This window comes from Coptis chinensis, chromosome 6, assembly GCF_015680905.1.
Source record: "Coptis chinensis isolate HL-2020 chromosome 6, ASM1568090v1, whole genome shotgun sequence".
In the NCBI taxonomy this organism is placed as follows: Eukaryota; Viridiplantae; Streptophyta; class Magnoliopsida; order Ranunculales; family Ranunculaceae; genus Coptis; species Coptis chinensis.
This window is the reverse complement of record NC_141461.1, coordinates 8,103,120-8,231,474: the sequence shown is the minus strand read 5'-3', so window position 1 is coordinate 8,231,474 and position 128,355 is coordinate 8,103,120. Positions and strand designations below refer to the sequence as shown.

Here is a 128,355-nt window from a genome sequence, read left to right as displayed (position 1 = left end):
ATTCTTCCATAAAGATCGCGGATTGAGTGAAAGCAGAGATGTTTTCATGGAGACTACTAACCAAATAACTCCTCTAGAGCAAATACAATTATTGATTGAACAAGAAGATATACAAAATGATCTTCAAGAGAACAATACCCCACTTGATAACTATTCTCAGACTGTGAATAGTGGGAGGAGTAATTAATCTAATTGTCAAAGGGATTCACACCCTGAGAATAGTGGGAGTGATCCCGAAAATAGTGGGAGTACTAGAAAGAGGGCAAGAGAACCATCGATAAGATTTAAGAATTATTATGCTCTTCAAATAGATGACAATGTCGAAGTAACATTGGAAGATTATCCAAAGGATTTTGCAGTGGAAATGGAATCTAAAAATGCAACTCAATGGATTGAAGCAATGAAAGATGAAGTAGCTTCAATAGGAACTAATAAAGTTTGGGAACTAACCGAACTACCACAAAGTAGAAAATCCATTGATTTCAAATGGGTTCTTAAGAAAAAGCTTAAGAGCGATGGTACTCTAGATAACTTGAAAGCAAGGTTAGTAGCGAAATGGTTCACTCAACAACCCGAGTAGACTTTGGTGACACTTATTTGCCAGTGGCTAAATTTGCGTCTATAAGAATCCTCATGTCTATAGTTGCAAGATTAGATCTTGAATTACACCAATTAGATGTCAAAACTGCATTCCTAAATGGAGACTTAGAAGAAGACATCTATATGACTCAACCTGAAGGGTTTCAGGTGAAGGGACAAGAGGAAAAAGTCTACAAATTAAAGAAGTCTTTAAACGGACATAAGCAATCCGCAAGACAATGGTATTTGAAATTTCACCAAATAATCATTAGCATGGGATATGAAGTAAATCCCTTGGACCGTTGTGTTTACATATGGAAATTCCATGACAAAATTGCCATTTTGTCACTTTATGTACGACATATTATTAGCTTCCAATTGCCAATATATGTTGAAAACTACAAAAGCTCGTTTGGGATCTGAATTTGAAATGAAAGATATGGGTGAGGCAAACTACACACTTGGAATTAAGGTAACTAGAAATAGAGACTCCAAGTTGTTGTATTTGGATCAAGAGCGATATCTAAGGGAAATACTTAAGAGGTTCAAAATGGAAAATTGCAAACCATTGAGTACACCTATTTGTAAAGGTCTTACTTTGAGTAAGATGATGTGTCCGCGTACAGATGAGGAAGAACAAGAAATGGCAAATGTCCCTTATGCCAGAGCTGTTGGAAGTCTCATGTATGCAATGACAAGTACTAGACCAGATATTTGTCATGCAGTAGGATTGGTTAGTAGGTACCAATCAAATCCTGGAAAGGCACATTGGCAAGAAGTAAAACGAATACTTAGATATTTAAAAGGCACAATGGATATGAAACTGTGTTTTGGCTTGGATGACTTTGAACTTGTTGGATACACAGATGCCGACTTTGCTGAGGCGTTGACAATAAGAAATCCACAAGTGGTAAAATATTTATGTTTGGTGGAACAACAATTTCTTGGTTGAGTAAGAAACAAAGTTGTGTGGCAAAACATACAATGGAAGCCGAATATATAGCCTAAAGTTCAACAGTTGGCAATGCTGTATGGATAAAACCTTTTATCGATAGTATAAAGATTGGTATACCTAGCAGGCCAATCAATATGTACTGTGAGAACAAGTCTGCTATCTTTTTGATAAAAAGTGGAGCTAATAGCTCTAAAGGCAGATATATTGATGTTAAATATCACTCTATTCAGGATATAGTGGAGAGGGGTGAAATAACAGTTGACTATAATCCCTCTGAAGAGATGGTGGCCGACCCAATGACCAAGGGGTTGTCTCTGGAGAAATTCAGAGAACATGTAACCAGAATGGGATTAAGACATGTCTAATCTAAGTTACATGGACCAAAGCATATCTTCGAAGGTACCCCAGGGACACCTAACAGTAAAGGTGAAGATGCGGACTCTACCTGATAAGAGATAAAAGATTGGTTAGGAGAAAAGGTAGAGGACACCATCAAGAAAAACCGGGTAATATTGCAGTATCATGAGTGTAAAGTCCAAAGAATATATATATGCACTAAGAATTAGCTGGATAGTTACCCAAGGCGCGTGGTGTATATTAAGTCGTTGATAAGGTGATGTATGTACCAGTGTACTCATACCCCTACGAACGACTATCATTGGGTACTACTATAAGAGCCGCTCACTAATGAGGCGTGCTTGCTTGCCCGCTACTGTGGCATTCCCGCTTGCCTACTAATGTTGCACTCTGGCGTGCCCTCTATTGGAGCAATGGCACTGCCCACTAATATGGCATCCAAGTTATATATAGTAGGTCCGGAGATATGTCAAGAGATTTTTTCCATACAAAGCTTTGGGAAAAATTTCGTACAAAGAGAGAAATATCTCATCAAATAAGGAAAGGGTATCTTAGGAAATAAGAAGCTTAACATATTCATTTTCCTATAAATACCTGATAAAAGATAAAATTTGAATAGTTTTACCTACGAAATAAAGCGATGAACTCTAAACGCAAGTAAAACTAAACTAAATTATATGATGCCTATATTTATCAAAGATTTCTCTACTCTCAATCCCTTGAGATATAGTGGAGTAGGAAGTTCGTTCCACTCCTAGTGCTCTAGCATGGAATGTTTTCTAATCTAATTAGTCGGTCTTAAGTCAATGAGAGCTTTACGAAGGTGATATACTACGATACTTACTGAATTTGATTACTTGAATTTAACTACGAATGCTATGGAAATATGATTGTGCTTGAATCTAGATAAAGGATTATAGGGGAATTGAATCCACCTCGAATCCAACTTAATAGCCTAACATAGATTCTTGTATCTCGATTTTACGTTCTTACGGCAAGAAATTCGAGTTCTAATCCCTAGTGTTCATGGCATTTCTACCGAGTAATTACTAACTAGCATGTGAGGTCGCCCACCCATTCTCATGGCTTAATCACGACCTTCTAGATTGGAATAGATTCTACAATGTTTCTACACTATACCACTAAGTTTTCATCAAGGCTTCATCAACCCCTCTAATGGAGGTTTTAGCCTTGAGTCATCAAACCATCATTTCCCATTTCATTATAACTACACATCATATTAAAATTCTAACTTAACTAAATTAACTAACAATGGTTCAATCTATTTAAACTACCTTTTAACGATAATCAACAAGAATTAAAATCAGATCTATAAATTGAAATAACACAATTCGAAATTGAGAAAACAACTATTTTATTTATCTAATCAATCAAGAACAATGATTCAAAGACTTAATCTAAAACAAGAATTGAAAATGGAACTAAAGCTTAATTTAATTAATGAAAACAGATCTAGAATTATCTATATTATTTTAGGTCTAACTAGCTACCATTAACAAATAGTTAAACTTTTGTTTTTATACTTTCATATCCAAAAATCGTGCATGGGCTTGGAGCCATGTTTTGGGCCAGAGAATCAGGCCCAAAACCCAATTCTTTCAGTCCAAAAAGGCCTCTTCAGCTGCAGTTGGCTTCCACAGACTTTTCGTCCACTTCTGCTCCTCTGATTGGGTCAAGGCTTAGACCATTGGAAAGCTCTTTCTGAGCCGGTCGTTTTGACATAAGGTAGGCCCAATTCCGAGGTCTAAGTCCAAAGATACGGCTTTCGAAGTTCTCACGACTTAGGTAATGCATTTCAGCCCGCGGTCGACTTTTCAGCTTTTGACCGGGCTTTAGGAAGGCTTTATCTTCTTGAATCTTGGCCTTTAATCATGGAACTCCTTAGTAACCGACCTTTTCTCCTTTATCTCACTAAAGTGGCACATTTCTGCACATAATGGACTTTGAAGCCCGAAATGCATAAAACACGAATCGGTGTTAACTCTTAATTATTACTCACATAATTGGTCCAAAAGTATGACTGTTAAAGGGTTAAAACTACAGTTTTGGGCTCTTATCAAACCACCCCAAACAGCATTTTGCTTGTCCTCAAGCAAAGATGAGAAATTAAAATAAGTGACCAAAAATGGAGTTCTATCTACTCGCGTTTATTTGAGCGATGCGATTCAATTGACACTATGACAAGGCCTTAAACCACTAGGAATTCCCTAGTGGACGAGTTATAGCCTCGTGAGAGTTTTCCAGTGAAGGTACTCACAAACTTCAACTATACTACAACGACTAAGAAATAAAACTATTGTTTTCCTCATTCATGTCCCAACTATCTATACATCTCACTAGCAATTGAATAAGAATAACCAAGTCAAAAATCTAAACTAATATATGCATAATAATTAATCATCTATGATACAAATATATATACTATGAGTAATACTATGAAATGCCTAGCAGGTTCGTTTCTGAAAACTCGGAATAGCATCCTTAAGTAGGTCCTCACATAAATGTCAAGACAAAAACCACTCTGATTTTTCCACTCAAGTTTTTTGCTCCAAAGCAATAAATGGGGCACACTTTATCTTACAATCTCAATGACAACAAGGAAGCCGGGGTCGATCAAACACATCTGCCACTTACTATCACACTAACTTATTCCTAATTGAGCTAGAGGTCTTTATTAGGTGTTGCGGGGATTAGGAGATGGTTTAAGAAGGAAGGAAATGGATATTCAAAAGGACAAGTCTGAGATAATAGAGTCTTCATATTATGTAACTTAGAGAAAACCTTGTTATTTTCTTTTGCTTCTATACTTTGTTTCCATCCTTAGCCATATTTTTCTTTTTATTTTCTTTGGCTTTTGACTCCTTTTATTCTATTTTTGGAGTTTTTATTTATTTCTATATTTTTTTTTTCTTTTCCTTGGATGGAAACTTCTTTTCTTTTTCTGAAGCAACTAACTAATTTTTGTTTACACAGGTTTTTCTCTTCTTCTTTCTTCACTCATTCTATTCTCAGACTTATTCTAAATTGGGTAAGTTGATTTTTTTTTTTTTATTTTTTTTTTGTTTTTGTAACATGGTAAAGGAATTGTGGTTTATGGAAGGCTAAAGAAAGGCTCGAGGGGCTTAACTAGCGGAAAATAATTCATAGGTTTGAATTTCGGCTATATCGATCCAAAAAGGGCCTAAATTCTCGCTTTTAGGATATGACATAGTGATCAAGCAAGTGGGCGTGTGATATCTCTATCCAGATTTTACTTCTCCCTTGTGTCATTTCTCAAATGTTTCGGCCAGATAAGGCTTTTAGGCTATATTCTCACAGGATTTGTAGAATAAGTACTCTAGCCTAGATTTCAGAAACTTACTGCTAACAATCATAGATACTCATGTAATATATTTATAGATAGATGGAAAGATTATTACCTATATATTAACCTAAGTTTCTAACAATTATTCTGATGCAAAAGCTACGTGAGACTTCTAGATTGTTAAGAGCATGGAGAAAGAAAATAATACCAATATTCCTAAGTGTATAGCATAACTTCTTTATTTATATTTTTGAATTTTTTTAAAAAATTTTAACTAGAAAACAAATGCATATTATACATATCTATATCCTAACAGATGCCTCAATTACACGTGTTTCTATGCCCCCCCCCCCCCCCAAACAAGAATCATGCTTTGTCCTCAAAGTATTGTAAATAAAGAGGGTAGGAAAAATACCATTGAAACATGTGAAAGGGGGAACATCGCAAAACAAAGTTAGAACGCACTACTATAGGAAATAAACCGACGCGAACTCTATAATGAAGTTCCACCCATTATGGGGTTAACAAAATGAAATTGCTTGGGACATAAGCGGACACTAAAAACTAAAAACTTACCTTATCTCCCCGCTTTTAAGCATCCTCCTCCTCATTAAAGATATGAGGTTCCTTCGCGATCCCCGCCAAATCCATTATAACTTGCCAAGCTTGCCGCCATTTATCATCTACTAATGCTAACCTGTTAAGTTGTTATTATGTCCGATGGGATGTAACGGGCTTACCAAATGAGGTCGCAGACCGCCATCCCAGCCAAGTCATTATTCGCGAATGAGCTTAACCACCTATTGGTGGGTCTCATGACTTCAACCCTTTTCCAACTGCGGAATTGTGCACGTAATACGTAAACAACTACGATGATGCGCTTTACCAACACGGGCATAAGAAGATACTTACGCCTCATGGTTTGGGCTCTCTTAAGACTAGTGACCAAAACTCGGGGAATGTCATAGCGGCGACGTCCCTCAGCTAAAGCGAGGAAAATGTCACCAGCAGTACTGTTTGCAGAAATGAACTGCCATTCCCCCAAAATATTATTATGATGAATAACATAGTGGTGCCTACGTTTAAGGAAAGGCTACCAAGGGCAATGCTATATCGCCCCTGGTCCATTACTCAAAATACCCCTCCCCCATAATAATCATGGAAATATGTATAATCATAAAGATATGCATTATCAGTCATATATGCCCATGTGTGAACAGGATCAGGTATTGGTATTCCTAAAACTAAGGCGACCAAATTTTTATTGAATTCATGTGTCGTGTCATCGACTACGACGGAGAATTCTTGATCTCCATCCTGATTACAATAGAATTTAACATGGTCATAGAAATAAGCAGTAAGTTGTGGTGAATATGACTCGTCATCACTTACCAGTAGATGACGCCATCCTAACTGCAGGATCCTGTGTCGGAACCAGTGTCCATAGGTCTCGGTGCCCAACACATCTTCGAAAGACTGTTCAGGTATGACTACAGGAGATGTCATCTTAACTACTCTTTGAACAGTTCCACAAAAATCTTGAATGACCCCGCGGAAAATTGGAAATTTCCGCGTTCATTGAGGCGTCTTGCTGGCCAGATATAGCGGGATGCGCTCTTTGTAAATGCGACATAGCATTATTATGGTTGGTCGCTTTGGTATGAGGGCTGGTCAGCTCTAGGTCCAAGATTTGAGGCGGGGTTCGATGAGGGCGGTCGACGACGACAAAATTCTTCAAAAAAAAAGTAATGCAAGCGCTTCGCCAGAAAAACCGGAGTTTAGAGCAAAAAGATAGTAAAACTTGGAGTGGATAGTGCGGGATGATGGTGGGATGTATTGTGGTTTGTTAGTGTAGAAAGAAGGGAGTTTAAATAGGTTATGAGCTTCCAAAACGAATCGGGAAGTTCCCTATTTGTTTGAAGGCAATTTCCGGAAATAGGAAAATTCCTAAAACCGAAAACGGAAACAAGCCATTTTCATATTTTCCTAAAAATCCTGGTATCTTTCATACTGGATTTAGAATAGTAACTTCTAAACTCTCCTAGATTTCATGCTACCACCACACAAGTCATAGATATGCCGATATCGGCCAAATTATCAACCTTTCCTCCAAGACAACTTAACATATATATGATCATATAACGACTTATGCTCGGTCTAAATATTTCCACCCCCAAACAAGTCGGGAAGGTGGGATAAATGATAAAACAAGCAGTACTTGAAAATAACCAATTATATTAAAAATACAATATAAATCCAAACAACATTAAATAAACACATTACTATTTAAATTTAACTCTTGAATTAAAATCCTTCTAATAAAACGAAATTATGAAATAACAAATAACTCCAATTGGGGTGAACACCTAGTTTTGTGATGATGATGGACCCCGAGATGGAGATTGGCTTGAACCCCTCGTCCTTTGGCGACGACGCTCATGCCTGGCCGGACTCGGCTGAAACAGAGTCCTCCACGGGTGGCATGCGTCGTAGCATCTCTATTCGAACAAGCGTTGGGCTTCCATCTCGCATCGAAAATCGCGATAATCGGGTTTGTTGTTGCTGGTGGATAGTCTCCATGTTATACAAGATATCGCCCGTAACCCCTTCGAGCATTTCAAATCTCCTCCGAAGGTTCTCTTGCTTCTTTTGAACTACTATATGTCTATTTCGGATATCTCCACAAATACCATAAACGCGACCGCAAGGCAGCTTTGCAACACTTGCATCGTTCTACATTAGAATTACACTTCTAATGCATCTTCATCCATCCATGTCATATCTTCCCTTTCATCCTCCGACTCATCCATTTTTTTTCTTCGCACAACGGCCAAGTCTCTTGGATGCAATCCAGATAGATACTTGCATTAGAATGCAATTTGATCTTAATAGGAGCAGATCTTGACACAGCTCTAAAGGAGAGCATGATCTTAGTGAACAATACGGGAAGAGGCGCTAAACTCTTCCCCACTCCTCGAATCACATTAAACATTAAATCAAGGATGCAGAAATTATACTTCTTTGTTTGCAAAATTCAGAGAACGTGCAAACATTGCAGGCCGATATCACTGACTTTGTCTTTCCCGAGGACGTTCCTACCAATCCAATCGAGCTCTGACCCGATTGATTGGTTCTCGTGGTGGTCCGGGCGGACGAATGGGATGTCGGATTGTATTCACCCTCCACGACAAGTATCCTTCATCAAAGCGGGAACTCCAAAGATAATGGGGTTCCTAAATTGTCGTTACTAGGTTGCTTTCTGCCGTAATTCCTAACAGTCAAATTTTAACAACGCCGTCGCGTTATTTCTCTCCGCGTTCCTCCTAACTTTATGAAAATCATATCCCCTTCCAATTCTCGCTTTTTATAAAACTGTTCTACCAAATCATAGTGATAGAACTCCTCAGTTGAGTACCACAGTCCGTTCCAATGTCTCTTGAACATCTCCGCGTCGTAAAATGGCGCGAAACTGTCGGAAGCAAACGCGTGTTCCGGCAAAATTCTATGTCGTAGTGCCATTGAAATTTCTTAGACTACTAATGGTTTGTAGACTGTGGGGGAGGCGAGTTTTGAAGAAAACTACTAAAAACGGCGTTGGTGGCGGCGATGGTGGTGGTGGAAACTATAATTGTTGGCTGTTTTTCGAAGTTGGGTTGGTGGTGATGATTGTTTAGAGAAGATTTAGGTGGATTTGATTTCCTTGGTGTAGGTGTAGTTAGGTTTTCTTCCCTCTCTCTATATTTATTTTTTTATTTTGGTTTCCAAAATTTAATTTAACTTGTAACCAGCGGTTTGGGATTGAAGTGGAAACACTGTGCGTGCGGGTTGGGAAGGAAGGAGACGCGCAACGTGCGTGCGGGGTTGGCCCAAGCCCAGTTTGAATTCCGAAATTTTCCGATTTTTCGCGCAAATTCAAACTCAATTTGCCGCTTCGTTACTGGCCCGATTTTGGCGAATGAGTTATGGAAATGATCAGTAGAGAATTTCCAATCCAATGATCCATAAAACACTCAATTCCAACCATGGGTGACGTATAAGAGGGTGGAAGAACGCCTCGAAGTGCGTGTGTGACGTAAGTTATGCGAACGAAGGAAATCTAAGTTTAGATTACGTCAACCCAATTGAACTAATGGGCCTAAACAAAACCAATGGAAAGTTCGAACAATCCCGATGGAAAGATCGACTTCCCACCCCCAAACAAATTTTTAACCACAAAATTTGTTTACAACGTGGGTCGTTTTAAAGTCAGATTCCCAAAACTTGTTGGATTGCTATTTCTATGATTTTAAGAATTTTATTTTTATTTTTATATGTTTATTATAAGAAACACGAAAAACAATAAATACATAATTCACTCCATAGAGGATCATGACTCAAAACCGAGAAAACATGCAAATGATGAAAACGCGGAATTATGTGAACTGTGGACTTAGGATCCGTACTTACTACCACACACTCCATAGGGAGGGGCGGTTACCTGAATGGTGTACTTATCAAGTATATGGAAATGAAAGTAAGTACACCAAATGACAAGGGATCCTCATAGAGCGTGGTCCCTGTAAAAAGACTTCCTCTACATCGTGGGACGAAGTTCGTGAAAATGTTTTAACCGTTGACCATTAACTTGAAAGGTAATTGTTGTCATTTGGATTTACCAAGGTGATTGCCCGTAAGGGGTGACTTCAAGAACTAGAAAAGGGCCGGACCAACGGGTTTTAGTTTGCCTGGGAAAACATGTAGACGGGAGTTGTAAAGCAAAACCTTTTGACCGACCACAAACTCTGCGCAAGAAGATATGCTTATCATGAACACGCGTTTCATGTTAGCTTTATAATCCTTAGCGAGATCGCATGAATCGCCACGGATTTCTTCAAGCTCATTCAATTGCAACTTGCGTTTGACACCTGCCTCATCAATATTGAAGTTAAGGCTTTTATAGCCCACGAGCACGGTGCTCTAATTCAACGGGCAAATGACATGGTTTCCCAAAACAAGTCTAAAGGGAGACATACCTATAGGAGTTTTGAAAGCAGTTCTCGCCCATAAGGCATCCGATAGACGCTTTGACCGATCTTTCCTATCGGGGTTTACAGTTGTTTCTAAAATCTTTTTGATTTCCTATTAGAAACTTCTACTTGTCCGCTAGTTTGTGGATGATAAGAAGTTGCTACTTTGTGTGTAACTCCATACTTTTTCACTAGGGATGCCACAACTCTGTTGCAAAAATGTGTTCCACCATCACTAATGATGGCTTTCGGAATGCCAAACCTACAGAAAATATATTCTTTGATAAAAAATACAACGGTCTTATGGTCATTGCTACGGCAAGCTAGGGCCTCTATCCATTTAGACACGTAGTCCACGGCAACTAGAATATAAATGAAACCGTGGGAAACTGGGAAAGGACCCATGAAATCAATGCCCCAAACGTCGAAAATTTCTACGATCAAGATTGGATTTAATGGCATCATATTACGTTTCGTAATTCGCCCAAGTTGTTGGCAACGTATACACGTCTTGCAATGCACTTGGACATCCTTAAAAAGGGTAAGCCAATAAAATCCACATTGCAGAACTTTAGCGGCTGTTTTCATCCCACTAAAATGTCCACCACACTCTTTGTCATGGAAGAACGATAGAACTTCATTATATTCCCACTGGGGAATACAACGACGAATAATCTGATCCGCACAATACTTAAAAAGGTAGGGCTCATCCCAGTAGTATAACTTAACTCTGGCCAAACACTTACGTTCATTCCTTGACCAATTATAAGGCATAACATCAGCCGCTAGATAATTTACAATGTCAAAGATACCATGGTCTTTGAAAAATGGCATATAGATGCTCATCGGGAAAAGAGTCCGGTATGGACTCGAGAATCGACCGATCGTCATTTGTGAGTCTAGATAAGTGGTCGGCAACTACGTTTTGACCCCTCTTTGTCCTTTATTTCTAATGTGAACTCTTGCGGGGAGAAGGATCCATCGGATTAATCTCTCTTAGCATCCTTCTTTGCAAGAAGGTACTTAATGGTGCATGGTCCGTGTAAACTAAAGTTTTAGAACCAACCAAATAAGGACTAAACTTATCTAAAGCATAAATGACGGCTAAGAATTCTTTTTTACGTAGTTGAATAATTTCGTTGAGCATCGTTTAATGTTTTACTAGCATAATAAATGACAAGTGGACTTATTATCTAGTTTTTGTCCCAAGATCGCACTAACCGTGCATAGTCACTAGCATCACACATGAGTTCGAAAGGTTTAGACCAATCGAGGTCAGATAATTGGTGCAGAGAGGTTAGGGTGGCTTTTAAAGTTTCAAAAGCCCGCTTACGGTTAAAATTAAAATCAAAGATTGCATCTTTCAAAAGCAGATTAGTTAAAGGCCTAGCTATTTTCGAGAAGTCTTTAATAAATCGCCTATAAAACCTCGCATGGCCTAGAAAGGCTCTAATATCGCGGGACGGTCCGTGGTTTAGGTAGTAAGTCGCTATCTTATCTAGTTTGGCCTTATCCACTTCGATGCCATCACTAGATACAATGTGACCTAGTACTATGCCCTTTTCACCATGAAATGACACTTTTCCCGGTTTAAAAACGAGGCTATTTTCTTCACACCTTGTCAAAACCTTAGGCAGGTTAGACAAACGATGCGTGAAGGAATCTCCATAGATAGAAAAATCATCCATGAAAACTTCCATAAAGCTCTACCATGTCACTAAATATATGAGTATATACATTTGGAAGGTTCGGGAGCATTACAAAGGCCAAAAGGCATTCGTTTATAGGCATACGTTCCAAAGGGACATGTGAAGGTAGTCTTTTCTTGGTCATCAATATCAATAATAATCTAAAAATAGCCCGAGTAGCCATCCGGAAAACAATAAAAGCATGACCAGCTAGGCGCTCGAAAGCATTTAATCTATATAAGGTAAAGGAAAGTGATCCTTTCGTGTCATAGCATTTAAACGCGTCAGAATCAATACAGATCCTCCATTTCATAGGACCTTCAGGTGACAACATAGTCACCTTTCCGTTCACGAACCATGGTAACTCCCCGATTTCTTAGGAACTACATGAATGGGGCTTACCCATTCGCTATCGAGATGGGGTATATGATACCCGCGATCGAGTAATCGTGAAGACTTCTTCCCTAACCACCTCTTTCATGGCGGGGTTCAAGCTTACGTACCGAGGTTCGCGAGAAGTCTTGGCGTTATCCTCCAAATGGATACGATGAGTGCAAACATTAGGGTCAATTCCTTAATGTCGGCTAGGGACCAACCAATCGCAGACCGATGTTCCCTAATCACCCCGGATTAAACGCGTGTCTCTTCATCCTTAGATAACAGAGAAGATATAATTACCGGATGACTACCATCCGGATCGAGTTGAATATATTTTAACTTTCACGGGGAAGGTGTTTAAGCAATCGGGGTGGAAGGAAAATCAATAGATGTTTCGTCGGGTCCTCATTTTGCATAATGAATACTTGCTTAGGTAGCAAGTCTTCATACTCAATATGTGGAGCAACCGTGTCTACAATTGGTGTGGACTCAAGGATGGTGTTGACTTCCTCTAAGTAGGAGTCATTTACAAAATCGACTTTCCAAAAGAAAGGAATTTGTACATATTGTTTTCGTGAAACGTGTTGTTAAAATAATCTTAAGCTAAGCTCGATCATGCTAACCTCCCCATCTATAGACGAATCGGTAACTATTTCATCATTTTAAAAACATTTACCTCAACCGTGAGATGGCCAAAAGATAAAGACATCTTACCATCGGCGGCAATTAATAAAAGATGCGTTGGCGGTTGCTAAAAGGGGCCCTAAGATGATCGATACAGAGTCATTAGCTTAATTTCGTATCGAGGATAACAAAATCAGCCAGGATAGTAGAAATCCTGAACCTTAACAAGCACATTTTCCACTACACCCTTAGGATACTTAATAGACACTGGTCCGCTAATTGCAACGTTATTTTTGTAGGTTGCATTTTCGTAGACCTATTTGTTTATACAAGTAATACGGAGTAAGTTAACACTTCGCCCGTGTCTAATAAAGCGTCGTCGTGTGGGAATCTCCTAAGGTGCATTTTCTGATGGATCGACCGAGTGGTCCTTGTACTTAACAATTCCATTATTTTTGGATAAAGTTGGGAATTGTTCAGGTTAAAAGGCGCCTTTAGGTATGTTGGTCTTACGCCTAGTAGTGCACAACTCTTTAAGAAACTTAGCGTGATTAGGTAGCTTTTTAATAGCTTCGAGAAAAGGAAGGTTTATCGTTAGATTTTTGAAAACGTTCCTAATCTCCTCGAAGTTGGTATCCCTAGTTAGCATGGCTAATTTTTTAGGGAATGGTGGTTTCGCTCTATATTTAGCGTATGGCTCGACTTGATGTGTAACCTTGGCTTTCTGTTTATTAGGTTGTGGTTTAACTGGTACCTCTACAATGGTAGGTTCTTCAGTTTCTATTTCAAAGATCTAGTTCGACATCCGTGTAGGGAGTATGATGGGGTAACTATAGGCATAGTTACTTTGTTATCAACCACTTTTCCAGAGGGAGAGTGGTGATGGCATTTAGGTCACCTACTATTGTCGTTTCCGTACTAGTATTACCGTTTACCTCAAAGGTCGCGGTTTGTTGTTTTAGGGTTTGGTATCGCTTTGTCCCGAAACACGCCTTTTGGTTGGGCTTTCTCTTGGGCTAAGCTTGTTGTATGCCCCGATTTATGGATTGTAATATCTGTTGGTTTGATTGAGTCATTGATTGGAAAAGTTGTTAGGTAACCTCAGTATAAATGCGTCGATACGGTCCGGTTGTGTAGGTGTAGTAGTCACAGGTGGTGCATTTGGAACTATCTCGTTGATTATTTATGGGTGGTTTTGATAGTTACTATTGTTAACCGGAATGATACCTCTATTGGTATTATAATTATTCTGACCTTGTGCTACACCTTGTCGTGGTTTTGCGGCTTTGGTTGTTATAATTATTATAATTTCCGACCTTGTCCCTGTCCTTGCCTAGGTGGAGCTTGATTATAGTTGTTTTTGTTTGCCTAACATTTTGGTTATTAAACCCCGAGTTGTAACTTGTTGATTGTTTCGGCCAACTAAAGTTGGGATGTTGTCTCCATGGGGCATTAGGAATAGGATAGTTATTAATGGAGCAAACATTATCTTGCTCTAATTGTTGTTGTTCATAGGTGAGAGGACAATAGAGTCGAGGGGTGCTCGGGACTCAAACAGAAATTACATGGGTTGGAGTTGACATTCATGCGGGGAATAGGCTTTTGTTGAATAGAAATAGCCTCTACTTTTTTTAGTTAGAGATTCGATTAAATTTTTAAGTTGGATCGGGTTTCATCTCAAACATACCGGTGGCCTTAAGCTGTTGAAGGCGAACTACTAGCAGAGCGGGGATATCATCACTCCCCCCCAATTGTTATTGCGTTTAGTTTGTTCTTCTAAAAATTTGTAAGCCTCTGAGGCTCCTTTACTTAGGAAACTACCCCCATTCATTATGTCAAGGACTTCTTTATGGTGATGTTGAAGTCCTTTGAAAAAGGCACGAACTAACGTGTCTTTTGCTAGGTTATGGTGTGGACACTCTATTAGCAGATCGGTGAAACGATTCCAAGCCTCAGAAAATGATTCATGAGGGTTCTGTCGGAAGAAATGAATCTTGGAAAACATTTCATCCGTCTTTAGGGGTGGGTAAAAATGTTGCATAAATAGCTGAACAAGTTTAGCCCACGAGTCCACAGAGTTAGGCGCTTGGGCAGTTAACCAAGACGCTGCCTTATCGGCTAAGGTGAAGGGAAATACCCTTAGTTTAATTTGTTCCGCACCAACCGTAGGATGATGGAATGTTGTAAGGACTTGTTCAATCCTACGCATGTGTTGGTAAGGTTTTTCATGGCCTAAACCATGGAAAACGGGTAACAAATTAAATATGTTTGGGGGGATTCGAAAATCCCCCACTGGGTCTGCTAGAACGATGCAAGATTTAGGGCTATCGCTCAAAGCTTTGTAGAAGTCGGAGAGAGGAGTCTCTCTTTCTTCACCCATTATGTCAGGTATGGTTGGTGGGATAGTAGTTAGAGGTGTTGTGATTGGTATACTCGATATGTTTGTTTGTTGACGGTTAATTACGTTCGGTGTTTTTCTCCGACCAGACCTTAATCTCATGCAATTCAAGTCTAAGTCTAAACACGAAAACAATCCAAACAATCTTGATATATTAGTATGAACCTCTAACTGGAGATGCGAGGTATGGAAGAAAGGAATACCGATAGCGTCCTTGCTTCGCTTATGAATAAGCGTCTTGTTTACTGGCGTGTTGATTGTAAATAACAAGTTAGAACAAAAAAAACTTAAAAATCGAAGTTGAAACAAACTCGTAGAAATCCAAAATTTTGCATAGAAGCAATCGGCCTCCTTGTCGATAAGTGGGGGTCGCTTGGTATGAGGGCGGGTCGCTCGAAGTCCGATAAGTGAGGTATGGTCACACAAGATGAGGAATGGTCGCTCGAAGTCCAGATTATATAGCGCGGTAGCGCTCCTTATAAGCGCAATCGCGCCTCCGTGTAATTTGCCTCGAATTTTTCAATAAAAGCGAATAACCACAGTATGAATCAAACAAGGGTGGGTGGGTTTAATGGGACTTAAAAATGACTAATTCTACTATGAAAACAATGCTAAAGTGCAACTAAGATGGCAAGCGGCGCCATTTGATAAAAGATAAAATTTGAATAGTTTTACCTACGAAATAAAGCGATGAACTCTAAACGTAAGTAAAACTAAACTAAATTATATGATGCCCATATTTATCAAAGATTTCTCTACTCTCAATCCCTTGAGATATAGTGGAGTAGGAAGTTTGTTCCACTCCTAGTGCTCTAGCATGGAATGTTTTCTAATCTAATTAGTCGGTCTTAAGTCAATGAGAGCTTTACGAAGGTGATATACTACGATACTTACTTGAATTTGATTACTTGAATTTAACTCACAATGCTATGGAAATATGATTGTGCTTGAATCTAGATAAAGGATTAGGGGAATTGAATCCACCTCGAATTCAACTTAATAGCCTAACATAGATTCTTGTATCTCGATTTTTACGTTCTTACGGCAAGAAATTGAGTTCTAATCCCTAGTGTTCATGGCATTTTACCGAAAGTACTAACTAGCATGTGAGGTCGTCCACCCATTCTCATGGCGAATCACGACCTTCTAGATTGGAATAGATTCTACAATGTTTTACTACACTATACCACTAAGTTTTCATCAAGGCTTCATCAACCCCTCTAATAGAGGTTTTAGCCTTGAGTCATCAAACCATCATTTCCCATTTCATTATAACTACACATCATATTAAAATTCTAACTTAACTAAATTAACTAACAATGGTTCAATCTATTTAAACTACGGGCGATAATCAACAAGAATTAAAATCAGATCTATAAATTGAAATAACACAATTCAAATTGAGAAAACAACGATTTTATTTATCTAATCAATCAAGAACAATGATTCAAAGACTTAATCTAAAACAAGAATTGAAAATGGAACTAAAGCTTAATTTAATTAATGAAAACAGATCTAGAATTATCTATATTATTTTAGGTCTAACTAGCTACCATTAACAAAGAGCTAAACTTTTGTTTTATACTTTCATATCCAAAATCGTGCATGGGCTTGGAGCCATGTTTTGGGCGCAGAATCGGGCCCAAAACCCAGTCTTCAAATCCAAAAGGCCTCTTCAGCTGCAGTTGGCTTCCACAGACTTTTCGTCCACTTCTGATCTTCTGATTGGGTCAAGGCTTAGACCATTGGAAAGCTCTTCCCGAGCGGTCGTTTTGACATAAGGTAGGCCCAATCGGAGGTCCGGAGTCCAAAGATCACGGCTTCGGAAGTTACTTGACTTGTGTATTTTTTTTGCCCGCGTGTCGACTTTTCAGCTTTTGACCGGGCTTTAGGAAGGCTTTATCTTCTTGAATCTTGGCCTTTAATCATGGAACTCCTTAGTAACCGACCTTTTCTCCTTTATCTCACTAAAGTGGCACATATCTGCACATAATGGACTTTGAAGCCTGAAATGCATAAAAACACGTAATCAGTGTTAACTCTTAATTATTACTCACATAATTGGTCCAAAAGTATGACTGTTAAAGGGTTAAAACTACAGTTTTGGGCTCTTATCAATACCCAACAATCATTTCAACAAAGAACTATGTGTATTTTTTAGACTTGATTCCAGAGAACGATTTGGATACGTAGGCAGCCATTAGTGGTACAGTCTCTCTCACTTCATATCAACCTCTCTAACAAGATCATTGGTGTGTTTGCGTGAGTTCTCACCCAAACATAATTGGCACCGTCTGTGGTTCTTGTCAATGGGCCCTCTTCCACGTTTTTTATTCAAGCTCCATTAATGGCGATAACTACAAGATCTCAAGTAAACAACTAGGCAAGAACACAACAGTCCGATGGAAACAACTTAGCAAATTTTTAAGATCAAGTCAATCAAGTTCCACCATACCAAAAGGCTTCACCTTTGCAGCTTCAAATACCACGAAAGCCCAGATCTAAACTTTCACGGTCTCATTAGCCAGTATCTTCTCCTCATAATGGCACAATTTAGGTGAGATGCGATCTAAAAATATGGAGACGGATGATAAAAGCCTAACCTTGGAAGTCTTTGCGTCAAAGGCTCATAAAACAAAGAAACTAAACGACAATTTGCAGAAGCAAATAAACAAAGGGAGGCTAGTACAACTATCAACAATGGCAAAAACGCAAGAGAATTTCCACAAGTGCTCCAAGATGTTATCAGATCTCACACCCTTACAGAAAAGAACACAGAAATTAACAATGGCAGAAAGCGGAATGAAGAAGTTAAACAAACATTCAAATTTCAACTATTAGCCGAAATAGATCTAGGGGTATTTAGACTTTGGTCCTAACCATAGTTGGTTTATTAGGGTTTGATCCAGAAAAGCTTGAATATTGGGTTTAGTCCTAGTTTTGGTTTTGTCCATGATAACCGAGTTGATTGTAGTCAATCAGCTTGTATTTTCAAAATGACAATAATACCCTCGCGTGCAATATCATGTGCTTCTATTTTATCAAATTTATTCAACACGTGTCAACTATACAGATTTAGCCAACTATACGATTTGGCCCATTACAGAAAAAAGAAAAAAGAAAAAATCCAAATCCAGAATGATAAAGTAAATTGATCGGCATTTGGTCTGAGGGGCAAGAAAGAAAGAGAGACGGAGATGGGTCAGAAGAGTAAAAGCGTTAAAAAGGGAAAAAGCACAACTCGAGCTTGTCGAGAAGGATACAACCTCTTTATCAGGAAATCCTCTTGTCGAGAAGGATACTACTGCTGATGATGATGTGAACAAGAATTTATATTTATATGTTTGTTTCAAAACAAAGCCAGATCAATTTGTTTGGTTCCGAACTGATCCAGCTGATGATAATGGCTCGAAAATAAAACTAGGTGTTCTTGAAAGAGACACTCTCATTCCTGTTTCTGAAATGCTAGATCCTCAACTCCCAAATTTTTTTGCCTCTGCCGCATACGGGTCTAGAATATTTCTATTTGGAGGTTATACAAGTAAGGATAATTATTACACTGGTACAAAGGATGATGTCCATTTATGTGACACTACTGATTCTGTGGTTCGGGTGAAAAGTCGGAGTCAGATGGTTCATGAGAGAGTTGATTCTCAAGCAGAAACTGTTGGTAACAAGATATATGTATTTGCATCTGATATGGAATGTGATCCAATTCCAAACCCTTGGGATGAGGTATACGACGTTCATTCTGGTGAATGGTCCCCACTTCCTCAACCTCCGGATGTGCTCATCCAAGATGAATGTATTATCCAAGGTATTGCAGTTGTTGATCACGAAAGAAAGATTATAATTAATACAACCAATGGATTTATCTCTTTCAGTATTCATCTGTATTCTCGAGATGCGCAAATTTAAGATCTGACGGTCACATCAAAAGTCGAAGTCAGATGTCGACACGTGTCGAATAAATTTGATAAAATAGAAGCACGTGATATTGCACGCGAGGGGTATTATTGTCATTTCAAAAATACAAACTGATTGACCACAGTCAACTCAGTTGACTGGCGGTCAAAAACCAAAACTAGGACTAAACCCTAATATTCAAGTTTTTCTGGACTAAACCCTAATAAACCAACTATGGTTAGGACCAAAGTCTAAATACCCCTTTTTCTTTTGTATGACATAAAAAATGAGTATATAGGTGTGAATGTCAACCAAACAGTAGCGAAGTAAAACATGTGACAGGATAAGGGACAGACATATAAGTAGTTCATCTCATGACTTGTATCACCTAATCATTGTTAAGTAATACAATATCTCTTTCAGCTAAACAAAGCCTTAGTATTTGAGGCACCAGGTTTGAGTTCCAGAGTTTACCGCGTATTGACTATAGAGTATATATATACAAACATTAAAACATATATGCACCTTGTGTAGTTTTACACCAACTCTATGGGGGGCACTTAGGATTTCAGAAGCACTTTCATAACCAGTCAAGATAGGTATTTCAACATCTATATATTGATGAAAAATTACAGCCCATTCAAGTGTGTAGTTTAGAACATTTATACCTTTGTACATTATTGATACTTCCTTCTTCAGTCCAATCCAAAAGGAAGAGAGATTGAACCAAATCACAAATAGGTCCGGTTCATTAATGTTAGTGTGATGCCACTGGCTAATAATAGTACTAGCCAAATACACGTGCTATGCACGTGTCCTGAAGTAACTGCCGTTTGTACTGCGTTTGATACATTAGTGGGTCACTCTGCAGGCCATGTAGGTATGGTCTTAGGTCCGGTTGATATAAGAAAACAACAAACAAAACAGAAACAAAAAACAAAAAGTGAAATACAAATTTTGACAACTTTATTGACTTTTGTTTTGATTGACTGGAGTGTATTTTGTTTTTATTCACTTTTGGTGGCTCAAATGGCTTAACATGTAACGTGTCAAAAAATTAAGAACCAACAAAACCGACACACAACTTATTTGGGTAACTCACCCACACCTTTTATAAATAGTAGAGACATAGATAACAAGGCAACCAAATTATTCTACACGGCAAGACTAATGGAGATCTTAACAGGCAATATATGCTCTTATATATTAAGAAAATATATGGAGCAAAAACACCATATCATCATCTCTGCTTGACTTTTTCCTCTCCTTTCTCTATTAGTTCTCCAGAATCCAGATAAACCAGTTTTGAGTTTTTGAGTTATACTCGATATTAGAGTAAAAATGACTAAAATTACCAAATTATTCTACACGGCAAGATTAATGGAGATCTTGACAAGCAATATATGCTCCTATATCATGTTTTATTCGTCTCGTCTCATGGGGTCTATTAATTTCATCTCTATGTGATCACGACAAAAAGAGAAGGGCCTTTGAAGGGTAATTAATTTCCGGATAAACCAGTTTTGAGTTTTCTATGTGAAAATGACTAAAATTACCAAAAAAGCAAGATTAATGGGGCCTTTGATTTTAAACTTTGATTATTATTTTTAGGTTTTAAATGAAATATGCTCATGTGGTTTGTGGTTGATGTAAAATGATAGCAAAAACATCATATCATCATCTCTGTTTGACTCTTTCCTCTCATTTCTCTGTTAGTCCTCTAGAATCCGGATAAACCAGTTTTAAGTTCTACTCGACATTTTAATAAGCAATGTAAAAATTCTTAACTTTGCTTGAATATAGAATCTGCATACGTTCTAGAACTTAATTTTAAAATTGATTTGTTTTTCATTGCAGTGGGCCTTATGCGAAAATCGATCTTCGATCAGGCGAATTGGAAGGCTATGATGCAATTTTCCTTAGTCCTCATAAATTTGTTGGCGGCCCAGGCACACCTGGAATTTTGCTTATGAGCAACAGTCTCTATTATTTGAAATCCTCAGCTCCTTCTACTTGTGGTGGTGGAACAGTGGGCTTTGTCAATGGTTTTGATGAAAATTAATATTAATTTGACCAAGTTTATTTTTGATAATTAGATTTTCACTGGCCGGTTCAACCACTACACAGTAGGTAGTCTGGGCATGAGAATTACTTAAAAAAAACATTAGAAACAAACAGGCCTTCTCTTAAACGGATTATCCGTTATCGGACGTAGTAGGGGTGTTTCTTTTTGCCGAATTTCCGATTTTTCCGAAATCTGACCCGAAATTGGTTTAGCTCTGGGTGTAGTTTTCATGGGCAAATTTTCCGATTTTCCGATTTCCGAAAATTCCGAAAAAAAATTGGATCGGATTTGGATATAATTCTAAAATCCGATCCGATCCAAAAATTCCAAAATTTCCGATATTATTGCCAATTTATTCCAAAAATATATACTTCTCTCACTATCCACTTGATTAAATCTCGACCGTTCATTCATTTTCTAGTTTTTTACTTCCAAAACAAAACAAAAACATAACCTAGCCATTTCTTCCCCCTCTGAATTGGACCACTCTCTTGTCATTACACCGCCCCGCCATAACAACAATGATGATATGAAAAAATGTCATTTGAGTCATACAATGACTTCCGCAGGATCAATCCAAAACCAAATTCCAATAGATAGAATATTATGTAAAGCTACTTAGAGTCCAAGACTATAATCATAATCCATTATTTATCGCGGACACTTCACTTGATTTCAATTTAACATAACGAAAAAGATTGAAACATTACAAATACCCGGACCTAAAATGAGTAATGCAATGCTTTGCTATTGGTGGCTCTGGTGAGTTCTTTTTCTCGTTTTTTCTTGGATCACTTGTTTGAATGAAAATGGGTTTTCTCAATAAACAAGTCGCGTATTGTTGTTGGTACATTGGTGTTGTGGACATGGTTTTCTCCCTACAATGAACATTGGCGTATGATATTCCAAAAATAATTGAAAGTAAAGAGATCATTGAAAATTTACCAAGTATTCGAAATTTCGAAGTTATTCGAAATTTCCGAAAGTTTCAAAATTGGAAATATATTTTGAATCCGAAAAAAAATTGGATCGGATTTGGCTAGCATATTAGGTTCCGAAAAAATTTTGGAAAAATTCCGAAGGAGGTTAATCTGATCCGATCCGATCCGAAGTCACCCCTAGGACGTAGTGTCTTGGACAGCTTATTTAGGCTGCGTTTGGTTCACGGAAAATGGGAGAAAAGAAAATGCTTTCCTGGATTCTAAATTCTATTAGGTGTTTGGTAGAGATGTTGAGAAAATGATAAAAGAAAAAACATTTTCCATTCAAGGCCACTATTGAGGAAAACAACATCCTTTTAAAAGCGAGAGAAGTTGCTTTCCTTTTGTGTCGTCGGGCCGAGATTTCTTTGAAGTTATTCCATCGCCGCCGCCGAGAGGAACTAGAAAATCACTTTCGTGTCTGAGTTATCGAGGTTTTAGGTGGGGTTTGATCCAGTGGATCGGGTTTTAAAATTGTGAACCAAACAACTAGAAAACACATTCTTCAAAAAATGGATTATGGCAAATTAGTTTTTCGGATTTTCTCTTTCTTTGAGTATCAAAATTCGTTGAACCAAGAATGACCTTAGTGTCTTGAACAACTTATATAGTGTCTTAAACATTTTTTTTTTCATTTACACTTTTATTACATGGTCGTGGGAAAGACACCAAATAAAACTATTCAAGACACTAAATAAGATATGTCAAGACACTATATAACATGTCCGTAAACGGATAATCTGTTTAAGAGAATTCCTGTAGAAGCAAATACTCTGTTTGTAGAAGCAAATACTCTGTTGAATGAATCATTTCAATTATTGATCATTTCCGACCCATTAACTTGAAACTCTGAACCTTCCCTTTCACTTGATTATGGATATTGTTTGACCATAATCTTATAGATGCCCAGTAGATTTGTTGTATTGGACTAAGTAACAATAAAATAGATTAAAACATTTTCTCGATAAGCTTCGCGACGGATGGTTCTTTGTAATAGGAGAGACCTTTTGAATTTTTTGTTTTTTTAAATATTTAGATAAGCATACCCACACCGATTACATTGAAGGACTCACGTCTTCGAAGGCTGGTCAACCCCGAAAGGAACCTAGCCCAAAGACTCTCGTCGATGCGCCATTTTGAGTAAACTCATAAGAAAGACCTTTGGAACTCACTGTAACGTTGAACAGAAATGTTGATGTAATGGGAATTTTTCCATTTGTCCCACAAAGAATAATTTACCTTTCACTCTGTTTTCTCTACAACATACAATCTCCTTTGAGCATGTTCAAGGGCAAAAGATTTGCTTAAACAATTGTAGATTTTAATGATACAATTGAAAACTCCTTTCCTATAGAATTTCACTTTCCATGTATAAAACCTTTGGATACACTAACCCATGGGCCTAATATAATGGGCAGAATTAATGCTTTCATGAGTTCGGTGAACACAAGCTTTTTGCCCGCCTTTTCACTTTATGAATCAAAATACAAATTTAAACTGAGATACTTTCCTAGTATCAAACACTAAATTTCCAATAATTTGGTGTTTTTTCATCTTTAGGAGAGTCACATGTTAATGAAAATACCAAAAAAACACCAAACCAAACACCAAATCAGCCAAAATTTGGTTCCAGTTTTGGTGCTGTATCAAATCTCTCACGTGGTTTTGGAAAAACCACACGGTTTTTCTAACACTGCATGGGCTTGGGCTTGGGCTTCTATGGAAAGAAAATAAATAAGAAAGTTAATGTGCGATACATCGCGCGGTTTTGGGAAAACCGCGTGTGGTTGGGCTTTTAAGATGGGCTTCAGTGCGCGGTGTTGAGAAAACCGCGTGGACTATATGACGCGGTTTATCCAAAACTGCGTAATTTGATGTTTCTCCTAAAGTTGGCTGGTGTTTTTTTGGTTTGGTGTTTTGTTTGGTTAAAAAATTTGGTGTTTTCTTGGTTGGGTTAACGAATATTACCCCCCACTAGATGGGTACACACAAAACAAACACGGTCAACCCAAGTTGACTTTTTTTTTGTGTACTTAGGGGAGACCCTAATTTCCTCATCTATTAAGGGGGAAATCCTAATTGGCTCATCTAGGGGGGGTAATACTAGTTAACCCTTCTTGGTTTCTCTCCTAAAGATGCTCTAAGCTTTACAGGAAACACTATATTACGACAACATCGAAGAACGTGAAGACGCTGGAACCCCACCAATTATTCAAAAAATCCGAGCAGCATTGGCATTTTGGGTGAAGGAATGTATGGGGTACCATCTCATTGAAACACAAGATAACCTATGGATGGATAGAGCACTCCAGAGGTTGTTACCTAATCCAAACATCAATGTATTAGGTAATACTTCAGTTAAGCGCCAACCAGTTCTATCATTCCTTATCTACACAACTTCATTGGACGAAGAGAAGGAGATTAGAGATACAAGTGCTTATATTTGGAGAGAGAAGGCAACAAAGAAGGATAAACCACTTCATGGAAGGTTTGTGACGAAGTTACTTAATGACTTATTTGGTATACAAGCAAGAGGGGGTTGTGCTTGTGCTGGTCCTTATGGTCATACTCTCTTGAATGTTGACAAGGAAGAATCATTGGAATTCCGTGCTGCAATTCAAGAGGTACTTTCATAACTTTTGCTACTACTTTTGTACCTTAGTCACAATTATATAGATATCAGCGCATCACTACGTACAAATGTACAATAATGTTCATCTGATGGTATAGAAAACAATAATATGATCAAGGGATAGCTAGCCCCCCCCCCCCCCAACACACACACACACACTAGATGAGCCAATTAGGTTTTTCCCCTCACCCGAGATGGAAATTAGGATCTCGCCTCAATTACACACAACAATGTTAACAGTCAACTCAAGTTGAATTAGATGTGTATATGTACAAACTTTATTACAAACTATGTAAAAAAAAAATCATAACTATGTACAAACTTTATTCAAACTTTGATTCTTGTTCTTAAACTGATCAAGTCTAATCTCATTTTGCAGGGATACAGTGGTATAAAACCAGGATGGACGAGAATTAGCTTCATTTATTACATGTCCATGACTGAATTTGAACACATTCTAGCAGCCATAGAGTTCTTGGCGCTCTACGGCCAAAGATTCCTCCCACTCTATCACTTCAACTGGAACACAGGAGATTGGACATTCAGGAGAAATGTTCTAAATAATGCAGAGGAGTGTGCATCGAATCTATTTAATAGTATGAAATTAAGTGGCATGCAGCCACTTGGCGGTGCTGGTGTTGGCAGCAGCAGCAACAAAGCAAGTACTCATGGCAATTCTAATGATTCTTGCTCGAGCGTATCAGATAAAAATGTGGAAAATAAGTACAAAATGTACCTTCAGACTGCTCAGTATACCGCTCAGTCTCTTCCAAAATATCCCCTACAACGTCGGATACCTGAAGGAGTTGATCCCGAACTAGTCACATTCAGAATCTAAATGAAGCATGGAGAATTATAGTGCTGCATATATGCCAATTTAGTTTTATTTTCTTTTTTAGTTTTCATATTCTAAGGTTTGTGTAGAGTTTAGGAGAAACTCTCTAAGATTTCTAAGATTGAACTAAAGTTTGAATGAATATTGAAGATTAGATGATGTAAAACTTAATAGAACACAGAACACACTGTTGTGTTAATCTACAGCTCAAAGAATACTCCGTTACATCAAAGGAACTATCTCTACTGGTTTGTGCATACTCAAGCACAGCAGTCTTGATCTCTATGCCTTTTCCGACGCTGACTGAGCTGGGTGCCCCCTTACTAGACGATCTACCACTGGTTTCTGTACCTTTCTGGGGTCTAATTGTATCTCCTGGAGTGCTAAGAAGCAGCCTACCGTATCACGTTCCAGTGCGGAAGCCGAATATTGAGCAATGGCATCTACAACTGCTGAACTCACATGGATTTCTTTCATCCTACGTGACCTTGGAATTTTCCAGTCAAAACCACAAGTTCTATTCTGTGATAATATCTCAGCACTTCACATGTCAATCAATCCAGTGTTCCATGCTCGAACCAAACACATAGCTATTGATTATCATTTCGTTCGTGAGAAAGTTGCTCTCCACACACTCGTTACTAGATTTGTTCCTTCAGCAAAACAACTTGCAGATATTTTCACGAAACCTTTGTCTCAAGCTGTCTTTAAAGGATTTAAAAGCAAACTTGGACTTTGGCTCCAACCCACGTCAAGTTTGAAGGGGAGTAATAGAACACAGAACACACTGTTGTGTTAATCTACAGCTCAAAGACTTAGAAGACTTGGTCTTATACAAGTGTCAGCAGATCTCATTTTCTGTAACAACTTAAGAGATAACTCTTAGATATTCTTCAGAGATTGCTTCTGTATGGAGTCTATATAAGTCCAACACTTTCACTTAAAGAAATTAATAAAAACAACTTGCTACATCTTTCTTTAAAACTAAGCTTTGGTATTGAAATAACAATGGCGGTTACAAATCGCTATCTCTCTCACTATTTCGCTCTGGTTTTACAAGTATTTTGTTAATGAATTCCATATGTCCTTTATCTTGATCCTCGCTTTATATAGTCTTCCATCTGTAGTAGTGGCCAATCTTAAACTGACGCGTGTTTTCTTCATTATTTATATGATCTTCATTCTTTATTCTTATTCTTTTTAATATTCTTTTGTTTTATTCTTATTTCTTTTAGATCTAAAACAACTCAAGACATTTCCATATTTACAAATTCTCTACCCATTTTCTTTTTCAAATAAAAACATTTCTCTCTCTACAAATTATAGACATTTTCTTTATAATCAAAGTATTTCCATATTTTCTCCCATAGATTACGAAATTATTCTCTCCATGTGTCCTTATTAATAAAATCTCTACACTACATTATTTTAAAACTTAAAAACTTTCCTATTAAATCATTTTCAAACCAAACAAACTATTTTCCATTTTTTTTAAAAAAAAAAAAATCAAACATACATATTCACTTCAATTTAATAGTCAGCTTAAGAGTTAAGACATAATCAATAATATATTAAATTTTGCGAAATAATTAATTTTGGGCATTAATAAAAAAAAATAGAGGTGTTACACATTTAGCTTCCTAAATTACCATTCTTTTTATTAGACTTATCTAAGATATTTATTGAATAAAATAAGTCATTTATTGAATATAAATCATGGGACCCATACTAAACCCTAAATAGTATCCTACATGATTCACTTGTAGAAGAAAAAGATTGTTTTTTTTTTTTCTTCTTCTTTCTTCTTTCAATAAAAAATTACTCTTGATTTATTCTCCAATAATCTCTTCTTTAGCAACATTTCTCTCACCAAGGGGTTGTGAGTTGAGACTTAGACTTGTGTAAGTGAAATTTCATTTGCAGCTACATACCCTTCGAGGTATATCTTAAGTCGAGAAGCACATCAACCTCGCTCAACAAAAGCTTTTTCAGACCACTAATGGCTCCTTGCTCAGACAAAAAAACAATAATCGGTCAAATTATAGATGCCGCTTCTATTGAAAATTTACGACAAATCAAGAAATTGGCTAGAAATTAATGGACGAAGGGAAAGAAATGTCTGAAACAATGGGTAATATAAAAAGATTCAGCTGGCCGAACAGTTCTTCACGCCGGTGCCATAATGGGAAAGATCAATGTTTGCAAGTACTGGCTCGAGGAGCTCAAACTCCTTATAGATGAGAGAGATGATGAAGAAGTTACTCCTTTGTTTTGTGCAATATTTCAAGGACACCCAAAACTGTAGCTTATTGATGTATACAAAGGCGGAAGCAATTTCAAATTAATAACACCAATGAATAAAATTGATAAACACCCAAAACTGGGGTTTCAAAGGGAAAATGAATTCCCTTAATTCAATCTCTTGATTAAACAATTCAAAAACAACCCCCTAACAATGAAGGCCTAGATGCCTTTATATAATAAACCTTGTTCCTAATTCTATTTAGAGTCCTAATAGGAAACTACTACTTACATAACAAATAAAAAAAAAAAAAAACTAATTAAACTAAATACTATTAATTCCATGCCCATGCATCACTTATCTTATTGAGAATGGTGTCGATCCTGCTGCATTGACTCGACATAATGCTAATGCTTTGCATGTTGCTCTAATAAAGGGTTCAGGAAACGTTGAATGTTTCGCTTCCTTCTCTCCAAAGGCCTCGATGTGAATGCTTCAAGTGATATGGGAACACCTCTTCAATGGGTTGCACAACAGTGCAGACACAATCTTAACGTTTTGTTGGATCATGGTGCCAACCCAAATATTTTGTCAATCTACTTCCATCGCCTTCGATGTGGACTTTGCTTAAAAAGTCATTACCATGCACAAAACTCTTAATTCAGGCAGGTGCAGATCCAAATGGTGTTTCATTTGGGAAAACACATTTAATGTGTGCGACGAAAACAGGTGAAGACAAACTTATCAAATCCTTGTTGAATGCCAGGGTTGATCCAAATGTCACAGATGGTACTGGATTGAAGGCAATTGAAATTGCTGCTTATGATGGAATTCATCGAGCGGTCAAAATTCTTCTTCCTGTCACTTCTCATATTCCAGCATGTTCAGAATGGAGCATCTCTGGAATAATGAAGTATGTGCAGTCTGAAGAAGCTAAAGAACAAGAAAAAATTAGGGATAGGGAGAGAATTTTGGAAGAAAAATCTAATGGAAATGATGCCCTAAAGAGAAAAGAGTACGTGGATAGAGCGGGGAAGAATAATGCGTAAAGAAACTTTCGCTAACAAAAACGGGTACCAAAACACGTGTGTTATTTATTATTATTATTTTTTTAATCCTTCTGCTCCTATTGGAAATACCCCAAATTAATTTGGGAGATATTATTGGATTTAGGTAGTTATTGGAGTACAACAAAAACTTATGTTAGTTATGGGGTAGGGGAGTATTTTTATGGGTGTGTCCAAGATCACCCTTCCCTAAACCATTTAGCTTGTGTAATTGTTATTTTCTCTTAAACTTTATTAAGCAATCTAGCCTTATGTTTTCAGTGATTTGAGAATTACACGCGGGATTAAGATAATTTAAATCGGTTCAAAAAGAAAATAAGGTTTTACCATCCCTTATGTTATCAGGTAACATACGACGCCTAATAATTTCGTAACGGACCGATCGCATCTCAATAATGAAAATGAAAAAGCCCCTGACCGTAGTAAATTATAATTTAGCATGCTATGTGCTCTAGATTGGAAAATATATACGCTGATCTGTGAGGCCCATTTATAAAGCCCATGGTAAGTCAAAAATCGAAATTTCAAACGTGCTTTTGTTTGTATATCTTCCACAACACACTTGCCAATGTTTTCTATATAAACCTAAAAACCATCTTTTGGAGGGAAACAAAAAAATGCAATGGAAAAACTGTCAAGCTTAGTCCGCGAACTCCGCGAACGAATCGCAGCATCAACATCATCCAACGGTGGTACAGAAGATAACGAACCACTAGAAATCAGATTCCGTTCCGTTTTACCTAATCTTCCCCACGCTTACGTTCTCCCTTCAGGTCTCTTCTCATTTTCTTTTACTTATTTTATTTTTTCATTTCCATTTATGCCCTTGTAAGTTTGTTTATATTACTTTTATTTGTTTTGTAGCTAATGAGAGAGAAGTGATAGCAGTATTGAAGTTATTATCTCATACTGCTAGAAATTTCCCTGGTGTTTTTTACCATGGCAAAGCTAATGCTGTTCTTCCTGTTATTGGTCGTATTTTACCGTTTTTCGCGGAGCCCGCTTTTATGTAAGTGTACATTTTTTAGTTCCTTTTTTTCGCAATTTTATATATTATATTATTAAAGTTATTACTAGTGAGAACATATCTTTAAAAGGGGTATATTGGGGAGAAGAAATATTTGGAGGTGATGTAGGTAGTATTGTTAAACCATACAATCTGGTAATAGAATGCAGATATTTAGTAAGGTTTTAATATATTTCGACATCTTTTGTAAGTGTTTGGGATGATTTACTTCGACTCAATTTTATTTCAGTTCTCGGCATGAAGTGATATTTTGAGACAGTTGGATCACTTTTGTCATTGCTCAGAACAGGAGATCGAGAAGCATTCCGCCAGTTTTTTCTTAGATGGCATGTTGTTAGTTGAAAATGCGTAATAAAAAACCACTATTGTCATTAAACTTAAACATTGGCATAATACAATCAATGTGAAGAAAGTTGGCATTATTGTCCATATTCTCTTTATGCTGCCTCTGTGGTTTTAGTTTGTCAAAATGTATCATTTAGGTCATACTAGTATGTGTGATCACTCAAAGCCATGTTAATCAACTAAGTAACATGGACGCGTCATATTCTTCAAATAATTTATGTGTGCAATATCGATTTCAAACTGGTTTCTTCCATACTCTAAAAGACTAAGAAAATAACATATTATCATAGTTACAACTCCATGATATGCCACTTTCATGGCACTTTGTAAGGTCTTGAGCCCAATGTTTGTGTAACTAAAGAAAAGTAGTTTTGTTTTTAATTAGCTGTGTCCTCGTGTCCCACTTCATATAGGCTGCCGTTTTGGTCGGACATCGACATGCGTATCTGTGTCAATGTGACTTACACTTTCCTACTTATTTGTTTCTCAAAACTGTAATGCATCATCAATTTATTGACATGGTGTCTTTAGAAACGGACAAATAGCCTCCGTATCAACTGTGGTTTCATTATTTGTAAACATATGCCTGATAACTTTTAAAGCTTCTGCAGTTTTGCTTATACAGAACTGTTGTTGCTCTTATTTTGCACTTCTATTTGTTCCTTCCAGAATTCTCACACATCTATCCTTCATAATAAATCTTATAGCCTTGTTTCCCTTCAGATCTTCTTTATGTAGCATCAATATCCTGTGGCACATCAAGCGGTAAAGCTTCAGCCAAGGTTTCCTTGAAATGCTTCAGTGAGTCCTTCAACGGAATTATCTATAGTCCACATTTATTCAGTGATTTTCCAGAATGTTGTAGGCCGAAAGATGGCCCTGGCATCTTGATTGACATCACAGATAAACCGAGGTGGCAGCTTTTTGCCACTTGGACAATTAAAATCATGAGCAAATGCCTGACTGAAGGAACTCTGTATGTGGAAGGTCTTATCAATGCATCCTTTGTCTCTTCTGCATGTGCTCTTCTATGCTATGGAGATGCCACTTTGCATATGGTGAGCTAGCATCTTAACCGGAAATGGTATTCTGTTTCTTGTAAATCAAAATTTTGGACTTAACGAACATTTTATTCAATTCTGACTGTTTGTTTTTCTACAAAGGCATGTTTCGACTTTGCATGTATCTCGACAGCAGTAATTGATGCCGAAATTGTGAAAACCTTATTCGGACAATATTATGTATATTAGGCCAAAATGAGAAGGAACATCAATCATTTTGGTATGTATTAAGATCTAAGTTACATTGACACGGACATGTGTGTTCATATCCGATACGGATACGGAGTGTCTGACATGGCGAAATATAAAAAACTAAGGTATATCACACAATATGTGTCCGCGTGTGTCCGATACGGACACGTGGATACGTATCCGACACCGATTATTTTTGAAATATGGTGTCCATGTAACATAGATTAAGATGTATTTTTGAATAGTTTTGGTAAAATTTTATCCATCTAATTGGTAGAGGTAAAATTGGTATTTTTAAATAGTTTTGGTAAAATTTTATCCTCTTACCTGAATACATGTTCCTTGTAATGTTATTAAATTTGTCCTTGTTGACATGTGTGATACCCATATGTCGGGGGCAGAGTGGTGGACCTGGGGATTGGCGTGTGTCTATTACTCTGTTATGTGTTCTAAAATTGGAAGTGTGTAACATAGAATGCCTTGCTGGAGTTGCTGGTAGGATAGATGATAGATCTGAGAGATTGTAAGTTCATTATTACTAAGATTTTTTTAACTTTTTATATTCTTTTTCAGAATTTTTTCTTAACACCTTTTATAGTAAAATTATTAAACAGCTTGGTAGCTTCTTTACCAATAAATTCGTATACGAGAATGATTTCTATGTTCTCTCTAATTTCTGATTAATTATTTGCTTCTTATCTCTTTCTTCTTTATTATGACAAGATACTCTACTATTTCCATGTGTAGCAACAAAAAAGGTGATCTGTTACACTTGTCATATCACAACTACTTATAGATCACTTTTTATAACAAGTATGAAGGATCAAAACTGGATAGGTGTTCTTAATTTCTGAAGTTATAGGTTTTAGAAGTATAATTTGATTGAAAATTACTCAGGTTTATAGATATAAAGTTATACATAGAATAAGTCATTGACTCTTTGTTATAATTTTTTTAATCTCATCTATGAAAGTGTTTAACTTAACCGTTTTAGCTATCACATTTAAATTCCATCAAGAGTTTGTCTCATATGGTAGCAGGTATCCATTTAGTTAGGAGCGAGGTTCTGAGTAGGTTCTAGTTAAAAGCAAAGTTCCGAAGTGAAATCAACATCATGTGTAGTCAATGTAGCTGATCCCAACTCATAGTGTTATCCGTTTTAAAATGTAATTTATTTTGTCTACCAGACTAGCTTATCTTAGCTTAGCTATCTTCGAATTAATCCTAAATAGTCCATTTGTAACCATGAATTAGATGGAGATCTCCACTTCACTCTTCTTCTGTTTTGTTCCAATTGTAGTTAGAGAAGAATAAAATTCCTAATTCTCTCTCCTGATTTCTCATTTCTTTGTTCTTTCCTATTCATTTTTTTCTTCTTTTGGGGTTTAAAATATTGTTTTATGTTAGTGTGTATCTGACACAAGTATGCATTGGATTTTTTTTTTGAAAATATGAAGTGGCTATTAGGGGTGTGCATAAAACTGGCTGAATCGACAAAACCGACAAAACCGACCGAACCGAACTGGTCTGTTATGTTTATGAATCAGTTCGGTTTGATTAAGTATATTTGAAAACCGATAGAGTTGGTTCGGTCATTGGTTTAGTCCCAAATCCGACCCAACCGACTTGCTATATATAATATATATTAGAATATATATATTTAATTGATTTAATTTAAAAATATGTAAAAAACCGATTGGTTCGGGTTGGTTAACATCGGTTAAACTGTAACCCAGTTAGTTCGGTTGGAAATTAGTTTTGTTCGGTTCGGTTTCAAAAAAATATAAACCGATAGGGTCGGTTCGGTTTAGACCCAAACCCGACTTGTGCACACCCCTAGTGGATATGTCACATAGATAATGCATAACTTGTTTACATGATTTGATGTTCTTATTGAATTTAGGCATCCAACTCAAACCCAATTGATAATCAGTGGATCAGCCCCATGATTCATATACTTTAGCAGGTAGGCTTTAGACTCCCAACGTTGGATTAATAATCTTAACACGCCCCTCATGTGTGGCATGAATTAAGCATAACATGTGGACTTGGATTAACAGGTGACGTGGAGTAACATGGGCCGTTTGAGCCAGAGAAATAGCCAGCTCTGATATCAAATTAAATATGGGCATTCAATTCAAAACCAATTGGTGATGAGTGGAGTGGCCTAGGATTTATATACCGATTGGCTAGGCTAGGGTTTAGACTCCCAATGTGGGATTAATAATTTCAATAGTCTACCGACTTACCTTTGGGAAGAAAGTAGTGAGTGGAACCTTTGCAATGTTGCTCCCTTTCAAAGATGTGCACGGCGTGTTTCGATATATCGTTAAGGAACCAATTGGAGGGTTTACCAATAAACTTATCGCTACCATCCGAATACTTGGATTTCTTTCTTAATCGTTGTTTTGGTTGTTGATTACGGTAGTGGATCTATGTTGCGAAAAATGCAATTTGTGATTCTTCCATGGGTGCTTGCCTTGCTCCATCGCGACTCTAGTTGTTCGGATGATGTTGTTGAGCTCACAACTACCGACTTAATCGGTGTGTTTTCTCAATCATTGCCGAAGTAATCGACAGTTTGGATCTTAAGGTAAATGTTTATTGCATGGGAGAATTTTCATGGGTAAATGTCATTTTCTTGCGGAGAATCTCATTAGAATGGAAGCATTTATAAATTATAATATATTTTCCACGCTCGAAAAAACTTTCATGAGAGAATTCTCATGGGTAAGTGAAAATTCAAGAAGGAATTTTCCATCCTGTGAAAATTCTTTAAGAAAAGCCAACTGTTTTTATAAGAGTTCTCCCATGCAAAAAAATATTACCCTTACTACAGTGCACTTCTCTCATTAGTTCATGTAGTATTCTGGAAACTAGGTATGAAAAAATATGGCTGGTTAATGCTTTCAGGTTGCAATGTGCAATGAGTATCTATAATTGTTAGCAGTAAGTTTCTGAAATCTAGGCTAGAGTACTTATTCTACAAATCCTGTGAGACTATAGTCGGAAGCCATATATGAGTGAAACATTTGAGAAATGACACAAAGGAGAAGTAAAATCCGGATAGAGAAATCACACGTCCACTTGCTTGATCACTATATCATATCCTAAGCGAGAATTTAGGCCCTCTTTGGATCGATATAGCCAGAAATTCAACCCTTATGAAATTATTTTCCGCTAGTTGCCCCTCTGAGCCTTTCCTTAGCTTTTCATAAACCGCAAATCCTTTAACCTGTTACAAAAACAAATAAAAATAAAAAAATCAGCCTACCCATTCTTTGAATAAGTCTGAGAATAGAGATGAAAAATAGAAAAGAGAAAGACCTTTGAAATCAAAAATTTGTCAGTCGCTTGAAAAGAAAGTTTCCATCCAAATAAAAAAATAAAAAACAAATAAAAGAAAATAAGAGTTAGAACTCCAAAAATAGAATCAAAGGAGTCAAAAGCCAAAGAAAAAAAAAAATATGGCTAAGGATGGAAACAAAGTGTAGAAGCGAAAGTAAGGAACAAGGTTTTCTCTAGTTACATAATATAAGGACTCTATTATCTCAGACTTGTTCTTTTTGAATATTTGTTTCCTTCATTCTTAAATCATCTCCTAATCCCCGCAACACCTAATAAAGATCTCTAGCTCAATTAGGAATGTGTTAGTGGGATAGTAAGTGGCAGATGTGTTTGATCAACTTCGACTTCCTTGTGTGTCATTGAGATTGTAAGGTAAAGTGTGCCCACCACACACTGGAGTAGCGAAACTTGAGCGGAAAAATCAGAGTGATTTTTGTCTTGACTTTTATGTAAGAACCTACTTAAGGACGTTATTCCAAAGTTTCAGAAGCGGACATGTTACTACATTTCATAGCATTACTCATTGTATATATGTTTATTCGTAGATGATTGATTATTATGCATATATTAGCTTAGGTTTCGACATGATTATTCTGTATTCATTGCTAGTGAGATGTATAAATAATTGAGACATAAATAAGGAAACAATAGTTTTATTTCTTAGTCGTTGTAGTATAGATGAAGTTTGTGAGTACCTTCACTGGAAAACTCTCATGAGGCTATAACTCGTCCACTAGGGAATTCCTAGTGGTTTAAGGCCTTATTGCATATGGTAAATGTAAACGCACTCAGCGAAACGAGAGTAATTAGAACTCCATTTTTTATCACTTATTCTAATTTCTCATATTTGCTTGAGGACAAGCAAAATGCTGTTTGGGGGTGGTTAATAAGAGTTCAAAATTGTAGTTTTAACCCCTTAATAATCATATTTTTAGACCAATTATGTTAGTAATAAATAAGAGTTAATGCTGATTACGTGTTTTTATGTATTTTAGGCAGTAAAGTCAATTATGTGTAGAAATGTGCCACCTTAGCGAGATAAAAGGAGCAAGAGTTGGTTGCTAAGAAGTTCTGTGATTAAAGTCCGAGATTCAATGAGAAAAAGCCTTTGTAAAGTCCGGTCAAAAGCTGAAAAGTCAAAGTCCACGGGCAGAAACAGTGCACAAAGTCGGCAGAACTTCCGAAGACCATATCTTTGGACTCAGCCTTAGAATTGGGCCTACCTTACTCTTTGTATTGCATGATTATGTTTTGAGAGTAAGAAGAATTGATTTAAACGTAAGAACGGTAATATTACGTATTATTGTTGTTGACATTAATATTAGTGTTTAACTGTTTTTACGGGTTATCAGCGCCCAAATACCGACTTTAAAAGTGTACACGCTTACAACACAAGCTTCAGGACGGATCAATCTTATAATCTTGTACTCATTACTACTTTTACAATAACCAAATGCGAAATTAACGTCCTCAGGAGAATAAAGTGTTTTTCGAGGAAACTTGCTTTTAATAGTAATGTAATCTTTTATAAGAGGATTTAACATGTATAAGTTGAACGAATGGTTAGCTAAGTAATGACTTAAACATATTAAACCATTGCAAACGCCAACAACCATTGAAGCAGAAACCGGAATTTCTATTTTTATGGGATTGGAATTGGAGGTAACCTCTAAGTGGTAGAATTGGGATTTTATGTGGTTGGGTCTAGTGACGAAGATGACGTTGGAACTGTGGACTTGGATTGAATGGTTGAGATGTAAATTGATAAACCTCAAATCGAATTTAGTAAGTTAAGCCACTGTTTGCAAACGCAGTAGAATTTTATTAAGTGTATGGCTTCTACTTTTGAGAGTATTTTGTTGAAAATGATGTCTTTAGGGATTGTGTGTTTTAAGTCATTTTCCACTCTATCTAATCGCTTCATTATTCTCTTGAGGGACAAATGGAGAGATTATAAAAGGGGGAAATCACAAAACTAAGAAGTTGGGTTTGTAAAGTACCAAGAGCTACATGACAACAAACAAAAGAGAGGCTCCTAGAAGTTCGACACTCACGTCATAACATCACCACAAAGCTTTCAATCACCTGGAAAAAAAAAACAAACAAACAAATAAGGCGTCAAACGCGCATAGCAAGTATAGCTACCCAATAATTCACCAAGTTAGCGAAGAGAGAATGTAGCAAGAGAAACAACAAAAATGCAATTAATACCATACATACATGTATCCAAATAAAAAAGATATAACACATCAAAGCGTACCCGTATTAACTATCCTGTTAAGGAGCATCCATGTTATAAGACTTACCCAATGCATAGGTTCTCAAAGTGTATGAGAATGTATATACTTAACTACTTCTATAATCTTCAAGATAGTAACTGTGACAACTTTACTTTAAGGGTTTTCCTTCAGTAAAATCTCCAAATTTAACACGCTCATAATTAGTCCAATGCTACTATGAGTCAACGTACGCCGAAAGGATCAATTATGCTCACACGGAGCCAATCCACTTAATTACGGTGACAATTTGTTACAAGTAAATAAGGTTAATTGGTAATCAAATAAAATAATAATCTCTAATTCGACAAAACCATCAATTTCTTACATATAATTAGAGCTAATTTCATGTTCAGTTGCAATAACAAACACTAATTCAACCAAACCCCCAATTTCTTACAAGCAATTACACTTAACTTGTGTTCAATTGAAATAATAAATCATAATTGGAAAAAACAATCCCCAATTTATACTAGTAAGTACGGTTAATTACTGTTTAAATTGAAAAATAAACCATAATGTTTTTTATTAGTAGAAGTAAACCATAATTAGACTAAATCCCTAAATTTTGACATGGAGGGTTTGGTCTCAACAATCCTTATTAAAAATTATGAGGTTTGGTCTCCACATTATTATATTGATTCAATTAAGTAGACAGAAACATGCAAATGATACCATTAAAGCCATACCTTTCGACAAGCGATACTAAACACCGTTGTTTTCCCGCGTTCTAACCAATCTTTTCAATGGATCCAACTTCACCAACTAAAAATACCCAAATTGACTTAAGACAATAACTAATTAAAAGATGAGGAGATGGGGTTAGCTGGGGTTATGGAGTAATGAACTAATGTAGTGTGATTACGTGATGGCTGATGGACTTATGAAATGATTGGGTGTGATGAGGAGATAGATCGATCAAGTGATAGAGGGCTAGGGCTTTTGGAACGACTTCTTCTTTTTCATTAGCTTACAATTGTTTCCCGCGCTCTCAAAATATTCCGCCAGTTAACAACTTGGAATCTCACTAGAATTTGAAATGAAATATCAAATCGAAATTTAACTTAACAAATCAACATGAAATGACACTTTCATCTAGGGATGTCCTGATGTCCATCAGGACTCCATCTTGCCCGAAACCCGCCCAAAACCGAACAAAAAACCCGTATCGAACCCGACAAAACCCGAACCAGAACCCATACCGAAATACATAGGGTAAGGTTTGGTCACAGTCTCTAAACCCGAACCGACCCAAGCCAGACCCAATAATTTAGCCCTAAACCCATTAAAATATCTAAAAAACCCGAAACCGAACCCCAAATCCGATTTCAATTGCATACTACTACTCTCATATAAAAGAATGAGTTAGATAAATATTTCGATTATGATTTCATTCATGTTTACAGTGATGAGTTATTTAATATATTGGATTATAGAAAATTTTATGTCGGGATTTCCAATTATTTCTGTAATTGCACGTGATCATGTGTTTATAGTTCATTCCGAGTCGCCGGACCCACACCGTATCAAAAGTCGTTGACCCAGCCCTGTTGATCCACACAATTTCAAGACTCTAACTCTAATATTTTTGATTTTTTTTATATTTTCTTTTAACTTTTGTAGGAATTTGGGAGATAAAAAACTTATGAGTTCAACATCAATTTAAATATTCTAGTTTGAATATTGGGCAAATATCAAGAGTTCAAATTCAACTTTCGAATTTTGGAGAAGATGAATCATTCATCCTTGTATTAATTTCGAATTCTTTCAGTTGATATTTTATTGTTTTGTACCATAGATCCTCGCTCCCATCTTCATTTTATCATGATGTGGAAAATAATCAATTTACAAATAATAAATCATGAGAAAGAAAATTCAAATTTTAAGATATGGCTTTGGGTTCAAGTTCAAGTTTTTTATTTTTGTTTATTTTTCATTGATCGATTCCATTTTTTTTTTTCTATATGTTGTGAATTGGAAAGATATTATTACCTGCAGAATTAGAATTATAAAGTTTTTATTTTTGTAGGAAATAAAGATCTTCGTCATAGCCCAATCAAAGCCCGAGCCCATGAGCTGAAGATGGCTATTTAAAGAATCAATAAGTGAGTGCTCATGGAATAAATTGTGCTATCAAGAATGGAAGGAAATCTACAAATTAAGGATAATTGCAACTACCTTCATATTTTATTACCATTTTCACCTCATGAAAATGATTATTTTGCAATTTTTCAGATTTTTGTTGATTGACAAGTTCTATACAACAGAATTAAATATTCAAACAATTCCGTGCAGCTTTTCAATGTAATAAAGAGCAACAAATTGGTCTATTGTAAGTGCCTTCTAGCTTAGTTGATAAAACCTTTGGGTGGTGACACTATAGGTCTAGGGTTCGAACCCCGCTACACACAATTGAGTTACTGATCTCTTTAAGAACAGGCTTGCCTACTCATCAAAGGTATGGGGATCAAACCTTGCCAGCATCAAAGCGTTACTGAACTCATTTAAAACAGGCTTGCCAATCAAAAAAAAAAAAAAAAACAAATTGGTCTATTTATTTATTTCGAATAAAATAAGATGTCTAGATTTTGGTTAATTTTATGCATCTGTGTTGTGTTATATTTTATTGCGATGATACATACTATGTAGCATACATTTGTAAGGATGATACATAATATATAACATCCATTATTATAAACGACCCAAGAAGATCGTTTGGCTTTATAGTCCAACAAACTGAACAGGTCGTTAAGGCCAGTTTCGTATGTACTACCAAAGTATGGATGGTACATACTATATACCATCCATTATATGGAATGCTACATACTATATACCATCCTTGTGAGCACCATTATCACTTGGTTCTCACCATTCTTACTGGAACTTTTGGACTACCAAAGTAAGAATGATAGATACTATATACCATCCATTATTATAAACGACCCCGGAAGATCGTTTGGCTCTATAGTCCAAATGATCCGGCGGTGTCGTTAAGGCCGATTTCGTCAGACGCCAAAGTATGGATGGTACATACTATATACCATCCATTATATGGAATATTATATACTATATACCATCCTTGTGAGCAACATTATCACTTGGTTCTCACCATTCTTACTGAAACTTTTGGACTACCAAAATAAGGATGATACATACTATATACCATCCATTATTATAAACGACGCCAGAAGATCATTTGGCTCTATAGTCCAGCGAACTGAGTAGGTTGTTAATGCCAGTTTCGTCTGTACTACCAAAGTATGGATGGTACATACTATATACCATCCGTTATATGGAATGCTACATACCATATACCATCCTTGTGAGCACCATTATCACTTGGTTCTCACAATTCTTACTGGAACTTTTGGACTGCCAAAGTAAGGATGATACATACTATATACCATCCATTATTATAAACGACGCCAGAAGATCGTTTGGCTCTATAGTCCAGCGAACTGAGTAGGTCATTAAGGCCAATTTCATCTGTATTGCCAAAGTATGGATGGTACATACTATATACCATCCGTTATATGGAATGCTACATACCATATACCATCTTTGTGAGCACCATTATCACTTAGTTCTCACCATTCTTACTGGAACTTTTGGACTGCCAAAGTAAGGATGATACATACTATATATCATCCATTATTTGGAATGCTACATACCATATATCATCTTGTTGAGCAACTAAGAATGCCGCAGTGAATTAAATTCCAAAATCTATTACAAAAATCATGTCAGACTCTATTACAAAAATCTTGTCAGAAGATTTCGCAACAAGTGCTTAAAATAACTTGCAAACTTCTATATTGTTCGAAGCCAAATATTCTTTTTCCCTTACATCAAATATTTATCATTCGGAAAAAGACATGTCCGTCATCACTACAAAACTTTTGGAGTCTATATCCGTCTTGAGGCTCGCACCCAACATCGTCATCTGGGACATCATCATCATCAGGGACATTATCAACCGGTAGGCCTGTAAGTTCAATATTTATATTGCGTTATTTACCTTCTAAAGTCATAATCATTAGCAGGTAACACTGAAAATGAGCAAAAATGGAAACATTCGCATACCTTGCAAATTAGGTTTGGGCACATGTGGACACCTACGCTTTGTATGCTCTGTAGATTGACAGTTGTTACACTTGTTCTTTCCAGCTCTCCCATTTTGCTCAGCAGCTTCCATTACGACTACATAACAAGCAACCCAAAATAAAACTTCATCTCTTCACAAAGGAAATTTCATAATCCAAAAGTGAGATCTACATAGATACGTGTTATTTTTCTTAAAACGTGTACTCGGACAACTTATCAAGAGAGATTAAGCGCATTTACTTACATAAGTAAATTTATTTAGAAAAAGTACTCGTATAGGAACTTATATCCAACATCTCCGTTCAACTCGTCATCTGTAGCTCGAGCATTGCGCTCAACATTCTCCCTATTTACACCTACAACAGAGCGCACCACAACAAAAATGCAGCCAAATAAAAATCACAAGCAACTGCCCCATCAAAAATAATCAAACAAAGTGTTAACAAACGACTGATCGAGAAAATGGATCATTACAATATTAAACAAGGCTGTCACCAACTTATATAAACTTACCCCTGCCTTTTGGATACAAGCGTGGGCATTTGGGCTTCGTGTGCCTTACGATACCACAATTGCCACACTTATTTCTTTTCATCTCTTGTTCTGACCTTTTAGTCTACTAGGATTTTTGGGCCGACCCTTACATTTTACATATGGTGGATCATTAACTGATTGACGATGTGTGGTTTTAGGAGGAGTAAAAGGAAACTCGAAGGGAATTGGTGGGCTGCGTTCAAAAGTTGATGGAGTCTCATCCATTCTATAAGTTCAATCATGAGTAGAAGGTATGCCAAAGTGAACCTGGGGCCTGCCATTCGAAGTAGATCGAGTCTCATAATTTATTTGGAAAGAAGCTAACACGGCTTTAAAGGCTTCACTGTCTCCCTGAGTTTTGGAAGCCCACAAACATATATCTTTATAGTTGCTTGTAAGTTCACCATAACGAACGGCTGTGGTAGACCGATTAGAATCATTTGGACCGGGTACTCTAACAATTGATTTAGTGACCCGGGTCCATCTTCTAGAAAAGCAACTCTACGGAATTTGTCAAACGTCTTCATGTTTGTAAACTGAAATTATATGTCTACAAGGAAATCCAGATGACTCAAATAGTCCATATGAGCAATTAGCTTCCCTTTCTAGGACATTGTATTTCACAATTGACTTTTTATGTCTTTTTAAATGACGACTTACAGTGTATGCACGAACATTCTCACTCTCATCTTCTCTACCCTCTACAGTGTACATCACTCTTGCTTTAACTCCATCATGAAAACATCAAAACAAGCTTGAGTGTAGATAGATTTAGCCTGTTTTGCATATTCATCTAAGTGGGTATCGATAACAGGCATGCTCGTTATAGTCTTCACCTCTTCCACATGCTCTCTCTGGCGGATATTCCAAACTGCAATTTCCAATTTCCCAAAAACATCAAACAACCGCATGACAGGCCTCACATGATGCCGTATAACAGAATTTATACTCTCGCACCACTGGTTGCTTTTACAACCAGCAAAGAAATAACCATGGAGATAAGCTTCTTACCGCTTTTCCCTTTTTTCGTATATCATTCCCACCCAATTGTGCTTATCAACCTTGTAATTTTCCACGAACTTTTCCCATCTTTTATCAAATTCATTGCGAGCGAGAGCACTTCAAATGCATCATCGAGTTGAAGGCTTTTAAAAATCCTTGCTTGGGGACATTCTTTAGGCAATTATTCATGATGTGCCAACAACACAAACGGTGCTTCAAATTTGGGAGAGTCAATATCAAAGCCTCACTAATCGCTGGGTCACCATCAGTAATCATAGATTTTGGGTGCTCTCCGTACATTGCATCAATAAATGATTGTAATACCCATTTATAAGACTCCACCGTCTCACTTGTCATCAATGCAAAACCAAAAATTATTGTCTATCGATGGTTGTTGATCCCAACAAACACTACAATCGGAATCTTGCATTGATTGCTCCTGTATGTTGAATCAAACAACAACAAATCACCAAAGCAATTATAATCTATACGTGAGGTGGAATCTGCCCAAAACAGTTGAACTAGCTTCCCGCTCTCATTTAATTGGCAATTATGGTGAAAGAAAGGATCTGCCTTTGTCTTGCTATCCATGTAACCCAGCAGAGTGTTGGCATCGCCATCAATACAACAAATTCTCCTATCATACCCCAATTTATTATGCAAGTCTTTCTTCAGAAAGCCAACATTTGAGAAATCTCTAGCTCTATGTACAAAGATATCCATTATTTTGCAATGATGAATGCCCACATCATTCAGAGTCCTAGCATATTTCAAATTATGTTAAAGCACTTTTCTATGTGATCGACCGAACATCAAGCTTGGATACGGCACAAGTGAATGTGTGTGATCCCCAACAAAATCTTTCACAATCCACAACTTTGCTTGGAAATCATAACCAACCTCAAAACGAGCTTCACATTTAAATCGAGTGATTGGTGTGGGTGCTCTTTTGTGTTTCCTCGGTATGAGACGCTTTGGATCTCGTTCACCTGCAGCTGAGCACAAAAATTTCCGCTTAACACGATCACCATTTTTATGAATTCTCAAAGTATCCTTACGAACACTAAAGCCCACTACTTTGGCATAATCATTATAAAGTTTGTACGCCTCCTCCAAAGTTTTGAACTGCAAAGAATAAAAAGTTGTTTTGTCTTCTTCATAAAGCCTATCAGCCTCTGGCCTACTCACGGATGTATCCCTGGTGTCTGTAACTTCATCATTTTCACTATCCACCATGGAAACATTTGATCCATCCACTTCCTCATACCTAAAACTGTCAGAACATGTATTTCTAAGCCATTCTTCGTCGTCCTTGGTGATATGATTCATGGTAGGATCACTGCATAAAACAAATTGAGACGTACTTTTAGCACAAATTTACACAGTTCTACACCCCCTAAATTGTAATACTTGTAAGACATTAGAGAGGGGGCGCAACCATTTACCCCCCAACAAAATGGGTTGGCACCCACTTGGTAAAAGGGCAGTGCCATAATGGTTATTCTACCAATTTCCTTTCTTAATATGGCTTTACAGCCCCGTCCAGGCATATTTCCTTTTTTGTTGTCCAACAAGGATGACAAATGTTATCTATCATTCATTATTACCTCTAGAATGTTTCTAAAGTTTGAACTATTCATTACAATGATATATTACATGTACCATTTCTTCTTAGAAGGCAAATAGATAGAATGCACCCCTCTTTTTTTGGGAGAATGTTGTCTAAGAAGGTTGATACTTGTCATCTATCATTCATTTATTTTTGGGAGAATGTTTCTGAACTATCCACTAGAATGATATATTATATGTATCATTCATTCTCATAAAGCATATACATAGAATGTCATTCATGGGATGGGAATGAATCTCCAAAATTAAGAAATAAACCCTAAGAACTCAACACATTATAACACAAATTGTAAATTGAATTTCAAACACGTTTCAAAAATCTTTCTTTCAGTTGAGGAACCAGTTTACTAACCTTATTGTTACTGTAAAGGTTGATTGTGTGTAAGAATGTATGATGAACTTTTGACCGGTAACCGCGAATTGAAATTGATTCAATTAACAAGTAAATGCGATCGACGATGGTTGTATATATATTAAATGAAGTCGGGGAGGAGGAAGACTGATAATTTTGTTATGTTGAAATGGTTCGTGTAAGTATCCAAACCAAAATCTAATCTAATTTAAAATCTAAGATGTAAATTACATTTTTCCCCTTTTAATTAATTATCATTAAGCTTACCTGCCGGTTACCAAAAATATGACTAAAAAAAACTTGGACAAGAAGCCTGCGTACCGGTGCAGCAGGCGTACCCTAGATTTTGGTTTTTTTTTAGGGTCGCGGTATTGACACCCCAATAAATGGGACTAGCACCCCTTTGACCAATTCAAAGGTACTAGCACCCCTCCATTAAATACACAAAAAACACTAACGGCAAACAGCTGCCGCGGGATCGCACAATCCACGGATTGTGGTTGCCGTGGGTCCTTTTTTTAATTTTTTTTTTAATAGCCACCGTAAAAAAAGTTAGTTGTCGCGAGATGATTTTGTTTACTAAAATAGAGTCTTTGCTTGTGTTAATTATCAAAACTTTTCTTCATTAATTTGATCACAAAATTTTCTTATAGCATATGAAAATATTTGTCGCGAGATAGCAAATTATGGCTCGATTGTTTTTTTTTTTTTTGTTATGGTTTTGGTGTTGTTCTTGGAGTGTATAAAGAAAGCTAACTTTCAAGAAAAAAAAATGAGGTATCCATATATCGTGTGTGTTCAATACGCAAAATTTGAAGTTAAAAAAAACAAAAAACACAAAAAAAATATGTCGCGGCAACTGCCTGCCGTGGGATATGGGATCTCACAGCAACCCGATATGGTGGATTGTGCGATCTCGTGGCAATTGGCTGCCGTGGGATATGAGATCTCGTGGCAACTGCCTACCGTAGAACTATGGGCATGTGGGGTGTAAAAGGATATATAAGAAATAATCATTATTGTTTCACTTTTTGTCAAAGGGGTGCCAATACCACGCCCTTTTTTTTATGTATCTCTCAATCACTTCTCCACTTTTTTTGCCATTTTTGCCCCTGTGCCTTATGGTTATTACCACCGGGCAGAACAAAAGGTTAAATTTCGGTCAATGGCATTATTGCAAATGATCATAAAATCGAAGGCAGTGTCTTAAGTTCAGTCAGGTGGTTTGGGCCGGGCAGAACAAAAAGTTAAAATTCGGTCAGTGGCAATATTGCAAATGATTGAAAAACTGAGGGTAACGCAATTTCAGAGAGAAACATCTGAATTTGACTGGTCAAATGCCAAATTTGTCCTTTAGTCAAATATGTTATTACAAACCCCATTTCTAACCATAACCGTAATAATCGAAACCGGATAGGGATATTTTCAGAAAGAGTTACTGTTCACGTGCATGATACTAGTTCAAATCATTCTCTTTACAATAATTCTAGGGCAACATTATTTTTGGCCTGGTTAGTGACATGGATGACATGGCAAGCCTATTTTTTATTCTTTAACATCTTTTCCACGTGACAAAAAATTAAAAAATCGAAAATAGCCCCCAATCCCCTCCTTTGTACAACATTAACTCCACGCCTCTTTCTCTATTCCCACTGGTGAACACCGAACACGACTAATTTTTGGTTTAAGAAGAAAGACAAAAAAAAATCGAAAAAAAGAAGATGGTGTATTGGTGTCTTTATACTGGTTCGTTTGTTCTAATTGGAGACAAAATCTCGTTACAGTGAAAAACTTGTGAAAACCATTTTTTATTAATGAATTCTTGAAATCCTCTTTTCTAACAAACCAAGTTCTCAAATCAATTTTTCTTCTAATTTTCTATTCATTAGAGATGAGCGGTTTCCCTTTAATTTACAGGGCCTAAGGGTATGAAATAAAATTTGTGCCTCGTTTTGTAAGTATTAGATGAGAAATCATTAGCAAAAAAAAAAAAAAAAAAAAAAAAAGAAAAATCAGCAGGATCACAATCTGAAATTGATAATTTGAAAGGATGTGGGATGTTGGTAAATAACTAAATGGGTGGAAGAAAGAAGAGAGGGTAGTAGAGTAATTGTGTTTTATTTGGTTGGAGTTGAGAGAAATAAGAGAAGTATAAAATTGTAGGACACGTCAGCTAGTCACTAAACCGGGCCAAAATAATGCATGTCTCCGTAGAATTACTCTTCTCTTTATAGTAGTAAGGGCATCTCCAATGGGGGGTGTTAACCGCATAGAGTGAAAATTTTACACCCTAAATATCAAAAAACTCTCTCCAATGGAAGTGCTATATATACCGGTAGGTAATAGTGTATTAGCTAATAGAGAGGGTGGGAAATTCTCGAGATCTCGCTAAAAGGATATAATAAAAAGAGGATATGAATCGAATTTTCTAATGGAGTGAAATAATTTTTCGGGCGTCACTTAAATAACGGATTTCTAATTCTAAAGTAATTTTTAATATCGGATTTATCTTTACTTTGATGTCCTCATTTTAAACTTTAAAGAGGGCGCCACTTTAAGTGACGTCCAAGAGTTTAAAATCTATTTTTTTTTACACTTTTCTCCATTTGGGAGAGTTTAGAGAGTGGATATTTAGGGCATCTCCTCATTCTCTTGGGGGTAATTTTTTTAGATCTAGTTTTGGAAATTTTACACCTCAAATATAAAAAACTCTCTCAATGGGGTGCTCAAAATAATCTTTATAGGTAATTTTTGTATTAGAAAATATTAATAGAGAGTGGGGGAATTATTATTAGTTAATAAAAAGGGGCGACGTCACTTAAAATAACGTCTGTTTAACTTAAAACTTCGGACGCCACTTCAACACACGTTTGAAGTTTTTTATTTTTTAACTTCGGACGCCACTCAAGTGACGCCCCGGTTTAAATTAAAGAGGGGCGTCACTTGGAGTGACGTCCGAGTTTAAAATCTATTTTTTTTACACTCTTCCATTGGAGAGTATAAAGTGTGGATATTTATGAGTTATACAATACTATACAATTAGATGTGTAAAATCCTAATGGCACCTACGTGGAGCCTAGGTGGAGGTGTAATTTTACAACCCCCATTGGAGATGCCCTTATAGACTCTACAATAATATACAATTAGAGGTGTAAAATCCTAATGGCACCTAGGTGGCGCCTATGTGGAGGTGTAATTTTACACACCCCCCCCCCCATTGGAGATGCCCTAAGTAAGATTATGAATCACGTGCATGATACTAGTTCAAATAATTTGGCAGCAGCCAGTAATCTCAAATTCCCTCTATATAAACCCATGCCCATTTACACCTTCTATCTATCAATGCAAGCCTCCCCAAGCTGGCAAGCTTGAACAATATTTGCAAGAAATCTGAAACCTCATCATGGATTCACCATTTGTTAATGTTCCTAGATGGACCCCTTCTCCAAGCCCAACAAGATCACCACCTAGGGTGAAAAATGATGATCTAGAGCTGAATAGCTTCAACTCACAAGCAGCACATAACATACCCTCTCAAAATCTAACATTATTCCCATTTAGTAGTTTCACTTCTCCTCCTCTTCCTCACTACCGTACTCAAACTCAACCTGAACGTATTCCAGACGCACCATCTTTTCAGATTGGCAATAAAATTAACAGTCCTATTGGGTCTGAGACGACAGTTAATCTCATGAATACAAGACAAGCAAATTATATACAATATGATGCAGGTGGACTGCGTTCGCAAAGTGATGGTGTGCCCTTGACATGGGAGGATCTATGGGTGACAGTTTCAGCTGGAAAAAATGGAAGTCGTTCAATTCTTGAAGGGCTCACCGGGTATGCGCAACCCGGTGAGGTCTTGGCTATAATGGGTCCTTCTGGTTGCGGAAAATCGACACTTCTTGATGCCTTGGCAGGTAATAGCTTTTACATTTACAGCACTTTGCGACTTACGAGTTCATGGCAACCAATATCCTGCATTTGTAATATTACACCACACATTTTATCTCGTCTTTTGTATCTTTTATAAGTTTTAATGAAAGCTAATTTTAAAAACACTTTACTGATCGATTGCAGGGAGATTAGATTCAAACGCAAGTCAATCAGGTCAGATTCTTGTAAATGGCCATAGACAAGGACTAACTTTTGGGACGTCGGTGAGGAAATTATTATTGTCTTCTTTTCTTTCTAGTGTACCTTCAACTTTTATGCAGCAAAATATATGGCCTAATTGCCAAGTCAACCACGTTCACAAAAAGCTTCCACAAGTCAACAGCAACCAGTTCTCATTCAAATGATCGGAAATAAAAACAGTTCTTATCCAGTTTAATTAATATATTGGATTTAGAACAAATCAACTGGTCCAGATACAAATTATTGATTTAGGCCCCATTTGGCATTACTCTGTTCTTTAATTTAAATAGAAATCATTAAGCACGTGTCCCAAAAACAAACAAATTAAACTTCCCGGCAAAAACAAACAAAACTTTGAAAAGGAAAGACCGAACCTACAGACAGGTCAAACTTTTGAACTGATTTTTTTTACTTTACACGTGTAAAAAAATGAGCGGGACAGAACCGATAGACCGCGCAAACGGCTAACTCACCGACACTGTTTATAGTGATTTACACGTGTCAAAAAATTAAGCAGGAGCAGAACCGATAGACAGCACAAACGGCTAACTCACCCAAGCTGTTTAATATAAGTAATAGAGACTTCATAGTTTGTCGTACAATACACATGGCATACTTCAAGTGTGTAAGGTGTATGTGTCCAAAGAATTGAAAGGGGTTAAAAAATTATTGAAATTTACAACATCTAGCCACGACAATTTAGATGGCGTGAGTTCAAAATTAGGGAATTAGCACATGTGAGTAAAGTACAAATCAAAGAGAAAAGCGGTTTCTTGTTCCAGCAATGCCATTGGACCTTAGTTTGATACTTTGATTATATTTGGCCAGAACATGTACAGTATAAGTGCATAGACACTATAATTGCCATATCAACGATTTAAATCAGTTTCTGTTCCACTAACTTATTACAGTCATATTCAAAAAAATTGAACCATTTATACAATATATGAATGTATAATATTCGCTATTGATGTCAATCTGTCATTGTTTTTTATTTATTATTGTTGGAATTTTTTTTTTTTTTCACCAGGCTTATGTGACTCAAGATGATACGCTAATGACAACATTAACAGTAAGAGAAGCTGTTTACTACTCAGCTCTACTACAACTACCTGATTCCATGTCAAGATCAGAGAAGAGAAAAAGAGCAGATACTACAATAAAGGAAATGGGATTACAAGATGCAACGAACACAAGAATAGGAGGATGGGGAAATAAAGGAATAAGTGGGGGACAAAAGAGAAGAGTCAGTATTTGCATAGAGATCTTAACGCGTCCAAAGCTTCTGTTTTTAGATGAGCCTACAAGTGGATTGGATAGTGCTGCTTCATATCATGTCATGAAAAGAATTGTAGGTCTTGCTAAACAAGATGGAAGAACTGTAATAGCATCAATCCATCAACCTAGTAGTGAAGTCTTTGAACTCTTTCACAATCTTTGTTTGCTCTCGTCTGGTAAAACTGTATACTTTGGTCCAGCTGCTGCAGCAGAGGAGGTGATTCTTTTAGGCCAACTTACACATTTACTTTAGTTTCATATTAATCGGAGATGTTTTTACAAATGCAACTTCTTCTTCAAATTTGTGTAGTTTTTCTCATTGAATGGTTTCCCATGCCCAACTATGAGGAATCCATCAGATCACTACCTTAGAACCATCAACAAAGATTTTGATCAAGTAAGAATGCATTCATTTAAGACATTGCACAATCTTCTGTCTTGGATTATTTGCTATATTTACTTGAAAGTTGAAACTTAACTTTCTTGAATTATTTCAGGACATTGAACAGGGCTATGGCAGGTCGATAACCACTGAGGAAGCAATCAACGCACTTGTGAATTCATACAAGTCATCTCAAATTTGCCAGCAAGTTGGTAAAAAAATAGCAGAAATACATAAGAAGGTAGTATACTAGTATGTAAGGCACATATATGCTATTGCAATTTCTAGTGAGCATCTGACACCTAATGTATGGAAGCAAGTGACGAACTAATTAATGTTTTTAAAATGTAGGGAGGGGGATTATTGGAGAAGGGCAGCCAAGCAAGCTTCATTGCCCAGTCTATGGTTCTTACGAGAAGGTCCTTTGTGAATATGTATCGTGATCTAGGCTACTATTGGCTACGCTTTGCAATCTACATTGCTCTATGTCTATGTGTGGGAACTATCTTTTATGATATTGGTCATTCTTATGGCTCAATTCAGGTATCCTTTTCGCCGTAAAATGAACCAAATTATATGGAATAGTATTTTTTTTTTTTTTTTCTTAGTGTTCAGAGTAAGGTGCAGTATCTCAAAATCATAACCATTTCTAAATTTCCAGGCTAGAGGATCAATGCTTATGTTTGTAGCCACGTTCTTGACTTTTATGGCGATTGGGGGATTCCCTTCTTTCGTAGAGGACATGAAGGTATTAGACTTGAGACATATCATGCATATAAATATTATAAGAAACTAATCAAACCTATAATATACTTGCTCAGGGACCTCCCATTTGGGTGATCCATGGGGGCAAGAACACTGCGCTCCTTGTTTTGTAAACCCACTGAATGTTTAGCAACCTTGATTTTCTATGAAATTAGCTTCTTCCCCAAGTTGGAGTCAGCTTTCTGTAAATCAAATTTCCCTTACATATGTCCCATCTTTGTTGCATCCACCATGGAATTTGAGAACCTCCAAAGGCATGTATAGCTGCCGCAGTTTAAAACTAATTACAAACTTCTAAACATGTTGATATAAAATATTATACCTGGCGGTTGGTATGATCAAATACTTGTGTACAAAAGTTCTTATGTGGCATTTTTCTCTGTTGAAATCAGATCTTCGGACGCGAAAGATTAAATGGACACTATGGCATTGCTGCTTTCGTCTTTGGCAATACATTTTCTTCTATTCCCTACTTGCTCCTAATTTCTATAGCTCCTGGAGCTATAGCTTATTTCCTTGTTGGCCTTCAAAGGGGAATTGATCATTTTGTGTACTTTGCACTAGTGCTATTCGCATGTATGATGTTGGTTGAGAGCTTAATGATGATCGTTGCAAGCATCGTACCAGACTTCCTCATGGGTATTATTACAGGAGCTGGAATTCAAGGCGTTATGATGTTAAATGGTGGTTTTTTTCGATTGCCAAATGACCTCCCCAATCCATTTTGGAAATACCCAATGTACTACATTGCATTCCATAAATACGCGAATCAAGGATTCTACAAGAATGAGTTTGAAGGTCAAACTTTTCCTAGCAGCCAAATAGGAGGGGCTCCTACCATCAGTGGTCAAGAAATTTTGAGAGATGTGTGGCAAATGCAGATGGGGTACTCTAAATTGGTTGATCTTTCTATTTTGTTAGGGATGGTGGTGCTATATAGGCTTATGTTTTTGGGCATTATAAAGACTACTGAAAAGGTTAAGCCAATCATTAGAGGTCTTCTGTCAAATCCCAGCAAGCAAAGAAAAACAATTATGGAGAATCCCTCGTCCACGCCAGTACATGAATGAAGTGCTCTGTAGCTTCTCTGGCTATTATGTACGCAGCTTAAAAGCTTCAACCATGGTTGAAATAAATAAGCCCCTAGCTAGTCAACATAGTGAAAGTTGCCTAGATTTTCAGGATATTTTTGGTTTTTGTTTCTATAGTTTGTACATGGTGGAGGGATGGATTGATAAATGGATAGAGGTTGTTCATCTTGACCATTGTAATGAAATATGGGTTGTGTATTACATATTTTTTTCCTCAAATCTCAGTACATTTCTAGACTTGTAGTACTTACAGAGATTTTAACTTTTGGTTATCAAGCTGGTTCATGAGAATGATGAGAGTCTACTATAATGGATAAAGTTTTAATCAAAAACGTAAATGAACGAATATGCTGGTTCATGAGCTGTCCAACCAGTTCTAGGCTTCTGGTCTTATTATATTTGTTTTGCTTCCTAGATGAAAGACCAAATAGTGACCTATTTCGCCAATTTACTTCAAATTCACATAATCTCAAGGGTAATTCCCGCCCAAACTTTAGGCCCGCACTGGTGCCCAAAATCCAGACTCCAGAGCATATAATTGGTGTTCCGTTAATCATTTATGTGGAAGACTAAATTCAATTCATATTAGAGCATTTGCAATGCAGGTGATAGAGAGGGGGTAGTGATAATTATCACCTACTTGGGTCCAAAACTGCTGTGCAATGCAGGGTGATAATGAAGGTGATAATTATCCCCAGTTCAAAACGAGGTGAAACCAACCACCGAAGTTTATCATCGACTTGTTAACTTCTGGACGGGATGTTGGATTCCGTCTGGATTACAAAACTCACCAGACGGAATCCAACATCCCGTCCGGAGTCCTAACGGCTACCAACGGTCAAAAAGTCAGAACGGTCAAAAAACGGTCAAAATAAAAAACTTTGGTATATATACAACATTTGTTTCATTTCAACTCACACTTCCAACAATCATATATCATATTTCTTCTTCTTTAAAATCAGTTCTTAAAAAAACCAAATATCAAATGGCATCAACTCAAGCATCTCAAGCAAGTGGTAGCACTCAAGCAAAAAGTAGAGCTCACTTTAGCATGTCCGATGATCAAGCTCTATGTCTTGCTTGGATAAAAATTAGTGAAGACTCTATTGTTGGTGCTTTCCAAAATGCAAAAGGATTTTGGAATCGTGTAACAAACGAGTTCAATCAAGCACGTGGGTCGGATAGGTCTCCCGATTCAATTAGCGGAAGGTGGAAATATATTTCAAAAATGATGAACAAATTTGTTGCAATTGTGAATGCGGTGGAGGCTCGACATGCAAGTGGTACAACAATACAAAGCCGGGTAATTACAACGTTGTCAATTTGGAATTTATTGATTATCTTAGTCTTAGTCTAATTATTTCCGTCTTCGTCTAATTATCTTAGTGTATTTATTATTTCCATTTTAGTCTTAGTCTAATTATTATCTTAGTCTAATTATTATTGCAGTTTAATTATCTTAGTCCTAGTGATTATTTTAGTCTAATTACCACCATTTTTTTTTTTTAGTTGTCCGAGGCAAGGATGACGTACCAACTACAAGAAAAATCGGCTTTTTCACTTGATCATTGTTACGTTATACTCAAGGATAATCCAAAGTGGAGTAACGTTTTTGAGGCAAGGTTAGCCCACAAAGGAAAAGGTCGCAAAAATGATGGTGAAGATTCAACTTCTAATTCACCAAGTGTTGGTGGAGTTGAATTGGAGGGTTCTCAAGAAATAGAGCGTCCAAAAGAAATGGAGTCCTCTTGGATCGAAGAAAGCCAAGTCCAAAAGGAACCAAGAAAAATCATTTGGTATGTTGGAGGGTTACTTTTACACGTTTAGAGGATACATTTGCACTGGGATGCAAATGAAACACAAAAATGCTTAGAACTTAGGGAAAAGGGAACTTGCATATGGTCAAAGAACTGTGATGGCAAAGAGAAAAAAATCGGATTCAAGCAGAAAAAATCAGGTTCAATTGAAAAAAATCGGCTTCAAAAGATGCAATATGAAGCTAAGATTTTAGCGACCGATATAAGTGTCCTCCATCCCGATACCGCTTTTTATAATCGAGCAACAACAAGCTGAAATACGTCTTTGAATAGGGAAGGGCTAGAGGTGGTTCTAGCTCTAACTAAGCTTATGTATTTTAATTATCTAGTATTTTATTTTAATTAAAGCACTATGTATTTTAATTAATGCACTATGTATTTTAATTTCCTTTGTCTTTTTAATTAATGCACTATGTATTTTAATTTCATTGTATTTTTAATTAATGAACTATGTATTTTTATCTAACTGTTTTTTAATTAATGCACTATGTATGTTCTGGTCCAATATAATTATTTTCATAGAAATACAATTACCAATCAAATTAAAATACATTGTAATATAGTTCATTAAAATACAACTGATTAAATACGTTGGAACTACATAGGAAATACATTAGGAAATACATTAGGAAATACATAGGAAATACGTTGGAACTTAATAGTTCACGTTAGGAAATACATAGGAAATACATAGGAAATACGTTGGAACTTAATAGTTCACGTTAGGAAATACATAGGAAATACATTTTCATTTCCATTTTAATTTCGGCCCTCCTTCTCCCTCATCGGATCCGACCAATTTGGATCATAAATTGTACCGGATTTCTTCAATGCCGGTCAATTAAAACATGTTCAACTAAGTCCTTTTGAAGATTAGTATGTGTAACTTCATTTCTGATCTTATTTCTTGCTTCAATCATCTGATAGACAAAATGAAAACCATCATCTTCCTGAAAGAGCGCAGGTATTGTTTCTTTCCTCTGACCTTTCCAATTCCAAACTCCACTTTCACGTTCATTCTCAACAATCATATTATGCATTATAATGCATGCCTTCATTATATCTCCAAGAACAACAACACTATGACAACGCAGAAGCCTTTAACAATATGCCATCATTTAAAAACTCCAAACGCGTCCACTTCTTGGCGTTGAGTAAAGATCTTTTCATGCTTATTTCTGATAACGAATGGCTTGAACAAATGTGCCCCATTTTGGGTAAATACCATCAACAAGATAATATCCCATATCATAGTCATTACCATTCACATTAAATTTGGCGGGAGCCTCACCTGAACTAATGATTCAAAAACATGAGAACGATGAAGCACGTTAATGTCATTACTGAGGGCGAAGAAGCAATGCCGGATCAACAATGTTTGTCAAGAACGGCTTCAAGTATCAAAGTTGGTTCCTTCTTGTACCCTACATGTGTTCCGCCCATCCACTTGGGCAATTCTTATTGCATACAAATCGATTGATCCAAGCATTCTGGAAAACCCCTTGGCATTTTCAGCTAATATCCTAGTATGCCTCAAGGTCTCAAGTACTCTTCCTCAAACGCCGTGATAATTGCCTTGCACCAACGCTTCATAGATACATTCTTTGTGGAATCTCCAATTTGTAAATACTCATCCGTTGAATCGGAAGAACAACCGGTTGCTAATTTGCAACCGCAGCCTAGTCCCTTTTAAAATTGCTAGCCGACCCAATCCATCCACCTTGTCTTTAAAGTAATCGCCGAATGATGCAACGGTATGCAACATATACATAAAAGCTCTCTTGTCATCCCGTGTACCTTCCTAAACTTATGAGGAGGCCACCTACAAGGTGTTGTGGAAGTAATCCCTCATTATCTTTTGTTTCTTGAAATCACCACCATCTCTAAGCGTGTATCGCCTGCCGGATCCACCGCGTTTGTCGTATCCACATCTTCAATTTCAATGGCTGCTGAGTCATTAATGCCCCCCCAGTGATGGATAATAACCGCAACCTCCTCCTCCTCCTTTTCATCATATCATTATGCTCATCTCTTTACTTTTCCATGTAGTCATCTTATTCAGGTACCGTAAAAGGCGACCGGTGAAACCGAACTAACTATTACTACTAGATCCTCCCCATAACCTTTGGTTATATGTAATTCTTTCTTCTCTAGACATTTTTTCCTATTTTTAGCTTGGTTGTGGGGAAGAAGATGGCTATGTTGTTTGTTTGATATAAAAGATAGAAGAGTAAAACGAAATATGAAAGGTAAGGTCACATATGATAAGGTCACATGTGACTTTTTGATTTTGGTCCACTTACCAATTGACAACACATTTTATTAGATTTTTGTTCACTCTCCAAGTGACAACACATTGTATCCAAATGTCTATCCATGTACCCTCAATAATTCCAAATGGGCCACCATCCATAATTGCATTATGCGGAATAGTAAAATGTGCGGGGAGGAGGGCTTAAAACCGAGACGGGATGTTACATTCGTCTCGGTCTAAAAACCGGACGGGATGTTACATTCCGTCTCGGTATCCCCATACACTATTCTGTCCTTTAAGACCGGAACCAAACCACACGCAAAATGAGTGATATTCCAAACTAAAAATTTCTTTGTTTTCAACAATGACAGGAAATGAGTGAAACAAATGTGAACGAAATTAAACGAATGTTCCATTTTTGGAAACATACTTAACTTATAAGTTTTAATTTTTTTGGCCATAACCTCATTTGTTTTATTGACATATTCATATAAAAACCTGCTAATATACTTTGAAAATAATAAAGAAGACAAACAACAATCATGAACAACACCCAAGTCTAACACGTAAACTTCGGTAAAAAAACTAACTTATAATTTCTTAAAAAATTGGACATAACCTCCTTTGTTTAATGACATATTCATATCCAAAACTCATCAAAGAAAAAAACTCGCTAATCAAAAATTCATTACAAACAACAATCCCAAACGCCATAAGACAAGTAATTACGCCGGTTATTACAAACTACAAAAATATCCATCGAGACCTCCTCCCCCGAGAGGGCCGGTCGAAGAGCTCTCCCCCTACGTCGTTTGTCGCCTCTCACGGTTGAGCTTGAGCTTGAGGTACTCCACTTCCAAAGATTCTCCAACTCTTGCACACGCCTCAAGCTCCAAAGTTCGACACGTTCTTCTTGTAAGTACTCAAACTGCGATGAGAGGACTCCATGAAGGACTCACGCATGGCATAAAGAGCATCAGTAGTTAAGGAGCTGACCTTACTTCATCTGTTTAACAAAACAAATGCAAGTTAGGGGTTATAGTGAATACTAATAATAACAAATCATAAATAAATTCAAATCATACTAACCTCGGCTAATCGCCGGAATGATCGACAAATCTGCTTCTGTGCATCTACGGTGGAATAGGTATTCTCATATCTTGCCCCTCAGAAGTAATCATGCTCCAATGCCAAAGGTCATCATCATCAAATATCTGTGGAGTTCTTTGCGGCATCTGAATATCATGCATTGTGCTGTGGCAACTCCACTCCTTGGAAATGAATGTCGGGCCTCAATGCTTAGTACCCCCCTTCAAAATTGGTGCCCCGGTATAACGCACCTAGCAAGAGACCTCGACCAACCCTCTTCCAATATAAGTCATAGTCGCCCGTAAAACTGAAAGCTGATGCGTCTGGCCACTCATTTGGGTTTGCTCTATAGTGTGAAAGAACAGCAGGAAGAATATCAGAGGCTGTCATATCCATAGGTGGTGGGTAAGGTATAACAATCTCTCCAGATACTTGCCGCCAACATCTGTCCCCAAGGTACCATGCAGAGTGACTGACCCTATAAGTATCATTCGGTGAAAAGAAACATTGCTCTATGACACATATATGATAGTTACGGTACTCACCATCCGGAACATCCGGAATATCCGCGATAAAGGGTCGAAAGATGAAGGACTCGGCCCAGGGTTGCCACTCAATTCGACTAGCTCCTAAAAGCTCAATCTGCTGACGAGTGTTATGAATATTATGTGATAGGTCCCCATACCCCCTCTGCCTACGATGAAGCCCCCATGCTTGAATACGTGGAATCAGGTCATGAGTCTCATCCTCTTCCAACCTCTTCAACAGGATGCATCACACGAAAATGCTTTCGTACCACCAATCATGTCATCAATAGATAAAATACAATATCAATATATATATAAACATGTCAACATTAATAATTAGATAAATAAATGAAATGAAACAATAACTTAATAAATAAGACTTACGAGTATAATCCAAACAAAGCCGCACAAATTGCCTTTAGCGGCTTTCGCCGTCTCAAGCGAGGTCTAGCCGGTAAAGGTATGCTAAGATGGATTGACCCCGGTCATAATCCCACATCCTCTCTCTGCCGTCGAGTCAGCTGCCATCCACCCGACACGTAAATAACTATCAAGATATCCAAATAATACCGCACCAACAAGTAGAAGAGGAAGGCACGCATACATACTCAGTGGATCGACTCCTCACCAATATGATAGTCTTTCGGCTTCTCCTTGAGTCTATTCAAATATCTCACCGTAAACCAACTCATATTTATAGCTCCTCCCTTAAAGCGCTTTCGGCCGATAATCAAAAACTTCGTCTTGCTCATCATCTTCAACCAAATCAAAACATTCAAAGAAACTCAAAGTAAAACCTCTAAAGTTTCATCAAAAAGGAACGGCATCTCCATAACCAATTGGGATACCCGTGAGCATTGTGAAATCAAGAGGGGTAATCCCAAGCTCACCCCATGGGAAATGAAATGTGTGGGTAGTTGGCCACCACCGCTCAACTATCCCAAACAACAAATTATGATCATTTTGTCCCAAATTACAATTAAAAACTCCCAAATGGTGTGGCGGATATAATATCGTAAATCGTGACAAAATTAGGATCCGTTTTGATTTCATACAACGCCACCACGACACAACATTTGAAAGTGCACAACGACTTTCCATAAGTGTACTTCCTACATTCAACAAACACGAATAATACATAAAATTCAAACTAAAATAAACTAATATAAACTAATACAAATTCAAACTAAAATAATACGACAAATTCAAACTAAAATAAACTAATATAAACTAATACAAATTCAAACTAAAATAATCGACAAATTCAAACTAAAATAAACTAATATAAACTAATACAAATTCAAACTAAAATAATACGACAAATTCAAACTAAAATAAACTAATATAAACTAATACAAATTCAAACTAAAATAATACGACAAATTCAAACTAAAATAAACTAATATAAACTAATACAAATTCAAACTAAAAAATAATGTCGACAAATTCAAACTAAAATAAACTAATATAAACTAATACAAATTCAAACTAAAATAATCACGACAAATTCAAACTAAAATAAACTAATATAAACTAATACAAATTCAAACTAAAATAATATCGACAAATTCAAACTAAAATAAACTAATATAAACTAATACAAATTCAAACTAAAATAATAAAGACAAATTCAAACTAAAATAAACTAATATAAACTAATACAAATTCAAACTAAAATAATAACGACAAATTCAAACAACAACAAACTTGATATAAACTAACATAAATAATAATAATTAACTTAAAAAAATCAAAACTTACTTGAGATTCCGCCACTCGAGCTGTGGGACCGAACCAGCTTAATGGTGGGTGGTCCTCGATTTCTTAACGTGATTGGAAAATTAAACCCAAGTTCAATTTTCGTCCTCCTCGCCCACATTTTCTCGACGACGATCCTTTTGCCCTTTTTTTTGGAAATTTTGACATTTCCAAACCATCGGGAATGCTCTTGATGTGGTGAGGTTGGTGGGGATGGGTTGGGGATGGAGAAGTCATTATGAATGGAAATTTGTGTTCAAAGGTTGTGAATGGAGGCTACAAAATCGAATTTTGGCTGGAAATGAAGTGAAAATGGAGCTGTTTCGCGTCTGTTGGTATTGAGCCATCGACGGGATGTTACATCCGCCTCGTTATAAAATATCGACGGGATGTTACAATCTCGTATAAAAAACTCAGACGGAATCTAACATCCCGTCCGAGATGTTTTTATCACCTTTTGGTGGCTTCACCTTGTTTATCACCGGGTTGGTGATAGAGGGGGTGAAAAGTGAGGAGGTGGCGGTGATAGAGGGGGTGAAAGTTATGACTTGCATTGCAAATGCTCTTAGCAAGTAGGGGTATGTCCGGTTCTTACTAATGTAAGAACTAAGAACCATTTAATTTTGCGGTTCCGATTCTAGTTCCGGTTTTTTACGGTTCTCAAAATTGTGGAACCTTCCCCATAACCACTGGTTCCTCGTGGGTATTTCCGGTTCCGGTTCTTCATTTTGGTCCTCAAGAGATTCACTATTTACACACATATTTTATTGGTCTTATTAAAAAATGTGTACTAAAAACACAAAAATACCGCACGAACGAGTCGCTTTTTAAATATTGATATAAGTAATTATGTCATTTAATAATAAAAATAAATAAAATCATATATTTAAGGTTGCAAACTATATTAAAGACGAAGCGGAGAGAGAATTAGAAGAGATACAAACTCAGTTACAAACTCAGCCATTGGACCGAGAACTCATCACAAAGGAAAGAGTGATAACAAGAAAGTATGTCAAAGCCGCAATAGATGAGGAGCATGAATGTAAACATAAATCAAGGGATCAAGTAGTAACTCTTGGAGATAGCAATACCAAGTACTTTTTTAACTCAGTAAAAGTTAGAAGGATGACAAACAAGATTACTTGCTTGAGAGATAGGAATGGAACGATTCTGGAAGAGATAGAGAGTATAGGGGAGGAATGTGTGAAGTCTTATACAAACCTATACAGCCCAAATCAGATGGAGGAGATGGACTTCAGTATGTTAGGGGGAATCCATGTAGAACAGTTGGATCAAAATACTCAAGAAGAGCTGATAAAGGAGGTCACTAGAGATGAAATTATTGAATGTTTATCAGATATAGATAGTGTCAAAGCACTAGGGAGTGATGGGTTTTCTTCACTATTTTTCAAGGCTACTTGGAGGATTATAGGCAATGAGTTTGTTAAAGCTGTGAAGAATTTTTTCAGGTCAGGCATGATGCTGCAAGAGGTGAATACAACATGTATTACCTTGATCCCTAAGATACCAAAGCCTAGCTCACTGGGTGATTACAGGCCTATTGCATGTTGTAATGTGATATACAAAAATGCATTACAAAGATCATGACACGCAGAATGAAAGCTTTCATGTCCCAGGTGATATCTCTCAATCAATCTGCATTCATTTCTGACAGAAGTATTCATGATAATATCTTACTTTCACATGAGTTGCTCCACAACTACCACAGGGATCATGGCCCGCCTAGATGTGCAGTAAAGATTGATCTAAGAAAGGCATATGATACTATAAGATGGGAGGCTGTTACTTTTGCTTTAACAATAATTGGAGTCCCCTTACAGTTTGTGTAGTGGATTAAGAAATGCATAGAAACGCCGAGATATAGCATTATGATAAATGGAACACCTTCCGTGTATTTCAAAGGAAAGAGAGGGATCAGGCAAGGAGACCCAATGTCACCATATCTATTTGTTATGGTCATAGAGTTCTTCACTCAAATGCTCAGACGGAAAGTGGAGGAAGGAGAATATATGCTTCATTATAAGTGCAGAAAACCACTCATCACTCACTTGTCATTCGCAGATGATTTAATTACGTTCATGAATGGAGACTTGGATACAGTACGAGCTCTGAAGGAAACTCTGAGCAATCTAAAAAAGTACTCGGGATTGCAAGTCAACTTACAAAAAAGCAATATATATGTTTTACTCTGGTATGGATGCGACAAGATGTACACAAGTCGAAAGTATGATTCAGTTTCAAAGAAGAGAGTTACCTGTGAGATATTTGGGCTTACCTTTGATAACTACAAGATTGAAAAACACTGATTGTGTGCCCTTGATAGAAAAAGTAAGAACCAAGATACAAGCATGGAAAGGACACGCATTGTCGTATGCAGGGAGACTTCAGTTGTTAAAGGCAGTACTAAATAACATGAGTATCTATTGGACATCCTCTTTTGTGTTGCCCCAGCAAACAATAGACTCCATCAACCAGCTATGTAGAAACTTCTTGTGGTCGGGGCTGGAATGTGCTACATCCCATGCACTTATCAGTTGGAAAAGTTTGTGTTTTCCTTATGAAGAAGGAGGTCCTGGGATTCGAAACCTTAGAACCTCCAATATTGCAGCAAATCTAAAGCACATATGGAATTTAGTGAGTGGGAAGGAAACGTTATGGGATACAATGGATTAAATTGAATCTGATCAAGGATAGAACTTTTTGGCAGTTAACGATACCTAATGACTGTTCATGGGTATGGCAAAACATCTTGAAGAACAGGAAGGATGCGAAACACATTGCACAACACCAGATCGGAGATGGACGTGGAACTAAGTTTTGGTTAGATCCATGGCATCCGATAGGCATATTGAAAGAGCAGTTCCCTCTATCTCTTCTCTATGACTCAACCTGCAATCTAAATGCGCCAGTACCAACTTGATTGAGAATGGGCGCTGGAATACACCTTGGCACATTCGAGTCCATATGCCAGGCATTATCACCTACATGGAAGAAGAGGTCAAGGTGGGCAGAGGAGAGGACATAATCATCTGGAATGCATCACAGAGGGGGGAGTTCACGCTTAAAGACACATATGAGAGTGTGAGAGAGACAAAAGGACCGATTACATGGCATAGCATCATCTGGTTTCCCAACAGAATCCCGAGACATTCTTTTGTAGCTTGGTTAACACTTAACGAAGGACTAAAGACTTTAGTCAAACTGAAGGAGTGGAATACTATACAAGATGATACTTGTGTTATTTGTAGGCGGGAAAGAGAGACAACGGGACACCTGTTCTTTGATTGCACATACTCACAGTTTATATGGCAATATGTCCTCAAATTTGTAGGTTACCAGAGGCCGAAAGCAGCTTCATGGCAACTAGAAATCGAATGGGTGCTACAAGTGGCAAAAGGAAAAGGTTATAAGCAAGATGCAGTAAGGCTTATTTTTAATGGCTTCATATACAAGGTTTGGCAAGAACGAAATCAGAGAATATTCCAGCAAAAGCAAACCATGGCAGAGCAAGTGGGGAAAGAGATAATACGGGATGTACAGACCAAGCTACACTCACTCAAAACTAAAATGGAGGAGGGGCCTGAACGAAACAGGTTCATGGAGATATGGAACATTAATGTGGGAGTGAAGCATAAAGAGGTGAAGCACTGTCGTTGGGAGAGAGCTGGAGTAGGCATATACAATTTGAACATAGATGGCACACTTCAAGGGAGTCAAGGAGGATGGGCAGCAGTAGTTTGGGATGATAATGGGGTTGTTGATGCAGCAGCACATGGTAAAGCAGACTACGATTCAATAGACTTGATTGAATTGCAAGGGCTAGAACAAGGGCTGAGACTAGGATTGCGAAAGGGATGTCAAAGAATTAAGGCGCAAACAGACTTGACTTGTGTAATAATTTACATGAAGAACAAAGGGCAGCACCCATGGCGGGCAGTCGGGCACATCACATGATGACAAAGATACATGACATGATAGAACAGCTAGAAGAATTCTCCATTACTCACGTATTTAGAGAAACAAACAAACTAGCAGATACACTAGCATCCACCATACCTACTATTAGTTACATAGAATTTACTCTTAGCTTTTTTTCAGAGGATGTAAAAAAGATAATATATGATGATGCCAGGGGCAAATAATATGTACGAATGTAACCAAGTTATGATTTTAATATTAATAAAATAGGGATAAGGGACCTCTCAAAAACCCTGCTTGCCTTTCAAAAAAAAAATTTATTATTATTTATAATATTAAATATTATTAAAACTACATATTACACTAAAAAATAAAATTTAGTAATATATAAATGAACGTTTTGAGTTTTTATATACTTTATTTATATATTTTTTATGTTAAAAGTACAATAACATTCGGTTCCGGTTTAGTTCCAATTATGGTTAGGTTTTTTTGCTTAAAAAACCATTCGTTCTAGTTCTATATGGTCTGGTTTTTTTAGTACCTATTTTTAAATGGTTCCTAAAATTAAGAACCATAACCATTATTTTTTCTGTGGTTCTAGTTCCAGTTCCGGTTAAACGAGTACCCATTGACACCCTTAATAGCAAGTTTGGGTAGTTCTTTATTTTCATTTTTTCTTTTCAATAAAAATATTAGAGCATCTCTAGGTGGTAGTATCACCTCCAAATTTGCTTCCACAACTCGAAATTTTGCAAAAAACCAACTCTAGGTAGATGAAAATCCTGAGTTATCACCTGTCTAGCCGCATCCGTGGATGCAAATTTGTGATTTCGGATACGGATGCGGCAGCGACATTACCGACGACACTCCTAATGTCGTCCAAACTTTTTTTTTGACTTTGACCAACACACCGCGCCATTACCAATGTCGCGTGGGTTATTTATTTTTTACTTTTTCAATTTGGCGCGACAGTGGAAATGTCGTGTGGGGGTGTTTTTTTTAAAACTTTTTCAACTTGGGACAATGATAATATCGCGCGACAGTATCAATGTCGCATGGTAGCTAGGCCCTACTCCAAATTTGCAACTAATATTTGCCTCCACCTAGAGTTGGTCAAAATTTGAGGATATTTTCTTCAAATTTTGGCCTCAAACATGCAGGTGATACTACCACCACCTAGAGATGCTCTTAGACAAATAACCTGTGAGATTTTGGAGCAGACCCAGTAAGCCAATAGGAACAGGGTGGAATACTATATAATTTAGCTTTTAAAATCCAACACCATCAAATGGGCTAGCAAATAGCGAACGACCTTTTCAATTAAGACTCCATTTCCACATCTCTAAGACTAACAATTCCAAGCCTACCGTAAAAAGTGAACTTGATCGAATCATTCCCGTAGCCTATATTTGTATGTTTAGTGGCATTGTTGCCTTGTTGGTGTATTTTTATTTTTATTTTTGGTAAAGCTTTATTGGTGTATACAGACAATAGTTGACCAAGTTTTGAAAATCATCGATTATGTTTGGTAGTGTGAATAAAGAGTCCATATTCAGGAATTTGTGACATGGCAGTCATGTTTATCTTATATAGGTGTTTGGTCTGTCTAAAACGTGGATACTCTAGTAAGACTTTTGAATTGCGGGAACACAAAAGTGTAGATAAGCAAATCCAAAGGAAAAGTCTAGATTCGCTAAAACATGTTTTCTATCCATGTGAGAGAGAAAAATAATAATAATAAAAACACGTAAAGAACTCTCTCTCTCTCTCTCTCTCTCTCTTTCTAAAACTTTTTTTTTCCTCTCCAAAAAGTGGTGTTTAAATCTTCACATTATTTATCAAATTGGAATTTTCTTTTTTTTGGGATGTTTTTTGTATAAATCAATTGGGTGCTTATATATTCAATATTTAATTAAAGTTTTTTTATTTTATTTGTTTATGAGTTTTTATTTATTTTTAAGTTTTTATTTGCAAATTTTGTTTACGAGTTTTTTTTTTTTTTTTTTTTTTTTTTTTTTTAGTTTTTCTTTTGTATGACATAAAAAATGAGTATATAGGTGTAACCAAACATTAGCGAAACAAAACATGTGACAGGATAAAGGACAGACATATAAGTAGTTCATCTCATGACTTGTATCACCTAATCATAGTTAAGTAATACAATATCTCTTTCAGCCAAACAAGGCCTTAGTATTTGAGGCACCAGGTTTGAGTTCCAGAGTTTACCGCGTATTGACTATAGAGTATATACAAACATTAAAACATATATGCACCTCGTGTAGTTTTACACCAACTCTATGGGGGGCACTTAGGATTTCAGAAGCATTTTCATAACCAGTCAAGATAGGTATTTCAACATCTATATATTGATGAAAAATTACAGCCCATTCAAGTGTGTAGTTTAGAACATTTATACCTTTGTACATTATTGATACTTCCTTCTTCAGTCCAATCCAAAAGGAAGAGAGATTGAACCAAATCACAAATAGGTCCGGTTCATTAATGTTAGTGTGATGCCACTGGCTAATAATAGTACTAGCCAAATACACGTGCTATGCACGTGTCCTGAAGTAACTGCCGTTTGTACTGCGTTTGATACATTAGTGGGTCACTCTGCAGGCCATGTAGGTATGGTCTTAGGTCCGGTTGATATAAGAAAACAACAAACAAAACAGAAACAAAAAACAAAAAGTGAAATACAAATTTTGACAACTTTATTGACTTTTGTTTTGATTAACTGGAGTGTATTTTGTTTTTATTCACTTTTGGTGGCTCAAATGGCTTAACATGTAACGTGTCAAATAATTAAGAACCAACAAAACCGACACACAACTTATTTGGGTAACTCACCCACACCTCTTATAAGTAGTAGAGACAGAGATAACAAGGCAACCAAATTATTCTACACGGCAAGACTAATGGAGATCTTAACAGGCAATATATGCTCTTATATATTAAGAAAATATATAGAGCAAAAACACCATATCATCATCTCTGCTTGACTTTTTCCTCTCCTTTCTCTATTAGTTCTCCAGAATCCAGATAAACCAGTTTTGAGTTTTTGAGTTATACTCGATATTAGAGTAAAAATGACTAAAATTACCAAATTATTCTACATGGCAAGATTAATGGAGATCTTGACAAGCAATATATGCTCCTATATCATGTTTTATTCGTCTTGTCTCATGGGGTAATTAATTTCATCTCTATGTGATCACGACAAAAGAGAAGGGGCCTTTGAAGGGTAATTAATTTCACCTCTATGTGACCACGACAAAAGAGAAGGGGCCTTTGATTTTAAACTTTGATTATTATTTTTAGGTTTTAAATGAAATATGCTCGTGTGGTTTGTGGTTGATGTAAAATGATAGCAAAAACATCATATCATCATCTCTGCTTGACTCTTTCCTCTCATTTCTATGTTAGTCCTCTAGAATCCGGATAAACCAGTTTTAAGTTCTACTCGACATTATATTGAAAATGACTCTGATTACCAAATTATTCTACACGGCAAGACTAATGGAGATCTTGACAAGCAATATATATGCTCCTATATCATGTTTTATTCATCTCGTCTCATCGGGTAATTAATTTCATCTCTATGTGACCATGACAAAAGAGAAGGGGCCTTTGATTTTAAACTTTGATTATTACTTTTTGGTTTTAAATGAAATATGCTCATGTGGTTTGTGGTTGATGCAAAATGATAGCAAAAACACCATATCATTATTTTTGCTTTACTCTTTCCTCTCCTTTCTCTATTAGTCCTCCAGAATCCGGATAAACCAGTTTTGAGTTCTACTCGACATTAGATTGAAAATGACTCTGATTTTCAATTGCAATTGAATAAATTTATTTAAACATGAGCATCATTATCAAGCACGTTATAAGCAAATGGCTTAAATAAAGAGATTTACGTACAAAGCACGAATGAAATTGTACGAGCAGTCAATTAATGATGGAGATGAACATTATCTTCTATAAAATATGCAAAAAGAAAATTGTTGGTGGTTAATGTGCGGCAAGTCTAATAGCTAATACAAAGATCCTTCATTGAAAACCAAAGACTATCTGCTCTCCAAATCAATTACTTGAGATCAATCAAGTAACAACAACAATGACTTAAAATAGAACATAAACCAATAAATCGAGATTAATAAAAAAACGATAAAGTGAAGTACCTTTAAAAATAGATTGTTGTTCGTTGGATATACAGAGAAATTGATGTGGAAAGTTAATTCAATTTAGAATACATTATTAGGGAAGGAAATGTAGGTGTTTGCAATTTCTAATGAGAAAGAGTAGGAGATTGTCGGTTGAATTAGAAAGATATTATTAGGTATCTTGTCAAGTGAGCGGAGCGAACGTTTTTGGGCGGGTGGGGGGTACGTGGCTCAAAACGTTGTTTGGTAGGTTTCTGTCTGTCTTCAATCTCTCTTCTCTTCTTCTTCACCAAACACTCCTCCTTCTTCTTCACCCACCCAAAGTCTTAACTTGCGCTCTCTCTCACTCAGCAGCTCCGCTCACTCCCACTGCTTTGCAGTATACTAGTTTTATAAATTACGGGAGGGGGGTGTATATGTAAATATTTTATAATTGTTTTATAAATTTTAAAATCATAAAGGATGAAAGGCTAAATAATCAAAGAAAGGAGATCTAAATTAGCCTACTCATAGTGGGGAGGGGTTCTTCAAAACCCGGCTATCATATATAGTGTAGAGATACTAGTAACATCCCCATAAAAAATCAGCCCAAAAAACAGTAAACCAAAGACCCAGCTGACTCATACTACGACGAGACGCATCAACAAGTAGTGACGACATATGATTTCAACCTTGGAGTAGTCTGTTTCAAAATGCAAAAAGGCGGTATAGATCTCCAAAGTGAATTAAGCATTCACGAAAAATGTTCATGGCTTCAATCACAACAGATAGGCAATTACATCGAATTCGACACACCTTTCGGTAAGCGACGCTTGACATATGCTGATCACACCGCTTCGGGAAGGTCGTTACTGCATATTGAAAGCTTTATTGTCGAAAATGTTCTTCCATTTTATGGTAATACACATACCGACGATAGTTTTGTAGGACAGCGTACAACGAAAATGGTGCATGAAGCAACTAAGTATATAAAGAAATGCTTGGGAGGAGGACAAGAAGATGCCTTGATATTTTGTGGTTCAGGTACTACAGCAGCTATAAAGAGACTACAAGAAGTTATGGGCATGGTTGTTCCTTCAATTATGAGGTCTAGATTGGTTAATGAACTTAGACCTGAAGAGAGATGGGTCGTCTTTGTTGGGCCTTATGAACACCATTCTAATCTTCTTTCTTGGAGACAAAGTTTAGCTGAAATTGTAGAAATTGGAGTGGATGAAGATGGATTGGTTGATATGGAAATGCTTAGAAGAGAATTAAGTAGTTCAAAGTACTCTAATAGGCCTATGTTGGGGTCTTTCTCAGCTTGTAGTAATGTTACTGGAATTCTTTGTGATACTAGAGGCATAGCTCGGCTTCTACATGAACATGGTGCTTTTGCTTGCTTCGATTTCGCAGCCAGGTAAGAGATCAAATCCATTACATATTTGCATTTGAGATTGAGTACTCTGACAATAGCATTACCAAAAATTTGTCGGCACCATTATTTCATCACTCTAATAATAATGTCTGTTACTTCAGGGTCAACATTTTAATAAGCAATGTAAAAATTCTTAACTTTGCTTGAATATAGAATCTGCATACGTTCTAGAACTTAATTTTAAAATTGATTTGTTTTTCATTGCAGTGGGCCTTATGCGAAAATCGATCTTCGATCAGGCGAATTGGAAGGCTATGATGCAATTTTCCTTAGTCCTCATAAATTTGTTGGCGGCCCAGGCACACCTGGAATTTTGCTTATGAGCAACAATCTCTATTATTTGAAATCCTCAGCTCCTTCTACTTGTGGTGGTGGAACAGTGGGCTTTGTCAATGGTTTTGATGAAAAGGTAATATTAATTTGACCAAGTTTACTTTTGATAATTAGATTTTCACTGGCCGGTTCAACCACTACACAGTAGGTAGTCTGGGCATGAGAATTACTTAAAAAAACATTAGAAACAAACAGGCCTTCTCTTAAACGGATTATCCGTTAACGGACATAGTGTCTTGGACAGCTTATTTAGGCTGCGTTTGGTTCATGGAAAATGGGAGAAAAGAAAATGCTTTCCTGGATTCTAAATTCTATTAGGTGTTTGGTAGACCACAGAAAATGATAAACAGAAAAAACATTTTCCATTCAGGGCCACTATTGAGGAAAACAACATCCTTTTTAAAACGAGAGAAGTTGCTTTCCTTTTGTTCTGTCGGCCGAGATTTGCTGAAGTTATTCCATCGTCGTCGCTCGAGAGGAACTAGAAAATCACTCGTGTACAGAGTTATCAGGTTTTAGGTGGGGTTTGATCCAGTGGATCAGTTTTTAAAATTGTGAACCAAACAACTAGAAAACACATTCTTCAAAAATGGATTATGGCAAATTAGTTTCTGGATTTTCTCTTTCTTTGAGTATCAAAATTCGTTGAACCAAGCACAGCCTTAGTGTCTTGAACAACTTATATAGTGTCTTAACAACTTATATAGTGTCTTAACAACTTTTTCATTTACGCTTATTACATGGTCGTGGGAAAGACACCAAATAAACTGTTCAAGACACTAAATAAGATATGTCAAGACACTATATAACATGTCCGTAAACGGATAATCTGTTTAAGAGAATTCCTGTAGAAGCAAATACTCTGTTGAATGAATCATTTTAATTATTGATCATTTCCGACCCATTAACTTGAAACTCTGAACCTTCCCTTTCACTTGATTATGGATATTGTTTGACCATAATCTTATAGATGCCCAGTAAATTTGTTGTATTGGACTAAGTAACAATAAAATAGATTAAAACATTTTCTGGATAAGCTTCGCGACGGATGGTTCTTTGTAATAGGAGAGACCTTTTGAATTTTTTGTTTTTTTAAATATTTAGATAAGCATACCCACACCGATTACATTGAAGGACTCACGTCTTCGAAGGCTGGTCAACCCCGAAAGGAACCTAGCCCGAAGACTCTTGTCGATGCGCCATTTTGAGTAAACTCATAAGAAAGACCTTTGGAACTCACTGTAACGTTGAACAGAAATGTTGATGTAATGGGAATTTTTCCATTTGTTCCACAAAGAATAATTTACCTTTCACTCTGTTTTCTCTACAACATACAATCTCCTTTGAGCATGTTCAAGGGCAAAATATTTGCTTAAACAATTGTAGATTTTAATGATACAATTGAAAACTCCTTTCCTACAGAATTTCACTTTCCATGTATAAAACCTTTGGATACACTAACCCATGGGCCTAATATAATGGGCAGAATTAATGCTTTCATGAGTTCGGTGAACACAAGCTTTTTGCCCGCCTTTTCACTTTATGAATCAAAATACAAATTTAAACTGAGATACTTTCCTAGTATCAAACACTAAATTTCCAATAATTTGGTGTTTTTTCATCTTTAGGAGAGTCACATATTAATGAAAATACCAAACCAAACACCAAATCAGCCAAAATTTGGTTCCAGTTTTGGTGCTGTATCAAATCTCTCACGCGGTTTTGGAAAAACCGCACGGTTTTTCTAACACTGCATGGGCTTGGGCTTGGGCTTCTATGGAAAGAAAATAAATAAGAAAGTTAATGTGCGATATATCGCGCGGTTTTGGGAAAACCGCGTGTGGTTGGGCTTTTAAGATGGGCTTCAGTGCGCGGTGTTGAGAAAACCGTGTGGACTATATGACGCGGTTTATCCAAAACTGCGTAATTTGATGTTTCTCCTAAAGTTGGCTGGTGTTTTTTTGGTTTGGTGTTTTGTTTGGTTAAAAAATTTGGTGTTTTCTTGGTTGGGTTAACGAATATTACCCCCCACTAGATGGGTACACACAAAACAAACACGGTCAACCCAAGTTGACTTTTTTTTTTGTGTGTACTTAGGAGGAGACCCTAATTTCCTCATCTATTAAGGGGGAAATCCTAATTGGCTCATCTAGGGGGGGTAATACTAGTTAACCCTTCTTGGTTTCTCTCCTAAAGATGCTCTAAGCTTTACAGGAAACACTATATTACGACAACATCGAAGAGCGTGAAGGCGCTGAACCCCACCAATTATTCAAAAATCCGAGCAGCATTGGCATTTTGGGTGAAGGAATGTATGGGGTACCATCTCATTGAAACACAAGATAACCTATGGATGGATAGAGCACTCAGAGGTTGTTACCTAATCAAACATCAATGTATTAGGTAATACTTCAGTTAAGCGCCAACCAGTTCTATCATTCCTTATCTACACAACTTCATTGGACGAAGAGAAGGAGATTAGAGATACAAGTGCTTATATTTGGAGAGAGAAGGCAACAAAGAAGGATAAACCACTTCATGGAAGGTTTGTGACGAAGTTACTTAATGACTTATTTGGTATACAAGCAAGAGGGGGTTGTGCTTGTGCTGGTCCTTATGGTCATACTCTCTTGAATGTTGACAAGGAAGAATCATTGGAATTCCGTGCTGCAATTCAAGAGGTACTTTCATAACTTTTGCTACTACTTTTGTACCTTAGTCACAATTATATAGATATCAGCGCATCACTACGTACAATAATGTTCATCAGATGGTATAGAAAACAATAATATGATCAAGGGATAGCTAGCCCCCCGCCCACCCCCACCCCCACCTAGGGGGAATTTGGCCCTAACGACCTAACCCGCCCCCGACCGACGACCGACCCTAAGCCCTATAAAGCCCTTTTACAACTAAAGCCCTCCGCGAGTTTAGAGGCGGGGGCGACCCGCCCCTAATGCCTAAAGCGCGGGTCGTGGGGCTAAGGTTCTGAAACATAGGCCCGACCCTAACTAAGCCCTAACCAAGCCCTAGTTATAATTTCACTATAAAATACACAACTAAAACTATCAAACTCTTTGTTACATATTTTCAATTAAAATAACACTGTCTTTTATAATTTATCACTTACCGTATGGGTACTTATAATAACTTGTCTTATATCATAAAAACTTGTAAACCTAATTGTTTCTATCTCACAACTCACGTACATCTCACAACTCCCCGTCTAACCTAGTCGCCAAGAACAATAATGAGCATTGGGCACTAGCTCAATGAAAAATAGGTTAACGTCAGTAAAAACTCATTCCATACTCTTATTTGTCTTTGTGTTCTTCAATGTTAAATGTAATTTTGGTGAGATTTGAGTACAAGAAATAACGGATTTATGTCAGTGAAAGCTCATTCAAAAATGTGTCTTGTGCATTTTAACTGTAATTTTGAAATATAAATATGAGTCTCTATGTACTTCAGTTTATTAGATTGTGGATATGCATTTTAAATTGTTGGACTTATCAAGAATTATTACTAGATTGGTTGTTATTCAAATTTCAAAGTGGTGGGACTTTGAATTTGCAAATCTTTGAAATTTTTTTGTAATATAAATAAATTTTAAAACTGATGCAGTAAAAAGAAGAAAATATATAGGCCCGGCCCTAAACTGTTAAAGAGGGCTTAGGGTAGGGTCAGGACTTGAAATTTAGACTTATGACCCAGCCCGACCCGGCCCTATAGGGACTTTAGGGCCGGGTTGGCCCGGCCCTAATAACTGAAAGACTTTAAATGTTTAGGGCCGGGCTAGCCCGGCCGACCCGGCCCATTGCCCACCCCTACCCCACCCCAACCACACACACACACACTAGATGAGCCAATTAGGTTTTTCCCCTCACCCCAGATGGAAATTAGGGTCTTGCCTCAATTACACACAACAATGTTAACAGTCAACTCAAGTTGAATTAGATGTGTATATGTACAAACTTTATTACAAACTATGTAAAAAAAAATCATAACTATGTACAAACTTTATTCAAACTTTGATTCTTGTTCTTAAACTGATCAAGTCTAATCTCATTTTGCAGGGATACAGTGGTATAAAACCAGGATGGACGAGAATTAGCTTCATTTATTACATGTCCATGACTGAATTTGAACACATTCTAGCAGCCATAGAGTTCTTGGCGCTCTACGGCCAAAGATTCCTCCCACTCTATCACTTCAACTGGAACACAGGAGATTGGACATTCAGGAGAAATGTTCTAAATAATGCAGAGGAGTGTGCATCGAATCTATTTAATAGTATGAAATTAAGTGGCATGCAGCCACTTGGCGGTGCTGGTGTTGGCAGCAGCAGCAACAAAGCAAGAAGTACTCATGGCAATTCTAATGATTCTTGCTCGAGCGTATCAGATAAAAATGTGGAAAATAAGTACAAAATGTACCTTCAGACTGCTCAGTATACCGCTCAGTCTCTTCCAAAATATCCCCTACAACGTCGGATACCTGAAGGAGTTGATCCCGAACTAGTCACATTCAGAATCTAAATGAAGCATGGAGAATTATAGTGCTGCATATATGCCAATTTAGTTTTATTTTCTTTTTTAGTTTTCATATTCTAAGGTTTGTGTAGAGTTTAGGAGAAACTCTCTAAGATTTCTAAGATTGAACTAAAGTTTGAATGAATATTGAAGATTAGATGATGTAAAACTTAATAGAACACAGAACACACTGTTGTGTAGAGATAGACACTGTGCATACTCAAGCACAGTGTCTATCTCAAGCACAGCAGTCTTGTTCTCTATGCCTTTTCCGACGCTGACTGAGTTGGGTGCCCCTTTACTAGACGATCTACCACTGGTTTCTGTACCTTTCTGGGGTCTAATTGTATCTCCTGGAGTGCTAAGAAGCAGCCTACCGTATCACGTTCCAGCGTGGAAGCCGAATATTGAGCAATGGCATCTACAACTGCTGAACTCACATGGATTTCTTTCATCCTACGTGACCTTGGAATTTTCCAATCAAAACCACAAGTTCTATCCTGTGATAATATCTCAGCACTTCACATGTCAATCAATCCAGTGTTCCATGCTCGAACCAAACACTTAGCTATTGATTATCATTTCGTTCGTGAGAAAGTTGCTCTCCACACACTCGTTACTAGATTTGTTCCTTCAGCAAAACAACTTGCAGATATTTTCACGAAACCTTTGTCTCAAGCTGTCTTTGAAGGATAAAGCAAACTTGGACTTTGGATCCAACCCACGTCAAGTTTGAAGGGGAGTAATAGAACACAGAACACACTGTTGTGTTAATCTACAGCTCAAAGACTTAGAAGACTTGGTCTTATACAAGTGTCAGTAGATCCCATTTTCTGTAACAACTTAAGAGATAACTCTTAGATATTCTGCAGAGATTGCTTCTGTATGGAGTCTATATAAGTCCAACACTTTCACTTAAAGAAATTAATAAAAACAACTTGCTACATCTTTCTTTAAAACTAAGCTTTGGTATTGAAATAACAATGGCGGTTACAAATCGCAATCTCTCTCACTATTTCGCTCTGGTTTTACAAGTATTTTGTTAATGAATTCCATATGTCCTTTATCTTGATCCCTCTTTTTATATAGTCTTCCATCTGTAGTAGTGCCCAATCTTAAACTGACGCGTGTTTTCTTCATTATTTATATGATCTTCATTCTTTATTCTTATTCTTTTTAATATTCTTTTGTTTTATTCTTATTTCTTTTAGATCTAAAACAACTCAAGACATTTCCATATTTACAAATTCTCTACCCATTTTCTTTTTCAAATAAAAACATTTCTCTCTCTACAAATTATAGACATTTTCTTTATAATCAAAGTATTTCCATATTTTCTCCCATAGATTACGAAATTATTCTCTCCATGTGTCCTTATTAATAAAATCTCTACACATTATTTTAAAACTTAAAAACTTTCCTATTAAATCATTTTCAAACCAAACAAACTATTTTCCATTTTAAAAAAAAAAAAAAAAATCAAACATACATATTCACTTCAATTTAATAGTCAGCTTAAGAGTTAAGACATAATCAATCATATATTAAATTTTGCGAAATAATTAATTTTGGGCATTAATAAAAAAAATAGAGGTGTTACACATTTAGCTTCCTAAATTACCATTCTTTTTATTAGACTTATCTAAGATATTTATTGAATAAAATAAGTCATTTATTGAATATAAATCGTGGGACCCATACTAAACCCTAAATAGTATCCTACATGATTCACTTGTAGAAGAAAAAGATTGTGTTTTTTTTTTTCTTCTTCTTCTTCTTCTTTCAATAAAAAATTACTCTTGATTTATTCTCCAATAATCTCTTCTTTAGCAACATTTCTCTCACCAAGGGGTTGTGAGTTGAGACTTAGACTTGTGTAAGTGAAATTTCATTTCTTGACTACATACCTTTCGAGGTATATCTTAAGTCGAGAAGCACATCAACCTCGCTCAACAAAAGCTTTTTCAGACCACTAATGGCTCCTTGCTCAGACAAAAAAACAATAATCGGTCAAATTATAGATGCCGCTTCTATTGAAAATTTACGACAAATCAAGAAATTGGCTAGAAACTAATGGACGAAGGGAAAGAAATGTCTGAAACAATGGGTAATATAAAAAGATTCAGCTGGCCGAACAGTTCTTCACGCCGGTGCCATAATGGGAAAGATCAATGTTTGCAAGTACTGGCTCGAGGAGCTCAAACTCCTTATAGATGAGAGAGATGATGAAGAAGTTACTCCTTTGTTTTGTGCAATATTTCAAGGACACCCAAAACTGTAGCTTATTGATGTATACGAAGGCGGAAGCAATTTCAAATTAATAACACCAATGAATAAAATTGATAAACACCCAAAACTGGGGTTTCAAAGGGAAAATGAATTCCCTTAATTCAATCTCTTGATTAAACAATTCAAAAACAACCCCCTAACAATGAAGGCCTAGATGCCTTTATATAATAAACCTTGTTCCTAATTCTATTTAGAGTCCTAATAGGAAACTACTACTTACATAACAAAAAAAAAAAAAAAAAAAAACTTATTAAACTAAATACTATTAATTCCATGCCCATGCATCACTTATCTTATTGAGAATGGTGTCGATCCTGCTGCATTGACTCGACATAATGCTAATGCTTTGCATGTTGCTCTAATAAAGGGTTCAGGAAACGTTGAATGTTTCGCTTCCTTCTCTCCAAAGGCCTCGATGTGAATGCTTCAAGTGATATGGGAACACCTCTTCAATGGGTTGCACAACAGTGCAGACACAATCTTAAAGTTTTGTTGGATCATGGTGCCAACCCAAATATTTTTGTCAATCTACTTCCATCGCCTTCGATGTGGACTTTGCTTAAAAAGTCATTACCATGCACAAAACTCTTAATTCAGGCAGGTGCAGATCCAAATGGTGTTTCATTTGGGAAAACACATTTAATGTGTGCGACGAAAACAGGTGAAGACAAACTTATCAAATCCTTGTTGAATGCCAGGGTTGATCCAAATGTCACAGATGGTACTGGATTGAAGGCAATTGAAATTGCTGCTTATGATGGAATTCATCGAGCGGTCAAAATTCTTCTTCCTGTCACTTCTCATATTCCAGCATGTTCAGAATGGAGCATCTCTGGAATAATGAAGTATGTGCAGTCTGAAGAAGCTAAAGAACAAGAAAAAATTAGGGATAGGGAGAGAATTTTGGAAGAAAAATCTAATGGAGATGATGCGCTAAAGAGAAAAGAGTACGTGGATAGAGCGGGGAAGAATAATGCGTAAAGAAACTTTCGCTAACAAAAACGGGTACCAAAACACCGTTTGTTATTTATTATTATTATTTTTTTAATCTTTCTGCTCCTATTGGAAATACCCCAAATTAATTTGGGAGATATTATTGGATTTAGGTAGTTATTGGAGTACAACAAAAACTTATGTTAGTTATGGGGTAGGGGAGTATTTTTATGGATGTGTCCAAGATCACCCTTCCCTAAACCATTTAGCTTGTGTAATTGTTATTTTCTCTTAAACTTTATTAAGCAATCTAGCCTTATGTTTTCAGTGATTTGAGAATTACACGCGGGATTAAGATAATTTAAATCGGTTAAAAAAGAAAATAAGGTTTTACCATCCCTTATGTTATCAGGTAACATACGACGCCTAATAATTTCGTAACGGACCGATCGCATCTCAATAATGAAAATGAAAAAGCCCCTGACCGTAGTAAATTATAATTTAGCATGCTATGTGCTCTAGATTGGAAAATATATACGCTGATCTGTGAGGCCCATTTATAAAGCCCATGGTAAGTCAAAAATCGAAATTTCAAACGTGCTTTTGTTTGTACTAGCCAATTAGTCCGCCTGCGGCCGGACCTGCTATATTGATAGTTCACGATTAACTATTTTTACTTTTATCAAACTATTAACAACTACAATACAACATTACCTACCGTTACCTGCCATTAGTTGCACTACCTACCATTGGCAGAGTATTGACTAACCTTCCTCCTCGTAAGCCAATGTAAATGCATCCTTAGCTTTTCAATAGATTAGCTGATAAATTGAATATCAGAGAGTGAGAGCGATTAAGGTTTTAATAGAGACAACAAAGGGTTTACAAATGCTAGTATAAACCATGACCACTGACCAACAGTCAAAAACGATCATTTCACATGATTTTCGACATCAGTGTGTATAATTAGTTTCAAGTAATGAAAAATAACATTTGAAATCATTCGGGTCATAGATAAATGCATTTTAAGATTTTAATTCAATGCAACGAAATACAGATATATAAACCGTGAGAGTCAAATATAGAGTGGGGTGAGTGTTGTTCATTCCTTTGCACGTGAAAGCATGTGGAAATCTTAGTGAATAGTTGATGTATAGCTGTACAATAGTTGATGTATATTACAGGTTCGTCTATGTTTATTATAGATTAAACAGTAAAGCTAAAAAAAAATTCGTGTTCAAAGCTATTGAGACAGGAGGATTGCTAGTGTCCTGCCTCTTTAAAGGGGTAGGACCGTCCTAACCCAAAAAAAGACAAAACATAATGACCAGGTACTTGTAAAATTTTCTAAACTAATCAACTCAAAGTTTCTTCACTTCCTCTCTTCTCTCAAGCACCACCACCACCACAGTCCATCACCACCTGCCGCCGTCCATCACCACCACTGCTGCCGTCCATCTTGTTTTTTCTTTTCACTTCTTTCTTGGTATTTCTTTATTCATTTTTTTTGTTTGATTTTTCTTCTCTTATTTCCCTCTTAAGTCTCAATCCCTCTTCTCACTCTCCACACCCCTACCACTACTTACCAAATTTCGAAATTGAAAGAAGATGGGAGTGTCATAGTAGTTTAATTTCTCCAACCCCTCTTCTCACTATCCACAGCCCCACCACTACTTACCAAATTCCAAAATTAAAAGAAAATGGGAGCCTCATAGTAGTTTAATTGCTCTAAACTTAATAAAGGGGGTTTCTTTAGTTTTACTCTTACTATGCTTTATTTTTGGATTTAAGACTCACTTGAAAATATATAGAGTTTTTTACTTTTGAATATAGAATATATTGACTCTTGTTTTGGATGATTTTTATCTCAAATTGGTAGGTATCTTATTTTGATGTTATGCTCTTATATATTCTCCTTATAATTTCAAATGAATAATGTTGTATGGTTTAAAAAAAAAGCAAAAATACAAATGGGGTTTAGTAAAATTTGGTTGGGACTTGGGTTAGGTTTTATTGTTTGCAAATGTCTTTTTTTTGCTAATAAATAAAGTGGAACCTTTTAAATAGGTGAGCAAGTAGTATTCTTTTGTCTGTAATGGGTTAGGATGGTCCTACCCTTTTAGAGGGCAGGACGCTAGCAATTCTCATTGAGATAGAGTGCAGAGACAGAAGGCACAAAAGAACGCCTAAGAAAAGACTAATATCATTTACATATACAGAGTAAGTAAAGTTAGAGCCACTGAAGTTCTTTCTGTCTGGCAAGTTCTTTGTTGTAGATAGTGACAAAATGTCACAGTTGTCAAAGCAAGAGCAAGAAGAGATTTGTATGAATGATTACATTAAAGATAATTGAAGAAGTTCCTTGTACCAAACATTATAAAATCTAAAGTTTGTCTGGGGTTTAACTTATAACCTTATGGTTCGACAAAGACCATGTTGCGCAACTTCATATGTGTATTGTAGAAGCTGAGCCATTACTTGATTTAGAAGTGTTTTGTAAGTAGTGGTAACACAGACTGGGAGATGGCTTGTGGCATATGCCCATTAATGTAATAGTTATGTGATATTGGTTGAGACTTGAGAGTCTAGCTTAATTCCCAGAATTAAATGCCGATTCCGTTTTTTTTTTTGCTTGGGTTTTGTGCAGCCAACATGACACCTTTGTCTCTTTATTCAGTCTTTTTTCACACTTCATGTACTAAATCATGTTGCTTTGAATTTTGAGGCACTTATACCAGACGTAACTTGTTGCAGACATCTAGGCCAGTCAGATCCTTGTGAAAAAGCTTAGTGGTGATGCCTTCTGGCCTTAACAGAGCATCTGGAACCATATTCTGAGGATCAAGGGATTGGATTCTGACGCTACATTAATCGTGGATGATCTTATGATTAAGTACATTGCATAATACATGCCATCATTATTTTTTAATTATTTATTTTTTTAATTATTTTTTATTTTTTTTACGATAATCTATATGGTATCACTTTAAGCCTTCAAAAACAACAAAAGGACCAAGTTTCAAAGGTTACTCCTAATATAATTCCATCAGTTGTACGACATATTGCTCCTGTTGCAGTTTTACTACCAAACCTGTCAAATCTAGCATCAATATTTACTTTAGCCCATGGTGAGATAAGAGGTGACCAAGTATCTAAAAGAATACATAGCTGGCTAGGTTTATAAATTTGAGCTTCCATTTTCTGATCCTTACTAAAAACATCAGAACATCTTGCTTTATTAAAATCAGTGATTTGCAAAATGGCTTTTGGAGATATATCTTTGTTCTCCATTCTAGCCTAATTTGTTCCTGCAGTCCCAGAGCTCATAGAGAAGAAAAATGGAAAAATAGCCTTTTCTTTTCAGATCCTCATCTTTCGGCAACTTTGTTCAACTCGATATTGATGACTGAATCCCCATGCATATACATGTTGATCTCAGGCATGGTTCTTCTCAGTCTTAGGCTCAAATTAGCAGGTGAGGAGATGGGCAGAAATTCAGAAGAACAGCCTTTGATCATTTACTTGAGAGTGAAAAAAATGGACTAAAGTCTATGGCTTGTATGGTACTATATATGGTTGAGAAACTTTGTCACAACCATCAGGTCGTCGTGAAGGCGTGAACTCAAGTCCAACTTGATTTTTATTCTAATACACACCCCCAATCCCAGCATATTGGGAGCAGTCTCTGCCCCTAATTAACATGTTCATATACTTCTACGCAAGTTTATGAAGAAAAGTATAACTTGCTTAAATTGGGGAGATTTCATTATTAAATTATTTTGTATGCTTGGTTAGGTACTATTCATCGACTACTAATTCTTTTTAGGGACTACAGTAGATGCACTTATATTGTGTTCTCTCCTATAGGTGCTTCCGATATTGGAGTATGCTACGAAATGCTTGACGACAACGAAATGGATCCTAAAACTTGCCTTAAGCCCTCTCGAAGTTGTGTCCTTGTACCAATCTAATCACATTGGACCGAATGAGACTATATGAACCACTCTTCCATATTTGAAGCTCTTCGTGGGTCAGGAATCCAAATATTATTAGGAGTCAATGATGCAAATATAGAACAACTTGCACAATCTTACACCGCAGCAAATGATTGGGTTGAAAAGAACATTCGCAGCTACTGGCCTGATGTCCATTTTCGTTATATTGCTATGGGAAATGAAGCAATTCCTAGTAGTTATGCTTCATTTGTTCTACCAACAATAAAAAACCTTCATAGTGCTCTAAGTTATGGTGAGCTTTGGCAAAGAATTAAGGTCACTGCAATAATTTCTCCATCAGTCTTTGATGCGTGTTTCCCACCATCTGCTGAATTTTTTTAAAATTGTTAACTTCAGAAAAGACAAAGCAAATTTTAATAATTTAAACAGCATAAGGAATTGTTTATTATCATGAAATCATCAGTGAAATCGAGTACCAACTAAATAGCGTAAAAAGCAAAAAAAATAAGTGATGTACAATGTCCCTGCTGCAATTCGAGCGCGAAATTGATTTTCGATCAGTCCCAAATGAATTCCTAGGTCTGTGAGAAATGCACATGACGAAAAGCAATCATATAGAACTCTACATCTTTTACATGCAAGGAATCCAGAGTTGCTCATGCAAGGAAAATAAAAGAAATACTAAATAAACTTGAATGAATGAATAATCGAGTCTTTTCTTCTCTGCTATAAAGACAACAAAATTAATTTGATCTTGAGAATTGTAACTGGTAATGTACACGTAACATCTAAAACCATCTGTATACTAACAAAACCATTATGGCAGTGTCCTATTATGCATCAAATACGCAAAATACTAAAGTGCTTACTAAAGACTATCATAGCAACGTAAATAAAAACATTGCCCAACATAACACACTGAAATGAACCTTATGACAATAGCAATCCTTACGGACATTTTGAATTTAAAAGAAAGTTAAGATACAATTACGCATACAGTAATGCTACTGTAATATCATGCCACGTGAATCAAGTACATAGTACTTTTGCATTTAGATAATCTAATCAATGAATAACTATACAATATAGTAATAGCAATCCATCAAAGCAACATGCCTAAATCAACGAAAGTTATTTGCAACTACAAAATTACCTGCGTTATAGCAAAGCCCTATCCCAATACCCCGTTCCCGGCCCGCCACTTGAATGCAACCTTCGAAGAGGAGAAATGATCATAGCAGGAAAGAATAACCTCCAAGGAAACAATGAGATGTAGCTAAAGCCCCAACTTCATATACCCTTTGCTTGCATCCTAAATAAAACTTCGTTACTACTGCCTATGTATGAATTATAGAATTCTTAGTAACCATGACAGATGGAGCTGAAACAATTAAATGGGAAATGGGTTCTCAGATGTCGGAGAGATGGTATAAATGTAGAATCCACCTCAAACGGCCAAATACTCTAAATTGTAATCAAATTCAACCAGCAGCACTCTGACATAAGATTGGAAGACCCAAAGGATTGAATTAATACTGTAAGTAGCATCGTACTTGGTAGTTCCCGTCTGTGTTGAGCTAATTGAGGTTGTAATCCTACATGGCCATTGAGTGTTTCCCTGTAATTAACACATGAGAAAGCTCCGTATCTAGTGAGCGAATTCTATTGCATATCTTCTATGAAACAGATTTGGTATTCTAATGTAACTCTTTAAAAAAAAAAAGCAATTTAAGCCTCGCTATGTATCATCCCCATAAGAGCATATTTGTTTTTGAAGTTCTAACTTCCTATAATAATAGCTTTAATATATATATAAAGAATCATAAAGGGTAAACATTTTTCAATCAGTACCATCCATATACCCATTCGGGTAACAATAACTAAACGCCCTAGAATCTAATCTCATTTACCATTATCTACAACAAATCAGTTATTAGTCTATGAAGATTCCGTTATTACCTCTTTTCAGAAAAGTGTTTAATTCAGATTGAAACGGAAGAAACTGAAACCAAGAAATTTGTTGTAGCCCACCCTGAAAAAACAGAACAAACACATAATCAATACTAAAATCAGCCTCCAATGCAGATAATGGTAACCTATAGCAAGAAATAAAGTTCAAGCTTGTGCATCTCAGTGACATGCTACACAAACTCCATCATTGTTTAAACATGTCTAAATTACTCCAACAAATGATTAGAAGAATCTTATCCTTTTTTTGCTATAAATCATTGAGTTCAGTAATGGAGATTGTGTATACAGTCTAATCATTGAGCTAGAGAGTGTGTGTTCAAAAGGTTTTCATGTGACGATCAAATCATTCATATCAAGCCAACAATCAAAATAAAAGACTTAAGCACAACTAATCCAAAACAATAAAATAAAAAAGCAAACCTTGATGATTGCTATCTGAGTACCAAATGTCAAAACCAAACCAAACAAAACCTATTGTTTATGAGAGTGTGCTAGTGTGGAGAGGCGAGGAGAAGATCGATTGAGTGACTGGAAAGAGAAATTTTGGATTTTGGTTTTGGGATCAGTTTTGATGAAGAGTTTTTCTTTTTCTTCTTTTCTTTTGGTTATAACTTATAAGGTTTCCAACGAAAGTAGGTTTCTTATTTGGACTTTGGGCTTTTCTTAAATCTAATTGAAGTTTAAGAAATCAACTGGCCTGGAAAATGAAATTAGAGAAATTACCATATTGTGATTAGAAAGAAGCTACTTAGAGGAAGTAGATTCCAAGGTATGTGTCGAATGTAAATTGGTAAACGAAATGCCAAAACCGATACCACAACATTAAAGAACTAAAAGGCAAGTTAATTGGAAGAACTAAAAAACAATAAAGATAATGACGAGAAAAAGCAAAATATAAAACACATAAAGAAAAAGTACAAATAATGACATTAGAAATTACCACCCAAAGAATTTTTTAAACAAAGCTCGATTGCTAATCATGGGTTTAGAGCTCAATAAACGGGGTGACATAGAACAAAAAGTTTGACAACAACAAAAGAAATCACGTGGTACATTATATGAGAATACCAATGAAGCTTTGTAAGGTTGGGAAGGGGGCTCAATTAGATTGTCGTATAGAACAAATTCTATTAAATTGTTACATTAATAGTTTTTAATATTGTGGCTCATGTTATCCAATGCTTGAAAAGAAAGAATGAAAATTTAAGAGAAATATGAAAAAAGGAATCACAACTTTTACAAACACATGAACCCAAAATTCATACACCTCCAAAACTTGTGGTCAAGGCCTTAACACAACTTTTACAACCACATGGAACACAAAATTAAAACACTTTCAGTGTTCAATACCACCCACTCTAATCAAAGTTTAATATAGATTAAAAAGGTAGTGATTCGTTTCCATCCAAAAGTACTTATGCAGCCACATTAATTGTCTAACCACTTTGAGACGCAATCAAAAATTAAGTTAAAGAGATGTATTTGAGAATTCAATAATGACATTATTGTAAGCAAATTGCTAAATTCAATAATGACATGGTAAGAAATAATCATGGTAAAGTAATCAGGTTTTAACGTGAATAAAGAAATTACCGTTTTCCATTTGTTCATCCACTTAAGTAAACAATCGGTTAGACCTCCATCTTTCTTCCATCTTAGATATCCGTTGGTTTCATTGGAGAAGAAAGATAAAAACACAACATCTATTGGGCACAAAAATTGATTCAAATTGGCAAAAAAATCATCTTTCAGTAAAGAAAAGCTAATTTCAAAATAAAGGTGGCAAAGAGCATACCTTGAGGCCTGCTAAAATCGTTTGAACCCATTGATGACATATTAGCAATTTTGAGACCACCCTTCTTCATTTTTAAGTGTTGTATGATGATGCTTTCACTTATCATTGGAATCACAAAGAATTCTATAAGAAAAAACCAAGTAGCATATGAGATGCCAACAATATGAAATTTTTATAGCGACGGAGGTATCATATGGGTCGTCAAAAAGTTCCATGGTCAGAAATTCAAGCACATAACACACACAGAAAAACTGAACAAAACAATGTATGAATACCGTGTAAACTCTTAAACCAATCAAGAGGAACCAATGTATCTCTCAGGATTCAGTTCCTATAAACGACTAATGACTACACTCATAATTTTTCAGCTTCAGTCCTTAATTTCAAGAATACCAAATCTACAATGTGCACCTATTTAAATGTATTTCAGTGTGCACTAATCCTAGCCACACGTTTCGAATCTGTAATCAGAAAGTAATTAAAACATAAACAGGACAAAACCGGCATAAAACCTTTAATTTGAACACCTGATTAGACCCATAGTGGCTTCCATCTTTTTATCTTCTTCTCAAAGCCAAAATTGAGACTAAAATCTTCAAAACTTTCCCACCTTCTAAACCCTTTTTAATGCTACTCGTTAGATTACAATCTTTTTTTCTATGAAAACCGTTTAGCAATAGCATCATGTCAAAAACTTCAGTTGATCGAACTCCCGTTTGCGGCCACCGGTTCATTTTTTAGTTCTTGGGTTGGGATGATAGTGTTGAACTTTGGATAATTGATAGGCCTATTAGTGATAGAACTTTTACAGTTAATGGTGTTTACCTGCAATTCAGATTCCAAACGATGGAGGTACCTCTGGCGATCTGTTCCAAGTCTAAACTTCAACAGTCGTCTTTGGCGACTTCCAAATAAAGGGGAATGGGATATAAGGAAGGAAGGGTTCATGGAATTTGTGGAGAAAACTTTAAGTCTTCACGATGGTTTTAATGTTGACAAATTCAATATGTACTATTATAATCCCAGCGATACATGTGCTCGAAATCATGAATGGATCGCATTAGCAGTATCAAGACACGTTCAACACCTCTGTCTTGGGCATATAACCTTGCTTCCTGCCTGGTTACTTGGTCAGGTTACGACTTTAGAACTAAGATCTGTCCGTATTCCAAATCAGTTCGAATATCAATTCCCTGTTTTTCTACATTTGATTTCTTTGACCTTTGATATTCTGTACGTGTCTTCTCATTGATTCTCCCTAAAATCATATGAATTTTTTGGATTTTTCCCAATGAAACCAAACCCAACTCTCCCTCTCTCTTTCTTCTCCACCCTCCGCTCATGCCCCCACTGCATCGCAGTTATTCTAGTCTAATCCCTTACTGTTTGTCAATATCTAAAAGAAATGGGACTATGATAGTTTCACACTTTCACTGATTAAAAGAAAACAATATAAAAGAATTACGTGGAGAATGTCTCCATAAAGAGATTCCAAAAAAAAAAAATCAAGGCCCTCTCTATAAAGAAAACGGATATTAGATGATGCATAAGACACAGAGGCAAACTTATTTCATACCTCTAGGATGAAATTTCATGTAAGGTGTTATGTTGTACACACGACCTTTCAAAACAGTCCACATAGAATCTTCTGTTTTGTGTTGTTTAACTTCATCGATGGAAATAAGCCTTTTACTTGATGCTCCCTTTAATCCTAAACAAAGTAACTTTATTTGAGTAGCAATCATTAACTGGTTAAACCTGGAATACATGTGTACAATGATGAGCTAAAAATAGCAATTATAAAATCCCTACTGTGGCTGTAGTTTATAACTTTATAAGTAGCCTTAAATCTACTTGCTTCCATCAAACTAAAATTCTTGGTTCTCATACAGTAACAGATCTTTGCTCTTTTCATTATTTAATCCGATGGCTATTCGGTAATACTATAGTGAAAGTAATCTGAGGTAACTTTTCGTTTTCACTCAAAACCAATCAATCAACAACTACTGAGTCATCGGAATACCAAATAAAATAAAATAACAAATCGGGTTTTTGGAGAAGTACGCAAGGTCGGGGATGTCTTGGCGTTAGCTTTAACCAGTCCATTTGGCTATACCCTTTCTCAAACGGCACCTTAGCTCGAACTTTATCAGGTGGTGGTACTGCTTGTTTAGACAATGAAGTTTTCTCTAACGATTTACCCTTCCACAACAAAGTGTCAGCCTGATTTGTATAATTATTATCTGTTATACTTATATCACTGATGTTCATCCTATAGAAAGGTTGCCAGTGATTTTAACTTGGGTTCTGACATATATACAAATTGCACATAGTACTCCATCACAATACACTTTCACAAAAAACACGTTCAATAGGTCATATTGCTAAATCAGTTACAAACTTACAACTACAACTATCTAAAGTAGAATTATTAGAGCAATATACCATATGCATACCCAAAGACTTGAGGAAAGGCCCAGCCAATGTACACCAACAGTTGTCAGCGCATTAATTCAATACCTCAATAAGTTGTTTGAACACCAGACCTTTTTACATAAGATAAATAAACACCATAGCTTGATTTAGTATCAAAAGCCAACATGTTTAGGAAGCCAAAAAGAGAAAGAGGGAAGAAAGCATACATGTGCGAAGAGAACCATCTCTATTGGTCTCTGTTCCTTGATAATTGTCTTAGTCACTTTCTCATGAAGGATTATAGCTTCGGAATCAACCCGTGGAGGACCTTTATTATCATCTTGAGATGGTTCCCCATGAACAAATGCAGCATCTTCAATAATTGAAACAACCCCATTGTTGAGATGGGTTAGAAAGTTGAAGTATTTGATACGGGGTGTAAACAAAATAAGAATAAGGCTCATAATCAGAATCAGGTGTATTATTTATGAATGGTATTGGGTCGAGAGGCGTCTAATGATCTTGAGATTGTGATTTGTTTAGAGATTTGGTTTGGAAAAAGAAAAGAATAAGAGAAAGGGTTTGAAGAGAGATTTTTTTTTTGAAGAGTGGAGAGTGTTTTGTAGAATTAAAAAGAGAGTATGAAAATAGGTTTTTATATATTTTGGATTACGAACAATTGAAATCGACAAAAAAAAGCGTAGAATTACTTTTTTTTATGTAAAATCTGATGTGTCAGAGAAAAAAGGAGAGCTTACGTGGGTCAGGGAGCATTCTCAACTACTCATTATTAATGGTCTTAGATATCTTCCACAACACACTTGCCAATGTTTTCTATATAAACCTAAAAACCATCTTTTGGAGGGAAACAAAAAAATGCAATGCAAAAACTGTCAAGCTTAGTCCACGAACTCTGCGAACGAATCGCAGCATCAACATCATCCAACGGTGGTACAGAAGATAACGAACCACTAGAAATCAGATTCCGTTCCGTTTTACCTAATCTTCTCCACGCTTAAGTTCTCCCTTCAGGTCTCTTCTCATTTTCTTTTACTTATTTTATTTTTTCATTTCCATTTATGCCCTTGTAAGTTTGTTTATATTACTTTTATTTGTTTTGTAGCTAATGAGAGAGAAGTGATAGCAGTATTGAAGTTATTATCTCATACTGCTAGAAATTTCCCTGGTGTTTTTTACCATGGCAATTTTATATATTATATTATTAAAGTTATTACTAGTGAGAACATATCTTTAAAAGGGGTATATTGGGGAGAAGAAATATTTGGAGGTGATGTAGGTAGTATTGTTAAACCATACAATCTGGTAATAGAATGCCGATATTTAGTAAGGTTTTAATATATTTCGACATTCTTTTGTAAGTGTTTGGGATGATTTACTTCGACTCAATTTTATTTCAGTTCTCGGCATGAAGTGATACTTGAGACAGTTGGATCACTTTTGTCATTGCTCAGAACAGGAGATCGAGAAGCATTCCGCCAGTTTTTCTTAGATGGCATGTTGTTAGTTGAAGGTGCGTAATATTTGTCTGAAACCACTATTGTCATTAAACTTAAACATTGGCATAATACAATCAATGTGAAGAAAGTTGGCATTATTGTCCATCAATTTGGAGCTATTCTCTTTATGCTGCCTCTGTGGTTTTAGTTTGTCAAAATGTATCATTTAGGTCATACTAGTATGTGTGATCACTCAAAGCCATGTTAATCAACTAAGTAACATGGACGCGTCATATTCTTCAAATAATTTATGTCCGGACACACGGACACGTTGTGCAATACGATTTCAAACTGGTTTCTTCCATACTCTAAAAGACTAAGAAAATAACATATTATCATAGTTACAACTCCATGATATGCCACTTTCATGGCACTTTGTAAGGTCTTGAGCCCAATGTTTGTGTAACTAAAGAAAAGTAGTTTTGTTTTTAATTAGCTGTGTCCTCGTGTCCCACTTTATATAGGCTGCCGTGTCGGACACTGACATGCGTATCTTTGTCAATGTGACTTACACGTTCCTACTTATTTGTTTCTCAAAACTGTAATGCATCATCAATTTATTGACATGGTGTCTTTAGAAACGGACAAATAGCCTCCGTATCAACTGTGGTTTCATTATTTGTAAACATATGCCTGATAACTTTTTAAAGCTTCTGCAGTTTTGCTTATACAGAACTGTTGTTGCTCTTATTTTGCACTTCTATTTGTTCCTTCCAGAATTCTCACACATCTATCCTTCATAATAAATCTTATAGCCTTGTTTCCCTTCAGATCTTCTTTATGTAGCATCAATATCCTGTGGCACATCAAGCGGTAAAGCTTCAGCCAAGGTTTCCTTGAAATGCTTCAGTGAGTCCTTCAACGGAATTATCTATAGTCCACATTTATTCAGTGATCTTCCAGAATGTTGTAGACCGAAAGATGGCCCTGGCATCTTGATTGACATCACAGATAAACCGAGGTGGCAGCTTTTTGCCACTTGGACAATTAAAATCATGAGCAAATGCCTGACTGAAGGAACTCTGTATGTGGAAGGTCTTATCAATGCATCCTTTGTCTCTTCTGCATGTGCTCTTCTATGCTATGGAGATGCCACTTTGCATATGGTGAGCTAGCATCTTAACCGGAAATGGTATTCTGTTTCTTGTAAATCAAAATTTTGGACTTAACGAACATTTTATTCAATTCTGACTGTTTGTTTTTCTACAAAGGCATGTTTCGACTTTGCATGTATCTCGACAGCAGTAATTGATGCCGAAATTGTTCCTCGTGAAAACCTTATTCGGACAATATTATGTATATTAGGCCAAAATGAGAAGGAACATCAATCATTCAGGTATGTATTAAGATCTAAGTTACATTGACACGGACATGTGTGTCCATATCCGACACGGATACGGAGTGTCTGACACGGCGAAATATAAAAAACTAAGGTATATCACACAATATGTGTCCGTGTGTGTCCGATACGGACACATGGATACGTATCCGACACCGATTATTTTTGAAATATGGTGTGTCCATGTAACATAGATTAAGATGTATTTTTGAATAGTTTTGGTAAAATTTTATCCATCTAATTGGTAGAGGTAAAATTGGTATTTTTAAATAGTTTTGGTAAAATTTTAAATTTTGAATACATGTTCCTTGTAAATAAATTTTCCTTGTTAATGTATACCCATATGTCGTATTAGAGTGGTGGACCTGGGGATTGGCGTGTGTCTATTACTCTGTTATGTGTTCTAAAATTGGAAGTGTGTAACATAGAATGCCTTGCTGGAGTTGCTGGTAGGATAGATGATAGATCTGAGAGATTGTAAGTTCATTATTACTAAGATTTTTTTAACTTTTTATATTCTTTTTCAGAATTTTTTCTTAACACCTTTTATAGTAAAATTATTAAACAGCTTGGTAGCTTCTTTACCAATAAATTCGTATACGAGAATGATTTCTATGTTCTCTCTAATTTCTGATTAATTATTTGCTTCTCATCTCTTTCTTCTTTATTATGACAAGATACTCTACAATTTCCATGTGTAGCAACAAAAAAGGTGATCTGTTACACTTGTCATATCACAACTACTTATAGATCACTTTTTATAACAAGTATGAAGGATCAAAACAGGATAGGTGTTCTTAATTTCTGAAGTTATAGGTTTTAGAAGTATAATTTGATTGAAAATTACTCAGGTTTATAGATATAAAGTTATACATAGAATAAGTCATTGACTCTTTGTTATAATTTTTTTAATCTCATCTATGAAAGTGTTTAACTTAACCGTTTTAGCTATCACATTTAAATTCCATCAAGAGTTTGTCTCATATGGTAGCAGGTATCCATTTAGTTAGGAGCGAGGTTCTGAGTAGGTTCTAGTTAAAAGCAAAGTTCCAAAGTGAAATCAACATCATGTGTAGTCAGTGTAGCTGATCCCAACTCATAGTGTTATCCGTTTTAAAATGTAATTTATTTTGTCTACCAGCTAGCTTATCTTAGCTTAGCTATCTTCGAATTAATCCTAAATAGTCCATTTGCAACCATGAATTAGATGGAGATCTCCACTTCACTCTTCTTCTGTTTTGTTCCAATTGTAGTTAGAGAAGAATAAAATTCCTAATTCTCTCTCCTGATTTCTCATTTCTTTGTTCTTTCCTATTCATTTTTTTCTTCTTTTGGGGTTTAAAATATTGTTTTATGTTAGTGTGTATCTGACACAAGTATGCATTGGATTTTTTTTTTGAAAATATGAAGTGGCTATTAGGGGTGTGCATAAAACCGGCTGAACCGACAAAACCGACCGAACCGAACCGGTTGGTTATGTTTATGAGTCAGTTCGGTTTGATTAAGTATATTTGAAAACCGATAGAGTTGGTTCAGTCATCGGTTTAGTCCCAAATCCGACCCAACCGACTTGCTATATATAATATATATTAGAATATATATATTTAATTGATTTAATTTAAAAATATGTAAAAAACCGGTTGGTTTGGGTCGGTTAACATCGGTTAAACCGTAACCCAGTTGGTTCGGTTGGAAATTAGTTTGGTTCGGTTCGGTTTCAAAAAAATATAAACCGATAGAGTCGGTTCGGTTTAGACCCAAACCCGACCTGTGCACACCCCTAGTGGCTATGTCACATAGATAATGCATAACTTGTTTACATGATTTGATGTTCTTATTGAATTTAGGCATCCAACTCAAACCCAATTGGTAATCAGTGGATCAGCCCCATGATTCATATACTTTAGCAGGTAGGCTTTAGACTCCCAACGTTGGATTAATAATCTCAACACGCCCCTCATGTGTGGCATGAATTAAGCCTAACATGTGGACTTGGATTAACGGGTGACGTGGAGTAACATGGGCTGTTTGAGCCAGAGAAATAGCCAGCTCTGATATCAAATTAAATATGGGCATTCAACTCAAAACCAATTGGTGATGAGTGGAGTGGCCTAGGATTTATATACTGATTGGCTAGGCTAGGGTTTAGACTCCCAATGTGGGATTAATAATTTCAACAGTCTACCAGCTTACACTGGGAAGAAAGTAGTGAGTGGAACCTTTGCAATGTCGCTCCCTTTCAGCATGTGCACGGCGTGTTCTGATATATCGTTAAGGAACCAGTTGGAGGGTCTACCAATAAACTTATCGCTACCATCTGAATACTTGGATTTCTTTCTTAATCGTTGTTTTGGTTGTTGTTGATTACCAGTAGTGGATCTATGTTGCAGAAATGCAGTTTATGATTCTTCCATGGGTGCTTGCCTTGCTCCACTGCACTCTAGTTGTTCGGATGATGTTGTTGAGCTCACAGCTACCGACTTAATCAGTGTGTTTTCTCAATCATTGCTGAGTACTGACAGTTTGGAGCTTAAGGTAAATGTTTATTGCATGGGAGAATTTTCATGGGTAAATGTCATTTTCTTGCGGAGAATCTCATTAGAATGGAAGCATTTATAAATTATAATATATTTTCCACGCTCGAAAAAACTTTCATGAGAGAATTCTCATGGGTAAGTGAAAATTCAAGAGGGAATTTTCCATCCTGTGAAAATTCTTTAAGAAAAGCGAACTGTTTTTATAAGAGTTCTCCCATGCAAAAAAATATTACCCTTACTACAGTGCACTTCTCTCATCAGTTGATGTAGTATTCGGGAAACTAGGTATGAAAAAATATGGCTGGTTAATGCTTTCAGGTTGCAATGTGCAATGCATATATAAGAGTTGCTAAAACTTGCCCCCCTCAAATCTGGCATCCAGAACTTCTCTTTACTCTCTTATCATCAAGCCCCTGCTATCCATTGATAGGTTGCATTCAAGTTACCATCGACATGCTTGGTCCTAATCTCGTTGGGCAGCGTGTCATGGATTATTGTATTGACGGTCTTTCAAAGTCGAGTACCAAGATAATCGAGAGCTTAAAACTTGGGGAAAAGAGAATGGCTCAGAACCTCGATAGTTTGAAAAGTAAGCGCCAAAAGATAGGGGAAGAGGTGTTTATTTCCACTGCTGATCCTCGGAAGAAGTCTGAGTTTCCCTGTCTGTACACATTTGAAAAGGACAAAGATTACGTGGACTATATTGGGGGCTCGCTTTTATCGTTTGTTGGTCTTCTAAAACCTGGTATTGCTGAAGCTAATCATTTGAAGCCTGAAACTGCCTTAACTGCTCTTAGTATGCTCTCCCTTGCCTTTTGCAACTATCCACCGACAGATCTGTCGCTTTGCATTTTCCAGCAGATGCATGCGTGGATGCCTTTGATCTGTAAGCAGGTATATTGTAATTTTCAGAATTTCAACTATTTGAGTGCTAAGTATGTTTCTGATTAACTGTGACTGACATCATGCAGGCAGAGAAAAGCAGTTCAATCACTTTTGACATATCCAACTATTTGAAAGCTTTTCACAGCATATTGCATCTGCAAAGTAAGAGAGTAGACAAAATAGTAATTTCATCAACTCAATTAATTGAAATATATGGAGTCACCAATATCTCTATTGCCCTGTCATAGACTTATAGTGTCATATATGCCCTGTCATACATATCTCGGATTACTACTTATGTTATGTGGTATGATTATGACGAGATTGAACCTCTATCTACAACTGGCCTTCTTTTTCTCACGAAATTTGGAAAGACAGATTCATTGGATCTGATGCTTGTAAGTTGAAACATGAAAGAAAGAAATCTATATTTGTAATTCTTGTTACTGAACGAGAAAAATCAACTTAGTCACTAAGTAATGCGGCCAATCCTTGAGGACCATCCTAACTTGATATTTTGTTTTATTTCTCACTAGTCTGTGTTGTATTCTACTTCTTGCACTATTCCATCCTTATACTTCAATGCAGGTTCACTTCCACTGGACCGTAGGTTTTTGCAAATCAAACGCAATGATGCATCTTCTGTATCCATGATGCTAAAGATTCCATGGACTCACTCCCTTGTGGCTATTCCAGCTGTTTCTTTATGCATGACAAAATGTCTCTGTTCAAAGTCTCTCTAAAGTAAGTGTCGGATTGACAATCGAAAATATTCTTGAAGTCCTTGATTTGGCTCTTCATGATGAAGTTGAAGAGGTTAGAGTGGAAGCTGTTAGTTCTATGCCATTAATTGTCTTGTTCTCTGGTCTTGGTGCACTCACACATTTGTTGAAAAGAGTAGAGTAAGTGAGTTATTTGTTTTTTCATTTTAATTTATTACTCTTAAGATTTGCTGACATTAGAGCAAGTTAACAATTTAATTGAAAAACAAGGATTTGACTATTTGAGCACTTTAATGTCAATTGGTCTTTGCTGTTATGTAAGATATCAAAGGCCTTCGATGGGATGGTAGACATAAGATCCTTGTGAAAAAACCGACTCAGTTATGAGACCACTAATAATATTCTACCATTTACCATATATTTTTTTGTTAATTTCAGCTTCTTCTATTGGATATTTAGCGTGCCTTTATGGATCTTTTGATGAGAGTTCATGTGAATTGTATCTACATGGGACCTGTGAAAAACAGAGTCAGGCACTGGATCTTCTCTCCGAAGGATTCTGGTGTCCAAAGTGTGATAAAAGAAGTGGGCGCGATCTCGATAAGTGTCAAAAAGTTTTGTGTCTGCCTGACATACGAAGTATGGTGGATGGCTCAACCTGCCATTTGGAGAAGATACAAAATCTCTTTTTCAATCTTCTCTATGATGAGTCATCAGAAGAAGTTCAACTTGCCTGTGTGGAAACCCTGCCTAGGGTGCTTATGCATGGAACTGAAGATATCTTGCTCAAATCAAGGAAGCAATGGATTCAATGTATTGAAGTTTTGTTGCTTCACAAAAAGAAAAATATAAGAGAAGCATTTTGCACACAGATCAGTTGCTTCCTTGAGGTCCCCATTTTAAATGGCTTATTTGGAGATGACGAAGCATTAGAGAAAACTAAAGAACAAAGATTCTTGGACATACTGAAGCATGCTTTGGGAGGAGCTCAAGATCCTCAGATATATGAAACTCTTCTAGAATCAATTGCAGAAATTATGAATGTCAGGGATTACCATGGGCAGCTTTTCTTTTATTCACTTATTCTACTAGTTGATCAGCTTGATAGTCCTCATATTATTGTAAGAATGACTGCGTCAAGGTTGATTCATAGATCATGCCACTACCATCTTAAAGGGGGACTTGATCTTCTTATTTCGAAAGTTGTTCATGTTAGGAATGATCTATTTGATTATTTATGTGCTAGGGTTGTGAGCCGACCAGCAATGATCAGAGAGTTCGCAGAGGCTGTTCTGGGTATTGAAACAGAGGAACTTGTCAAGAATATGGTTCCTGTTGTTCTTCCCAAGCTTGTAGTCTCTCAGCATGATAATGATCAAGCATTTATCACCATACAAGAATTGGCAAAGCATTTAAATATGGAAATAGTGCCTTTGATAGTAAATTGGCTGCCTAAAGTACTTGCTTTTGTTCTTCTTCGAGCTAATAAGCAAGAGGAGCTCTCTGCCTTGCAGTTTTACCAGGTGCAAACTGGTTCTGACAACCAAGAAATTTTTGGAGCTGCGTTACCAGCACTTCTTGATGAACTTATATGTTTTCTGGATGATGGTGATTCAGATGAAACCAACGAGAGGTAAATATTTAAAACAATCTCCAAGAGCTTTGAGTTAGTGTGGTTTTGGTTTGATCTCTAACAGACTACACAAAATCTTACCACATCGACAATAGGTTACATCCCCTTTCTCTCTTCAGCTCTACTAAGTTGATGCTTGAATTTGGGCTAGGCAGTTAAATTGGAATTCAATAGCTGGTCGGTCCAGGAGCGACTAGGCCTAGTCAATCTGGGACCAGTCTGGATTAATCGGGCTATTGTCCCAAATTTTTTTTTTGCTTTCCCCTAGATAACGCATATACATCATACAATTAATAGGAAATTTGATTTGAATAGAAAGAACACAGCAATTTACAACCGTATCAACTTTTCTTTTTATATCTCAAGGAGATTAAAACATCTTAATGAGTATTAATTGGCAAATCGGTTAAATTAAATCGGGAACTCGGCTGATTAGTCGGAATAAAGCGGGGATGTTTGAGCTCCGATTAAATTGAGGATTAATTGGCAAGGCGGATTGGCCGAGTAGCGACTACTTGGCGATTAATCACCGATCTAATAGCCCAGAATTTGGGAAAATCTTTTTCTATTTCTTACTCCCCCTCTTCTTCTTTTTCCCCCTTAAATAATTGTTATTAATTTTTGTTTGAAAGAATCTGCTAAAAGGTTATATCTGGAAATGGTTGTCAATGAGGAGTAAAGAACTTATACAAGGTTTTCAGTAATACCATACTTGGTGTATGTCTTGTGTATTCCCTTTGATTTTTGTTACTCTGTGGACCAATTACCAACAAGTTCGATTTCTTTGCACATAACTTATACAAGTCGTCCTCAAAAGTTTTATACTGAAGTTCTCTAATGATAGAAGTCATCATGCTGTTGCACTTCTGAATTAACTACTATCCATCTTTTTTATATTATGTATGGCAGGTTAAAAAGAGTTCCTCAAATGATACAAGAAGTTGCGAAAAAGTTGACGGACTGCAATGATCTTCCAGGTTTTCTGAGAAATCATTTTTTTGGTCTTCTAAACAGTATTGATCGGAAAATGCTTCACGCTGAGGATCTCATGTTACAGAAACAAGCTTTGAAACGTATAATGATGCTGATTGAAATGATGGGTTCTCACCTTGCCACCTATGTGCCAAAAATCATGGTTCTTCTCATGCATTCAATTAAAAAAGAAACCCTCCAAATTGAAGCGCTGTCGGTCTTGCATTTTTTCATCAAGCAGTTAGTGAAGGTATCACCTTCAAGCACTAAACATGTGATCTCTCAAGTATTTGCAGCTCTCATCCCTTTCTTGGAGAGATATAAAGAAAACTCTTCTATTCATTTGAACAAAGTTGTAGAGATACTGGAAGAACTTGTAGTTAAGAATCTGTCCCTCTTAAAGCTGAACATCAGGGAGCTCCCTCTTTTACCAAGCATTCCTGTCTTACATAGAGTAAATGATGTTATACAAAAAGTGAGGGGATCAATGACTCTAAGAGATCAACTGCGAGATGTTGATGATGGTCTGAACCATGAGAGCTTGAATGTGAGGTATATGGTGGCCTGTGAGTTGAGCAAACTGCTGAATGTAAGGCGGGAAGATGTTACAACCCTTATCCTTGGGGAAGGGGCTTCAGATTTGGATATTTTGAGCTCCTTGATAACATCCTTGCTTAGAGGATGCTCTGAAGAATCAAGAACTGCAGTAGGCCAGCGGTTGAAATTGGTATGTGCAGATTGCCTTGGAGCACTTGGAGCTGTGGACCCTGCAAAAGTTAAAGGAGTCCCTTGCCAACGTTTTAAAATTGAATGCTCCGATGATGATCTCATCTTTGAGTTGATCCACAAGCATTTGGCAAGGGCTTTTCGAGCTGCACCTGATACCATTATCCAAGATTCCGCAGCATTAGCTATACAGGAGCTTCTAAAAATTGCTGAGTGTCAAGCATCACTAGATGAATCTGTTACAGCTTCATCATCTCAGTCATGGAAGGGAAAGGAAGCGGTGAAAAATCTTTCATCTGGGAGTGGAAATGTTGATGATAACAGCAAGATTAATAGAAGAGGCCAGAGATTGTGGGATCGTTTTTCGAATTATGTTAAAGAGATAATTGCTCCATGCCTTACGTCGAGATTTCAACTCCCAAATGTGGCTGATTCCACATCTTTAGGACCCATTTATCGGCCTTCGATGTCGCTTAGAAGATGGATATACTTTTGGATTAGAAAGCTGACCATACACGCAACTGGTTCTCGTGCAAGTATTTTCATTGCGTGTCGGGGTATAGTACGCCATGATATGCAAACAGCAACATATTTGCTACCTTATCTAGTTCTTAATGCTGTTTGCCACAGTACAGCAGAGGCACGCCATGGCATAACTGAGGAAATCCTATGTGTCCTCAATGCAGCTGCATCGGAGAACAGTGCAGCAACAGTTCCAGGAATTATCGGGGGGCATAGTGAAGTCTGCATCCAAGCGGTTTTTACTCTTCTTGATAATCTCGGGCAATGGGTAGATGATGTCAAGCAAGAAGTTGCTCTTTCCAAATCTCTACAGTCTGCTGTGTCTAAGCACCAGCTATCTAAAGCAAAAGGTCAAACTATGGATCTTCTGACTGGTCCTGATCAGCTTCTCTTGCAGTGTAGTAATGTTTCTGAGCTATTGTCTGCGATTCCAAAGGTTACTCTTGCCAGGGCCTCCTTCCGATGTCAGGCTTTTGCACGGTCTTTATTGTACTTTGAGTCTCATGTGCTGGCTAAATCTGGATCCTTCAATCCAGCAGCTGAGAAAAGTGGCATCTTTGATAATGAAGATGTTTCTTTTCTGATGGAGTTATATAGTGGCTTGGATGAACCTGATGGTCTCTCCGGCTTGGCGCATCTTAGGAGATCATCAAGCTTGCATGACCAGCTCCTAATTAACAAGAAAGCGGGCAACTGGGCAAGTCCAAACTTCATGTGAGAAGGCATTGCAGATGGAGCCCAATTAGGTCCAGAGGCATTCAGATCTCCTCAACTGTTTATTAAACATGTCTCATCTTCAGGCCATGGTTACTCATGTAGATGGGTTAATCTCAAGAGTTCCTCAGTACAAGAAAAGTTGGTGCATGCAAGGGGTGCAAGCTGCTTGGAGGCTTGGGCGGTGGGACCTGATGGATGAATACCTTGCTGGTGCTGATGAAGAAGGTCCAGTCTGTAGCAGCTCTGAGAGTACTGCTTCCTTTGACATGGACGTGGCTAAGATTCTCCAGGCAATGATGAAGAAAGACCAGTTATCAGTTGCCGAGATAATTGCACATTCCAAACAAGCTTTGCTCGCTCCTTTGGCTGCTGCCGGTATGGATTCTTACATGCGTGCTTATCCCCTAGTTGTAAAGCTCCATATGTTACGCGAACTGGAGGACTTTCATAATATTCTTGTGAATGATTCTTTCTTAGAAAAGTCATTCCATCTTGACGATTCAAACTTTCTGAAGGTAGTACAAGACTGGGATAATAGACTTAGATTTACCCAGCCGTCTCTCTGGCCAAGGGAGCCACTTTTGGCTTTCCGGAGACTGGTCTTTGGTGCCAGTGGTCTTGGTGTTCATGTAGGAAGTTGCTGGCTTCAATATGCAAAGCTCTGTCGATCTGCTGGTCAGTTTGAGATTGCTAATCGAGCGATTTTAGAAGCCCAGTCATCTGGTGCAACGAACTTTCACTTGGAGAAAGCTAAGCTTCTTTGGAGTACGAGACGTACTGATGGAGCTCTTGCAGAACTGCAGCAATCACTTCTGAACATGCCTGTTGATGTTGTAGGCTCTGCTGCAATTTCGTCACTTACAAGTCGTTCACTTGTGCCCCTGAATCCGCCGTTCGCTTGTGCTACCCAACTTTCAAATGAAAACAAGGATGTTGCTAAAACCCTCCTCCTCTATTCAAGATGGATTCATTACACTGGCCAGAAGCAAAAAGAGGATGTGCTAGGTCTTTATTCAAGAGTGAGGGACCTGCTGCCCATGTGGGAGAAAGCATACTTCTATATGGCCAAGTACTGTGATGATCTGCTTGTTGATGCCCGGAAGAGGCAGGATGAGAACCTTGGACCAGGGTCTAGGTTAACAACCACTAATGCTGTGGAAAAGGCGTGGTGGTCTTATCTTTCTGATGCTCTACTATATTACTCTAAAGGGCTTCAAAGGGGCCACAAAAATCTCTTTCAGGCACTTCCAAGGTTGTTAACTCTATGGTTTGATTTTGGGAGTGTATATAATAGAATGAGGTCAACATCAGAACTAAGAAATCACCATAAGAAGGTAGAGATTTCAGTGCCTGAGCAAGTTCTGTTTTCATTTGGTTCAAGTTCTTTTGACACCTTGATGTTATATCTGTCAAAATTTAAAATAATTTTGCAGGTCATGAGCATCATGAGAGACTGCCTGAAGGATTTGCCTAAATATCAGTGGCTAACAGCTCTACCTCAGTTGGTTTCTAGAATTTGTCATCAGAATGAAGAAACTGTCCGGCTTGTCAAACTCATCATCACTTCTGTTCTTCAAGAATTTCCTCAGCAAGCTCTTTGGATTATGGCAGCAGTTTCAAAGTCGACAATTCCTGCAAGACGTGAGGCAGCTTCTGAGATCATACAAGCTGCACGTAAAAGATTTGCTCATGGGAGTGAGGGAAGTAATTTGTTTGTGCAGTTTCCGTGCTTGATCGAGCATCTCATCAAGCTTTGCTTCCATCCGGGCCAGCCAAAGGCAAGGACAATTAACATTGCAACTGAGTTTAGTGCCTTGAAAAGGATTATGCCTCTTGGAATAATAATGCCTATCCAACAAGCTCTTACTGTTTCTTTACCGAGTTTTGATGCAAATATGACCGATCCACTCAGATCTGATATCTTCTCAGCCACAGACATTGCTACTATATCAGGAATAAAAGATGAAGCTGAAATTCTTTCATCACTTCAGCGACCCAAGAAAGTAAGATGTTGCTGCCACTAATGATTTGTGTTTTAGTTGCTTTAAATTTTTATTCCTAACTTCCTTCCTAAATGTGATATGGAGAATCGTTACGTGCAAACAGTAACAATTGCTTTGAATGTGACTAATAAAAATATAAAGAATGTAGAACAGAAAATACACTGCTATTTGTTATGTTTGTGCTATCTAGTACTGCTCATCCGTCCTGCTCCTGGTGGTGTACAGATACCACCAAGGCACCAACCCTTGTTTCTTGTAAAAGTAGATAGCATAACCTAGTAGTGCTGAACAATTGTATTTCTGTAGCATTCCTCATGCCAGTCCCGATACTAAAAAAATTCAGTTACTTTCCAACGAATTCAGTTCCACCCTTGTGCAGATCTCTTTTACAATTGAAACCTGGATTTTCTTCTGTGTTGACAGCTCTGTAAATCATTGTCATCCTACAAGAAATATGTATGATTTATTTATTTATTTTGTAATGTAGTGCGTGTTAAACAAACCATAAGTATATTTAAATCTTAAGAGGTGCAAAGCCTTTCACTTTTTCTTCTCCTTCTATTTCTCCATCTCCTTCTCTGCTTGTTATGTTTGAGGTGTTTCGTAGTTTGTTTCCAATTTACTGGCTTTATCCTCTGTTCTCAATATTCTCCAAAAGTGGCATGCTAGAGCTTTTTTGTCTAGGGGTACTTTCTTGAATGCTCTCATTTGCTGCATATTAGAAGCTTAAGGGGCAAATGGAAAATTTTCCTTGATAAAGAATGGTAATTGGCATTCCTCTAATGGTCAGAACTGCATAATGAATGCAGGGGCCTTTTGTTACATGAGTTCGCATGGACTCTTTCTTGGAATTCTTGTGTCTGGAAGAGTATGCGACACTTTTTCACTTTGTGCTACCTCATTAGTTTGTTTTCCTCTATTTCTTTTATTACATAATCTAGTACTCTGTGCACAGTCGATGATCGTGATAATTCACACTTGTATGCTATGCACATTTCCTAAAAAAAAGTGGAATCCGTGTGAGAGAAAAAAACAATCTTTTATTATATGTATGGCCCACATAAAAAAGAAAAAAGAAAAAAGAAAATGGGGTCGAACAGACAGGAAGAAACGGCTTCCCGACTGGCTCCCTCGCACCTCATTATATAGTAGACGATATGACCGTGATATATACAAATGCATGTATGAATTTATGTATTTAAACTAAATAATATAATTTTATTTAGATGGGTTCATTACATAGTACGCAAAAAAAAGAAGAAAAATATTTAATTTTCAATTCTAATGTGTACTTGGTAGGTGTAATATCAAGAATTGGGTGGGGGTAAAATTGGAAAACGAAAAATTGTCTATGCCTATAGTAATTTATGCACTTGAGTAATGAGATTTTAGGAACCAAAATTTATAATTACGGTTCCCTTAAATTTAATTCACTTTATCAAGTATATTGTGTATTGAGGCCGAGTCTAATGGTATTCACTCTGCATCTCTAAAATGGATTCAGAATTACTTTAAGGATAGAGAGTACGTTTTTTACACTGAATGGTTTGGACATCCTACGCCACTTCAACTGACATAGTTTGAAACCGTCATACTTTATTATCCCACTTCAATGGTTTGGTGGGGACACATGCAATTCCACTCTAGTTCAACCGGCGCCAAATGACATCTAAGTTTTTTTATGTGATTTTTTTTCAATTTACTCCATTTCAACTGGTGCAGAACGCACTCTCCATTCCTCAATATTACAGAGAGTAAAATGAGGATAAAGAGTAAAAACCACCGCTTTGCTCTCCACTTTTGAAGGATAGAGAGCCATTGGACTCGGCCTGAGTAGTGTAATACAAGGAAGAAAATGAGACAAACGTGGAAAATGGAAAAAGGCTTTTTCTTTTTATTGTTTTTTGGTTTGTCTACACGTGTCGTGTAAAAGTCAACAAAGTGGCCTAATGATGGCGAATTATGAGGCCCACGTGTATAAAGAAAAGCATATTATACTTGAATGACATACATACCCTTATATAAAAATCTACTAATTCATTTTATAGTGTTTTTGTATTGTAATATCAATAGTTGGGTGGGGGTAAAACGGGAAAATGAAATGTCCGTGGAGTCGAAAAGTTCCGTTGGTGGGACGTTTTTACCCTCCACCTATGCAAGATATTACAAAATGTTCATAAAATAACAACCGTAATAATTAGAAGGGCTTAGGGGCAAAATGGGAAAATGCTACTGTAGAGTGGCCTTCTCTCTTTATAGTATTTGAATATGTCATTATTTGTTAATCCCTATGTTCTTTAAAATGATTGTCTAAACTTACTTCCCCTTAACTGCAGTTTCTATTATTCTCATGGTCTTTTAGGTTATTTTTATTGGTAATGATGGTGTTGAACATCCGTTCCTGTGCAAACCAAAAGATGATCTGAGGAAAGATGCACGCATGATGGAATTCATGGCTATGGTTAATCGTCTTTTGTCAAAGTATCCTGAAAGCCGTCGTAGAAAGCTCTACATTCGCACCTTTGCTGTAATCCCACTTACAGAGGATTGCGGTATGGTAGAGTGGGTCCCACACACCCGTGGACTCCGACATATACTCCAAGGCATCTATATAACTCATGGAAAGTTTGATAGACAGAAAACAAACCCTCTGATTAAGAGGATATATGACCAATGTCAGGGTGGCAAGATGCCAGAATGTTCCCTCCAGTCTTTCACAATTGGTTCGTGACCATGTTTTCCGAGCCAGCAGCTTGGTTCAGGGCTCGAATTGCTTATGCACACACAACCGCTGTTTGGTCCATGGTTGGGCATATTGTGGGTCTTGGTGACAGGCATGGTGAGAATATCCTCTTTGATTCCACCACTGGTGATTGTGTTCATGTCGATTTCAGTTGCTTATTTGATAGAGGCCTGCAATTGGAGAAACCAGAGCTGGTGCCTTTCAGACTAACCCAGGTATGTACTATATAGTGAAGATGAAACCGAATACAACAACGTATCTGATTCTTCTGTGCATCTTGAAAAAATGCGTGCTCATAAGTAATGCTTGTTGGATTAACAGAACATGATTGATGGCCTGGGAATTACTGGATATGAGGGAATTTTCTTAAGGGTCTGTGAGATCACACTCTCAGTGCTTAGGACACACAGGGAGACGTTAATGAGCGTCCTTGAAACTTTCATCCATGATCCTCTTGTAGAATGGACGAAGTCTCACAAGTCCAGTGGAGTAGAAGTTGATAAACCCCACGCACAGGTTTGAAGTACTCTGTGGTTTTTCAATCTAATCGTAATACTACTTTTAGTGTAAATTCAAGCATTTTGTTAGTATCCGGCCAATAATACTTAGGAGTCAATTTCAGCTTATCCATCAGGTGAACTTTTCGCAAGTTGCCACATAAATGAGCGAGTTGCTTAGTTTCGATTTACTTTAGCATGTTGGCCATATTTTAACCTAAGTCACATTGAGGCAGATACACGTGTCGGTGTCTGACACGGCGACCAATATGAAGTGGGACATGGGGACACAACTAATTAAAAAGAAATATATTACTATACTTTAGTTACACAACTATTTATTTGGCTAAAGACCTTATAAAGTGCCTCACAAATAAATAACTATGAAAGTGCCATATATTACTAGTAACTGTAACTGATGTTTGTAAATTGCAGAGGGCCATCGGCAACATAGAAGCACGGCTTCAAGGAATTGTGGTTGGTGTTGGAGCCGCTCCGTCGTTGCCTCTAGCTGTTGAAGGCCAGGCGCGTCGCTTGATTGCTGAAGCAGTATCACATGAAAACCTTGGCAAAATGTATATATGGTGGATGCCTTGGTTCTAGGGGATGCTCCTGTGCTTCCTGTAAGGGATTGGTGTGCTATAATCTGTTCTTGTCCTATGTGATTGAGATGGCATGTTGTGATTTTGGAATCATTTATTGGGATTTTCTCAGCGGCCTTGAGGTGGATATAGTTGCTGCTTTCAAAAATTTAAAACTGAAGATACCTCAAGGTTGATTGCATCCTAGCTTGAAGACCACTGATGATCTTTTCTTAACACAACAAGGATCACAGGACTTTATGACTACTTCTAGGCTCCATTACGTCGGTGACAGATTTGTGCTATATTCATTAGGGTATTGTACAGTATATATAAACATCTTCTCAATTGAACATCTTATCAAATTCCTGATTCTTTTTGCTTTCTTTTCGTTCTTATTTCAATTTTAAGTTTGTTAATATTGCATTTTTTTTTCTTTGATACTCTCATTTTGGACTGTTTTGCTTGTCTCCCTGTTGGTGTGTCAACTCGTGGAACAAACTTGGTAAAATGAAAGGATTGAAAGCCACCTCTAGGTCAGCTATATGACTGAATATCAGCAGCCAATAGAATGATCCTAGTTCGTTGAGAAAATTTGACGACTGATTGCGCTTAAAAATTCGTAATGTCCTAATTAGCTCATCTAGACATGTCTGATAGTTCCACTGCAGTGAGACATTAGGAAAGATGTAAACAAAGACACGTCTTTCAGTGAGACATTAGGAAAGATGTAAACAAAGACACGTCTTTCAGTGAGATATTAGGAAAGTTGTAAACAAAGGACACGTCTTTCAGTTAGACATTTTTAGGGAAGTTGTAAACAAGGACGCAGATGGTATTTTATAAAAAAGGGTTAAAGGGGTAAGGGACCTCTATAAAAACCCTGGTTACTAATAAAAATAAAATAAAATAAAATAAAATAGGAAGAGCCACCGAAGAGAGGAGTGGTCTTCTTTTCTACCCGCTTTATTAAATTCTGATACTGTAGCTTTGGTCTCTTGTCATGGGCTCTGAACAACCTCAAGACATGGACACTCCGAGAGCCTCCAGATTGTATTAAAGGCTCATGAAGGGAAAAAGAAGTTGATCAGCGTAGCAAAAGGGTGGATGATTGGTTTTATTCAGTCCATTATTTCAGAGAACCAAGAGGTAAGCGATCCTTTCTATGTACTTGACTTGGGTGTGGTTTGTAGTCTTATGGATCAATGGAGCAGTAACCTACCAACTGTTCGACCATTTTACGCCGTTAAATGCAATCCCGAGCCCACGTTTCTTGCAGCATTAGCGGCACTGGGTGTGTGCTTTGACTGCGCTAGCAAGGCTGAGATTGAGGCTGTTTTGGCCCTTGGCATAAATACTGACCAGATTGTGTTTGCAAATCCATGCAAAGCTGAGGCACATATTAAGTATGCAGCCACTGTAGGGGTCAATCTAACCACATTTGATTCTCAATGTGAAATTGAGAAGATTAAAAAATGGCACCCTAAATGTGCATTGTTGTTACGTATTAAGGCTGGAGATGATGCGGATGCTAGATGTCCACTAGGACTTAAGTATGGTGCGTTGCCCGAAGAGGTCACTCTACTTCTCCAAGCTGCTCATGCTGCTGGACTCCCTGTTACTGGGGTGTCGTTTCACGTGGGCAGCGCGACAACATTCTCCCAGGCATACCGTAGTGCCATTGTAGCAGCAAAGTCGGTTTTTGATACGGCAGAGCAACTAGGTATGCCTAAATTGCGTACCCTCAATATTGGTGGAGGATTTGTTGCTGGACCACAATTTGAGAATGCTGCCATCACAATCACAGATGCTCTACAATCCTATTTTGGAAATGAACCCGGTTTAGAAATAATCTCTGAGCCGGGTCGGTTCTTCGCTGAAACATCGTTTACACTGGTGATCTGCATTATTGGAAAGCGTGTGCGCGGTGAACTGAGAGAATACTGGGTCAATGATGGTATATACGGGTCTCTGAATTGTATACTGTTTGATCATGCAACTGTGACTGCAACACCGCTTGCGTGCAAATCAGATTCTACTAACCCGACTTGTGATGGGCCAAAAACGTATCAGTCGACTGTGTTTGGACCAACTTGTGATGCTCTTGACACAATTCTCACTGATTACAAACTGCCGGAGCTTGAGGTAAACGATTGGCTTGTTTTTCCAAATGTGGGTGCTTATACAGCCTGTGCTGGATCCAAGTTTAATGGGTTTGATACCTCTGCCATACCCACTTATGTGGCTTATTCAGACCCAAAGTAAACCAAGCATTGGTGATTTGGTGGTGAATGTATCTGATGAGTTGGGCTTGCCTTCCCATCTTTAGCTGTGGACTAGAAATTGCGATTTTTTATGTGGAACTCTATTGCAATCCACATGATGGATTAATAAATGTCCTGTCATATTGTTTCTATGCGTACCTCGTGTTCTTTTATTTTCCTCAAGTTTTTCAAATGACTAATTATTGGACAGATCATGTGACATTTCCGGTTATTAGCCGGCCGGACTAACTTCCAGGAATATATCTCGAGACTACATGAAAAAAGTTACAGATTGTCAAAAATACCAAAATCTTGCTGAATAAATAACTTATTACAACTTGATTGAAAAAAAATAACTTGACACTGAATTTGTCTCTTAAAACAAAAAAAAAATAATATTTAAAACAAAAATAACTAAATTAAGATTTGACTGGACGCCAGATCATGCCAAGACTCTAAGAACGCACTCCACGTGCTGTATCGTGCTCACCTGTAAAAAAATAATAAATAGGGGAATAAATTATTGCGCCCAACAAGTACACTACAAATTGCACAATAATCCTAACAAAAAAATTAATTGTTACACTTATATACGTGTTAATATAACATGTGATAACATGAAGCTAGTAAACAAAACAAAATGAATACTAAATCTACTCGTAACAAGAACACATAATTGTAATGATCAATTATAAGATTCTCTTTTACTTGACATGGTTTTGGAAAAATTACCCACTGCCCCTAACTGTCCTCATAAAAGATCCTGTAGAGCACATCAAATCATGCTATCAACTGGTTGAGTAATATGTCTCTACTTAACCAATTATTCTTATTAGTTTTACGTTACCCAACATTGCAAACATATGACAAACATACTACGAAAAATACAAGTTCAACTATACTGATATTTCAATACTATTTAACGAAATTTCATATTAGGTGACTCACACATATTGAAACAATATACTCAAATTAAAAGGGTAACAATTATACTTGTCTCTTTCAAATAACTTTTTTGAGCCCTTCGGGCAATGTAAACCTTCGAGCAATGTAAGTCTTCCGGCTAGGGTCCTTCAATATAAACGGTGTGGGTTTGCCTTAACCCTCTAGATATTTCAAAAAAAAAAAAAAAAAATTATACTTGTCTAAACATAGGAAAAATCATAGATTTGGGCTACCCCGAGGATATCCCTATAGGGATGAGTGTGCTGATACCGTTGGATCCGAGATCCAACGGTCCGAAAATCAAAAACAAAAAGGAAAAGAGATAATGTGAATTTGTTTTTGATTTTCGGACCATTGGATCCGAGATCCAACGGTCTCGGATGTCGTCCCTATGAGGATATCCTCGGGGTAGACGAACTCAAAATCATATACCCAACTCTTGTCTTTATATTTAGATCAATTACTATTAAATCAAGGTCAACATAATAAAATTCAATAAACAATATGCATGACATGAATATAGGATGAGTAGGTACATAAAGTGAAACCAAACATCATCACTAGACATGAAAGTAGTATAAACAACCCGGCATAGGCTTAAATGCTTTCAAACAATAAGGACAAATAGTTGCCTCTGACTAAAGTACTAAACAAGGACTAACTTACCATTCATTTTATTTAGGCTATGTTTGTTTAGTGCCAAATGGGGGTGGCAAACTGTATTTTCCCAGAAGTACTATTTACCAGTGTTTGTGTGCATTTAAAGGCACTGACAAACACTAGACATGAAATTTTCCTACTAGAAGTGGGAAAATAGAATTCACCTCCTCCCTAAACTCTTTTGCCAGTCGAAATTTTCCCATTAAGGCAAGAAAAATTTGCCACCATCGCATCATCTCTCGCCCTCATTCACAGTCGCTCTCAACTCTCTCAAGCTCGCTCTCAATCAAGAGGTAATCGCTCTTCTCTCCTCTCTCTCTCTCTCTCTCTCTCTTCATCTGTTGTCCTCTTTCGGTCGCTCTCTATTTCTCCCTCATAGTTATTTTTTTTTTATTTATTTATTTTCAATTTACATATAACTGATTTTGGAGGATTTGTTGGAGATCGACACTTGAGGTACGCATTATTAAGTAGAAATGGTGGGTTGGTTGTGTTTGGTTGACTTATTCAATTTGATTTTTGAAATTCTTCATGAGTTATTGTGTTTCGTTCATTAGTAATGGTTAGTTTTCTTGTTTTCTTGTTTTCATGTTCCATGTTGTTTGTTTAACTTGTATGACATTGGGTATATTCATTTTTCTCGATTTTCTATGAGGCTGTGTTTAGCTTTCTTTGATTAGTAATGTTGCATTTTGCACTTTGTTTCAAAAGAAATGGTGAAGTTGGTTGTGTGTTTGGTTTACTAATTTAAGATATTTTTGATTCTTGTGTTGAACAAAAAAATTAGGTATTAAGCTAACAAAAATAGGATAACTAACAAATTAAAACACTAGTTATAGAATGTAAATTTTTACCAGTAAACTATTTCTTATTTCCAATATAACTCAACTTTTGAGGTGTTCTAAGCTAGTTTGGGTGTTGAACAATTGGAATGAAACTGTTTATGATTTATAATTTTGAGTGGTTTCAATGCAAACTGTTTTGAGGTTCTAGGAATCATATGATTTATTATTGTTGAACAATATTTAAATTGTTTATCTCTATTTTATTATTTTAAGAACTTTGATATATGATTTTGGATATGTGGATATTTGACACACAATTAATAATTTGTATACCTTATTATTTTTTTATTTGTTGAGGGTATTGTAGAATGATGACCGAATGTGAGCGTAGGTTAGTGGCATTTCTACTTATAATTATGGGTGCCCATATGATAATGACATGGTGGTATAGGAGAAGGTATATGGGGAGGTATAGGCCTAGGCGTAGGGCTCCACCATCTCTCACTAGAGCTCCTCGTACGAATTGTGATAAAGTGCGGAGAATTGTATTATGTAGGATGTATACAACTACTGACCGATTCTGCCATGAGCAGTTGAGGGGTCAGTGTTTTGTCGATTGTGCACTTGTTTGCATGGTCATGGCCTAGCTGATAGCAGACATGTTACGGTGGAAGAGCAGTGGCCCTATTTCTCAACAGAGTTGGGCATGACATGCGTAATCGGAATGAAACATTTCAATTCTTCCATTCGAGACAAACAGTACATCGCTATTTCCATGTTGTGTTGGCTGCATTCCTTCGTTTATTCAGAGAGTTAGTAAGAAATGCTACCGCTGAGAACTCTCCTCACGAGTGTTCCAACACACATCATTGGCATTGCTATTTCAAGGTGAGTCAACTTTTGGGAAATTGGTTAGGATGATTTTGGGTTTAGGGTTTTACAAAGTTTGGTAGTTTAATCAATCTTAATCAAGTTTTTTATGTTAGGATGCGGTGGGTGGGTGCGGTTAATGGTATACACTTTCAAATCAATTTACTATTGGTGCAACAGGCTAGGTATCGTAACAAGAAAGGTCAAGTCACCCAAAATGTGTTGGCAGCTTGCACATTTGACATGAGATTCACATACGTGCTTGCAGGGGTGGGAGGGATCCTGCCACGATGGAAGGTTGTTGAGGAGTGCCGTGTCTTGTCTAGGGCATAAGCGTACTCTTCCAAATGGTAAGTATTATCTTGCGGATGTTGGGTTCGCTTTAGTGCCAGGGTTTCTCACACCTTATTGTGGTGTGCGGTATCATCTTAGAGAGATAGCTAAAGTTCAACCTGAAAATCATAAAGAACAATATAACTTTCGCCATTCGTCCTTGCATAATGTTGTTTAAAGGGGCAATCGGTATCTTGAAGAAGCGATTTGCTTATTCAAGGCATACAACTTTCCACGACCCTACGACACACACAAAGGTAATCTTTGCATGTTGTGCATTACACAATTCTTGCGAAAAGAATATCCTAGCAGTACTTTGAGTGATGAGGAGCTCAGTGATGAAGAGGAAGAGGCTGACAACTCTCTTAATGCTCCAAATATGAATATTGATATGCACCTAACTACTGGGTGGACTAATTTTAGGGATGAGTTGTCAATTGCAATGTGGGTAGATAACGATGTGGAGTAATCGTTGCTATGATTGTGTAATAGACATTATGATTTTAGTAGGGTGTTTTTGTAATAGACATTATGATTTTATTATGGTGTTCTTGTTTTGTTGGATAATGGTTTAACTACTTATAATATTTTATTGTCTCGGCCTTTTTCTATAGTTATGTAGTTTTATTGATATGTAATATTGCTTATTGGTTATGTTTTTGAGTGATGAGGAGCTCAGTGATGAAGAGGAAGAGGCTGACAACTCTCTTAATGCTCACTACACCATAATAGCTTTTTTGTGACAGGGGCTTTTCCCAATTTGTGACACCAAATAGGCGTCAGAAAATTTGTGACGTCAAAGTGCCGTCAGTATTGTTGTTTGGCGTCACAATAAATCTAAAAATTCGTTTTACTTTATTTATGAAATTTGTTGAAAACTTAGTGACGGCAAGGAGGCATCACTGTAATAAAAATACAGATCACGGTTTGGCGGTGTAATGAAGGAAGAGGCGTCAAAATCCAATCTTTGCGATTTCTTCTCAACACATAAGAGAAACCCCATCCCACTTTTCTCAATCTTCTTCTCCACTTTTTCTCAATGAATTCAATTCCACTCCGTTTTCCGTTCATCTTCTCCAAGTTTTGATGAAAATGAACTAGAAGAGGTAGTTTGTTCATCTCAAAATCTTCATCTTATGACAAAGGTACCATCTTTCCGATCTTTTAAGGTCAGTTTCTATAAAGATTAGTTTTTTTTTTTCGCGATTTGGGTTTTTGGGTTTGCAATTCTTGATTTCGTTTTCTAGGGTTTATAATTTTCTTGGTGAATGAGTTAACATGCCGCTATTTTACACGATTTCCCTTCCAGCAAGGTTTGACATGATCTAATAATGGAATTCTTGTTTATGCATCAAAACAGTAGTTCTACTATAGTTGGATTCCAGCACACAATTGGAGGATCTTCCACTAGAAGAGACAAGTGAGTGAGCTAAGGGGAAACAACAACAACAACAAAAGGTAATTCTTAGGGCATTAGATTAGCAACAGATTTTTTTTTTTAAATGATGGGTCCTAGAGGCACCTTATTCATTATTTATGTTACCCCTAGTTGTAGGTGTTTAAGTTTACGTTGCTTTTATTATCGATGACTTAGATTGCCTTAACAGTTAATTAGTAAAGCTATCTGAGTGAGTTCTCGAGTGCGGATTTTTTTTCTCTGTTTCCTCGTTCTGTATTTTTCATATGTTCTAATCACGCTTTTATATTTGATACCCAAGAACCTGAAATTAGTTTATGGGGGCTAATCACGAGCATGTCGAGAGTTATGCACGTGTCTAATCTATGTGTTGTTGGTAGTACTGAATTGTGGTCTACCTTTATAATGAAATTGTAAATTGTGCTTCAAAGTTGTGTCTAATCTTATGCCTTTGTAGATTGTACTTGAGATCGTGTTCACGGAAGTTTTACTGGTGCATCATAAGAATTTGTTCCTGTAACTTCTGAACTTTCTCATTTTTAATATACTTGAGGGTGTCTTCTTGCACATGATCCATAGTCGATGATATTCATTAGCTCATACTCATAAATTTGGAGTTTTGAGCCATCATGAACAAAGGTGTTGCTTGAGGGATCATACCATGTCTATGATTATTGTGCTTGAAAGCATTCTCAAGGAGATAAGTTTTCTGTATATTTTCACTACACCATAACTGCATTTTTGTGACAGAGGCTTTTGAGGTTTTGTGATCCCAAAATGGCGTCAGAAAATTTGTGATGGCAATTAGGCGTCAGTATTCGGTCGGTTTTTAGCGTCACAATAAATCAAAAGGTTATTTAATTTTTTTAAGAAAATTCTAGAAAAAATTAGTGATGGCATATAGGCGTGAAAGGTATAAATATTTTAGCTAATAAAAAATTGAAATCAGCGCACGTGTTCTGCACAGGCGTCAAACTCGAAAGACATCGGGTTTCTTCTCGATCTCAACTCTCTGAAAGAGTGAAACCCTCCACCCAATTCGCATCAGATTTAGAAACGAGAATTGAGAACCCCACTCTCTCTCTGCCATTCATAATTCATAATTTGTGCCTGAATTGTTTAATATTTATATCTATTTAGGACATTGGGGTTTTGTTTGGCTTTTGTTAATTGTTTTTTTTTCTGTGTGACGCATAGTGGTGGACTGGTGGTGCTGGTCCTATAATCTTGAGTACCCTATGTTTGAAACACTAAAATATGTGTTTGTTCTAAAAATGTTCAAGTATAATGAATCCCAAGCTTTAGTGTTCCAACATTTTTGTATCCATTTTCAGTCATGGTAGCTTGAATTCAAACATTCTGGCTTCCTAACTTAGGTTGGTCTAAGTTCTGATCTAAATGTTTTACGAAAGCAGGTCTTAAATTTTCTTACTGACAGTATAGTGTTATTTTACTTTGTGAATACTTTGACGTTTGACATAGTTTGATTATGAATGTGCTTTGAACTTTGAAGTCATTGTCTCCCGATTTCTATTAGTAGAATAGTGATTTATGTTGGTAGAATAGTTGCTCGATCAAAAAAATTGTCAAGTCTTTCTATTGAAAATCTTTCAAGACCCGACAAGTAATTGAGCTTGGTAGTAATAGTGTTAAGTCATCTATGATTGCTTCAAATTAACTAACTAACTCGAGTTATCTTTCTTTTTTCTTTCTTATCTTTGTATCTACATAATGGTAGAATGTCACGGCCGATTCGAAAAGAGTGGATTCATGAACCAAACCGAGTGAGCACCGCCTATAGGGAAGGGGTAGCTAGTTTTATTGATTTGGCAAAAAAATATGAAGGGTTGACAACATGTCCTTGTCCTTGTGTAACATGTCGGAATGGGAAAAGATTGGTGTTTTGACTAAGTCCGAAGGCATATAATTCAAAATGGTTTTGATCTAACGTTATACTATATGGTCCTTACATGGTGAAAAACAATCAAGTATCCCGTGGTAGACATAGTTGAAGATGAAAACATTGAAGATAGAGGGCTTGGGTTAGAGAATCTTGTTGATGCTTGTTATGGCGCATATGAAGGTGTAAGGGGTGATGTGTATGGAGGGGCTCTTGATCAAATTTCTGATTTTGAACAACCGTTTGTTCCCGAACCAGATTTGGGTAAAAAGTATCTTTGAATACAAAAGTAAAGCCGAAGAAAAATTATACCCTTCATGTGAGGGTCCCTGTGACAACTCTATCTGCAGTTGTAGAACTTCATGACTTGAAGAAACAAGTATGGTTGGTCCGAAATAGTGTGAGTGCACTCTTGTCTATGCTAAGAACTTGGTTGCCAAAAGAAAATACTTTACCGAAAAGTGGGCCAAGAATGAAGAAAATGTTGATGCACCTAGGGATGAAAGCAAAGCGCGATCGATGCATGTGAGAATAATTGCATCTTGTATTATGGGACAAAGAAAGATTTGACGATATGTCCTCATTGCGTAATCATCTAGATATAAAGTGGAGGGTAAAAAGGGAAGGAATCCAAAGTGCCTAAAAAGTATTGAGACATTTTCCTTTAGGTCCACGACTCCAACGATTGTATACGATACCATCATTAGCACGGGAAATGACATGGCATGCTCGAGCAACACCTTCATGGGATTATATGCGACATCCTGTTGATTCAGTCCAATGGACAAAATTTAAAGAGAAATGGCCGAATTTCGCCATCGAGGGCTTAATGTTTGGCTTTGTTTGTAACTGATGGCTTCAATCCTCGTGGCATTCAATCAACTGGCTACAGTTGTTGGCCTATCATATTAGTGCCATACAATCTCCCACCTTCATTGTGCATGAAATCCGACTTTCAGATGATGTCTTTGTTAATACCTGGACCGAAGGGCCGACTACTTAACATTGATGTTTTCCTTGAACCACTATTTGATGAGTTGGATCAGCGGGAGAGAAGGAGTCCCCGCGCTTGACATGCACAAGAGGGAACACTTTACTCTCGAGAGCTATGTTGATGTGGGGATACACGATTTTCCGGCTCTAGGAAACTTATCCGGGTTGTGTGACACATGGTTATAAAGCATGTCCTATTTGTGGTGATAACACTCCCTCGGAGCGTTTACCTTGTAGTAAGAAGATTGTGTACACAAACTACCGTTTGTTTCTTGATCCAGATCACCCATTTAGGTATAGTAAACACTTCAAATATTGTTTTTTTTAGATAATCAAGTTAGGTATAATAAGCAGTTCTAACACTTTCTATCTTTAGGTATAGTAAGCACTTCAATGGGGAGCAAGAGCTTAACCTTCCTCCATCACGTCTTAAAGGAACAGATGTTGATAAATTGTTGAACCGCGTTAAATATGTACCTGGTAAGATCCAAAAAGGTTCCAAACGGTCAAGAGTTGATGGGAGTGTAAATGTTGTTGATAGAGATGATGATGATGATAGTGATGATGATGACGATGACGACGACGATGATAGTGTTGAAGTTACAAAAGGTTTTATAGGAGATCCATTTTGTTTAAGCTATTATATTGGCCAAATCATAAAGTTCGACATTGTGTTGATGTGATGCACGATGAGAAGAATGTTTCGAAAGCATATATTGTATCCGATCCTAGACCTGAAAAAACAAAGGATACAAATGGTCGCTAGAGAGGATTTGAAGATGAAGGGCATCCGCAGTAGTTTGTGGATGCAAGAGGACTTAAATACCGGTAGGCAGAAAAAACCAAAGGCCTCCTATGTCTTAGATGCAGATGAGAAAAAACATTTTTTCCAAATTTTGAAAGACTTGAAACTTCCTTCGGGCTTTTCATCTAACCTGAGCAACATTGTCGGTTCCAACCCACCTTCTTTGCTCATGATGAAGTCTCATGACCATCATGTTATAATGCAATATGTGCTGCCTGTGTTGCTTCAACATGCTTTTCCAAAAAACCGCGACTTGCGTAAGAGCCTTTCAACAGATCGGCTTTTATTCTTTAGAATCTTGTGTTCGGAAGGTTTTATGTCGTAAGGATATGGAAGGTGCCAAAATCATGATTGTAGAAGCATTTGTGTGTTCGGAGAAGCATCTTCCACCATCTTTTTGATATTAGTATCCATCTTATGCATCTACCCGATGAAGCGTTGATTTGTGGACTGTGTGGCCTAGGTGGATGTATCCTTTTGAGCGATAAGTCAACAATGTCATATATTTTAGTTCAATTTCTTTTATAAAGATAGGCATTAACAACACACTTATACTTATTGCATTTCTCAATACTAATGTAGGCTGATGAAAGAGTGTAAAAATATACCTAGCAATAAACGATATGTTGAAGGGTCAATTGTAGAGTCCTATATAGTTTCTGAATCCGTCCGATATGCCATGGAGTACATGCCACGTGGAGGAAATAAAAAATTGACTCGTAAGCGCTACCTTGACGAAAATGGTGAGATCATTGATGAAGGGCCTTTGCTCGACTTCAAAGTTGTGATGCTAGAAACGGCACAATGGATACAAATACGGAGATGGCTTATTTTTCGATTACAAGTTGAAAGACTTGATGAATTCTACAAGTGGGTTGTTCATTCTGGCTTTGAATTTGACTAGTTTTGGTAATTTATGAATAATCATGTATATATGGACTTCCATGAATGAATTGCAGTGAGTATCGTAACTTGCAGCCCACTACTCGTGGTAGAGGAAGAGGAATAGCAAAGTCAGAAGTGGAGATTCAGACAGAATTCATTGTTTGGTTATACAATAAGGTATTTTTTACGTTACATTTCTAGTAGCTAGGGTGAGCCTTTTAGTTTTGTTTGTATTTTGTTAATTTTCTTTTTCTTTGTTGTGTAGTTGTTGAAGGCTAAAGATACATAAAGGCTTAATTTGTGGCAGTTTGTTAAAGGGCCAATGCACAAGGCTAAATCATATAAGAAGTATCGCATTAATGGATTTGTCTTTTCTACCAAGTCTCATGATGATATTGTTGTCACTCAAAACAGTGGTGTTTGTATGAAGGCTATTACGCCATTTATGGCAAGTAGGAAAGACAAAAATCCGGTCGACTTCGTAAACCATGTGGTATGGGGTTATCAAGCAAATTTTGGAGTTGGACTACACAACTTTCCATGAAGTGGTCTTTTATTGCGATTGGGTGAGGGTTGAGGACAAAACTAATGGTTGTAAACTTTGTCCCGATTCTAATTTGGTGATGGTCAACTTTAATAGGCTCAAGAGTGTCCATCATCAACATGATGAGCCGGTCATTCTTGCTTAGCTTCGAGGCTAGTCAAGTGTTCTATTCAAATGATTTGAAAAATCTTGATTGGTGGGTGGTCATACATCCTCCTCCTCGATTGAGTAGTAACGTAGATGATCTAGAAGCGCCAACTGAAGTCCAGTCTATTTTTGATGACCAGCCTAATTTGCTACCCCTGATGGAGAAAGTTCGCAAATGATAGTAGTTGTAATATGCACTTTATTTTTTGTTGTTGGTAATGTACACTTCACAACCTCTATTTTTCTATTATTATTTTTTTCGTTTTGGTTGATTAATTATATGTTGTGCCAATATCTCTTATTATGTAACAAGTTTGTGCTATATTAGTTTTTGATGAACTTACTTTATTTTCTTCAATTATTAGGTTGTTTTTAATATAATGGCTTCAAGTTCACAACGCCGGGTGGCGTCGGCCGTCTCCTTCAGTTCACAACACCCACAACACCGCATAATGCCCCAGCTTGTCTCCTTCAGGGCTCACAACACCGCATAATGCCTCGGTCGTCTCCTTCAGGGTTCACATCAACCTAATGTGTCCCAACCATCCGAATTGGGAGACAATACTTTGCGATCTAGTAATGGTAAGCTGCCAATCATAAGCGCGCCGACGGTAGGATCACGAGGAGTTTATAGTGCCAAATGGAGCAAAGAGAGTCGGCTATTGGATACGAGCTATTGTCCCAATTTCTTATGCAAGTTGGGATAAAGTAGATGGTTCTTTCAAAGATGAAGTTTGGTTAAAGTTAATGGTAACTATTTATTTTATTTTATTTTATTATTATTTTTGTTTCCATCACCATATTAGTCATAGCATATATATAAATGTATATATGTGATTTGTAGGAGGAGTTCCAACTCAATGTGAACCCAACAATGGGGGCTCGGAAAAATATAGAGAAATGGTTTGCTCCTAAGTTTCGATATTGGAAATATGCTTTGCGAGGTAAAATATTGAAGAATTGTGAATCTGAGCAAGAAGCTATTTCATCATGTCCAACGGGGTTTGATCCAATTCATTGGGAAGCATTTGCAATCCATGAGAACAGACAAGAAGTAAGGGATATGTGCGCTAAGAATGCTGAGAATAGAAGTATGAACTTAATTGGCCATACTTGTGGCAGGAAACCTTATGGAAGAATATTGGAGGAACTTGTATGTATCATTATCACTCATCGTGATCTCTTCCTTTCATTTGCTATGTTACTACTTAATAACTTTCTATGTATACTTGTTTATGTAGGATGAAGCTTAATCCGGAGAAGAAGCATAGACGCACGACGGATAGTTGGAAATATGGTCATAAACATCGAGATGGGACTGTTTTTGGAGCGTGCCCAAGAATACTATGTGAGTTTGTAAAAAATTTATCTTAATTAAGTCTTGCAGTCCATACTCAAGTATATGCCCCAAAAATTTCAGGATCGAAGTTACAAGTGTTGAAGAACGGATGGTCAAGAAGCAAGTGAACATGGGGGTGAAGTGGTTTACGACATCACATGTGATCCATTGGCTCAAGTTTTTGGGAAGGATAAAGGAGTCAGATTGTGGATTGAGCTCTTGCATGTCCAACAAACAATTGCAAACGTTTGCTATCTTGAGGAGCTAGTTGAACAGAGAGCACAAGTAAATCGGCTCGAGGATGAATTAGCCGAGGTGAAGTCTACAGTGGGAAACCTCTTGGCTAGCCAAACGAGAATGGAGACTATGATGGCGGTAAGTTATGACTTGTGTGCTATTTCTTGTTTTCCCATAATTGTAACTTCTTTTTATTTATGTAATTGTTGTTGTTCACTGTGTATAGGGTATTCTTGAACATGTGAAACTTAATGGATCGGCAAATGGCCAACCATCTACACCTACAACTGAAGTTGATTCTACTTCTGTCCCTGTCCCTCGTACTCAGCAAGTTCCAAATTTGATTAATCGAAATGGATCTTTGAACCCTCCTTCTAGGACTTCTTACCCGAATGTGAAGATATTGGGGAGGAAAGGTGAACACGTGGCTAATGGGTATGTTAAGACTGACGGCCAAAAATGTCATTTTAGAGATATTATGGGAGATGAAAAGGTTGTCTATATTACCAATGTCTTGGTTGGTGATGCTCCTGTGTATGATGGTCCCCAGGATGATATTTTGTATCTACGAGATATAGCTGCTGGAGGCTTCTTGATTTGGGCTGGAGGCAGGCTGCAATATGAAGATTAATTTCGTTTGTTTTTGTTCTGTTTTAATTTGGAACTCAAGTACGAGGGACAGACAGTTTATCTATTGTTAGTTTGCGTCTTATATGGACCTTTTGTTCATGGATATGTTTAGTAGTGAATGGACTCTTTTTGTTTATATATGTGTGTATGCTCCTTGCCATAATACTCTGCATTAGGTGGGGAATTGTCAGTACTTCAATCTGATTGGGGAAGTCAGGTTTAATTGTTCAATACCAATCAATGCATGGATGATCTGCCTTTTGAATTCATGAATAATGTATGTAATGTTTTGTTAAGTCATAATACATTTTGTGAAATGTAGGTTGTCAACAGGAAGAGTCATGGCTATGGGCTTGCAGCTGATATACGGAGTCTTGGCTGCACTGTCTTGGAGATGTTAACTCGTCAAGTTCCTTACTCTCATTTGGAATCTGTAAGTATTCTCTCTGCCAAATTCCGTCTTAAATACTTTTTTTCTGATTGAATTAATTGAGAAGTTATTTGCTTGTCATTGATTGTAGCATTAATGTAAACCGATATTTAAGTAGTGGTAGATGATATCTTTTAGCATTTAAGTGACATTCAGTATGAGCTGTATTATTGGTTGGTGACTTCTGATAGTATCGGTGGTTATATAATTTATTCAAAGTGAAAGAAGCTACCAAGGTAACATTTTTTTTCCTCCCAATGTTCAAAATCTAGAGCTTCGATGGTTTCTCTTTGGTGTAGTTAGTCGGTGCTGGACATGAAAATCATTCGCAGAAAACTCTTAATTGGTCCAATTTAAAGTGTCCACCTTTACTACCATTGAATTATCTCAAAGTATATGTTTTGTTTCTCAGGCAAATCTTCAGTAACAATAAAATGCAGTGCTGCTGCAACAAATTTGGCCCCAGGAACCCCGGTTAGGCCAACAAGTATACTAGTGGTTGGTGCTACTGGAACACTGGGCCGACAGATTGTGAGGCGGGATTTAGATGAAGGCTATGAGGTTAGGTGTCTTGTTAGGCCTCGCCCAGCTCCTGCTGATTTTCTTCGTGATTGGGGTGCCACTGTTGTCAATGTAAGTTCCACAATTAAGTTACTCTGCAAATTTCTTATGGGACAAGTTATCTTAGTTTGAAGTTGATGCTGAGATTTGGACCAAATTCTAATGATACTTAAACAGGCAGACTTAAGCAAACCAGAGAGCATTCCTGCAACTCTGATTGGTGTCCATACAGTGATTGATTGTGCAACTGGACATCCGGAAGAGCCTATAAAAAAGGTAATCATTTTTGGAACTTGTATCTTATTCTATTGTAGAACATAAATTAGCTGAGAAGCGTTTGATAGAAGGGAGCAGTATTTCAATTTGGAGCTTCAGTTTCTCTCGTATTGCATGCAGAAATGATTGAAATGGCTCGACACTGTTAAGTTGGAAAAAGGACATGTCTATTCTCAAAAGTATCGTTGTATATTTGACTTCGTCAGCTTGTCCCGCTCGGAGAGTATCTGCTCTCGCTATATACATCTCTCTGTTTGTCAAGCTTTGCTATTCTGACATCCCTGTGCATTTTAGTGTAGAGTTTCGTGATTTTATTTTGGTCACATGATGGAGAGACGGAGATTCTTATTTTCTTATGTCTATGTAGGTAGACTGGGAAGGAAAAGTTGCTCTAATACAATGTGCAAAGGCAATGGGAATTCAAAAGTATGTATTCTATTCTATCCACAACTGCGACAAGCATCCAGAAGTACCACTAATGGAAATCAAGTATTGCACTGAGAAGTTTATACAGGATTCTGGTCTGAACTACATCATAATTCGACTATGCGGCTTTATGCAGGTACCATCTATGCAGTAAACTCTTGACATGCTCTTTTATGATCTTATTGCTTGAACTGGAATATATCATCTTCAAATGCTTCACTTGGGTTTTATTTCCTGGATTGTCACCATCACCTTTAGTTACGGTCCTCAAAACAGATATTCTTTTCCAAAAAGTTAGTTGTAGATTGTTCTGCCGTGTGTGGGTGTTTACAGACAAAAAGTGGACTTCCGTAGGCCTTACGTAGTTATTAAGCCTGTCTATTCACGACTTTTGAAAAGAGCTCTATAAAATCATGGATCTGTGTGTAGTCCTTCAAGTGATCTTTGAAATAGTAAACTGAAAATATATTTTCACAGAACATGATGCAACTACTAATGTGTGTTGTGGGTTCCTATAGGGACTGATTGGACAGTATGCGGTACCAATACTAGAAGAAAAATCTGTGTGGGGAACAGATGCACCAACACGAATTGCTTACATGGATACCCAGGTTAACGGATGTCCTCTTGGTTGCATTAAGTTTAGTTAGTTTTTTTGAAGGAGATCATAATGTTCTCAATGTTATATAAATGTGCTTCTTGTCCATCTCAGGATATAGCTCGATTAACTTTGATTGCTTTACGCAATGAAAAGATTGCTAAGACTCTTTTAACATTTGCGGGGCCTCGGGCGTGGACCACCCAGGAGGTAAAATAAAGTATTGTGATAGTTTTTTTCATGTATGCTGAGATTTATGTTTTTGCTCTGGATAGATTCTGCTCCTTAAAATGGCATCTGTTTCAAGCGTTTGAGACATTTGATTGTAGCTTGTTAGGGAAGGTGGGAAGCTTCTCCGTATTAACATTTTTATTTCTTGGTGGTAGGTGATAACTTTATGTGAGAGGCTTGCTGGGCAAGATGCAAATGTAACAACAGTCCCTGTTTCGGTCTTGAAATTCACCCGCCAGGTGACTCGATTATTTGAATGGACAAATGATGCTGCCGATAGGTTGGCATTTTCAGAGGTGAAAATTGTCCCACTTTCACCTAATATTTTATTTACTATGCAAGTACCGTCTTACAAAATTGCAGTTCCAAGGTTAGAACATCCGCATAATTGGTGTTTAGGCTGCTATTATTTGTTTATGCTACATTTAATAAAATAAATCATATCAAGTTAGAACTTCCGTACGAGTTGTTTTTTATATGAAGTTCCCATATATGCCAACATACCATACTATTTATGCATAATTTCGTTAACATTGATACAGGTTGTGATCAAAAGGTTTTTTTTTAGCACAAATTGAGATTCTTTTAATAGCTTTACCTTTGTCTATTATAATACCCTATTGAAACCCATTGATTGATCAAACCTATGTAGGCAATCAGTATAGATATCAATACTTTTTTCCTGATCCATTTTGCAAATAGTCTTTATGTTGGGAGGTCCCTCACCATGTGAAGATATGAGTACTGTTGGGATCACTATAGAGGCGAACGCCCAATAATATGCCTTGTGAGAAGGTATGTAATAATTAATTTATTTCAGCTTATGTCATTCTTTTGTTCTGGAAATGAAAATGAAAAGGAATATGAAAAGGTAGAGTCCTCTATAGATGGTTTTAGATGGTAGCTAGAAGCTCTTCTGCCCTGTTTTGAATATGAAAATGAAAAGGAAGATCCAGAACACTAATCTGAGGACTGCAACCTCTTCCACAAAAGGCACAAAGTGTTACTATTTTCTTTCTATCATGCAATTATTTTCTCTACCAGCGTACTGAACTGACGATATTTATGCAGGCAAAGAGCAAACTTACATTAAAGGCCGTGAATCGAATATGGGAGGAGGGATTCGAGAAACTCCAACGCCGCAGAGATCCAAATGTGAATCCGAAGTTACAAATCTCATTACAAGTATGTCCATGTCTTCATCTTGTTATTAGAGTTGGCCCTTTTTATATTTGTTTATCAATTTGATTGAAGTCTTAGCCTTATTTTACCTTTCCTTTACTCTCTCTTGACTTCTATGGCATTTTCAGAAGCGGCGACCCACAGTCAAACCCAAAAGCAAAGTGAGAAATACAATCCACAAGAGGATCTTTGGATCGGCTTTCCCATTGATCCTCCAGAGGGCCGAAAGTGCGTATGGATCTTCATGGAACAAAAGGGGATGGAGAGTGGACATGTGGGTTTAAGGACTCGAGAGATCATACATGCCCATGCCCAATGTGGCTTAATGTAAAGCTGTTATGGGAAATTTGTAATGGTCGCTCCGGCTAATTGTGGCTTAATGTAAATGAAGAAATGCTTTGCTGCATACATATTGAGTGTGTTTTTAGATTATGATATTCCTCTCTTTGTAGTTAAATTGGAGGGAAGGTGGGATAAGGTAAATATTAGGATGGAAACCAAAACAAATATTATTTTTTTCAAATATATAATAATTTGTGACGCGCCGACAGCGTCAAGAAGCCTACAAAAAAAATGCAAATTTATAATTCGACGTGATCTTGGCGTTAATTTGTTTTGGCCAAGTTATAGCCAGTTTTGGAGAGATTCGAAAGTTCAATAGTGACGGCGATAGGCGTTAGTAATGCACGTTAGTAGTGGCGTCTAAAGGCGATGAATTCATATTTAGTGACGGCGTATAGAAGTTAGTAATGCACGTTTAGTGGCCGTCTGCGCAGGCGATGAATTCATATTTAGTGACGGCGTATAGGCGTTAGTAATGCATATTTAGTGACGCGGCGTCGATAAATTAAGAATTAGCAATTGACGACGCACCTTGGCGCCACAAATAAGTCGACACCAATAGAGACGCTAAATTCAACGCCTTGGAGGTCACAAAAAAAATAATTCGACGCCTCGGCCCGTCACAAAAGTCTTTGTTACGTTGTAGTGGCTCCAAATATGAATATTGATATGCACCTAACTACTGGGTGGACTAATTTTAGGGATGAGTTGTCAATTGCAATGTGGGTAGATAACGATGTGGAGTAATCGTTGCTATGATTGTGTAATAGACATTATGATTTTAGTAGGGTGTTTTTGTAATAGACATTATGATTTTATTATGGTGTTCTTGTTTTGTTGGATAATGGTTTAACTACTTATAATATTTTATTGTCTCGGCCTTTTTCTATAGTTATGTGGGTTATGTTTTTTATCAGAAAAAGGCAAGCCTGTTTTTAAAGAGATCAGTAACTCAATTGTGTGTAGCGGGGTTCGAACCACAGACCTCTGGTATCATCACCCAAAGGTTTTACCAACTAAGCTAGAAGGCACTTACCTTATTGGCTATGTTTGTTTGCTATTTGATATATTTGTTTGCTATGTTCATCGTTGGTTCATTGCTTCAAACTAGGTATGGTAGGTAGTGTGAGTACTCTTTTGAGTGGTGTTGACAATGGAAAACGGAAGAGATCAGCCCAAATAAGATGGTTTCCCAAACCATCTTGGTAGATGTATTGTTAGAGGAGTTAGCTAGCGGGGGCAGGATGGCTGATAATGGGTGGAGGAAAGGAAGCTTGAAGCATACTGCTGATGAAATCAATTCCCGACTTGGAACGAATCTTGTATCTGATAATGTAAGATCAAAGTTGAAAACAATGAAGGCTACTTGGTTAGTTGCCAAACATGCAGTCGATGCTAGTGGTTTGGTTTAGCTTTCAACAAAGAGACCAAGAGAATTGATGTGGATGATAATGCATGGGCGAGTTACATAAAGGTAATTCATATATTGATATATTGTGGGATATAGGCTCATCATGGGGCAAACAGTCTTAAGCAGAAAATGTTTCCCTTCTATAATGAATGTTGTATTCTTTTTGGGAATGACCGTGCAACTAGAGAAGAGGGCAATACTGGGTTCGATGATATGGACACAGATACGGGAGGTTAGTTGATTTTGAAGTAAATAGAGTTGAATTTTGTGCGTCTAACTTGTTATGAAATTAACTTTTTGTTTCTATAACTTGTTTAGATAATATTGAGGAAACCCAGGGAGAGGGAGGTGGGGGTGATGATTGTGAAGTTGCTAAGAGCGAATGAAGCTGGTGGTGCTGCTACCTACTTCTCAAACTGAGAGTGCTCAGAAGACCACTACACCTACTGCCAAGAAATCTAGGTAGTCTCAGTTCTTTGAGGATATACCCGAACCCCCCTCGTTTAAGGTGTTTACTGATGCGGTAGTTGAATTAACCAAGGCCTTGAAACTACCAAAACCCGTACCAACAATAGCTGCCCTAAAGCCAATAGAATTGTTGAAGGATGCTTTGCATTTTCTTCTGGATATGAACCGAAACTTTACCTAAGGTCACTTGACTTGTTGGCAGTCGATGGTAAGCTAATGGAGGTCTTCTTGGGCCTTGAAGAAGATATCAAGGCTGCTTGGTTGTTTAGGAAGCTACACCAAGCAAGTCTTTGAGGCGACTTTGTTAAAAAAAATTTATGTTGGCAAGTTGCAACTATATTTTGGGTATTACTTTGTTTTTTTTTGGATTTATGTTAAGTGGACTTCTTGTTACTATTACTATGATCTAGATTACTATTACTATGATGTATTATTGTTAAGTGGCGTTGTTGTTACTTTTGGATATGTGTGTGTTATGGTGTATATATGTACAGGTGGAGTGTGTGTTTGGTGGTGTGAAGTGTGGTGGAGGTAGGGGTGTGCATGGGTATCCGATTACCCGAAATCAAACTAGAACCGTAACCCGTTTATAGTGGTTTTGGGTCCTATAAAATATTAAATCCATTAAAAGTGGGTCTTTAAGAACCGAACTGATAAAGAACCAAACCCGTTATAACCGAATAATAAAAAATCGGTGGGTACCCAAACCGAAATCAGAACCGATTATTATGATTTTGATATATAAAGTTTAGTATTATATTACACTAAATAAATGCGAACGCAAACATTATATATATATTAGGTGTAAAATTCTATTAAATATATAGGGGTAGTATAATAGTAATGTATGTTATTAAATATATGTTTTGTAACATTACATTGAATATGTGTATGATAAATATTAATAATAATGTCAACAACTACACGCACATATACTATGAATTAATTCATACATTGTATATATTAACTAATAAACGTGTACATGATAATATTTATTTAAGTGCACGTGCTTGATATATTACACATGCATATATGTATATATATGATAATGAATGCGTGCAATTCTAACAATTGTAGTATTGTAGTACATGTACTTATTCTACATGTTAAAATTTGGCATGTGATACATATATATATACTTGTTCGATTTGAAATGCAAATTATATATATATATATATATATATATATATACTTGTTCGATTTGAAATGCAAATTAAGACACGCATACATACATTTTGTGAGATGCATTTTAAGTTTAAAAAAAAAATTCAAAAATTATTGAATTTAGGACTATTACAAGTGTTATTGTCGCACTAAAAACCAACTTTTATATCAGTTACGTAATTAAAAACATAATTTTAGTAATAATAATGTATAACCCGATAAGAAATCGAAACCCGAACAGGAACCGACTTAATTAATGGGTATGATTCTGGCTTTTTTAAATATAAGAAAAAAACCGAAAAAACCTAACTCGGTAGGAACCGTTAAAAGTAGAACCGAATTCGAAACCGGTAAGAACCGAACTGGAACCGACCCATGAACACCCCTAGGTGGAGGTCTGTGTAGTGTAGTGTAGTGTGTGTGCAGTGCAGTGTAGTGTGTGTGGTGGTGTGAAGTGTGGACGAGTGGTGAAAAGTGCGCAGTTAGGTGGTGTGAAGTGTGGAGTAGTTTGCTACTGCTGCTTCCAGGTGGCTGTTGGTGCAGTAGGTAGTGTGGAGATTTACTTTGAAGGAGCCTACCCGCTTCAAGCGTGGATAGAGCCCTTCTATTTGATCACCACGTAGCACCCATGTATAACTTCCTCAATAAATACCATCTGAAATCAAAATTAAGCCATTTCTCTCTCTTTCTCCCTATTTTTTAGTATCTATATTTAATACCAAGATTTTTTTTTTTTTTTTGCTTTCGATAACCAATCCGAAGACTTCATCACCATCTCATCAGTCATCTCTATCTACTATTTGTTATTCTCTTCACCCATTTTACATAATCATACGTCTCCACCCATACTTAGAAAGTGAATCTTGTGTGTTATATTCATTAAATAAATAAATACAATTTCAACAAAAAGAGTGGTGGGATGAAAGAGTCAGGATAAGTGTTTCTTAAATGATAATTAACATACTTTTTCTTACTCATCACAACATAAGAATTACACATGAGAGATTTAAAATTAATCAAGTTTATTCTTACTCAGGCAAGAAACTTAGCGAAATTATTAATTGCCTTATGAATGATTTTACAACCCAATAAATAATACAACCCACCATCTGCAATCTGCATCCTCAACAATGGATTGAGCATTACCACTAAATGACTAATTGAGAAGGAACTAATCGAATTCAAGTTCTCTCATCATCTCTTGATTTTTAAATCTGCAATAGCATTTTCAAATCCACAAAATAATAAAGATTGGGTTATAACAAATGTGTTTTAGCTTTAATCTTTCAATCAAATTCTTCTTGTATATTGTTGTTCAAGGTAATTTGTGAAACACAGTTATTTTGAGAAATTGAGAGAACCAAATT

General features: G+C 36.9%; 7 protein-coding genes and 2 pseudogenes across 19 annotated transcripts; 8 read left to right on the top strand and 1 right to left on the bottom strand.

The window, feature by feature from the left end:
* Positions 1-24,303: 24,303 nt before the first annotated feature.
* On the top strand, positions 24,304-25,960 carry LOC147491241 (uncharacterized). The gene is made up of 2 exons (XM_086568855.1): positions 24,304-24,885; positions 25,273-25,960. Exons 1-2 carry the CDS (start codon positions 24,517-24,519, stop codon positions 25,729-25,731), a joined length of 828 nt encoding a protein of 275 aa, XP_086424981.1. The 5' UTR covers positions 24,304-24,516; the 3' UTR covers positions 25,732-25,960.
* A 1,950-nt stretch (positions 25,961-27,910) lies between these two features.
* On the top strand, positions 27,911-29,019 carry LOC147491240 (uncharacterized). The gene is made up of 2 exons (XM_086567209.1): positions 27,911-27,985; positions 28,636-29,019. Exons 1-2 carry the CDS (start codon positions 27,911-27,913, stop codon positions 29,017-29,019), a joined length of 459 nt encoding a protein of 152 aa, XP_086423335.1.
* A 598-nt stretch (positions 29,020-29,617) lies between these two features.
* On the top strand, positions 29,618-105,531 carry LOC147491236 (serine/threonine-protein kinase ATR-like). The gene is given in 18 exon segments (XM_086564573.1): positions 29,618-29,810; positions 29,902-30,046; positions 89,170-89,282; positions 90,040-90,374; positions 90,480-90,604; positions 92,998-93,142; positions 93,463-94,038; positions 94,116-94,191; positions 94,618-94,750; positions 94,752-94,996; positions 95,190-96,384; positions 97,294-99,303; positions 99,305-100,655; positions 100,755-101,324; positions 103,687-104,020; positions 104,023-104,282; positions 104,389-104,583; positions 105,000-105,531. Coding segments are annotated over 18 exon segments (8,127 nt in total). The 5' UTR covers positions 29,618-29,659; the 3' UTR covers positions 105,168-105,531.
* Positions 48,237-52,779, top strand: LOC147491239 (ABC transporter G family member 1-like). Its single transcript, XM_086566781.1, has 8 exons — positions 48,237-48,827; positions 48,988-49,067; positions 50,075-50,539; positions 50,633-50,719; positions 50,820-50,945; positions 51,056-51,247; positions 51,366-51,452; positions 51,862-52,779. The coding sequence occupies exons 1-8, from the start codon at positions 48,311-48,313 to the stop codon at positions 52,537-52,539; spliced, it is 2,232 nt and encodes a 743-aa protein (XP_086422907.1). The 5' UTR covers positions 48,237-48,310; the 3' UTR covers positions 52,540-52,779.
* On the top strand, positions 68,267-75,355 carry LOC147491238 (uncharacterized; annotated as a pseudogene). Its single transcript, XR_015199129.1, has 4 exons — positions 68,267-69,509; positions 69,735-69,936; positions 72,075-72,541; positions 73,937-75,355. The product of XR_015199129.1 is annotated as an uncharacterized LOC147491238 (transcript).
* Positions 81,607-87,120, bottom strand: LOC147491237 (uncharacterized). Of its 12 annotated transcripts, none has more exons than XR_015197784.1 (7): positions 86,913-87,120; positions 85,337-85,459; positions 85,135-85,244; positions 83,530-83,602; positions 83,124-83,188; positions 82,724-82,882; positions 81,607-81,934 (listed from the first exon to the last, which is right to left on the bottom strand). XR_015197784.1 is itself a non-coding variant. In XM_086564572.1 (6 exons), exons 1-5 carry the CDS (start codon positions 87,103-87,105, stop codon positions 83,166-83,168), a joined length of 522 nt encoding a protein of 173 aa, XP_086420698.1. In that variant the 5' UTR covers positions 87,106-87,120; the 3' UTR covers positions 81,982-82,783; positions 83,124-83,165. The 12 variants fall into 12 exon arrangements, 2 of the variants coding, with proteins under 2 accessions (XP_086420698.1, XP_086420697.1); XR_015197787.1 differs by having other exon boundaries at positions 82,724-82,783; XR_015197783.1 differs by lacking the exon at positions 81,607-81,934 and adding an exon at positions 81,982-82,151.
* A 542-nt stretch (positions 105,532-106,073) lies between the features above and the next one.
* On the top strand, positions 106,074-107,582 carry LOC147491235 (ornithine decarboxylase pseudogene; annotated as a pseudogene).
* An 11,749-nt stretch (positions 107,583-119,331) lies between these two features.
* Positions 119,332-120,035, top strand: LOC147491234 (uncharacterized). Its single transcript, XM_086569023.1, has 2 exons — positions 119,332-119,407; positions 119,496-120,035. Exons 1-2 carry the CDS (start codon positions 119,390-119,392, stop codon positions 119,898-119,900), a joined length of 423 nt encoding a protein of 140 aa, XP_086425149.1. The 5' UTR covers positions 119,332-119,389; the 3' UTR covers positions 119,901-120,035.
* A 675-nt stretch (positions 120,036-120,710) lies between these two features.
* LOC147491233 (protein HIGH CHLOROPHYLL FLUORESCENCE PHENOTYPE 244, chloroplastic-like) lies at positions 120,711-122,873 on the top strand. The gene is made up of 6 exons (XM_086569022.1): positions 120,711-120,962; positions 121,068-121,166; positions 121,534-121,728; positions 122,111-122,203; positions 122,305-122,400; positions 122,577-122,873. Exons 1-6 carry the CDS (start codon positions 120,726-120,728, stop codon positions 122,856-122,858), a joined length of 1,002 nt encoding a protein of 333 aa, XP_086425148.1. The 5' UTR covers positions 120,711-120,725; the 3' UTR covers positions 122,859-122,873.
* The last annotated feature ends 5,482 nt before the right edge of the window (positions 122,874-128,355 follow it).

Bases quoted from the DNA above. Each gene is read 5' to 3' on its own strand.
- LOC147491241 (XM_086568855.1), top strand. From the start codon at position 24,517: ATGGGGTACCATCTCATTGAAACACAAGATAACCTATGGATGGATAGA. The intron at 24,886-25,272 runs GTACTTTCATAA...CTCATTTTGCAG, and splicing joins TCCGTGCTGCAATTCAAGAG to GGATACAGTGGTATAAAACC.
- LOC147491240 (XM_086567209.1), top strand. From the start codon at position 27,911: ATGGGAAAGATCAATGTTTGCAAGTACTGGCTCGAGGAGCTCAAACTC. The intron at 27,986-28,635 runs GTTACTCCTTTG...CTCTTAATTCAG, and splicing joins ATGAGAGAGATGATGAAGAA to GCAGGTGCAGATCCAAATGG.
- LOC147491239 (XM_086566781.1), top strand. From the start codon at position 48,311: ATGGATTCACCATTTGTTAATGTTCCTAGATGGACCCCTTCTCCAAGC. The intron at 50,540-50,632 runs GTGATTCTTTTA...AAATTTGTGTAG, and splicing joins CAGCTGCTGCAGCAGAGGAG to TTTTTCTCATTGAATGGTTT. The intron at 51,453-51,861 runs GTATTAGACTTG...TGTTGAAATCAG, and splicing joins CTTTCGTAGAGGACATGAAG to ATCTTCGGACGCGAAAGATT.
- LOC147491237 (XM_086564571.1), bottom strand. From the start codon at position 87,105: ATGTATTCCAGGTTTAACCAGTTAATGATTGCTACTCAAATAAAGTTA. The intron at 85,245-85,336 runs GTATGCTCTTTG...TGTGCCCAATAG, and splicing joins CGATTTTAGCAGGCCTCAAG to ATGTTGTGTTTTTATCTTTC. The intron at 83,603-85,134 runs GTAATTTCTTTA...CTGTTTTTTCAG, and splicing joins GGATGAACAAATGGAAAACG to GGTGGGCTACAACAAATTTC.
- LOC147491233 (XM_086569022.1), top strand. From the start codon at position 120,726: ATGTTTTGTTTCTCAGGCAAATCTTCAGTAACAATAAAATGCAGTGCT. The intron at 120,963-121,067 runs GTAAGTTCCACA...ATACTTAAACAG, and splicing joins GGGGTGCCACTGTTGTCAAT to GCAGACTTAAGCAAACCAGA. The intron at 122,204-122,304 runs GTTAACGGATGT...TGTCCATCTCAG, and splicing joins TTGCTTACATGGATACCCAG to GATATAGCTCGATTAACTTT.